We start from the raw sequence: 106,760 nt of genomic DNA, 5'->3' as shown, positions 1-106,760 counted from the left end.
TGTAATAGGGTTACGAGAAGATGGATTTTCTTTCAGCGATATTGCAGAAAGACTTGGCCGGAATATATCCATTGTGAATGATTGTTGGAAGCAGTGGTCAAGGGATGGTACTACTTCAAGAAGACTACTTCAAGGTTCTGAGTGGCCAAGTGGCACTACGGAGAGGAAGACCTCCATTCGGCGTACGACTGTGGCGCATGGCATTTCGTCTGTGGCAGAAGTTTGAGCTGAAGTTGGTACTACAGTGGCACAAAGAACTGTTAGAAATCGGTTACTTCAAGGACAGCTCCGAGCCAGGCGCCCTGTAGCGTGCATTCCACTGATTCCAAGCTATTGCCGTTTGAGTCGCCAGTGGGTCAAGCCAGAGCTCATTGGAGTACGGAGTGGAGATCTGTTGTGTTTTCTGATAAAAGCATGTTCTGCCTTGGCGCCAGTGATGGCCTTATATTGGTCAGGTGGAGGCCAGGGGAACACTGCAATCAAACTGTCTGCAGCGTAGGTAGACTGGACCTACAACTGGAATCATAGTCAGGGGAGCAATTTCCTATGATAGCAGGAGCGTTGCATCCTGCATCCCTCTTTGTTATCCCAAACACACTGACTGCAAATTTGTACGTCAGTCTGGTAATTCAACCTGTTGAACTGCCATTCATGAACAGCATTCAAGGGGGAGCTTTCCAACAGGATAAGGCTGACCCTCATACCGCTATTGTAATGCAACGTGATCTACAGAGTGTCTACATGTTATCTTGGCCTTCAAAATCACCAGATCTGTCTTCAATGGAGAATGTCATTGGACGATAACTCCAGCATCACCCACAGCCAGCATTGACAAAACAGTATTGACACAACAAGTACAACAAGCGTAGAATTCCATACCACAAAGTGACATTCGGCACCTATATGACGCAATGCATGAACTTTTGTAGGCTTCAAAATTCTGGAAGATACACCGGTTATTAATGTAACAACATTTCACATTTGAAATGCATTTTCTTGAGCTTAAATTAACCTGTAATCTTGAAAGTATAATCAATTAAATATGTTAACTAGACAAATACATTGTCCAAATTTTATTACTCTACAAAAAATTTTTCTTGGTGTAGTGATTTTTTTTCATCAATGTATGTAACACAGATGATGATTACGAGATCCTTTTTTGAAGGTTATATACTAGTGTAAGGTTATATAAGTTTATAATGCAATTCTTTCTAAATTTTTATGCTTCTTTCCGTCGATATTGGCAATATAAATTGGGATACGGTTCAATATCACAAGTTTCAGTAGTTCCCGCACATAAAATTCAATCAATAGATCTTTCACTTAGACTTTCAGTAAATGTAGAATAGTTTACATCAAATAAGAAAAAAGATTCTAGTTTCTTGACTCTAATTCCGCTTGATATATTGAATTCAGTAATTCATTCTTTGTTAAATCTGGCTTCTCTCGAATATTCTTGAACTGACTTTAAAAAGTAGACAAATCTCACTCCCATTTAGCGTTCTACTTCGGTGCAAATTTTTGGACAGTTTTTTAATTGAATAAGCTGTCATTAAGTTTTTTCGAATAAATAATTCCGGGATCATTAAGTATTCAATATTAAGTATTAAGTAAGTAAGGTCTATTTGTATCTCCATTGTCTTCCCTTTATAAGTTTCAACGAGAGCGGCATTTTGCTTGTAGATTTTATAATTTATTCAGAAAATCGTTATATGTTTTTCCAAAGTTTCCCCATTTTGTTTAAAGTTGTGAAAGCAAATTATTCTTTCCTTAACATTGTTTCTTTCCTCACTCACCAACAATTCTAATTCTTTTATGTCCTTGTGAAGAACGCATGATGTGCTGTCTCATTAATTTTTATTATTTATATTTCTACAGTCATTCAGAGGAATACACTATTCAGACAGCAAAAATAAATTCAACTGCAAAGTCAAATTTAATGGTTTGGAGATAACATAATCTAACTAATTTCAAAACATGTTTGTGATTTAGATTCTTATGATTTTACATTATTTTATTTTATTTTTTTATTTAATACTGCATTGGAGATTGTCATAGTCAAATACTTCCAACAAAGTGTGCAAAAACTGCGTAGTCGGAAAAAAAGATGAAAGAATTTAGTTACCAATGGTATGAAGAAAGGATGCTAATCACCTCGATGTCAATCTTTACAATAAATGTGTAGATTTCTGACAAATTTTGAGCAAAATAAGTTCAGAAGCCTTTCTGACCGACTGTTCGAATATAAGTTAATATTATTACAAACCAGTAATTTTGCTTCCCAGCTCTATTAGTGTCATCATAAGAAAGGTCGTTTTACAATCATCCGTATTGGATGCTGCCGGATACCGAACCAGTGATCCCGGAGCTTGGCGATAAACTTGGTGACTATTTGGCGACTCTGACTGCAGTTCACAACGACGACTTCCGACAATCTATACAAGGAGCTAGGTGGATTCGGTACATATATTTAACCTCTAAGATGCCTATCAAATTTTGAGCCAAATTCAACAGGGGAAAACGTCTGTCGGTCTGTTCTATCAAAAGCATATAAACGCGATGATTTAAAAACGCAATGATTAAATATATCAAATTTGATTGTGATTTTATGACTACAATTTTAGTTCTATATCAAATTTTGGCGTCAATCAGTTGGGAAAAAAGCGTGTAAAATATAAATTCAATTTTTTGATACTATTAACTTAATATCAGAGATGAATCGCCGAAAAACACGCCAAGGTTAACAGATAGATTAAGTGAAAATGTTAAGTTCGTACCAAAGGTACTGTTGTACGCCAATGCTGTGTAAATCATTCTCTTGGATAAGAATCAATAAGACAATAATCAGTAAGACAACCTATATCATACAATAGGGAAATCCTTAAGCCATTTTCAGATAAATGTCTACTCTCCTGGCAGGTGTTCATTTTGAAAAGAGGAAAATTGTTAAAATTTTACTGAAACTCTGCTACCAAGAACATTAGTAGTTTATTTATCGTGATCTGAAGATAGTCAAATTCTTAATGAGACAACAAAAAGAAAATTAGAAATAAACATATTTCCCTACCTCGTAGGTTAGTAAGGAATGCAGAGACGATTGAGAAAAAATGAAATGGCCTTTAAGAGAAATGCTAAGTGAATGATTATTTTCAAGGATTCATTGTTTGACAGAAATAGGATAATTTTTTCACTGTTTCGTATAAAAATTGGCCTAAAGTAAAAATTCGTTCGTTGGACAGAGCAATAAAACCACTTTTCAAGAACTTTTGATGATACTCAAATTCATAAACATCAAACATCAACCCCATTCGTTAGGACTTCTTTCACCTCCGAACGGGTGTGTAACTTCGACTCTTTTCTAAGTTTCTGATTAGGACGCTTCGGAACATGAGCGAAAAAAATTGGACACTCAAGACGGGAACAGGCGAACGCCGACTGTCCATACAGGCAGGAGCATTTTCACACATTAAGCATAACGCGCATTATATTTCTTGAAAATATACATAATAATTCTTCAAAAGTGTTTTTTGCAGAGAAAGTAAACAACTTTTAAGTGTATGATAATAGATATATTTTCTATAACAATTAAAAAATTAATTAAAAGACTTCATATTTAAAAAAAATATATAGTGCATTTTCTTACGATTGATAGTGTTTAAAATAACACCAAATTATTAATACAAAATACAAAAACAGAAAAAATAAATATTTACATTTAATAGTTTAAAATCCTCATAAAAATTGCAGTCATTGATGCGTCAAAGATGTATGAAAAATCTCAAAACGCAGATCAGTAGAGAGATAGAGATTACACAATTTATATTCATAAGCAATGTCACGCTCTTTTGTTTATCTTGTTTACTACGTACTACAAACTACGTATCTTCTAAGTTTTTAATCATTTATTTTATCATAAATAATTTAATATTTAGTTAGTGTTATCGGAAAAAATCCATAGATAGACAATTCATAAATTTACATACCTCCCCCCCCCGGAAAGGTAAATGGTTTTCTAGCCATGACAGCACAAATGAAACATAGAGGAATAAAATTCTTGCTAGAGTAACATCCTATCTAAAATGACAGTATAAATCATAATATACACTTCAAAATGGGCATGTGTTTCTTTTTATATTAGCAAACGTATGTTTATTTGGGAAAATCTTCACGGACACTTGCCCAATCCCAATTTGACCTGAGAGAGAAATGCCAATGTTGAGATCAATATTTTGATAAAATCATGGATTAGAAATGCCGTCTTAGAGTAATCATTTCGTCTCAAAAAGCCCAACCAAGGATGAGGAGAAACCAGCGAAGACGCACATATGCACCTTTCATCCCGAAGAAGTGAACTCTTTCTAGGGCAGTGGGAAGTATGCTTCCCATAAAATTTATCAATCTACGTATGAATTTATGTAGGTTGGCATAAGTTCTGACAAATTTTTTTAGTAAGTCAGAAACTTAGATTCTTCAGTTCTTTATCTCAGACAAAATGACGTGTCTTGATTTGTTACTTAATTATTAATTAACCAAATAAATTAATGTGGTAAATTAACTTCACGAGAGGGCGCTCTGCGTTCTTCCGGTGATAGCCAGCAGTCGGAGGGCAGAGTTCAGAGTTCACTAGTCGAGGGGAGAGAACGGACGTCCGCCGAGAAGGGTGCGACCGGAAACCGACAAGACGTGATACTCTGAAAAAGGGCCGAAACTGGAATTCTTGCGTTGAAGAATTCCTCTGCAAATGCCAGTGCACCACGCGTAGGTGGGAAAGATCCTTTGAACGACATCAACTGTCCATCTTCATGTAATATAAATTCCTTCTTCATCATTGAATTCCATTTGTAAAAACCATCTGAATCATCATTTGTTAATCAAGAAATAAAAGATTAAGCTAATTCAAGTGGACTGATGCATTAAGACCCATCACGCCCACATTAATTAATAAAATAATTTTTTATCTAATAAGCTAAATGAATCCCTTTTCCCTAATTTCAAGCCTAAAAATATTTTAACATAATATGACTAGAAAAAAATGGCCCTTTAAAGGGTTAAGACACCAGGTTGATCGTAAAAATGTTGTCTCTCTTATTATATTTTCACTCAATAAAAAACAAACGCATTATATGAAATACTTGCTGTTCAAACTTAGTATAATTTGGATTCTCAGAGGACAAACCTCCGCAATTATCTGAGTTGGTGAAGGATCATTTTCAACAATTTTCCAGACTTGCCTGTCCACCCCCTTCCTTTTTTATAAAATTGCTGAATCCGCGTGAAATCTTTTTTGTCTAAACTTTCGACTCTGAAGTAAGATTTGGGAGAACAAGATCAGAGCTGCAAAACACTTCTAAGAAAAATTAAAATATGAGAAGTTACGTTACCTCATAATGAGGGTTGTTTATGAAGAAAACTTTTTATTTTTATTGATAGCAGCAATCGTAAATCTAATTCATTTCTCCGCAAGTTCTTCCGCTTTCTATTTTTTTCTTAGTCAAAAACATCATAACTCGATAATGTTTTATAATTGGTACGTCTCTTTTGTTTTCATCGCCATAAATAAGTGCGGTATCATTTACATATTTTATCGATAATATTTATTGATTATCGAAATGTTTGCAGAGCTTTGTAACGTTTTGTAATTAGAATGACAAAAAAACATATTCTACCCGATATCTGTTTTTTTCAAGTTCAGTATTTGATGAGCAATTTGCATAAGCCATTAAATTGTATGACAAGCGCAGCTGGAGGATATATATCCCAGGCATAAAAAAAGGGGATAAAATATCTAAGTGTAGATCGGCGAAAGGGAAATTTCTGACTCTCTGAGGGCTTGCTAGAGTCAATTGCAGATTGTAAAAGAGAAAGCAAAGTGAGAGAAAAACAGTTAAAATAAAGAATAACGATAGAAGAGCTAAAATTTGAAACCCAAATATGACTTTGCAATCGTCAATCGATGAAACTGAATCAATCCTGAGCAAGTCGAAGAAACACCTGTTCAATGATTATGAGCGAGGTTCAGAAGACGTGTATTTATCAGAGGAGTCTTCAGACGATGAAAACGTGGCTTTAAGTAAGAGAAGCCCTGCAGGTTGGCACGTCGGCCTACAGGTGAGTCAAATAGAGTAATTAATCTGCAAATAAAATAGTTCCATTTTTATGCGCCATGAAAAAATCTCGTTTCAAAAATATTTTTTAATTATTTAAAGAAACAAAGGCTTTAGCCTTTTGTATTGGAAATACAGAATAAAAGATAGCCCATCTCTTAGCTCCAGTTAGTACACAAAATATGGCCAGAAGTGCACAGGAATACTATGGAATATTGCATGTCAACATGCATACAATATTCGGCAAGAATTATAAGGTGCTTTGCAGAGAACATATGAATGGAAAAAGACAAAACGATTGTCATAATAAGGAATTATTTAAAAACTGGCAGATTTTATGACTCTGAAAAAATAATGATGTTTTGAAAATTTAATTTTTTATCGTAAAATCAAATCATTTTACTCGTGGCAATAAAAACTATAGAAGGAAAGGTATAATCATTTAGATGAATAAAATTCAATTTTTGCATGTTTTTCAATAAAATCTACATTATCTCAGGCATGAATGCATCATTCAAATACTCTTGGGCATATTAAAGATATTTTATGATGTTATTGGCCTAACAATAATAGGAATGTGTGGAATGGACACATTTTCTTCATTCGACTTTCCGTTCAGAATTGTTGCCTCAATACTTGCCGCATGTTGATCTTGAGATTCTGAAGCACTTGAATTTACAATTCGTAAACGACCTGCTTCATCGTTCGTTTGTCTTATTCATTTGTTTGAGAAGCTGGAATTTGCTTATTTCTACGTGCTTCGCTGGTAGATCTACTAAGTGACGAACGTTTGGGAGGCATATTTTTTGATGAAGCAATGAACCGATATACTGTTGTATAACCGAAATATAGGTTGTCGATTTACTGAATAAATAGAAAAATGACGGTTTGCTCTGCAAAATTTCCATTATATATAACTTACCTTGATCGGCATCGATAATAATAATTCTATTTTGCACGTGTGAGATAAACGCTGAATAATATGTGCTGTTCGCCGCAGCCAAAATATTTTGCACGCTGAATGACAATATCTTGTGTAGATGACGATTCGTTAATGAAAAGAAGAAAAAAAATGAGCGCTTGCTCTAAATATTTTCCGATTTCCTTTCTCTCACATTGATTGGCATCGATGATAATAACTTGATTTTGCTTGATATAGGTGCGATTGACTCCGAATGACGTGTGCCTTTTGCCGTTTACTGTTTGTTTTTTGTCGATTGTCAATTTTAAAATAATATTAAATAATGGAAGTGTACGAGATGATTTGTTTGTAAATTCTATTGTGTTCAAAATAAATCCTAATAATACTACTGTGCCTATAACCTTCGCGCAAGTGCAAATGAATGATATGGCAGCGCATAAAATACGAACAAACAAAAATTCCTTTTTATATATTAGATTTATGTATTTTATAAATCTAAATTTGGAGTCTCACCAGACAAATTGAGCGTATAAGCTCATCACCATCATTTATAACTTCCAAAGCTTCACTCTTGTTCCACTGAAGGTACAATTATGATTTTTTTTTCTTTTTCCCGATATAATACAACAACCATTTCATTTCTTTTCACCCTATACTGCTGCGCAGTTCATTGCATCCCTGTAATCCTGTTCCCCCCCCCCAATTTGTAGATTTGTTTTTCGAGGAATTTAAACTCTTCAAAAATTACTTCGAGGAATATAAACTTTTCAAAAACTGCTAGTAAATTTTAATGTCATTTTTGACTTCCTTCTCGATAAAATGAGCGGCAAGCCTTCTCTGCTCGGGTTTGCCATGAACAGAATGTGTTAAAGAAATAACACCGATCAATCCTTACTATTGATTTAGTGAGATCATCTTGGATTCAGCAAAATTATCTGCCAACTTTCGTATCAAATGCACTCATTCCACAAAATAATGTGTCATTTTGTTTCGAGTGAGGTGGTTTCAGAGATCTCCCTATTTCTCTGATTGTTCCTAACTGTGAATTTATCGCATTTGTTAAGTTAAAGTTGCATATAGTTATCTGAATGCAGTTGAGCATAGCTGCGAGATTTCTTATTGGTACTCCTTGAATAATTTCCGAGAAAATGAAAAGTTAACAAAATGCCCATTTGGCAAGGGATTATTCGTATAGTGCAATGTAGCTCAATAGTTGCTATGTTGCGCAGAACCCTTTCACATAGAATTCTTTAATTCAGCAGATCGAGGTTCTGTCAAAAAGGACTAAATTGACTCAAAAATAGTTTCTTTTAATAGAAAAAACACCGGCTGACAATATTTTCAGATAATAGCCTCCCTTCCATATCAATATTATAATTCTGAGCAATTATAAGAAATGTTACTAACAATGCATTATCTTTATGATTTCATTATAAAAGTAGGATAGCCTCCTAAACATGAGATTTGAAATTTCAAGGAAAGTGTCTATTTATTTCGGCGCCCGAGATTTCATACATCTCTAATAAAAACGAGATGAGAGGCACACGTCCTCTCCAGGCTGCAGATAAATGATTTACAGATTTATCCTCCACCCCACCCCACCCAGGTTTAAACTACCGAAAAGAGTTAAGAATTCAGAATTCTTCCTTTCATCTCTAAATATGCTAAGAAGTCAAGGGGAACAATTTCCTGTATTCCTGGGCCACAGTGACCTGGTGGTAAAGTCTCGGCTTCATAACCGAAGGGTCTCAGGCTCGTGACCCGATTCCACCGAAGAACCGTCATTCAGGAATTCGAATGACGATAAGAAGTCATTCAGGTATTCATTATGCAGTTCAAGCAATTCTCCATATATGAAAAAAGGTTCCTGCTTGAGATGACGCTTTAGTGCACAAAATACTGACTGTGCTCACATTTTCTCGAAGAAGTGAACAATAAACTGCATTATTTGTCGCATTTCATCTTATCGCTCATTAAATATTATAATTCTTTTTAACACAATTAAACTCATAACAGCCTTAACATTATTGCTATATGCGATGTTCACATTTTTTTGGCTGTAGGTTGCTTTTCACTGGTCGCCAATCATCGGAACATAATATCCTCGATGGGCTCATGCCGATGATGGATATCATCTTAAGTGAGCCCCTTTTTCCACAAAATACGGCCGTCGTGGTTTGGTGGTAAGGTCTTAAATTGTGGCTGGGAGGGTCTCAGGTTCGAGACCCAATTCGGCTGAAGTACCGCCGTGTAAATACGTCGTGGCCAAACATCCTCCTACTTTTATGGTATGGAAGCTTGGAGAGGGTGAGGGGCTAGCTGAAGTGTTGTTCTTATCCTCTGACCAGGGTTCAGAGTTATGAGGTCCGTCCCAAAATAGCCCCGTTGTTTTAAAATTGGACGTTAATATAACTAAGCTAAACTAAAATCCTGTTTTCCTTTATACTTTTATTACGTATTGAAATCTCGCAGAAAGTATTGTAATCGTTTAAAAAATTAAAATCATGTTTTAAACCTCCCTATTTTAAGAAATACATTTTTGGCATTATGTCTGTATGTAACAAAGATAACTCTAAAATGCTTTCAGCTAGAGGATGAAATTTGGCTTACGGTTTTTGCATCAAATTTGTAAATATTCTATTTAATTTTGAGAGGAATTCTTTCAAAAAAAGTCTGTTTATCAGCTATTCGACTATAAAACGATAACTACAAAACAAGGAGAGCTAGATGGATAAAATTCGATTAACATCTGTGGTGTGGACAAGTAGCAAATGTTGTACCAAATCGAATAAGGAATGGGCCGTCTGTCGGTTGGTACTTTCAGAAACGTGTCAACGTAACAATCAAAAATACAATGGCTTAAATCTATCAGATTTTGTAGTTACCTGTGTAGTTCTATGTCAAATGTTTGTTTCAATCGGTTGAGATAAATGCCTCTCTAACGCACATCCGATTTTAGAGTCCTGCTAACCGCATGCCAGGAATGAACAGCCAAGAAACCGCGCAATAGATTCAGTAAAAAGCACTCATTTCACGCCGAAGATTATTATTTCGTAACCATTGCAACGCAAGGAATTCTCTGGTGTGACACATTTATCAGAGAATGTGCGGGTAAATATTGGGAGGCCACTCCAGCTGGTTTTACTTTCACTTCCTCCACAATCAGAAACATAATTGAACCTTCCTAACGATTAAAATAAATTGCATTCATGTTGTGATTAACTTTGTAGAGAATTCTTTACAAGCGTAAAAAATCCACATTTTGACCGATCACTCACTATTTGATAGTTATTTATATGACATTATGGTTTCTTTTCTTTCTTAGCATTTTTTACTAGATGGTTTTTCCTTTATACTTCGTTGCGAATATTTATATGATTTTTTGTCTTCATTCTGTCCTATATTTTATACATTTTTGATACTATACACTTTTATAAGTAGCGATATTCTTCCTTAACATAAGCAGTGTTTACCTGCTCAGATGAGTGATACTTCATAAAAATTCAAAATCTGAAACCGTTCGTTGTTGCATTAGATGCATCAGTTTTAGAAAATCGTTTCTTTTTGTTTTTCTGGTTTATTTTATACGTTATTTTTCCTTATCCTTATCGGATGCTATTTTGTTTGATGATTATGGTGATCATTTCAATGCATTTTCAGTAATTATTTAATTAAATTTGTTTAGTGATTTTAAATATCAATTTATTTGTGTAAAAAACTGTCCACAATTTCGTAATATTAAAAATATTCAATTATAAATGAAAGATTTAAAGGAAGAAAATATTTAAATTAAAGAAGTTACTATTTAACACACTAATAAAAGGATATTTCTATAAAAAGATTTTACTAAATTTTTGATTTTGAAATTATTAATTTTTTGATCATCCTATCACTCATGTCTCTCATTTCTTTTTTAACTAGAAATTTTCCACTGCTCTCTAATGAAAGTTAGAAATTTTATATGCATATTTTTGTTCAGATAAATGCTCATTTTATGTAATGTCGTCAAAATTAAAAATCTCGGTCGATTTAGAAAGTTTTAACATATGAAATTCAAATGAATTTCAAGCTTGTATAATAAGCACCTTATCTCTTTTTGTAGGTAAATCCTTCCGAAAATGACGTCGTATCCTTGAACATTCTCTACGACACACCTTCGGGGACCGTGGAGGGAGGGCTGAGGAAAGAAAGTGAAGACAAATCCGACAAGGACATCGTCCTTACTGATCAGGATCCCTCACCAGACCTAGATCCCTTGAAGGCGAGTTACAAACACACGATACCAAGGACCCAGTGGTACAAAGGGGTCCTCCTCCAAGGGTACATTGTGAATCCAAGCATTTTAATGGGACTGGATGACTTTGAAGTACGTGAGGATGACGTGTTCATCATCACTTACCCAAAATCAGGTAAAATTTAATATTTTCCAGATTTCCGTTGTGTTTGTTTGAAAATGATAGAGGAAGGAAAGAGAAGGCGAATCTAGCAAAGACATTGTCCTTGCTGACCAGGACTCCGCACGAATCTTGGATGTCTTAAGACTGCACTGCATACACTCTATATCCAGGTCAATTGATTAATGAACTACTAAATATATAGACTGTACTATTATTATTATTATAAACTATTTACTTGTGGTTAAAGAAATACAAAAAAAATCGTTTAAAATTATTATCCTGCTTCTAAACAATTAAAATTGTAGGTCAAAAGAACTGTTGGAGGGAAAAAAAACTGAAGACAATACAGGAGGAAATTGTGTTTAATCTGCATATACAATAATTGTTCTGGGCAACTACTTTTAGTCATACGGTAACATCAAAACTTTGGATACTGTTAAATCCGTTCGTAATTATTGATTCTAGTACATCCTCTCTGTGCAATTTCTGTTAATGTTATTTAACAACTTCTGCTAATATTGGCATGCGGAATGCACGCGCAAAATCTAGAAGTAACAGGAAGATTAATTGAAATGTAAAAAAAAAAATCAGATTGTTTAGTTCCATTATAAGCCATTGCTTCGTTTTTCTCCACTTGATGCGAACGTGCCGATAATCTATTTCAGCACCACATTTAACTGTCACTTCGAGCAATTCTGATATACGCAGAGACAGCTTCAAGCGTCCTTCTGTACTGCATTGAGACTTTTGTCCTTGATAATAGAGAAGTTAAAGTTATTTCAATCAGGGCAATTGTTTTCAGTTATGTTGCAATATTGTAACTTGGAGGAACAAAGAGACAAAATGAGTCTAATAAAATGACAGCTGATGTAATGGAATTTCAAATTCATAATCACATAACAAACTTATACAGTGCATGACGCATTGCATTATTTTAATCTATTGCGGTTTATTCTATTTTAATGTTAGCTACAAACAAAGATATCAAAACATATGAAAATGTCATTAGATTAGAAAAAACATTAGATAAATTTAATTTGATTCATTAATTAATTTGGTTAATTAATAATTAAAAAACAAATCAAGACACATCATTTTGTCTGAGATAAAGAACTGAAGCATCTAAGTTTCTGACTTACTAAAAAAATTTGTCATAACTTATGCCAACCTACATAATTCCATACAAAGATTGATACATTTGGTGGAAAGCATACTTCCCACGGTCCTAGAAAGGGTTAAAATACTTTCTCAATACTTTGAATATGAAAAATTAAAAAAAAAAGATAGGAGGAGCAATAATAATTTTTATGTAGACACAATCGCTAAATCTAAAGTATCAGTGAAGCGTTTTATCGATAAGTCATTACTGGGAAAGGATAATAATGCAGCAATCAATAGATTTTTTTCGTATTGCTCAAAACTTTCTTTTACCATAAGTCCAACAAATTTTGCTTTCATCTTTCCTCATAACAGTTTCTAATTATTCCTTAAATATTTAATGATTTTTTGGCTTCATCTTTTAAATATCAGCTGTAAAAATTAGGAAAATGTGTCATTTCTGAATAGTTTCGGGAAAATTATAATTCAAAATCATTTTAATTTTTTTAGGAAGGGTTCTGAACTTTCAGGGATGATCACAGATCCAGAAATTCCAATTGTCTTGTTTCCATAATCGACATTAGAACATGTCTACGAAGGCCATTTTGCATGAATGGAGAAAAAATAATTCAAGAATTTCAATGAGGTCATCTTCTGTTCATGAAGCCACTAAGTGCCAACAAAATATATTAAAACAAAATCCAACCGGAAAAGTACTTGATTATCTAAACTTTGAAAGCAGATGGAAGATTCCGCAACCTAAATCTTATTACATTAAGCTAATATAATCCAATTGTTACTAATGGCGATTTTCATTTAGCGTCAAACTTTTGTCTATCGATTACTTGCCTGAAATATATTTTAAAGCAATTAAAGTCAAATGGTTTTCCAAATCGATTTTTATCAAGCTCGTTATGGAAACGAGAGAGGGAACACTGACGCATTTGGTTCTGTTTCACTGTCATTTATTAAAGAAGTCGAAAAGCATAAAATGACGCATAAACATTTCAAAAACTGATCGAGTGATCAGAAAACTTGTCAAGAGACACGAAAAATGGAGTTTACTCTACAAAATGTGATGGATTTATAATGTTGCTCTTTGCCAAGCTCGTTTCATAAAAAAAAAAAGACTTTGAAATATTGACGGGAAAAAGCGCTTTTTACTTTTTCGTATACGAAATATAGAGAAAATATTGTAATCGTCGAAAAACATGTGATCAAGATTAGACTTCCATGAGTTAGGAAAACACGTTTTTGGCATTATGTCCTCCTGTCTATTTGTGACAAAGATAATTCAAAAACGCTCTGAACAAGGTAGATGAAATTTGGTATACGCTCTTTATACCAAATTTGTAAATTTCTATCAAGCTTTGAACTGAATTCGTTTAGAATAAGTTTGTCTGTCTGGCTTTTCGAATATAAGTTCACACGATAACTACAAGACGAAGGGAGTTAGATGGATACAATTTGGTGCACAGATTTAACATCTATATTGTAGATACCTATCAAACTTTGAGTCAAATTCAACAAGGAGCTGACTGTCTGTCTAGCTGTACTTTCAGAAATATGTAAATATAAGTAAAAAAATACAATTACTTAAACATAACAATTTTAGTGTATTACTTTGTGACTCCAAATGTAGTTCTGTGTCAAATTTTGGATTTAATTGGTTATAAAAAGCGTTTCTTTGCGATTTTCAGATACTATTAACCATATGCCAGAGATTAATCGCCGAAATATTCGCCAAGAATCACATGATAAATCAATGAAAATGCTAAATTCACGCCAAAGGTTAATAATAAGGTTACTTCATAATGGATGTAAACCAATGCCATTAAAAGCCTTCTATGGGATAATCCTTTATTAAAGAATATGCGAGAAAGTTTTAGGAAAATCACTCTAGCGCGTTTTTTTTTTCAAAGGGTAAGCTTTTGAGTCTTCAATAAAATTCGAATTAAAACCTTTGCTCACGTTTGAGAAATATTTGCGTTACGCAGATTACTAGATATGCAGGAGCGGATTTCCAACTGGGCAGAACAAGCGCCTCAAAGGAGGTCATCAAGAAGAACTTTATTTTCCTTATTGCCAAATAGATAAATATGCAAAAAGTATAAATTCAGAGAAAAATAAAATATTGGAATAATATTTATCAAGCGTCATGGGTCAGATTCTTATATGTTATACTATGCTCACACAGACACTAAAATACTTGTAAGTATTGAAAGTAAGTCTGTCTAAATACTCTTGTGTATAAACGTGAATGCGAACAATTTGAAGAGATAAAAGAAAATAAAAATAAATACTTTCTCATACTGTTAACAAATTAAAAAAGATTGGCCAACATTAACATAAAAACGCATTAGAATATAAAGTTAAATAGACCAATTTATTTTTAAAAAAAGAAGAAGCCTCTTACGGTATAATACCTAAGGCCGAAAAAATAATTTCGAAACTATCCATACGCGACAAACTTATTAATTAGATTAGTTTTATTAGCGTTCGAAGTTGAAGCAACCCTTGGGCTATTTGTGGGCTGATCTCGTCCTCTTGACTGATGGCCATCCCACCACCCTCCAATGATTGCAATTTTTTTTTTTTATCATCGATGTCAAATTTAATGCGCGCTTATCAGATCCTCATACCGGCGTATCTTTGGTAGAATCGGGTCCTTCAGGAAGCAAATCTATCATCGCTGACATTGTGCGGCAAACTGACATGTAGCGACTGGATTACCTCAAACATGACGATCTTATAGGTAAAGTAAGAAATAAACGTCTGTTCTAAAATATTCAGAGAAAAGAAAATCACAAGATCTAAATTTAGAGCAATAAATACCATGATATAAAATAGGTTTTAAAACAAGACTAATGTTATAGAAAGCATACCAAAAAAATAATAAATTCTAAGCATCGCGTTATAATATGATTAATCCAATAGCATAGCTTAAAAGTCGATTCGGGATAAAAAAAAAAAAAAAAATTCAACGAAAAGCACTTTAGTAAATGGAATTGAGTCACACAATTTCATAGACTCATTTCAATTTCGTTCAACGTTTCCAATCCGTTATCGGCACACTCTAAACATTTCTATATTTTTTATGCAGTTTATTTTTAAAAAAACTGTTTTTTTATGTATCCCAGCTGACTAACACTGAAAAATGAGTTTCATTTGAAATCTCCTCTAATTTGTATAGTATGATTAGCTTATTAGTTTTCATAATTGATAATGACAAAAAAGTGTTGGTATTTAAAGCAGAGTTAATTGCTTAAATGAGGGTTACTAGCATAAATGACAGTGCTATTTTTTTTTCTTTTAATTTGACGTTTGCTTTATTTTAATACTTCCAACATTTTTCTGAATGATATTGCCGTTACAGTTTCTGAAAAAAAACCCGTATGAGCTCTCATTACGACTTCTGTTTGATATTGGCAATGACACATGTATCCTTATAACACCTAAAGTGCAAGTTTACATTGCGTTTATTGAACGGAGCTTGCGCCAACAAAGGTTGGAGATTTTATTTCGTTTTTGATTCTCTTAAGCAAAAGTTTCAATGTTGAGTTGCTCTATAATTCCTCTGGTGCAGCAACAAAGAATATATTCCAAGATACAATATGTTTCAGTACAATGCGCCTAATCCCGTGAACAACTACATTAAATCGTTCTTGATTGAATTAACTATAAAGAATTTTATTGTGGCATTTGATTGAATTAATTTTAGAGAATTTTTAAGTATAGTCTTGTGTTTTCTTTTAATTATAAACTCCTGTGTGTCTTCTTGTGTTTTCAGGAATGCACATAAAAGAAATTGCTTCTTTTTCTTCGTGTCATCCTATAATCTAATTAAAAACATGCGTTGATGCTTTTGATTTTATTATAAATTTGGGTGCTTGATTTGATTTAATTGTGATCAAAAAAGGAATATCTTTCTTCTTTTTTTTTTTTCTATCATCAATCGGTAATCATCGATGTGTTTAATTTGATTTAAATCTTATCTATTTTATTGGTTTCAAAGGAATCTCTCTCTTCTTTTTTTCATGCAATGGTCTATGAACAGAAACATTAATATTGCTTTATCTGTTGCAAATAAATAAATAAATTTAGAGATCAAACGAAGGTTCATCGAAAGTTTTTCTTTCTTGTAGGAACAACGTGGGTAGAAGAGATGGTTTCCTTGATCTACAACGATGGCAATATTAACAAGGTGAAGAACAAGCTGCTCGGCTGCCGTGTAAAGACTTTGGAGGCTGGCAAACCCATTGGTCATCTGCAACACCTGAGCAAAGTCAAGTCACCTCGTCTCATGGGCACTCACCTCCCTCTAACTGTCATCCCCCAAAGCATACGACAAGGGAAGTGCAAAGTAAGAGTAACAATCAATGGATGAAATCTCTAACACGTCTCAATCTTAAAGATGTTCTCAGAAGCTCACTTTGTTTTTGATCATTTATTATGACTATACATTAAGCAATGGAAATATATGCTTTATTATAAAAATTATAACATTCTTCTACGGCTTTTCACGGAGAAAACTGATGACGGTTGCAAAACTATCATTGTCGCAACGGCTATAGTCAGCATATGCTTTAAGAATTCAAAAATTGTTACTGAACTTGAAGAGAAATAAAAATCTTCGAGAGCCTTCAGAAGAAGTCCAGGAGAATAGAGATGATTCTTCTTGCTCATTCCATGAGATGAGAAAATTTTTATTTCAGATTTCATACACAAACAAGGGAAAATGAAGATCCTAATTTTCCATTCTGAACTTCTTCTGCGACATTAAGAACATTGTGTACTGCGAAGAAATTACTGGTATCAGACAGATAAAATTATGCCTTCAAATGCAACTGTAACTCCAGAGGTGCTTCACAGATAATGGAACAAAACTGAAGTCTTTAGAGCTATTAAAGAGGGCGGGGGGGGCATAATATGGTGATATACACAAACACTAATAAGCTACCCAGTGATTTCTTCTGCGATATTAAGAACATTGTATACTGTTAGGAAATTACTTATATCAGTGAGTTGAAATGTCAAATTATTCCTACAACTGTAACTATAACCATAGCTGTACATGAAAGATCACGGAGGAAATTTGAAATCTTTCGAGCTATTAAAAAGGGACATAATAAGGAAATATAGAGAAACGCTAGAATGAGACTCGAAGTCACAATAGAGGCAAAAAATCATCTCGATGCTAAAATCATTAAATTATTGAGTGAAAGAAAACTCTTTCCAGTGAGGTGCTCTAAATTTGTAATCATGGCATTAATTGGCTTAATGATATTGGTTTGTCTGTCCTATCCAAAGTTTAAAACGCCGAAATAGTCCTTTGATGTCTAACATCTGACTCTTAAGTTCCATATATTTACGTACCCTCAAATTCTAAAAATTGTGTGAAACATGAGTAGGACTTCAAAAAATGTCATTTTTGTGAGATATTTTTTGAGAAATTTTTTTAGAAAATAAAATTTTAAAACAATCAGGCGGTTCATACGCTCTGTATGTTTCATCTTTTCCAAGCAAGACAGGTTATGGTGGATAAGCTCGCAGCTGAATCAGTGCGCATCAAGCATCGTTCCTGGCAACTTTGTGTTCAGTCTCTACTTTATTCTAAAAACTGTTACCATTCTTAGTCATTGTGATCGAATATTGGAATATCTTGGCGATATCTCTATTAGAACTCGAATTTCAATGCTTCTTCTAGAACATTCGATGCTTTGTCATAGAAGCTATAAAAGCGAAAGAGCACGAGAAAGGAAGTAGGGTAGTGGAGAAAGGGAGTAATCGAGTGGATTCTCTTTTAAGAGTCATCGAGTTCTCGCTTAACGCTTTATGCTTTTGTATTTGTTTGATAGCGACTTGCTATTTGTTTGTTGTTTGCTACTGAAAGCGCTGTATACGCTTTTGTTACGTTTTGTTTCTGTGCTTTCGAGGTTTCCTATGAAATAGATCGTCGTCACTCGTTAAATTATTTGTTGGACGTTTCACCCACCGGGCGGATTTTTCCATAATATGCGTTTTATATATAAATATACTAATAATTTTAAGTTCTAAAAATTTTTTTGAAGTAATACCCTAAATTTGTCTTTGGTTTTCGACTATCAGACAGAAATGCATTTATTCATTTTTCTCTTCCAGATCATTTATGTGGTGAGGAATCCGAAAGATAATGCTGTGTCATATTATCATTATCATAAAATTAGCACATTCCTGGGAAACTACAAAGGATCTTGGGATGATTTTCTCTATCTCTTCATGAAAGGATACCGTAAGTGCAGCTGTTTTTATATTTTCATACAACGAATAAAAAATCTTCATTTTAAAATTCAGAATTTGCTTATTGCACAAAGACAGAAGTTTCGCAGAGTTTCCCTAAAACAGCTAAAAAGAGAGAATAAAACGCTTCCAAAGTGCTGTGAATGATAGGTAAATGAACATAATATTGAACTCAAAAACGTTTTTATACAATCACAATTACAGATTTTTTTATTGGAGTTTAAAGATTTCGTTTTAGAGAGCCAAAGTTAATCAATAGTAATATTATTCCTTCTGTGCCACAATAACACTGCACATATCCTTTTCGATTTCTGTAAAAATTGCAATTCCTGTTACTCCACTCTTACTAAGCTCCATATTATCAAATTTTAGTAGTTTATCAAAATTTCGGAAAGGAAGTTAAGAAATTCAGATGGCAGAATTGGACTAAATAATGCAAAATATGACCGTGGACTGGAATATCATAATTTCGTTCCAGAAACCATTATCAGATGAAGAAAATTTTAAACTTTTGAATCCTTCTCTTTACTTTACGAATACAAAAGCTCATATTTCAAACATCTGAATGCCTCCATTCACCAGGTAAGCATTAAGGTTGACATTTTTGATTTCCTTGGTTCATTTAGCGAATATAAGAATTCACATTTTTGCATTTATCAGTTCACTTGATAAGTCCGCTGCTGCTTTTGACGACCATTTGGAATCCTATTTCTGAATGGACATTCATTTTCCTGCAATACTAGCAGAAGAAAATGAGATGCTGTTCTAAAAATCTTGCACAAACTGTCCATTTTTGTGGAGGGATCTAACACATTTTATTTTATCCCAGAATGCTTTCGTTGATCGAACATGAAACATTTTAGCGAAAATATTCCTTATCCAACTTGTTCGGAGTTCTAACATTCTTCAGCATATAAGGGACATTGTATGAAAAACTGCTGAGAAAATATTACTAGAAAGAAATTTCCATTTCAACCAGTAGAAGAATGTGCAGTGGAATATATCGAGATGGTAGAAACGAAAGCAGAATTCGATGCAAGACCAACAGTTCTAAAACAAGCATCCAGTTTACAAATAATATCTAACTGATTATTGTCATAAATATAGAACTAACATTACCTATGCACATCACCAAAAAAAAAAAAAATGGTGAAAAAAATACGCAAGAAATTTTTCTAAGAAAATGTAACTAGTTCATTCTTATAAATATGAAACTTTTCTTTATAAATATGTTATTTTATTATTGTTGTTCTGGTATTAAAAATTTTTGATTTATTTCTACATCTAAAACTCAAAATTTTGAAAGCGTAGTGTTCAGAGGCTTCTTTTATGTGTTTTTCAGTTATCTACGGTTCCTGGTTTGATCACGTGTTGCCATACTGGGAATTTTATCAAGAGCATTCAACACTTTTCATATCATATGAAGAACTTAAATTGGTAACATTTGAAGATTGTTGATTGCTTCTCTCTCTCTCTCTCTCTGTGTGTGTGTATGTGTTCGTGCGTGCGTATTTTATAATATGTCTTATGGACCTATTCATGCAATTGAAAATAAAAAAATAAACCCTCATTAGATAAATTTACATAAGATGAATAATATATCAAACAAACTTAAACCACCTCCATCTCGTATTGCTTATTAGCCGTTGTACCAGCAGCTCCGGCTTTGTTCTATAGCTTCTAAAAAAAGGTGAACCGCATATATTTGTAAGTTTTTTATTCAACTCATAAGAAGTTTTAATCTCAGATCTCATTAATTACTAATCAAAAGGGCCGGGATCACCTGGTCGGTAGGGCAATGGATTCGGATCCCTTAGGCTGTGAGTTCGAACCCCGTTGGCCAAAGACTCTCCGTGTACATGGTGGCTGGTGCACGTATAAATCTGTCACAGCCACAAAGTCGAGACAATATCACTGGGGATACTGGATCAGAGGTGATCGTTCACTGACGCAGGTCTAAATTACGATCTGTGGATGAAATGTATGAATGAAGTTCGCCCTGTGAAAAGGGCTGTGACGCATGAGTAGCTAAGACTCTTGGCCCTTGCTGGCGCTACTGAAACAAGAGACGCTAAAACTCAGCTTAAAATCGCAGACTTCGTCAATGGGCTTGCCTATGACAAGTCCCGTAAGCACCAACAACTAATCTAAAGAATCCGGATAAGATTAGTATTATATATGTAAAAATTTCTTTGGGGCCCTTCCTCCCTCTAGAATCTGGATACATATCATTAGCCACGGGAGAAAACATTTCTTTGTAGTATATTTAAGAGTTTAAATTTTAACCTAAAAGATTAATAATATCAGGAGAAAACAACTCAAAGAGTCTTTAGTTCAGGTAATAATTTCTCTCTCTTTTTTAATCTACTGATTGGAGTTTTACAGAGAGAGAAAAAGGCTATGCTCTAGTACAAATAAATAAAAATTAGTAAGTATTTGCAGATGGCCTTATTAAAAACTATTTTTTGGAGAAAAATTTCAACTTGAGATAATAATTTGTGATTAAGTTTACGCTTGATCCATGAGTTTGTTCTTTGAGTTAATTACTTCAAACGACCTGTTTGAAACAAGAGAATAGAAACGGTTGATAAGGGTTGTCATTTAGTCTTAAATTTATTTTGAAAAGCCGGATTAATAACTATATAGGTTATTATGCTTCTTTTAATGGGTACGAAATAAAATGGAAGGTATATCACGTAGAATTTCATTGTACTTCTAAGTTTGGTACCTGTTTTGAACCTGCTCCGGGAGAACTTGGAGATCAAACCAATGCAATCTTTTGGTTTAGCTTTCCTCTAATTAAGATTTTTAAGCTATTCTATGAATAACCCTCGTTGACATGAAAGATGAGCTTTTCAAAAACTTAAAGAACAGAAACACTGCCTATTAACACCTTTTTTTTATGGAACTGAGAGATCATTAGTGGTTTGACGGATCGTTAGAGATTCTGCAGTAAAAAGGAAATTAATGTTAAGAATTCAATAAGAAAAGGATTGTAACCATAAAATGTGTATTTGTGATGATTAAACGTTTCTATATGAACTGTTGTTAAAACGGCATTCAGTAATAAAATTGAGATAAAACGCAAATAAATCATTTTCACGGGAGTAAGATGTAACGTGAGCACCGAGAATGCCAACACGCATATACATGTATTCATAATATATAGAAACATATATTTTGAAAATGTTTTAATTGTGTTTATTTATTTATTTTTAAATAGAAATCAATTGAATGAACTGAAACTGATTTTTAAATCAGTAATGAAAGTCCTATGATGTGTTAATTGAGTACATTAGTTTTAAAATTATGAAAATATCAGACAAAATTACCTCAAACAATTAAAGAAATCGCAACAACTTAACCAGCGGGGGTGGGCTCTCAAAAACTTTCCAGCATTTCATCCATCTAGATCAAAACGTTTTTCAGTTGTCTTTGTCATAGATAGACCGGCCTTTTCTAAAAATGCGTTTTTCGAACTCTGAAACGTGGAGATTCAACAAAACCTCGAAATCGATTTTTTTTTCTTATGTATCAAAACGTGATCATGATAAACTCAATTCAAACTCAACTTAAAAGACTGTAATAAAAGTAAAAATAAAAATGCTAGAATAAAATAACTTTTCAACACTCGTAAAAATACTTTGGCAATTAATTAAACAGTAAAATAGGTTTAGTATTTATTAAGTCTATGTTTAAAAAAATGTGCTTAAATTATTTTTTTAAAATTATTTAAATTAAAAAAATAGTCATTTAGAAATAAAATATATGTCGTTAAAAAGCTAATTTTCAAAAAAATTAAAATAGTAATTTTTGTTCCTTTAGAAATTATGGCCGAAAAACGTAAAATTTTTCAATTCCCATTTCATTCCTAAAGGGGATGTAGGGAGTGTAGCCATTTTTTAATAGCGCTGTTAATCTTTCTAGGTACTAAGGAACATATGTACTAAATTTCGTTCGAATCCATAACAGGGATGTAGAATTATAGAAGGTTCAAACATATAAAGACAAGGATTTTCTTTTTTATACATATAGATAATACAATAGGAGTACCTCAGTGTTTAAATTTTTACTGTATTGTACTGCGAAAATAGTTGTATCCAAATTTGTGCAATTTAGAATTGGTTTCCACTTAATACCCAATTCGGCTCGTCCAACGAGTACGAACTGAATCATCTCGGCTTTTATAAATCCATTATAGCAAGCAAACCAAAATGAAGACTCTAAAATAGACTGCATCATTGGTTAGTTATAAGATTATGGTCCTACAACAGAACATAATTTTTTTCCAAGTGATAACGTTGAATTCGGCTCTCCATTTAAGTTCTAATGGTTACCGAACTTAGGGACGGATCAGTAGCGGGCAAAGAGGTACAGGAAATTCATATATTTGTGAGGAAATGCCAGAGTAAGGATAAATGGCATTTGTTTTACCAGTTTCTCCCTCATTCATCTAGGTTTGAAAAAAGGAATGCACCACATTTCTTTATGACAATCCGCTTACTCAATCTCTACTACACTTCCCTATTCAATGTCTCATAAACAAATAATTAAACAATTACATCAATGAATGGACCCCATCCGCCGTGTCACTTCAGATATGGAAATGAGAAACTTCTGGAATGGTGATTGGTTCACGCAACCCCGGTACAGGAATGATGTGGGATCAGCTCCCTCCTACGGGAAGGTTGTACCGTGCCGGTGATAACATGGAGGACTCAGCCTTGGTTCTGCCAATGCTGTCGCGGCGCCCGGTTAATCAAATTTGTCTATGTGCCTTCAAGCGGATAGGAGAAGTCTGCTATGATATCAATAAATGGTCCTCAAAGATTTATTCCTATATCAAGCTATATTTTTACTTGTGTATGAAAGTTTGATTCAGAAGCAAAATTCTTCAACAGGATCTTCCGGGTATGGTGTCGAAAATTGCCTCCTTCCTCGACCGGTCTCTTTCCCCCGACGCCATCGAGGCGATCTCCAACCACTGCACCTTCGAGGCAACAGCATGGTGAACAGAGAGGTTCTGCCGTTTGCCGGCCTATTCGATATGACACAGTCCAAGTTCATGAGGAAAGGTGAGTCCTCTTTCTAATTGATAAAGAAGGAAAAATGTTCAAAAATTAAAAATAACGAGGTTTTTTTTCTGGAGAAAAAAGTTGAACCAGCGTTTCATTATTTACCATTAATAAAAACTATTTACTGGAAGAGTCGTAGTCACAGAAAGTCGCACAAAGGGGATGTAGTTACTTAAAATTTGCGTGAAATAAAAATGCGTTTTTTCACTTCATATATTCCAAGTTTATGCATTATTACATCTACCTGCTTGTGAAAATACAGTTCGACAGATGGTCAATTCCTTTATAATGCTTCTTAAACCATTATAGCACCAGTCATTATATTCAGTCGGAATCCAATGAGGAGTGTCTATAATAAAGGTAGAAAAGGCGTCTCTCTCTCTGGCTGGATGAAGAATTGATTTGTTATATTATTTTAATTCACATTCTTGGTAGTTGTAATCAATTTTTTTTAATTTGTCCAGAAATGCCACATCCGGTGCCCCATTACATGACAAGTCACTCCTTCAAGGGTTTCGTTCAAAATTTGATAATTTCATCCATCTAGCTCTGTTCGTTTAGAAATAATCTGTTAATTTATATTGGACTTTCTCTGAATAGTTCTCACATTCAAATAAATCTACAAATGTAGTATGAAGTCCAAACTGAAGTCCGTCTAGCTGAAACTTGCTTGAATTATTTTTCTCACAGACTGGCGGGCAGATTCCAAAAATATGTTTTTTGGACTCAAGGAGACCTGAAACATGGAACTTCGTCAGAATCTCCAATTTGAATTTTTTTGAAGATTAAAATATTTTTAATCATATAAGAGAGTAAAAATGAGAAGCAAAAGCAAATAAATTAGTTTGTTCGATTCCCAAAACTTTTACTTTACATTCATGAACGAATTTTCTCCATCCATGTCCTTATTCCATTCCATTTCTTCTTATTCCATCTGCCCTTGCATTCTTTTTTATGCTATGATGAAATCACCTAGCTTCGTTTTGTTCACCAGTTATGACAAGAGTTTCATAAAAACTCTGTAAATGGCCATGAGATTAATGTGCATGATTATATTATAACGGAAGTCCAAACCCCTGTCCTTCTCCCCTCCATTTCAGGTTCGAGGCCCGATTCCACTGAAGAACAGTCGTGTAAGCATGTCGGGTTTAGCGCACCGCCGCGGCTACACGTTCTCCTACTGTGGTTTTTTTTTTTTTTTTTTTTTTTTTGGAGAGTGGGGTGCCAGCTCAGGTGTCGTCCTCGTCATCTGACTATGGTTTAAAATTATGAGGTCTGTCCCAAAATATTGCTAGTGTTGCTTTAAAACAGGACGTTAAACTAAAAACTCTCCCTTCCATTCCACTGTGTTCTTATCCGCCAAGCAAGAATCCTAGCTTCAGAAATAATTGTTTGAAACTCATACTGCCTGTAAAATGCTAATGAGCTTGTTAATGCTCATAAGCTGTGTATTTCTGTAAATCACGGCATAAATGATTGAAATTTGCTCTCTGGAACAAACCGTAAGATCAAGAGTTGGCACGCAATTACTCTCGGGTAGAAGTTTCTTACTGTAAAAGCAATTTTTTAGATAATTCTTAATTAAATTATATAAAAAAACACTTATATGGACACAAGATCTGACTGAATTTGTTAATCGTCATTAGGCGACGTAAGATAAGCGTTTATTTTAGTTACAAGCGTTACAGTTTATTCGAGCAGTTTTGATAATAGGTCGAAGACGAGAATTTGAGGCAAATGAAAATATTGAAAAATCATTGATAAGAAAATCCAGTCAGAATGAATGAAATAAAAGTGTGCCCATTTTAGAGTGCAGAATAAAGTTTCCGGGCTACAGAGGCATCGCCCATTCATTTGCTACATTGGAGTATATCCAACCGCTCAGAATGCTCGATCTCTATTGCTCAAGTATCATTTAAAATGATGTGATATCTTTTTGTGACAAGATGTATTCATTCAAGTTGATTGACATGACTCAATAAATCTTAATACTCGCCCTCTTCGGCGATATGTCATTGTGAAAAAATCTTAGTTTAGCGTGCCTAAATAAACAATACTGTGAAACAATGGCAGTGACACACCTTTTTTTCCCTCGAAATGATGAGCACGATTGTTTTTATCTCAGTGACTCAATGAAATGTCCAGCGATATAAACATTGGCCCCATATACTCTATTACGTAGACATCGAATTCTCCGATACATTTGTGATCATAATATTTCTCATTATTCCCAATCATTAGGCATAGATTCTTGAACAATCACATCGAATTATCATGGGAAATCCGCGAACAACAAATTGCAAAGAATTCCGGCATGAGGCGAATCGAAAACAACAAAATGCAGGTAGAATGACAAGATATTATTAAAACGACAAATTGTGAAATAAAGACAAACGATTTCAAAATGATCGAGCAGATGTTTCTAATTTTTTTTTATTTTCAGTTCTTACAAATTCATTTAAGATTGTTTTAATTAGAATAAATTAATTTAGTAAGAATTACAAAAAGATAAATATTATTTGTTCATGATTCATTTTTAAAATAATACTAGAATGTTTTATCATCAAAAATAATACTTTCAATTATAATACAAAATGTAATTTAATTAAATTTTATAATGCATGCTTATTTGCCGATTATTTTTAATTTTCATATCTTACAAAATTGTAGTAGATGTACAACTCAATAAATGAAAAAAAAATTACAAACAATTCAACAATAGGGTTACTAGGAGAACTATTAGCTTGCGTTTGGGTGATTTTAACGTGCTTAGAGAGAAACCGTTCCGGCGCCGACAGATATGCTGGCACGAATGAGACAGACGATTATAAATACTTACACTCTTGATCCAGAACCGGTTCCCTGCCAAGACCAACTTTAGAATTTTAGAGCTCCAACAAAATAATCTATTTAGAAACATACGTAAAACGAAATGCCCAACACTAACATGCACTTGACTACCCTCCACTCAAAAAAATTCATTAAAAAACTTGCAGTTAATTTCTTCAAAAAATGGACAATAACAAAAATGATGCAATAATGAAAATACCGAAATACACCCCTAACTCTAAGACCAGAAAACCTAGCAATATCTAACTCTCGCACACTCTTTAACAAATTAAATTAGAGCTCTCATAAATCAATAGTATTTCTTAATTTTGTTTGTTTATAAAAACAGAATTAAACTTAAAAATCTATCACAAAATAATATCACACTTCAAAAAAACTACAAGTCCAAAGGTAGCATACCCCCTCTCCCCACATCGCTAAGCATCCAATCAAAATGAATCCTGACGCTCCCCACCTCAACTCTTATTACTACTACATGGATAATCGTATTTAAGGAGCACCAGGCCTTCAGATCATTTCCATTCGGCAGCATATCCACTCACCCACTCCACCAGTAACAACCAATAGCTTTAAGTCTTTCGACAATCCTCGACCTCTCAGCCAACCACAATCCTAGCTTCACCCAGAACCACAGCTGAGACAATCCACACTTTCCCCCATTACTTTAACTAATTCATGGCAACATAATAAAAGTAAATGCTCTAACAGTCACAATCAATAAGGGGATAGTCCTTCTCCGAGGACGGGAGCCCCGATAAGCCTGCCATCGAAGTCGATCATTTCCAGAGCGCATTGCAGCTGACAACGGCAATAGATTGACTGTTAGGCTCTCTGCAGACTTCCATTACCGGGGATAAGCCCCTGCCGGGGCTAGGCGTCCCGTCAACTCAACCCATATCCAGAACCAGTTCTCCGCTGCATGCCATGTAAGTGAACAAGGATGCTGAGCAGGAAAGATAAAGCTCTGTTGGAAAATCTGTTTTACATAAATCAGCGACTGTTGCGCTGTGTAAGTGCCGCCTTCAAAAAATGTGAAGACTCGAAGAGTTCCTGTAACAGTGGAAGACTTCATAAATATTGTTCAGCAATTTGAGGAAACTGGATCGCTGGAGAATCGGATGACCAAGTCTAAGGCAGACATGTTCGGCAAGTGATGCAGAAGAAATGGAAACATTATAGTTAGAATCCGCAGCAGGGACTAGCAGTGCACGGGAAGCTGGCGGGAACCAAGTTTCCTTGCTCGCCTCCATCTCCAGATCTGACACCAGCAGATTCGTGGTTATAAGGAAAATTAAAATCCCGGGTGTATCGATCCTGTCCATGCAATCTGTCGGAATTTAAAGATGCAATCCGCCGAAAGCTGTCATGCATGCAACCGGACATGCTGCACTATGCCGTTACTGGATTTGTGACACGCCTGCAATGTGTTATCACCTGTGGTGGTGGACTTGTGGAACACATTTTGCTATAATAAATGATTTGATAACATTATTTTTGTTATTTGCGTGTCTTTTCTTTCACTTATTTACGAAACGCCACCTATCAATTTTTTTTTTTTTCCCTTAAAAAATTCCTGTGGCTTATTAATGCTAAACCTGCACAACATTCTTTATTTTACTTAATTTTCCAGGTTTTATAAATTTTTAAAGTTTTTACGGACTTTTTTGCTTACCCTGTGATTGTTGTAAAATTAATGTTAGCAATTCATGCAATTTGAAGTAATTAAAATTTATTTTTAGTAATGAATGAATTTTCATTAATTTGCATAACTTTTGAAACGAGCTGGGATCACATAGTAACCCAAAAGAGTCACAAACTGATTCTTGGGGTTGGTGAGTGCAGTGAGTAAGGAATGTCAACCCCTTGTTATTTTAAGGCTTTTTCTCAATAACTTTGTATCGTATCGTACATAATTGATATAGTATAGTACTAAAAATATTTTTACACCACTTTAAAATTCAAAAAATTTCAAGTAAATACAATTTTCTCTCATTTTAATAAATTTAAGAAATATTTATAAATATCTTTAACGGTATTATTTTTCTTTGTTTTAACTATTGTGTTTATACAAATCGCGTTAGAATGTCATCGTATTAAAAGAACGAATCGCGTTAAAAACGTTATCGTTAACGTTGTTATAATTAAACTTGAAACATATAAAGACTCGCGAATCAAACCTAAAATTAGTATGTTACGATATTTTGGATTGGAAATTTGAATGTTCTTTAAATTTAATCAATGCTTTTTTTCCCCTTTTTTGTTATACTATAGGCATGGTGGGTTTTTTTTTAATGTTTTTTCCCCCTTTTTCTTTATAGGTATAAATTTTTCATGCCCTGCTTCTTCTTTTTAATTTGATTGGAAGATTTTAAAATGACTAATTTCTTTTTTCTCTCTCGTCAGGCATTATTGGAGATTGGAAAAACTACTTCACCGAGGAACAGAACGTCGCTTTCAATAAGTTGTACTACGAAAAAATGCAAGGTAGTGGGTTGGAATTAATTTTTGATCCCGAAGAGATTGGCAACCGGAACAACAACGGAGAGACGGCCACCACCACCAGATTGGACAATGGACCAGTAGAAACATAGCCGAGAGCTGGATTTAGCGTGAAGAATTTCTTTCTAAGTCGAGCAAAATCCTCACTTTTGTGAATTTTCTTAAAATGGACGGAACAAGAATTTTTAAAAAAAAAACATTTCCCATTGGAAAAGCGCAACAGACAGTGTTCCATACACATTTTGTTGGTGGAACAGCAATTAACGTCCATGACAATGTTCCACTTTGCACATAGCAAATATCTGCACATGTTTTGAAATTTAAGCATCTAGAGAGTATACATATCATGGTATTTACAGTTTGGCAGGACGAAAAATGGAAGTTTTGGAAAATAGGATAAATTTTATTTTTAAAGTAGAGTTTGCAGAACTTAATAAAGTCTTTTAAAGCGTATAAAGATTATTAGTCTATTTGGAAATTAAATATGTTACACTTAAAAAAATCATATTTTAATTAAATTTTTATGGTTTAATTAAGAATTAACAATTGAGAAATTTTTCGAATGTATTAAAAAAGCTTCTAAGCATATTAAAGTATCGATATGCACTATTTCTACTTATAAAAAGAAGAATGACTGCGTGTGTTGGTACTCTAGAGGTCAGGCCATTTGAACCCCAGAACTACCAAAGGAGGCACAAATACAATCTTGATTAAAAGAATGAGCACCTAGGAATATTTTTTTTAACTTTAATTAATCCAGAATTAAGCGAGATTGTGACATGTTTCCTTTGTAACTTCCAAAAATATTGTTAAGTGGAAATAAGCATGAAGAAAGCTTATAAATATCTTTCATTTTAGAAAATTAAATTAATTTATTATTAGCACAAGAAAGAAAAAGAACTGGAAAAGAAAGATAAATAAAAACGAACTAATAGAATTGTTAAGAAATGGAGAAATGATAGAAGAATGGTCTGCATCCAATCAGAAATAGAAGGGAATTCTGAGATGTCAGAGGAATCGTCTGTCATCCAATAAGTTTTTTTTTAATTGCTGTTTATGCATATTTTTTCATGCTGGTGATACTACTTCTTCTTATCCTTATGAAATTTCTTCAGTTCCAATAACGAGTTAGGACTACCACCCCGTTATGATTAATTTCGGTTATTTTGAAGCCAGATATAGCCTTTGAAACAAAGTGTAACTTTCAGAAGCTATGCAAAAAACTCCCTTTTACAAACATCTTAAATGAAAATGACTTTTATACACTAATAGAAGAATTCACAAATAGCATTCCAATCGCAATTAAAATAATTCAAGAGAAGGCTGATTCCCAAACTATTTACGTTAATAATTTTAAAGGAATGTTTAAATCCAAAAATAAAACTCCAGAGACCCCAGCCTAAATAGAATTTACAATAAATTAAATCGAAAAGCCGTCGTTCTTAAAAACAAACTCAAATAAATTGAAATTTCATAAAATCTAATAGCTGTGAACCCAAAAGACAACATACTCTGGAATACAACCAAAATAATGAGAAAGAAACACAAAACAAAAAAAATCCGTCCTTAATGGCCCTACTAATATTTCCTACTCTAATACAGACAAAGCACACACACTCCCAAACAGTCTTCAAAAATAATTTACATTTAAATATCTCCACGACAGAAATAATCTGGAGATACAGAAAATCTAGTCTCTTTATAATTCAAGATTTCAATAACATTAGAAACTTCCTTTCGTCCCACACCCTATACTTAGTACACATAAAATTTATTGGAAATCGCAGCCCGTGTGAAACACCACGCTACCATTAACAAAATACTTAAAAACGTTCCATTCCTGGTATTATTAAAATCATCATCCCACTTCTGAAATCAGACAAAGACCTATAGATCTTACAAACTACAGATCAATCTCACTTCTTCCCCTCTCAATAAAATCACAGAACACTTTATTTTAACACAAATAAATGATTATCTGCACAGCTAAAATATCCTATCCAGTATCAGTTCAATTTTAAACGTCCCAGATTATTTCCACCCACCAGTTACAGAAAGTAATCGAACACATCCCGTCTGGTTTCCATTAACAGATGTAGCATTGGAGCTATTTTCTTAATACAGTACACTCCCAAGTATTCGGCCTAGTGTGGCGGAAGACGGGCTGAATAGGTCGGAGTTCTATGAATTCATTTCTTTGCCCACCAACACTAGAAGACAAAGTTTTTATCCAAAATTCACTGTTATAACACGTATTTTCTTACTTCTTATTGAGTATTAAGCTCTCCATTTATCTCAATGTGAACGCAGTTGCGGACAGGTGAATCATACAAGCAGTTGCCGATAACGTGTTGAGTTAAAATAAAAGGCTCTGTACTGGTAGTTTATATATATTTATATACTGTACCGTACATTCCAAGAATTTATTAGAGAAAAAGTAAGTTAAAGGATATAAACTGTTCACATTTTAATATAAATTTTGTAATGTCCAACTAAAATGCAGGAAACAGAAACAAAACATTAATCTAAGTCGAAGGCCTAATTCTTAAGAAAACTGGCTCGAATTAATTTAATTTTTCACTGATAAATTATTACACAAATATGAACAAACAACCCTACGATAAGAGTCAAAACTTAGTTCCCAGGTTTTGAAAAAGCCTTTAATAGACGACTTAATAGATGCCTTGCCTTCCTCATTTAATTACGGTGAAAGAAAACATGGCCGGATAATACTGAAGCCGGATAGTCGCGAACCAGATACTCAGGAGTGTACTGTATTCAAAATGCCTTTGATCGCATTGTATAAATATCATTTACAAATAAATTAAATATCCATAATTAACTGTTTGAACCAACTGAACTTTCTTATGAAATAGGTATTTCGAAGCCATAATCAACACCCCACTCCGCAAACTTCACAACACAGAAGCTGCCGAGCATAGTGCGCCGAATTAAACCCTTGCCTTTATTCAATTTTAATAAAGAGCATCCCACAAACGTGAAATGCAAAACTTTGCATTCATGCAGGCGAAACGACGAAATATTTTGATTTAATTACAAAAGTACTAAACGACCATCTCACATAGAAGGATAATTTTTAAAAATGGAGAATCGCTTTCAATGCAAGCAAGATCGAACTCGTGTTGTTCTCCAAAGGCAGAACACCCCCACAATCTAAAATTTTATTTTAAATTCATTTTGAAATATGACATAAAAAGATCACTTCTTAAAAAAACATCAGTTTTTTTTTTAACCACGTTGTAACTACAGATATTTTATACAGATGAATGCCAACATTACTCAATATTAAAAATACTATACGTGAAACTGTCCTTCTAATTAAAACAAAATACTTAATTATTATAATAATTAGAGAAAATTAAAATGGTAAAAATAAAATCAATATTGGATTCAAATGCCATTTAAAGCTATTAAGTTTATTTTAATTATTATTTGCAATTTTGCATAAAAAAAGAGCCATCAGATTTTATTTTTGTAACTTAGTGATATATGTTCAATCCACAAATAGAACTGAACACTAATGAAAATAAAATAAAAACTCAAAAAAAAAAAGGGAAATGAAATAGAGAATAAATTTATTGACAAAAAATACATACATCAACATCAACAATGGAAATACATTTTGGCACCATTGCAAAAACCTTCCACAGATGCATTTAAAAAATATTAAAAATAATAATTGTACATAATAATTACAAATAGATTCTGACGGTAAAAATCAAAATTTTCAAAAAAAAAAAAAAAAAAAAACCCTATGAAAGCAATTTAAAGAAATAATTTCAAAAAAAAATTATAAAAACTGAAATTTTAAACTAAATTAATTTTTTAATTACTCAAGTAGTATGGAGAAAAAAGAAAAATTACTGAAAATCGATATATTAGATTTTTATTTTATATACAAAGTAACAATGCAATTGATAATGCACAACAAATATTTCACAATACTAGTGTAACTTTAAAACATCTGTCTTTAATATACTTTATAGTAACCAAATATGAATATTTGTAATTTCTTTTTAACCACATTCTTATTTATTTTTAATTAAAACTTGCAGTTCTCTATGAAATTTCAAGTTCACAATGAAAATTTAATATTTCAGTATAGTATAAAAACATCTATACAAATTTAAATAACATAAAAGCAGATCATTATAAAGAACATCTTATCGTTATCTTCTAAATAAATAGCTTGCTAATTATATTAAATGTATAGCAATCAAAATATACATTTTTATCACCCAACTTCTCTGAAGTTTAGAAGAAAGCAGCAATTTTATGCACATTATTTCTCAGTTTTCTGAAATTATAAACAACTTTTACTTCCTTTATAGTTTTATTACTTTTTTTTTAAAGAACAAATTTCAAATTAATACTCTTAGAATGCTTCTGAGAATAAAATGAGCCTACGCAGTTCTTCAACTGAATTAAAATGAAACCAATTTAGAAATACCATTGTCTAAAGCAAGTATCATGGTATTTTCATTAAGTAACAATATTTTAATATAAGTTTTTAGATATATACGATCTACTGAGTTATTATTTTAACCTATCGTTTTAAAAATGATTACAATGATATTTTTGTAACTGAAATATGGCAATCACAGTTCTATTTTTGAATTGTATATAAAAAAATATTTCTGTAAATAAAACTATTCATACATTTTGCAGTTTAAAATATTATGGAGCAATGTGAAAGTTGTTTTATTAACTAATTTTACCATTGGAATGGGAAAATAATTTATAACAATTAATATAAAAGCCATCAAAGATTATAACTCAGCAATTTTAAAATATTCCTAATCACAAAATTCAAACATAATTATTAATTAATGCAAAATTTTTATTTGGAGAATGAAAAATTCAAGAAATTCTTTTTCATAAGTGAATTTTTAAAACTTATCAATACCCATAAATACTGAAAATAAAAGCTTAATTGGATAAAAATTAATTTAGAAACTTTTCCTTTCAGAATAATTAATAATGTTACTCCTGCATAAATAGGTCAACTCTATTTTATTATTTTATTTAAACAAAACGCAGAAAGCAGAATCTACATAAATGATCTAAATGAAGAAAATATTAAAGAATTTCCCTTCAAAATAAAAGAACAAAGAATTTTATGAAACAAAATTTCATATTGCCAACATCAAAAGTTACCAATTAAAAAAAAAATACAGAAAACATTCTTAGAAATTACAGAAAGGCATTAAAATACAGCTTAAAACAGCAATAAGAATGATTCGACAACATTGCAGAATTGCACAATTTTTCAAAATCTTCAGATCAGTTTTAAATAATGGGCAATATTTTGATTACCTATTTCTATTATTATATGATTATCATGCAAGAATTTCAAAAATGTTTCTTACACATTTGATGCAATAAGTGTTTGTTATGTTTAACAGGTTGGTTTGATATTATTCTCAAATATATAGTACAGAAATACACAAGTCATTACAGTAATTAATAAAGAAATTTCTATAATTCACAACATTTTTTTTTTTAATTCTGAGTCAAATTTTCCCAATTGAGCAATGCAATATATGATTCAAAATGATACAAATGATTCTCCTTGCAATACTACAGAAGTTATTTTTTCCATTTATTTTATTACAGTTGAACTAGCATCCCCAAGTACTGTTCATTCTTGTGAAAACTGAACTTATACAACATGGACCCCCCCCCCCCACTTTAATATAAAAATTCAATTTTTTAATTTTTTTTTTTTATCTGCCCAATATAGCTTTCTAAAGGACACTTTTTAAAATAAAATGTTAGGAATTTGCAGTAAAGGAAAAGCTCAAAGAGCTATTTTAATTAGTCAAAAAGTTATTTTAATAATTGAGTAATCATCAGTAATTTAAAGGTAGTATATGCAATTATAATTAAAATAAGTTCACTTTTAAAGTTCATTAACAGCAAAATATGAAATCACTGGAATTACCTAACACAATGATTTGTCAAAGCATTGAAAACTATTTAAATTATTAATTCAATAGTTCTGAAATCCAATATTTGGCAAAAGATGTGTTGTGCCTATAACTGAACTTATTTAATAAGATATACATTTGTAATAATATGATTTTATGTAACATTTTTATACTGAAATTTTGCTCTTTAATTCATTATTTTCAATTTAAAAATACAATTATTTCTCAGCATCAAGTTTGAGGATTATCTTAAAAACACATTTAAAAAAATATTATTTGAACATAAATGCCATTAGTTATAACGTTGTCAAAATTAAGCCTTTTAGAATTTAAACGAATAATTGCTTAATACTTAAATATTTACAAACTATTTATAACATTTTATTTCATTCTCACTTTCACCCAACTTTTTTAATATTATAAAGTATTATAAAACTTATTATCTGTTCTCTGGCTGGAATTCTATAAATAAAAAAATAAAAAAAAAATAAAAAAGCTTCTTGCCATACCCAATAGATTAATTTCAATAAAAACATTTGAATTTAATGCAGAGTATTAATTCTGATATCACATTTTTTTTTTTTTTTTTTTTTTTTTTAAGTATACTACTGAAGTAATTTTACATCAAAATATGACACAAATTTTGAAAAATTGAAGCATGGATTATATATTGTTACAGTTAAGATTCATAAGGTGCATGCACACAAACTGTATATCACAATATAATGTATTCTAACATTTTACACAGCAATGATTAGAATACATTATTTACAATTTACCATGAAACACAATGTTTTATGTAAAATTACAGTTATCAAAGCTCTTTAATGAATTGATACAAGAAAATAAATTACAAAGATGGAGTTTGAAGAACAGTAAAATTATCTTGTATTGTGTGATACATGAAATATGCTCATTATGGTGATAGATGCATTTTCAACAAGCATTAAATATGTGTGTAAAATACCAAAAAAAATTGGTTTACTTACAAACATTATGCTGAAGAAATATGTACATGATGAATGATAAGACTCAGAGAAATGCTATTGCTTTTTAAATCCTTTTAGAATAGGATATATGTTCTCAAATGCTTCATAGATTTCAGATCGAACTTTAGCACCTGAAAAAATTAAAATATATTAAGCATAAAAATTTTACTCTTTACTTTAAATAAGAATTTTTATTAGCCAATGAAAGAAATTAAAATCTAACTGTTTCTCTTACAGATGATACTAAAACTTTTTTTTTAACTTCTGCATGTAAAAATTATGACATCATAATCCTTTATTTGTCAAAGAAATTTTGCATGATACATTTTCCAGTGCTGTCTGATCTTAACCTGTTGAGGACCATGATCACATATATATAATCACACAATTCTCCCTTCATGGCCCACGGTATTGTATATGATACGAGCCTTTCCCACTCCAGGAGCCCATGATCTCGTATATGTGATTTCAATTTGGAACATTTGATTTAAATTTTTAAATGGCACTAGATGATGATTGAAGTCTTATAATTTTGAATAATGCTTCACAGAACATTGATCCTCAATATGATTATTTAGTTCCCGGTTTTTTTTTTTTTTTTAATTTTTTGTTTATTTGATCTGGGTATTTAAACATATAAACAATTACACTTTTTCGGTTCTCTCAAGAGGACTGGGCATTTAACTTACTCATTGGTTGGAAAAAACTTTACTCATTGGTTTATGTGGGTATAGATTTATTGTTCGCATTTGTTGTTTGCTAAATATTTTTTTTTTTTTTTTTTTTTTTTTTTTTTTGTATATTTTGAGTAAGTTTTATTTCAGCCACTGTGGCAAAAAGAGCGAAATATTCAAGTGAGAGTGACATTTCCAAATTGATGAATGGATCAGACAGTGAAACAGAGGGAAGCGATTTTTTGAATATAAGTGGTAGTGAGTCTGATTATTCAGATGACACTGAAATAACTGATTATGGGGATAATAGTGCAGATAATTTAAATACATATGATTCGCTAAAAGACATAAAAAAACTGCCATCTCTGGAGTTTTCTGAAAATAGTGGTATCTACATAAATAGTTGAGAGCCAGTTGAAGAAGAATTAAGATTTTTTAAAATTTATTTTTCATGGATGAAATTATAGAAATTATAGTTGATGAAATAAGTTGGCAATCCTTTACGATTAACTGGACATCCTTTTTTTAAATTATATGTTGATGCAATTGGTAAAAAGTTCTTTAAGCCCTGAATCTGTACCTTATTCATAATGTAAGACTTACTTCCTTTGATAAATAATGTTTTCTTACCATAACAAATTGCATTCAAGGCATTCCGTAATAAAAAAAAGGAAGTATGCATAATGCAACTGAATGCTATGCTAAATGCAACAGAACTGATGGTAAAACCCAAACAGACCCTGCATAGTAGCAAAAATAAAATAAAATAATAATAATAAATAAATAAAATTCAAAGGTAAAATAGAAGTACAAGAACGTTTCTATCATATGGAAACTTAAAGAACCCAGCTCTGTTTATTTACATTACATTTTATATTGCCCTCCCCTCAACAGCTGATGAATAAAATACCAAAGTGTGGCAGAATATGAGCTGACTGAAAGTCAAGATACTAAAACTATTTTCCTTTCAAAAGTAATAGACACAGGAGGCCATCTAGTGGCCTTTAAAAATTGTTCCAGTTTAAAATACACACATGCATCACCCGTCCCTTAAGCTTAACTTCCAGCGGTACACAGGTGGTACGGTCGGCTGTGTGAGACATCCATAGGTGATGCTTATATGACATGCCCATCGTGAAAGGGTTTTAATGACATTAATGCTTTAGATGAATCTAGATGAATAATTTTATGCTTAATAAAATTATTCATCTAGAATTTAAATTCACTCTATGGATACAATCACAAATGTAATAGTAATACTAATTAGAAATTTAGAAGTTATATTAGAGTTGTATGTTTGAATAAAGTTTAAAAAATGCATAGAAATTTACTGATTAAAAATATTCAAACTATTGATAGAAGGGGAAAACATGAAGTGCTTTAATATAAATGGGCATGCTTTCCCTCTTTCTTTTTTTTTTTTTTTTAAGGTTTCATAATTTTATTTAAGATAATATTTTGCTTTGTAAGCAGAAATTGTCTTCCATCTTAAAATAATCATTATGCTTACCAGTAAGGACAACTTTACCAGACACAAAGATGAGCAACACAATTCTAGGCTTCACCATTCGGTAAATAAGACCAGGGAACAGCTCAGGTTCATAACTAAAGTAATAAATTTTAATAAAATGAAACTTAATTTGAACTAAAGCAATACTTCATGAATTTTCATTCACCATTTCTGAGTAAATAAAATATTAGTTTAAATTACATAAAATCAAAATATGGTATATGTTTGGGTTTTTTTCGTTCCCCTTTGGGGATACATTTTAACACTTACCAATAACTCTCTTTAGCTAGACAGAGTTTTTGCTTATTGGAGAACATAGTTAATATGTCTGGTTTTTTTAGAATATAATTTTCAGACACACTTAAGTGCAAAGTTAGTCTTCAGCATATTCTTATCTACTTCAGTTTATAACATCTCAATCAATGAAATTTGAAAAATTTAAGATAACACATTAATGTGAAATAAGGATTGAGATTAAACTTTCTCTTGATTTTTTTTGTGTGCATTTATATTCAACAAATCTAATCACTTTATCAATTGAATCAATTTAATAATTTGTGAATACATGAATTATATAATAAAAAGAACAGCCATGTACTCTATACTTATACTATTCAAGATCACAGACTGTTATGTTTAACATAAAAATTGTTTTACAGAAAGAAAAAAAAATGTACAATACCTGAAAATTCCTTTAATTATTCAATACAGAGTATGTCAAGGAATTGCTCACTTGAAAGGTATTTATTCAGAAATTTAAAAATTCATAAAGGTACTTACATGTTCTTTAAGAATTTTAATAACATCCAAAAGAAAATTTTATCCATATTATCAACCACCAATAGGAGATTATTAATCTATCAATGGTGTAAACTAATCAAAAAAATAAATCCTAGCATGATTATTCCCAAAATAGATCTTTATTGAGAATATGAACTATAAGGGTACAATAATTAATGCAGAATAAACATTTAAAATGCAGATACAATGCATGCATATGTATGATAAATAAGACATGGCTGGAACAAATTAAAATCTTCAATGTTCAATATTTTAATTCTGAGAGAAGATCAGTACAGATCAAGTCAAGAACTATTTCTTTAATTGAGAGACATCATCTGTGAATGGATTGTTGACAGTAAAACTAAGTACTTGGATGCTTGTAAGATTAAAATTCAACCACTAGCTGATGTTCCCTCAAGACAAGCTATTAATCCTGTTAACAATATCTCAGATATGATAGATTAATGAAAGTTGAAAGTTGCAGTAGAAAATCCCATAAATATTGGGAGAGTGCTTAAAAAAAATTTTTTTTTCTATATTTGTAGTACATTTAAGATTATTATTTGTAGAACACTTTTATTATCTTCAATGTAATCTTTTTTTTTTTTCATCAATAATGTTCATGAACACTCATAATAAAACTAATCATTAAAACAAATAGTGATTTACTAACAGAAAAAAAAACAATGCAAAATAAAAATTATGTGGGAAGAATATATATAAAATATGAAGCAGAAGATCTCAGTTTTTTATACCTTTGCTACAATCTAACAAAAAAAAAAAAAAAAAAGCTATAAAATATGAAACTAGCAATCTCATAATTAGTTTTCTATTCCCTTGGTTTTGTCCCACCCTACAGCATGTAATTCTCTCTTATGAATCTTCATTTTCTTGTAGTGGTATATTTTCTATACATAATGTCCATGAATACTCAAATTAAAACTAATAATTAAAATTGAATTGAAACAAATATAGATCGATTAACAGAAAAAAAAGGAGTATCAAATACAAAAAGAGCTGAAAGAAAATAATAAAAATAACTTCCAACTGCCCATGAAGTGAGAATAATACTGAACTTCTTGAATTGTGACACGGAACTGCAATATAATAACTTCTCACCAATTGAAAATTCCTTTATCTATCTTTTTCACAAAAGACTGATCACCTTTATCAAAAAGATACTACTGTACCTAATAGAACTTTATAACATTTTACTGTACTTTATAGAACTGGTTTATTTTTTCTGATTCATGTTGTTATCAATTTCTCCATCCTATACATATGTATGTTCTTAAAAATTTATGGATTCTGTTCAGGAAAAGATACAAGATTGCATAATAAAAATTAAAGACCTCAGCTTGATTATTTTTGTTACAATCTAGCATTAGAAAAAAAATGTAAATAAAATTTGAAGTTCATGACCTCACAATAAATTATTATTTATACTTATATTTGTAAACTTAAAAAATTGTCTGAGCCGCAGAGATCTCAAAGCAGAAGTTAGAAGCCAAAATAGAGTCAGATTTCAGTAGATAATCCTTAATATTGATTTAACCTTGCAGTGGGATCACACATATACATATCGTCAGAAAAAAAGTTCAATGCATCATATTTGTGAATAGAACAACAATAACCTTTAAAAATATGAATGGCAATTCTTTCATACGAAAATATGCAAGTTGAATGTAAAAAGTAAGATATATGCAAAAAAAAAAAAAAAAAAAAAAAAAAAAAAAAAAAAAAAAAAACACCCTAAAATGCCTTTTAATGTAAAAATTAGCACATCAGATTTTATTTGTGAAGAAACATGATCGTAGAGAAAAAAGTTCAATATTTTTTCCTTTTTTTTAATGAAGCAATATATTTTAAATTTAAACAACACTAAAATTTTGATATTTTAAAATCCATAAAGTACACTTAATTTTTAATACTGCATTTTTGACAAAGTAAATCAAGTATCTGAATGAAAAAGAATTCACAATATGTATGTATTCAATTACATATCCATATGAACTTTTCAGAACAGACTATAATTAACATCATTTTTAAAAAAATGGCTAAATAGCACGTAAAATAATCTTTATTATCCTATAAATAATATACAAATAATAAACAAAAAAATGTCAGAAAAGGATCTTAAAAGATAGATAAAATTTAAAATTCAAAACATTATCCTCTAAATCCTATATTATGAAATTAAATCATGCAACTTTTACATTGACCTCTAAAAAATTAATTTTTTTTTAGATCATAATTGATGGTTTTACAGAAAACATAGCAAGCTGCTAAAATATAATTGTGGAAGTTAAACAATTGCAGATATAAAAAATAATTTTCCTCACATGCAAAGATGATCAATCCACCATTGGTAGTAAAAAAAAATTAAGACTCATTTCATTTTTCTCATTTGATTGTTACTGCAGATGAGAAAAATCATTTTAACCGAATAATTAGAACTTGAAGAGATAAAAGATTGAGCATTAAAGTAAGAAACATACCTTGAAAACTGACTGTGAGTTAAAACTAAGCCTTCCAGTCTTATAGGAAATTTAACATCACAACTACCAACCATGTTTTGGATTTTAAAATCCAAAAACTTTGCCTGAAAATAATATTTTTAAAATCAGAAATAAAAATTTATGAATAAAATTTTCAATTATTAAAGTAAATTGTTTTACAATAAATATTAATTTTAAGAGATATATTCTGTTAAATCTAAAAATAATCTAGTCTTCTATTTTCTAAATATGCATTTTTTTTATTACTTCTAAAGAGAACATTCCAAGTGCATTCAAAACTATTCCTGCCATAAGTATAACTGATCCCAAAATTTGTATGTTACTTACATTTATTTATCTATACTTATAATCAAGCTGAATATGTGTGTGCATGTGTGTTAGTGCTCTACAGGCCAGACTGTTTGACCTACAGCTACCAAATTTGGCACATGGATACCTTGGAAGTCGGGAATGTGCACCTCAAAGCTATTTTTTTTTCAAATTTTTAATTAGAATCTTAATTAAAAATTAAACAAAATTTCTGCACTTTATCACTATAACTTTCAAAAATATTATCGCACAAAAATAATTTTTACATTAAGTTAAATTTCAAAAAATTATCTTATTTAATGATACCAATGTTTTAACTTATAAATTAAGTTTCCAATGTTAACGAATTTTTAAATAATATTTTAATAATATTTTTCAACAATCTAGTTTGCAGAAAATATAAATAAAATTTAATCTGCAACTTCCCCCAACTGAAGTGTAATGTGCAAGAGCACAATACGCTTTAGTCAGGGAAAAATTAGCATTCATCAATCTGTTGCCATCACATTAACAAAAGCTCAAACTTAAAAATAAGAACTATTATTGCAAATTAAACATATAAAAGTATAATTTTTAGCACATGTCTGTATGAAATGAAATAAATTTGATAGATAATATTTTCTATAAAGTAAATGCAAGGAAATTTTCTGTGTTCTTTTACAAAATCTATATTACTAATTCAATAAAATAGTTTTATTTAAGGTAAACATGGTTTAATATATACAGGATATCCACTCTAATCAAAGCCCAATAGCTAATTTATAAACATTTAGCTTAGACATATATTTGCTAACAAAATGGTCTAAATGAAATGAATAATTATATTTTATTTCACTTTAATCACTAAATGCTCTGATGAATTATAAATTTTTACATAGATCCTCTGCCTAGTAAATCATATTTAACAAAAGATTCTTGAGATGCTAATATTTTAAATAAAAAAAGAATTTCACTCTAATCCACTAAATGAATCCCTAAAACTGACTGATATATGAAAATTTGAATTTCACTATGCTATAAAAACAGGCTATTTGAGAGTATTTCATTGACCATCGCAAAGAAGATATGCCAAAATTTCTCAGGAGTGATTGGCTTATGAAAATGTTAATTATTCTAAAATTGTAATATTCAAACCTCATAAATCGGTTAGATTTGATTGCAGAAGATAGAAATGTTTATTTATTCATTTAAAAGTTAATGTGTCAAGAATATTTCACAGAATGATTCCTTAAGGCCAAAGAACTGTCTAAAATTTAAACTTCTTAATTTTTTAAAGTGCATTTACAGACCCAAACAAATTTAAATATTATTGACATCATTTAAATCCTTTTGAAAGTAAAACTAAAAAACTGAATTTTACAATGAACCAAAGAAATGTTTGATGAATACTACTTTGAGATATTATATAAAAATCTCAAATTACTTATGCTTTCAATTCTCATATTAAAAAAAAAAAAAAAAAAAAAAAAAGACAAGCTTGGTTTCAGTAAAAATGTTTTTATATTAATTGCAATTTAATTATTTTTACTTTAATTCAAAGTTGAAATTTTACAGGTGCTGACAAAAAATTAGAGACAGATACATAATACAATGAACAAAATGGCTAAGGCCTATGTAATAATATGAATGAATTACTTAACAATCAAAATTTGAAGTTTAAAAATATTTTACTGAAAATGCTATTAAGAGAATAAGTTATATAAAATATTTAATTGAAAATTTTAGCAAACATTAATTCTGACAAATTTGCAGGGGGCCGAAAGCAACTAGTTTCCAATAATGACAAGAAAAATCAACTTAGCTGTAAACATTAGCTAAAAAAATGGATACAAATCTGTTAAAAAATTATTAATATTATTGGTAAGCCCAGTTGTGAATTTGAAATCATGAGAAATACAGTTGCAAAAAAGAGGGTGCATTTATGTTCCCTTAACTAACTTTTGTTTTAAAAAAATTTGCTGCTATTTTTATATAAGTTTAAACTAACATGGAAGAATTCACAGACAAGTTAAAAAGAGAAAAGAAATCAAGATATCTTATTATTGTGTCAAGAACTATCACCACTTTTCCCCCTTCACAAATGACCCCCCCCCCCAAAAAATACTTTAGCTGCAATTGATCTTTTTTATCACTTGACAAATTAAAATATTTCGAAACAAGCTTGGAAAGGACAATTAAAAAAACTTTTTTCATACGGCCAAATAGCATAAAAGATTAAATCAACCAAAAAGAAAAGCATATTTGTAAAAAATGAGAGGTAATAACCAAGTTTAGAACTACACTACACAATTATCAACTTTTTCAAAATAATTTAATAGGAATTTATACATTATAATATATAATATACACTTTATGTTTCTTTTTTTTTCCTTGCAAAAAATTTACTTATAATGAATATTTTCTAATTATAAATTGAGTCAAACATATTGTAAACACAGTTAAAGTATTTTAGCACTTTTTTTATAGTCTTAAAAAATAAATATTACAGAAGCTATCTATAAATACTGCAAACTATTACCTAATGAATGATTTTGATAAGAATATTTTCTTATAAAGGGTTGGATGTAGACAGATGTGTAAAGGTATTTTATACTTTAGTGAAATATGAAAATTATTTATGCTTTAATAATAAATTATAATACTTAATTACCTTATTTGCTTTAAAAATGTTTTTGAAATTTTATAAATGACAAATAGTTTTTTTAAACAAAGTTTTATATTTCTAAAACAATTTATCTTCTGGCAGTTTAACAAATAACTATTTATCAAATTGAAAATAAATTTTCCTTTCAAATGCAAATTCTACGTACTCTGTACATTACAACTTTTATTTATCATTACATGACCTTCATTTTAAATTAAATACATTCTTAAAATTACAAAGCACAAAAAGGATAAATAAAAGATATAGACAAAGTAATGAACTACAATTTTGTGGATTTTGGAATTATTAACATGTAAAGTTTAAACCAAATAAACTTATTTAACAAATTCAAATAAACTTTTTATTACTATTTGTAACATATTCTAGACAAACTCATAATAACAACTACAATTCATTACACAACATATACCTTATAATGCAGTAAACAATTTAAAATATATATTAGAATTTTTTTTCTTTAATATTTTTGGAAAATAGACATATCTCAAGAATGATTATAAGCCGTGGGATCCTAATTGCATCATTATATTCATTGATAATGCTCAGTAAAAGATAAAACTAAGTACATAATTATTAAAATATAATTATCACTCCAAATTAAAATCACATAAAAAATTATTTAGAATGGTCAGTTTCATTTCTTGACTCAACATACAAGGAAAGATAATAGGTTTAGATTCATCAAAACATTTTATATTTTCTATTTGACTCAGAGACAAATATTTTATACAGATTTAGTTAGCAATAACAAGCCAAGTTAGAAAGGCTTATTATATGTCTAACAAAATAAAAGCATTTAATTGATGACATAGAATACATTACCTCAAAACCTAACTTCTGTACAATTCTAGCATATTTTCGTGCAGCCAACCTTGATTGCTCTTCACTAATGGAAAATGAAAAACATTTTTAAAAAATTACAAAAAAATATAACAAAACTATAAAACAACTGACATTCAGAGAATAAATTCGATGATCAAATTAAGAAAACCTAGATAAAGAAACAGAACTATTTCCATGGAATTTGAAATGGTAACATTTATATATTATTGTTGCACAACAGACACTGCTAAATTTTAATTTAATCTGGCTCTCATTAGTTGGTAGGTGTGACTTCAGAATGCATAATATCAGATGAATCTAGTCTGATTAAATAAGGCTACATTTAATTTCTTCATAACATGTACTTGACAATATATCAAAAATGAAAAGTTTTTAAAAAAACGTGGAGAACTCAACAAAATCATATAACTTGCTCTCCACTGCATGCTTTTCATTCTCTCAGCAAATACTGCCCGAGATCAAAAGTCAACCATCAATATGTCAGAATTAATTTTTAAGATCTGTTTCAATTCAATGTCACAAGCATATTTATTTCATTTTAATCACAAACAATTATAAACAAATTATTGTTCCAATGGATTTTTATAGATTGATTTTTAAAGTATTTTTTTACTATTCTCATAATTTTTACACAAAATGCACTCTCAATCGAAACACTTTAAGATGGGCAGTTTATCTTTCCAACAAAATAAACGTTGGCAGTACCTACTGATATTAACAAGGAGAGGGCATAGGTTGGAAAATTGAGTCTGGGATGAGATTTAGTATAATGGTATTAATAGTATGCCTTTAGCAGGTTCATTCACTGAAATATTAAAATACAATAGCAAGCCAACTTGGGGAAAATGGCCCTCCCATTTTCAATATAGATGATATATTAATAATGTTTCTCCACTGCTGAGTGACAAGTATGGTGCTGAGATAGCTTTCATGAGACCCAAATTCAGTCTTAGTTTGTATTCATTTTTCTTTTTATATAATTTCAAAATAATTTAACAACTTACACACAGTTTTAATTAATATGTTTTTCATTTTTTATGTAAAAATAAATATTTATTCTCCTAATTCTTGGATTAAAATTTAATTTTGTGAATAAAAATAATTAAAAATAATTTAGAAGAAATTATGAATGCATTTTTTTAAATATTCAAAATTACTTAAATTATCTATTTAAAAAATGGTTTCAATTAATAAGATACTAATTTTTGTACAGAAAAATTAATGTATTTCCTCTTAATACCTTAATTATAATTTAATATTTTAATTAATTTTTTATAAATGTGTTTTTTTATAAATTATCTAAACAAAATTACAGACAGTGTTAATAAATATGCAACTCTTTTACTAATCAAAAGTAAATGTTCACTCACCTAAAATTTGAAACAATCTTATTTTAATAAATAATTACTACTAAAAATAATTACTATCATATTATTGGAGATAAATTTTAATTATAATTATTGATATCACAAAAATATTTCATTAATTTTATATAGCATATAAGAACTACAGTAGAAATTATCTTAAAAACAAGATAGATACATTTTGATATCCTGCAAAACCAATAAATTATGCTTATTCACAAAAGAAGCCTTAAAGGAATTAATTGAAAAACAAATTTCATTTTCATCATCAAATTTCATATTTATCTTCCTAGAGAAAACCTGGCATATTGTATACCATTCCATGTTATTAAATTTTTGAGCCATTTGTTTAGGCATTTCATAACTTAACACCTGCTTTCAACTTTTTCTTTTGAATTATTGAGAATATTTGCTGATATACTTTTATTAATTCCAGCAGCTCTCGTTGAATTACATTATTAAAATCCAAAAATGTTTAATTTTTAATGATTTTAAGATGAAAATAGTTATTTAAATTATTTATTGTCATTATTATTATTAGTTTAACCTTTAAAAATTAAATTGTAATTATAATTCAAGAACTGTATGAGTGAACATAATTATTGTATGAGTGAATATAATTATTTTCTTTAAAAAAATAAGTCATAACTTATGTATTAAGGGAAAATGCATTTATTTTCCCATACAAAAATAAATATCATATTAATTGAAACTATTTTTAAACTGTTGATTTAAGTAATTTTGAATATTAAAAAAAAACATTCATATTTTTAATTATTTTTCTTTTAAAAATTAAATTATAATACAAAAATTAAGATCTTAAATATATTTTTGCATAAAAAAATACAAAACATTACCTAAAACTGTCTGTAAATTCTTAAATTAATTTGAAACAATTTAGAAAGAAGGCAAATAAGTAAAAAACACTAGTCCAAAACCGAACTCAGGTCTCCTGAAATGCTATAATAGCCCTTACTACTATACTGATCAATCACTAGGCAACAGACACATTATTAGTATATAAAATATGCTGAAACTCTGAGGGTCATTTTCTTGAAATTCACTGGCTATTGCACTTTAATATTTTTATAAATGAACATCCTAAAGGCATACTATTATTTTACTAATTCTCATATCGAACTCAATTTTCTAGTCAGTGCTCTCCCCTTACAAGACTGATATTCAGATTCTAAAAATGTAATTTTGGCTACAGGATATATCCTGATTTATTGCAATTTTGCTGCCATTTTTAATAGATGTAACTGTAGGATAATAGAATATCCTACATGAATGACATGATAATTTTGATTGCATCAAAGTAAAATCAAGTCTTAAATATTAAAAGTTTTGATATCTTTGTATTTTGCATAAAATGTATTAGAATTACAAGTTTTAATTTAGAGAACTAGTTCATTCATCTTCGCAAGCAAATTTTTATTGAATTCACACAAGAATGTATGATATTAAAAGCTGGTAATTTTATTAATGTTAATAATCAAATAATTGGCAACACTTTTTTTTTTTTTTGTAGTTTAATTGTGATGTCTCAGAAGAGATAACCTTTAGTTAACTACACTGATAAATAAATACATTACAATATACTAAATTTTTATCTACAACATCATACAAATTTATTAAATGTCAAGAAGAAATAGCATAATGATTACTGCTGACTAGCAAAGAAAAAGGATGAAAGGAAAACATTAATATCTCTCAACAAGCTGCCAAAATCTTAATCTTTTTTCACCAAAAATAATGACATGATAAAAATCAACACACATGTACAGATATAGTCTTTCCATTACATACTTTAAAAAATATCTATCAATGCTAGCATAGCAAATGTTTCTGAATACTTAACCATTTCAAAAGTTCAACTTGAGTGTCAGCAATTTTTAAAATACTATAAAAAGGCAGAGGGAAAATTTAAAACCTATGCCAAGAGTTAATTTCATATCCTTTTAAAATTACTAATGTATTGATCAGTAAAAAATAACATAATTACCTTTTTGCACCAGTACACACCATTTTACCAGAGCTAAATATTAAAGCAGTTGTTCGAGGTTCTCTTATACGCATGATGACAGCAGCAAAACGTTTTGGATTGTATTCTGCATTTCTTGCATGAAGTGCAATTTTTTTCAAATCTAACTTGCAACCTAAATTCACAGTGGAAACAATATTTCTGAAAGAAAAGGCATTCTTGAGTGTATAAAATAAATTTAATATACTAAGCAACCAAAAAATAATTTTCAATTCATTCATTTTTAATATAACAATTTGAATTGAAGGTTTGAAATTTTTCAGGCTAAAAAGGAATTGGAAACTATCATAACACATTTATGTAAAACAAATTACCATGCATACTGAATACATTTGCATGGTACTTTATACATATACTAAGACCCATGTGAAACTAAAGAGGAAAAAATGAAAATACAGATTAAATGAAAATGCATTTTGCTAAATAACTTATTAAGGAAGTTAAAATATATTACATTGAATCTTGTCTTATAACAAAGATGAATGTGTGTATGTCTGCATGTGTTGATACTCTATAGGCTAGATCATTTAACCTAGAGTTTTTGAATTTGACCCAGATAAAATTTTCAAAATGTATACCTTGGAGAAATTTTTATTAGAATTTTATTTAATTAAAAAAAACCAGTTGCTTATGAGAGGGTTGCAATATTGCAGATTTCCTGCAAATATATATATATATAACACCATTTTAAAATTCAGAAAATAAATGATAAAATTCAGAAGAAGAAAAAATTAATGTGGCTGACCAAAATTTAAATAATAATAATTATAAAAAGAAGGAAAAGAGGAAATCCAAAATAAAACTGTAGCTCACATGCAAATAGTACAATTAATTAGTGTACAGAAGAAAAAAAAATTTAAACTGCAATCAAATTGTCTTTCGTATTCATTTTAAAATATTTATAAAAGTAAGAAATTAATAGTATATGATTTTATCAAAGATACTTTCAGAAGTATATTGTCCAGGAAAAATTTAAATGTATATAGGACAAAAAATATAATGGGGAAAACAGTACTTTATTAAAAATATATGTTACTAGCATATTTTAGTAAACATGTCTTTAATGCTCAATGGACCTTTGTAGTACAATAAGCAAAAAAAGTATAAAGATAACATTAAATTGAATGAAAATATACTTTATCTTCCTTTCATCTAAATGAATTTTTTTTTATCTGTTTGATTTCAGTTATATAATTTTATAATACCACTTGCAGCACATAAAAAAAGAATATCAGCTGAATGAAGAATTTGATTAAGAGCTGGCAATCGCACAAAATCTTCAAATTTTTTGTATTTTAATGTACAAGTCATTTTTCTCCCCTTCTAATAAATCTTGTGCTTTATCTGTCATCTTAGTATTATAGAAAATATAATATTCTACAAGACCAATACAATATAAATTAATCATAATTTCATCATACATGAACAAATAACGTAACTAAATTCCAACTTACTGTAACTGTGGAACAATGCCAGGATCAGCAGAAGAAGGGGTGATAGGTGTCATAGGGGTCATGGGATTTCCAGGAGTACTAGGAAATATTGACCCAGAACCACCCGGAGTAAGAGCAAGATTAGCATTGCTTACACTAGGAATGAGTGATGGTACAATTGGCTAATTTTAAAAAGTAAAATATTCCAATAAATAAATAAGCTAAGCCTTAACTTTACATTATATTATCAAAAAGCCACTTTTACTCAGAACAAGCAGTCACAATAAACACCAATCATAATCACAAATATACAGGAAAAGTTGTAATGATAATGTTAAATGATTGCAGTTCCAAAATATCTAACTGGAGAACTGAAACTTGAATATTTTATTCAGTTTCTTGGGATGTTTGATAAAATATAACAAAGCTATTTTTAATTCACTCAGATTTTTAAATTTAAAAAATAAATAAAAATTTTATTTTGGATTCAAAAATTTATATTAAAAAAATACTTTTTAAGCAATTTGGTCACATTATATATTTCAAAAATTTTCATAAAGAATGAACAAATTTCCGCACTTTTGACAAAATAATTATCAAGTTCCAATCATCTAAAAATTATGAAAATCTCTTAAATTAAAAATGGATAGTAGAAAAAAAATTGATGCTTCACTGTTTACATATAGACAAATAAAAGAAAAAAAACTTTCTGCTAAAAATATTCACATTAAAAAAATTATTTTACGCAGAACTCTCCTCCAAAATAATTTCAAAATTAAAATGACAATTGCTTCACAATTCTAATAAACTTCATGAGTACCTAACCTAAACCTAAGATTTAAATTAAATGATATCTACAAATGAAAAACCAGTTATAATTTAATTATTTGTTATTCTAGGATTTCTTAAATTGAGAATTCCTATTAGTTATAATGATAAATGCTGATGTTGCAAAATGCTGTTCACATGCTTTTTAAATTTCAATTGCATAAACAAAAAAATAATTTGAAACATTTTTTTTAATTTAAAAGATTTCAACAAAATTTTCTTGAAAATTATAAAAAGATAAATTAATAATATTTATTTATTTAAGCTATATTTTCACATGAATTTAGTAGGAGTCTGGAGTATAGCAGAATTTTTTTTAAACAAATGAAGCCTAACTTCTTTTTAAAAAAAATTAAATTAAGAAATAACAAAACTTAAATCCTGCTTTATTCTATCTTTTCTGAAAACTTCACTACAAAATATTTATATAATATTTAACCAACTTATCAGACAATATTATTGTTGTTAAACTACTTTAAGGCCATAATGAACAGATTTTATAAATTTAAACTATAACCAGATGGAGGGAACGTTGTTAATGGACAAATTTAAAATTAGAAAGCTAATTATTTTACTCTCCAATATTAATAAGGAAAAATACCAAACTTTTAATAAAATAAAGAAAAATCACTCAGTTAAAATGAGAATTATTACAACAATTTAATCTGCTGTAATAAAAAGCAAGAAAACTAGGAAGGTATTTATTAGAAGACTTTTCTCTGAATTCAGAGGGAAAAAAAACATTTTTAAATTTTTAAAGAGCAGTAAAATTTTTTAAAGCACAATCTTCATAAGTTTTCATTTAACTTTTATTATAAAAAGATTAATATTTAGAAAGTTAACATAATTATAGCTTATATTAAAATATATTTTTTTAAAATAAGTTTTAAGTTTGATGGCATTTGAGTATTGCATAAATCAAATCAGATAATCCTAGTAAGTTAACAAGCACAAAGAGAGATGGGGAAGGGTGCCATTTCCAATATTAAATTTCTACATTTCAATAAAAATTCTACAGGATTGTATATTAAATTACATAATGCTAAAAAAAATAATTTATAAATTTTAAGGCATTTAATTTGATGTATTATCTCTTACTCTAGCATAATAGGAATTATAAAAATCATTCAACAAGCATTTCAAAATGTTTAGTTTTCAAAACAGATTTTTTTTTTTTTTCTGTATTTCCTAACAGGCTATATGAATGGAAATTTGAAGAAAACAAGTAAAGTTACATTGTAGTTCAGAGAAAAAAAATGCTGAAATTACTCATTTAATTGAGTTATTTTATACAAAAATGATTTTGCACGATTTTAAACGCATCGATAAAGAAGCATTTATCTTACGGATGCAGTTGGTTGCAAAAGATTCTGAGGTGTCAGTCCAGTACCAGCCGAGTACGGCTGTATAACACTAACTCCAGTTCTTTGTTGTTGAATATGCTGTGGACTCTGGAGTAAATTATCATGTTGTTGTGGTTGTAGGGGCGAATTTCCTAACTGTCTTTGAAGTTCTTGAATATGTTGTTCTTCCACAGGATCCGGCTGAGATGGAACCGACAGTGGAGTACCCAAGTTTATAAATGGGCTATTCATGTTTGTATTGATAAAATCACAGAAAATTAAAATCGATCAAAGGAAATTCAACTAATTCAATCTAACGATTTGAAGAATCTTGTAATCTATATCTTTCTCATCTTTAATAACTCAAGAAATGAATTCTAACTCAACAACAACAACAACCACTAACTATTTAGCATACATTTCGATGCTCTGCAAATGGACGTCACAGTTACAGGGTCCTTACACTTCATTGCTTTTTTTTTTCCGATTTTACAATTTAAATTCCCTATTTATTCATTTATTTGTAAAAAGCAGTAAGCAGTTCTTATTTTAATTCATATTGTATGATTTACCATTTAATAACGTTCAATTTATAGATTTACTTAAAATTAAAAGACATATTAAATAAATATACGTTTATGACGTCATTACAGAGTAATGCATTCAAGTTTCCTGCTTTCGTTTTTACCTCCTGTTAAATCTTTTCCACCGAAGAGGGATTTTCGTTTTCACCACAGAGACCAAATATCAAAAAAGAAATCTGCTTTGTTTCTCTTTCAAGCTGTAGTTTAAACAATTTTATGGCAGTATGATTGTGAGAATAATTTCTTTATTCATACCTTTAATATCATTATAATTGCATCTAATATTTTTTGGTTGAAATTTTTCTATATTCCTTACGATAAAATCGGTTGCATTTTTGAACTGATAAAACTTCCTGACACTAACTAAAGGCGATTTAATGTTCTAGAATTTCCTCACTATATTTCAAGTTTAATCAGAGCTGGGTTTGTTTGTTTTTTCTATCCTTGACGGGGAAGAAAAATATATTGATTCTATTTACCACCTGTTGCAGTTTCTTTTTTTTTTTTTTTTCTTTTTTTTTTTTTTTTTTTTTTGTATGCTACTTAATGCTAAAGAAGTACTGTGGTTTTCAGCATCAAAGAAATCATTTGTGAGAAATTTAGATTAAAATTTGCTCATTTTTAAAGTATTTTAATTATTATAATAATCCCAAATCTGCAAACTGATAAACCTGAATGCATAAAATAGGAATGTTTTGATTTAGAATTCAATCTAAATTCTTTGCGAAATATGCATGTAGAAGTACTTTGAGTTTTGAATTTCTTTATAGTGCTGATTATTTTTATAAAAATAAAACTTTATTAACATGTTTTTTTCTCCTATTTGATGATGTTTTGCTATTGTGAATTTTCAATTATATTAATTCTGATAAATTAGGTTCTCATGAAGATGAGGAAAATATTGCCATATAAATTCCTTATTCCGGATTTTCAGTATACATATTCGATTTTACTACAAAAAAGGCCCTTTTCATTGTCTCATGTTATCCATAAAGACAGTTGTAAAATTCTAATTGCTGGTGGTGGAACTGGAGGTATTACAATGGCAGCAAAATTGTTGAATCTGGGAGAAAAAGATATTACAGTCATAGAACCATCAGAGGTATCATATTTTTTTTTATCACTATGCTTTTAATAAAGTACACTGTCTGCACTTGTTTTGTAAAACCATAAGTGATATTAGTGATTTCCTTTTATTTATTTGTTGAGTGTCCAATAATTTGTTTGTTTCTCTAAATTTGTTTTTATTTTAATAAAAAAAAAATGACTTATTGATGAAAATTTATATATATATATATATAATAAATTTTCTGATATTTGAACTAATTTCATAATATTTTTTTACAATTTTTAAAAATTTAAGAGACGAGTTCTGATATCCATTCTAAATCAACCCTCAAAATGTTCTTTTACTTTTTTTCTTCCTTTTGCAACAAAAAGTGTTGCAAAAAATAGAAAATTTTTAAATATGTAAATAAGATTGCATATACTTAATATAATGTTGCATATTCCTTTTGCTTTAACAAGTTTCTTTAATTCTTCAAAATACCATATTCTTTCTAGTTATGCTTGCTGGGCATCTTTATAGTTGCAATTTTTCTTAAAATGATAAAAGTTTCTCTATGTTTATCTTGTAGATACATTATTATCAACCATTATGGACTCTTGTTGGTGGAAGGAAAAAAAGTCTCCAAAGATCATGCCTTCCTACTAGCAATGTCATGCCTAAAGGAGTTGATTGGATAAAAGATAAAGTTATGGCTTTTGATCCATCATCAAATGCTGTTCACACAGAGAAAAATGGAAAAGTAGGTATTATAAATTTGTCAAAATAGTATAATGTATTAATTTCAGTGATTTTTTGAAAATTTTAAATATACCATGTCTTAATGTTTTTCTTATGAGGTATACAAATATTGTAACAGCGAATTTTTACCATTGTTTAGGCCAATACAAATACTGTACTAACAATTTTCATCAGTAAATGATTTGGATTTCACACTGCCTATTAAACTAATTTGCCTTTCCTCTTACTATCTGATAGATAATTTTACTCTCCACTCTTATTCAATAGTTCTTTGTATGTCCAATTGAATAATGGAAATAAAGATTGTAGAAAAGAGATGTGTAAAAATGTTCTGTCTTATTCAGTTGTCTCATGTATGAGAGAGAGATTGAAAACAAGAATGGTAATTCCATAAGAGATATGGGGAGTCTACAAATCTAATCCTCTGTTTTCTAGGCAGTAGTTCTCTACATTTTATATATATATATAAAGGTTATTTTGGCATTTCTTCTCTAAAAGTTAACCCTTTAAGGCACTCTATATTAAAAATATCTCTAAAAAATATTCAGTAAAAATCTATCCCTGACAATAAAATATTTTACATCTGATTGTAATAGAAAAATTATCCTACCATCAGCACTCTTAATTGACACTCTCTTATAGTATTTTGATGGATACCATCCTTTCAGAAAGCTAGTAAAAGTGGATACACTGGTTGGAATTTGTTATCGGTAATTTTTTTCCGCCCTTGTATTGTTTAGAAAAGTAGAAACGGAAATTCCTTTTCAGTACATGTCTTTCCAGCTATCTCGTCCCACAAAGGAAATTAGATACAAAATCTGCTAGTAAACATTAGTTTACCAAAAGGTGTCACTGAAATTAATGACTCGGGCTGAATTGTGAAACATCCTACAAAAAAAAATTAAGGAGATTTTATTTTGAATATATTCAGTAATTCAGTTATAGCATATAAATTGAAATATGTTTTGAGAAATACTAATTAAGTTTTTAAAAACAGAAGGAAACAATAAATTGAATGAGACATTTAGCCATACATTGAAACTGAAATAAATTTTCTTGAAAAAGAGGAAGATGAAAACTAATAATTTGGTTTTGCGTAAACTGTGAGATAGGAGAAAAAAATGGCATTTCCTTATTTCTTTTGTAATATTCAAAATAAATTCAGATACACCATTTTTTTAAATGCATCTATATTTGTATAGAATTATTTGTTTCTTGTAAAATATTTTTATTTATTGTATTCTGTAATATATATATTATTTTTATCATATGAACATTCATTTTTAAATACATTAGCAGCATTTTATATGAAATAGGAATGAGGTTTGTTTTCCGGCGTATGCTCCTGAACGGATTCTTAGCTTGTGCCGGGTTCACAAAAATCAAAACTCGAATATCACAAAAATTTATATGAAATCTTTACATATATAAATGAACTGTTGTTTATATAATTAATCATAATATTCAGTCAAAACTAAAAGCAAATAAGCAAAGGTATGCAAACTAATCTTGGATAGTATGGCATTTTTATCTCGCCTATTGTGATTTCAATATTTGATTTAAAAAAAACAACAGCAGTTTTGATGTCTGAATTTACTTTGAATATATTCTCTGAATCTGAAGATTTCTTTTGTGCATACATTTATACAGAAAATTATTTTCTTGTATCACAAAAGAAAAAAGAATTTCATTATTAGAAAAGACATAAACTTAAATTATTTTTAAGAAATTGTAATTAATTTGTTTTAATTGAATTATAATTTTTTTTAATCTAAGAAAATTCAAATATCCTTTAAATTAATTCTATAATAACTTACTGGAACAAACTCTTATATGTGTATTTAAAAAGGGTAGATGCTGTTCCAATGCCTTTCACTTGCAATAATCAATATATTATAAGCATAAGTTGAATGTTCTGTTGTTTGGATATTTCATGGGGAGGAGATATATGTCTTTAATTTTCTTTAAAGGTATTGAATATGCATTAATTTTTTATTTTTTTTTGAACTTATCCATTCCAAAAAGTCAAGTTTTAACATTGATTTTGGAAAAATTATTTTTGCACACCATTTAATGTGTGATAATTATTAATATGCATCAATTAATGAATATTTGAAAAGTGATGTTGAATTCTATAAATTATATTTATATTATGTATTTTTAGTATCCAATATGTTTTTGGAATAAACATTTATTACAGTGTAAAAATATATTATGCTATATAAAGATCATCCATATCAGCATAGTCATGGTCATCAAAAATACCTGAAAACTGCTTGAAATTTGTCTTTATGTACTCGGGACCCTTGGAAAATACTTGATTTTCTGTTGTTAAAACAGATTAATTGTTGATCAATTATTTTTGGGGTGGAAAGAGAAAGCCAGATTATGACTTTTTTTCTCTTGAAAACTTCATCGTTGGGGATATTAGAGGTAAATAGGATTACCACTACAAAACTGACAGTGCATCTAGTTGCTAGAAATAATATTTTACCATTCATTGTGTCTTTGCAATACTTAAATTTAGAATTAAAATGATCTTTCAATTGTATAGGATTGTTGTTCATACAACTCATGCAAAATTTCAAATTTGTTCTAAGAAATGTTTCCAGACAGCAGGATTGCCCAAAAATTCTTGTAATGAATAACAAAATGCTCTTATTAATTTCATTTAGCATTACTCTTTACATTAATATTGTTATGTTCATTTAAAAGTCTACCTGATCTTAATATGTGCAATCTAATATATGGCAAAGCATTTAACAAATCTTTGTAAATGAAACAAATGTATTTCCACATTCATTTTTGGAATAAAAAGAACAAGGAAGTTGAATCTGGCTTCAACTTTTGTGGGCATATCACTGCTAATAATATTTTGTGAAATATTTCTTATTCTACAGAAAATTATATTTGAATAACATAATGTCATAATTTGAATGCAAATTCAAATTATTTTAATGGCATATTGTTTCCTGTTAATAATTTTTTTTCTTTGTGCAAATAAAGTTTTGTTGACTTGTGTCTGTCTCTTACATTCATATTCCTTGTCATTCTGTCTTGCATTAATCAAAATTAAGGATTCTTATGGTATTTTTTAATGATTTAGTTTCAGCTAAAGTGGAAATGTGTTTGTGATGTAAATAATCAGTAACAATTTGTATGAAATTAGCATATGGTAACAGCCATCTAATGATGGTATGCAGTAGTTAATGATAACAATACTTGATCTCCAAATCCACTTTGGAGTACAAGTTTTGGCTTATTAAATGCAGGTTGAGCACAATGGATATCATTATTGTTGCTCATTTAAAAATTTAGAGGCAATATGCAAGAAAGAAATAATTCATTTAATCCTTAATAGTGAAAATTTTGAATTTATTGTCTACATTATTATTTAATAGCTCTTGACCCCCCCCCCCTTCAGTAAGTAAAAGGTGGGATCCCTGCATATACATTTGTTCTTATTAACCGATAGATTCTGATCATTCAATTTTAAATATATTATTGTATGACTTTTGGATCTTTTATTTGTTTATAGGATCTTTAAACATTGTTGGTTTGTTTTATGTCTTTGATATCAATCATTATAAGTTTATCATCAATAATCCATATTTGAAATTAATTTATAAATTATATCATTTTAAACTTTCTGAATAATCAGAGCATAAGAATTTTATCTATATGAAAAATTTAGCACATATATGATTTAAATTTAATATAGAGTGATAAATAGAACTAAAGAATAATAACTGGAAACAAATTGAAATAAAATAAAAACTTTTCTCAAAGAATAACCTTTTGAATTTAAAAAAAAAATTCCAATATCGTTTACAAATATTTATTTTTCCAGAAACAATGTATAATGAAAGAATAGGCATAAGAACAGTGGGACATCTAAAATTTCTAAAAATTGGAAGCATTATCCTTAGAAAATTCATTCCACCTCCCATGTTATCCAATAACTCTTCTTTCTGATTTGTTAACCAATTACTGAGTAATACTTTAAAGTATTATAAAAATAGCATCACAAGAAAAAGAGGAAATATTTGAAGGTCTTGGGTCCATATAAATAGTCCTTGAAATTAAAACTTTTATCATTTAGTTATTACTTATGTTTTCTTTTGCAATATGTTCATAATTATGCACAATTTATTTATTTGAGATACATTTTATTTTAATCATTCATAACATTCATTTATAAAATATTTAGATAGTGCGTTATTTTTTCTTTTTAAAAATTTTTATTTAATTTTTTGAATTTTAATTTAACAACTTTTTATTACTTTGAATTTTGTTTCAGATTCAGTATGATTTTTTAGTCGTAGCTTTAGGAATAAAACTTGCCTATGAAAAGGTATGCATTATTTCAATTTAACACAAAAAAATTACAATTTTATTATTATAAAATAAAAATTATTTGGCTGCATTAAAATTTTATTAAATTAAATTATAAAATTTTGACCTGCATGTATTTTAATTTTTTTTAACTTAGTTGCATGGTGTTATTGCATATTCATAACAATTTTATAAAGTATTTTATAGTATTTGAAAGTGAGTGTATATATGTGTTTTTGTAATTTGTGGAATATAATGTGTCTTTCTGTATAAAATTATTTTACCAATCATAGCTCCTCTATTTGTTTGAAGTGTAGGTAAAGGGTTTGCCCGAAGCATTTGATTCTAAAGGAGTTTGCTCAATCTATAGTTCACTGTATGTTGAGAAAACAGCTAAAGCAATGGAAGATTTTCAAGAAGGAAATGCCATTTTTACACAACCTTTAAATCCAATCAAATGTGCTGGTGCCCCTCAAAAGATAATGTATCTGGCAGAAGAGTATTTTACAAAGGTGAACAAAGTCATATTTTATCTGACTGTATTTAATAAAGTATGGGTATCTTTACATTAACTGGAAAATGGCTGTTGTCAATCTTAAATATTGATATAATTTTCATAATTATGACAACTGTTAAAAAAAAAGGGGGCATTCAGAATAATTTTTTTTTACCTGGTTGGGAAAGGAAGTTAATTTTTATAGCATACTGATAATAATTGCAAAGGACTTTTGTTGTTGGATAAGTTTTTGAATTACATGCACATTACATTTGAACAAAATCCAAATCTTTTATTATTTTTGGAAGCAACTATTTTCCATTTACCAATCAAAAGATAATAATCCTGTCTCATTTTCTTAGTGCTACGGTTTGATTGGTCTCAAATATCATTCACTATTCCCAGAATTTTAATTATTTTCGTACCATTTTAATGTTTTGAATGTACCTTTTGCTAATAATAAATTATATTTTAATAAAGAATATTACTTAAATTAATTTATTTTGTTTTAGTGTTGTGCATGTATAAGCACATTGTATTACTTGTTTGAATTGAAAAATAACAGAATTTGGATACAAAGTTTGCAGAATTTTCTACAAGGAATTCCCTTCGTATTACCATTATATATATATTTAAAAAATGGAAAATGTTTAGTTATAAAGGAAATACGTGAGAATCTTTTTACAAATATCTTGTATAAAGGATTTTTGTTCATTTATGAGTTTTTATTCTTTATTTTTTGCTTGTCTTTAAAAATCAAAATCTTTTGGCATGCTAATATAGAGTTTCTTTAATAATATAGTTTTTTTTTTTTTTTTTACTATTTGTAATTAATAGCATTGCTCTTATTTCTTTTAGACAGGAAAGAGAAACAAAGCAAACTTAATATTCAATACTGCTTTGCCCGTCATTTTTTCCTGTAAAAAATATGCTAAAACTTTAGAACAAGTTGCAAAGCAAAAAAATATAAATATCAACTATCAGTACAATCTTGTGGAAGTCAAACCAGAGTCTAAAGAAGCTGTATTTGAAAAACTTGGTAAAGAAGAATCATCTGGAACTGAAATATTTAAGGTTTTGTTCATATTATATTTATTTATTTATTGCATTAATTTATAAAATAATAAGCTTCACATTTATTTGATATATTTTGGATGCATTTTCCTGAAGTTTATTATTTACAATTTCTATCAATAATTTTATCTTATGTGTAAAGATAATAATTTGACCTAAATGTTTTCTTAGTTTCAATGAATCAAATTCAAGTGTCATGAACATTTTATCATATTGTTGATTATTGTTATTATTATTCTTTCTAAGACAATATTGAAATAGATAGATCTAGTGCGCGTATTTGTGATTTTGATTTGAATCTAAAAGGATTTCTTTGATTAGTATAATTATTTATCAGAAACCTGTTTATTAATTGTTTTTTAACTGAATTATAAAAATATAATAGCATTCTCATAATGTTTTGAAATTAGAATTTATCCATTGTAAAATTTTTTAAAAAAAATCTTATGAAGTTTAATATTTTGAACATTTGCATATAGGAAGAAAAAAAAAAAATCCCCAAAGAAAAGATTGTTTTAAACCTAAATGATTTTCTTATGCAATTTTTCTCTTGATATCTCTTCTTTCTGATATCATTTGGTTTTAAATTAAATTTAGACACATGCCTGTATTAAAACATCCACAACAGAAGCCTTATAATATCAATGTCAGAAATGGAAGCATTGTTAAAAGTACTTTTTCAAATGAATTTAAAAAAAAAAAAATCTGTTTTAAACAGTTACACAGCATGTTTTTATTGTAGAAGCAATATAATGCTTATGTTGTGTGCTTGACTCTCTGGAAATGATTGTTTAAGCAATTAGTTGGCATTTTAATTGTTTTCCCTCCTCTTAGAAAATATACTTTTACATGAGTTTGGAACTCCAAATTCAATATTTTTTCTTCAAGTAACTGGTGATAGTTATTTATTAGCAAAATCTGATAGGATTAACTGCGAACATAGTTTATTTAAATATTGTTAAATCATTTACTGCCAAGAGAAGATGCTGTGGATTTATAGTATCTTATAAATATGAAATTATTTTATGATGTTGTGAACTACTATTATGTCTATTGTTTTACATGCAATATTAGTATTTAAGGTATTATTTATGCACAGTTCTGTTTTTTCTCACAGTATGAAATGCTACACATTACTCCTCCTATGGTTCCACCTCCTTCCATAAGAGAAAGCTCTCTTTCAGATGCCTCAGGTTTTATGGGCGTAAACAAGAATACTCTTCAGTCAACAAAGTTTGAAAATGTTTTTGGCTTGGGAGATTGTGTAAATGTACCAACATCTAAAACAATGGCTGCTGTAGGTATGTAATTGTTTTATTACTCCAAGTATAATAGAGGTTATTTGAATCATCAGAGTTATTAAAGTTTTTATTTATTTTTTGTCATATTGCTAAAAAACCTATAAAATTTCTCATACCTGGTGAATGAAAGGTGAAATATAATTCAAACTTATTTTTATATTAATAAACATAAGCATTAAAAAGAAGTTAGTAAGTGTTCTTTATATAAGTATGCTTTTAATAAAGTAACTGGATATTCTTTATGAACAAAATGTTAAAAATACTTTTTTTTTTACCAGAAAAATTGAAAAAACTGTTAAAAAATTTTAAACATGAATGCTCAAAACTTTTTATGTAGGGTAATTTGTAAAGTTTTTGATAAGTGTTTAAGTACAAGAAGATTCTCCAGGCGAAGTCATTTTTGCTAGCAATGAAAGTCATTTTTTTTTTCTATTCTTGTGAATAAAAAAATGCTTTAAGAAAAAAATTCTGATTCTATTTTAATAGAATTTATCATCTTTTTGAGTGCAATAGAATTTGAGAAATTTGAATTGATAAACTTTTAATCAAAATATTTAAACGATCAAAAGTCTTTATCAGATATTGTGGAAATTTCAGTTTTATAGTATAAATTTCTGATACTATTCCATGGTCAAACATACTTCAAAATGGATTTACATTAATAAAATGTTGCAAAATGTGTTGTTTTTTAGATGATTGGATACACGCGGCTGTTAAATAAAATATTGAATGTACCGATTCCACCAATTTTTATTTTGTATGAAAGACCATGACTCCTTGATATAAAGATCATTTGCTCCTGCTATCACCATTTTTGAGAGATATTGCAATGTAAAGCTGCTAGCACACTGGAGAAATTACCATGAACAGTCTCAAGCAGGCTTTAGTTTTGTCCCTTGAAACAGATTTTTGACTATTAAAGTGGGTGAAGGCTATTTTCATGCAAATCAGAAGATGAGAGCCAAAGTATTTGCTACTCAAGAATGAAACAATCATTTTCAATGTAGTCAATGTTTATGCTGCCATAAAAAAATTAGAAATTGCCCTGCTTTTTAATTTAGATCTACAGTGGTTATCAAATGCTATATGTGACTAATCAGAGAAAGAGTCAAAAATCCATTGAGTCTTAATGATACTGAATAGAAATTACTTAAATTTCATTTGAAATGTGTTTTTAAGCGACAAAGTCTGTTGTGTTCATTTGTGTTAATTTATAACAGTTATTAAATTACTAAATTTCAATAATTTTTTTTTTTAAGTTTAAGATTTGAAAGAAAAAAAAATCAACTTAAATCTACAAAACATAGTAGTTTATTTCCAGAATCTTTTATAGTTAAAAAAATATTTATTGCATAACTCTATTTTCAACACTTTCAATGCTACCTACGAGATATCAATTTAAATATCAACTCTTGCGGCTATTGACATTTTTTATACAAAAAGTAAATGAAAAAATTAAAGGTATTGACAAAGTTCAACCTATCTAAACTACATAAGAGACAAATTTTAGCCCACAGAAACCTGTAATTGGAAGTATCTGGAAGACGAGATATCTCGTCAGTTGCATTGAAAGTATTAAGCCAGTTAATGAAGAAATATTTTTTGCATAATGGTTTATACTGTGATTCATATTATAAAAACATTTTGTATACTTTTGATAATTATCCGAAGAACCATTTATGTACATTAATTTAAAAGATCCATTTAAAAAATGTGTTAATTGAAGCAAAAAAATTAAAATATACTGAGTGGATTTCTTTATTTTGCCAAGTATCTTTATATTTTGTGCAAAATAAAATGTTTTGAAATATTCCATACTAAAGAATAATTAAAAATAATACTATGATACATATGTAAAATAGTATTTAATTTTATTTATAGTTAAAATGTCTTATTCTAATTTTTGTTTGCTATTTATTTAAATCCCAATTGTTAAATTTTCTGAAAATGTTAAAAAATTTGATATTAAAGACTGAAATTTTGATTTATCTGATATGATTAAAAATATTTCATATAATTTTTGTTCTCTCTCTCTCCTCTTTTTTTTTTTTTTTTTTTTTTTTTTTTTTTTATCATGGTCATGTGGTGTTAGTCTTGAATCCTGTCATAAAATTTAAAGATGAAATCTAAGTCAATCCAATGATGTACATTTTTAAAAAATGAAATACTTTCCGAAATATCTTCACCTGCAATATTATAGATATAAAATAATAAAAATAAAATCCTGGGAATTAAATGAATTAGTATATTTTTAGATGTAATTTTTAGGAATTAAAATCATAGATGTATATTTTTACTGCTCATTTTCACATAGTTTATGTAAAGGAAACAAAAATTCTTTACAAACAAGGGATATTAGACACTTCAAATTGTGCATATAAATTTTACCAATAGCTATATGAAAGGGAAAAAAACATGTTATTAACACTTAATTGAAATATGACATTTACTTTTAGCTGGTCAGAGTGGTGTTGTGGCCCAGAATCTCGAATTGGCAATAAAAGGAAAGTTTCTAACTCATGGGGTAGGCTTATTTTTAAAACTATATGTAAATTAATTAATTTTACTAGAAGTTTAATATTGATGTGCTTAATTTTTATATTAAATATATGTGTAGGTTATAGACAATACAATTAATCAGTTTTTATTGGTAATTATTATAATTAGTAATTATTATATGTATTATTTATTAGTAATTATTAATAATTACACTAAATATAAATAACTACCAATTATTATTTATATTAAAATTTGATTTAAATATATATCAGATTCTATCCAATATAATTTCAGTTTTGAAAACAGCATATGTTATTATTCTTCATTTAAAAATTAAATTTTTATATGTGTAATGTATTTCTGTTTATTTCAGTATTATGGGTATACTTCTTGCCCTCTTGTTACTGGCTATAACAAAGGAATTTTAGCAGAATTCAATTATGAAATGCTTCCTGAAGAAACTCTGCCAATTGATCAAAGTAGAGAACGTGCTTTGTTTTACTATATAAAAAAAGATTTATTGCCTTTTCTGTATTGGAACTTTATGCTGAAGTAAGTACTGCTTTCATTAAAAATTTAAATGAATAAAAAGTTTTCAACACCATCTTAATGTTTAAAACTGTTGACACTATATTTTATAATTCTATAAATGTATTTTTAGTGGGTTAAATGGAAGTGAAATTAAAATAGTTTTATCTAAATGTCTCCTCACTAACTAGGAGGTGATAGTGGGATTTTCTAGATTTTTAACTTTTAGACTTACTATGTTAACCTAAACTTGCATGTTAAACATTTACTGCATGTTGTCACTTTTCAACTTTATTTATTAATAAATACAAAAGTATTTTTGATCATATTCTGATATTTATCCAATATGCATTTATGGAAGGAAGAAAAAATATGTTATTGATCAAATTTTCAAAAAAAATATTTATAATACTTTTTATGTGAATTATTAATTGGAAACACAATGCTTAAAATCAATAAATACTTAAAATATAAAATTTATGAAATTTAAAAATAGGGAAAAAAAATTTCCCATCAATATTGAATTAATTAATTTGAAGAGAGTCTGTTTAATTGTAGTGTTTAAATATCTCCCCTGATCTTACCATCCTTCATTGAAATTTCCTTCTTCTCTTAGATGCTTTTTACTGGTAACATTAATGTTTCTGGTCCTCAATATCCAAAAATAATTTAAATCGGTTATTATTCTTCTGATAAGTTAATATACACAGTCTGTTTGGAGATGAGCAACTTTAAAAAATATACATGATACTTTAATGTTGCTTTGTGAATCATATTTACTATTGTATGTATATTATAAAGAGAATTCAGGAGATATATACTATTATTTCATAAGCTATGAATCATTAATTACTGTTTTAAAAAACCACACATGGATTTAGATAGCATCATTGTTCTGTAACATTTGTTTCACCGATCATAAAGTTTTTTGGTATTGTTGGATCATTGAGATTTATTATAAAGGTAATTATGGGAAGACTGCTAAGTCACCATAAAAATTTAAAATTTTTGTTGCAGTTAGTCTGTGAATGTAATGCATTGACTAACTGCAAATAATTTTAATAATTTCTTAATTATTATCCTTGGAATAATTTTGTATTAAATCTCTATATCTTATATTAAACATTGTAAAGTGTCTTTGCAATTTTAATTGCTTTGCTTTTTTAATTTAATAATATTTATTATGTTTTCACAATTCATAAATTTTCTTATTTATTTAATTTAAATTGCCTTTTTGCTGTAACTAGCTAGTCTATCCAACTTTTAATTATTATACATTAGTTATAATGATTCGGTTATGTCAATAAAAATTTCTAATAACTTAAATTTATTTGCATTTTAAATTAATAATTTGAAATTGGAGTTATCTAAACTGAAAAATAATAAACTGTTAGTTTTGAAAAATTATAAATTAAAACTGTTGATTCCAAAAAGCGATTATTTAAATTGAATAAAATATTTTAAATTATTAATTTTTAAATAGAGAAATTTGATCCAAAATTAAATTCAAATGCACTTAAAATCAATCATAAAGATAAATTGTCTTTACTTACATATTTCAAACTTCAGAGTTTGCCAGAAGGTAATTTTAATGTTGAGAAATTGTAAACAAATACAATTATTGCCATTTCTCAAATATAGAGGTGTAATTGTCACATTCATGAAACAATTTAATATTATTTTAATTGCAAGTAAATAGGACATATAAGTGATGCAATAATCTCCTTAAATTGAGTCAGTATTAGAGAATATTTAAGATGTAATTATGCACAATCAGAAAACATTTATCTGAACATAAAATGATAATAAATTATGCTTCTCTCGTTTTTTGTTCAGTCATCTATTCCATGCTACTTGTGATAATCTAAATGAATTTGTTTAAAGATTGATTTGATATGTATTTTGAATCAAAATGGAAAATATGATAAAATCTCACAAAAGGCTGTAGGGAATCATATTTCATAGAAAGATTATATTCTACATTTTAAAAATGTAAAAAGTTTTATGCACAATTATGGTTAAAATGCTTGTAAATATTTCACAATAATTTTTAAAAGTCAACTTTTTATAGCATAATATTTTTATTTTTAACTTCCATGAAAAAACTTCAACAGAATGTCTGATTTTGTTTTCATTCTCAGCAATTCCATGATATTTACTTATGCATTGATTATGAGATTGAGAGATATAAATTTATTCTTTTCAAATGAGATTTAAAGAGACTGCAAATTTAAAAATTAATTGTAAAAAATTTCTTCCCTAAAGGATTGGAATGGAAGAAAGAATTTTAGCATTAATAAAAAAAACATTAAAAAAAATCATTAAAAATATTTTAGTTGAAAAACTACTTAGTATTACTCAGATGTATGAAATTTTTTTTCCATAATAAATTAATTGGTTACAAAACTAGAATAAATTGCATGGGTATCTAAATATAATAAACAGTTTTGTTACAAAATTCTTACTGTTTTTTTTATGTTTGGACTGTCAATATAAGTTTACTCTATTACTATATATAATTAGTGTAATATTTTATCTTAATGATTTAACTTCAATTAAATAAAAAACATTGTAGGAAAATTTCAAATATCTTAAAACTTCTATTCACTAATTAAAATATAATTTATGAAGAAATTTATTGAATATTTCTTATAAGGCTTTTGAAAAAAAAAAAAAAAAAAAAAAAAACATTTGTAGCAAAGGAGACTAATACTTTTTATGAATTTTATTACTGCAGTGTTTGAAAATAAAAACAATATTTTTGTTGTATTGTTAATTAAAGGAAGCTTCATATATCATATAAATCGCCTATATATTTATTATAAATTGCTTTTCTCCTACTTTAATTTCAGAGGAAACTGGTCAGGTCCAAAATTTGTAAGAAAAGTGCTCCACCTTGGACTTGCGAAATAGATTTCACTGTACTATATTATTTCTTTTAGTTGCATCAAAGTATGTTTCAAATAATGCTAAATATTTGTAAAACCAAATTAATTATTTAATTCTCAGATTCAAATTTTTTAACTATTTAGCATGTGTGAATAAATAAGAAACACCATAGTCTAATTTCATTCTTAAATACTTATTATTGTTATAAAATAATTTGCTTAAATATTCAAAACACTTTTATATTGCATATTTTTATATGAATTTTTTTGTATAAGAATATTAAATATCTATACTTTCAAATCTACATCAAATCAAATTTTTGAACATATTTTATTGGAACAAATATTTCTTTACTCAGGTTTTGCTATGTGGGGATGTGTTTCAAATTATTTATATATTTATACTATAAGTGCCATCTATTTAATTCATATTTCCATAAAACTACTTTTATTACATGCTGTAATACAGTATAAATAATGCTTAATTATAAACTTTCTGCTGAAATGGATGAATATCATATACTTAAAACATGTAGTCTTTATAAGACAAATTTTATTTTTCAGTCTTACTTAAATATATAAAATTGTTATATTTTGAAGAGTGCTTTATTCTTGATTCTATGTTGCTTATCATATTTAGTATGAGCATTTTTTTTATATTTTATTTTGCAGTCTGTCTTAAATATGTAAAATTGTTATATTTTGAAGAGTGCTTTATTCTTGACTATGTTGTTTATCATGTTTAGTATGGGCATTTTTTAAAAATATTTAATGATATAGTCTACTTAGTTGCCAATATGAAATATTTTTTATTATTTCTGTTTTTGCATATTTATATACATGTGTATTGATTGACAGTCCTATCATCAATTCCAAACTAAAGTTTATTTACAAACTGGATCTTAAATTTATCATTTTGAGTGTAAAGTTTTATGTATTGTTTCTGATGAAAATAAATATTAAATTTTTGTTGTTGTTGTTGTTTTCCATCAAGTACAATTACAATCAAAATTTATATTTTAAATTCTCCAAATAATCTTTATTATATAATATTAAGTATGATGCTAAATATTCTTTACCTATTTTATTTTGTATGTTTAGGCTAATTCTTTTACTGACCGTTTTTAAGATCCATTAAATTTGTTTTGTGGAGATAAATCTGACAAAGAGAATTAAGTTCACAATCTCAATAAAAAATTAGTTTAAAAAGTGAAGTTGATAAATAAAACCATCTGCATATTAAATAGGAATAACATATAGATGTGTTTTTTTAAGCAAAAATTTTGCCATGTGTAAAGTCAGTTTCTGTCTCACATTGTCGAATGTTATTCCTATAAAGTGTCATGAAAGCCAAATAATTTAAATTGAACCTTTTGTGTTGAGTAACAATTTTTCTGTTTTTTTAGATAAATATTAAAATACAAAAATAATAGTTTTTTCATGCTTTTATTAAAGAGGGTTATTAAAAATAGAATACATGTTTCATATGTGTTTGACTTAAGGGAAATTATTTTAATAAATTAAAATAAATATAAATAATTAAACATTGTGGGCTAAAGTGAATTCATAGTAAGGTCTTTACTTCAGGATTATTGATTCTAGATTTCATTTCATCAAAGGTCAGCCAGGTAGATAAGACTTTTACATTAAATTAATTGTTATATATCAGATATTGTTACATTAATAAGGATGGAAGTTTGGAAAATGGGAATATTCATTATCATTACTATGATTCAAAATTCTCTAAGATTCCTCATATCAGTAAACTTTATGTAACATCAAAATAGTAGATTAATCTAATTAAATTAAGGTACTATATCATCCTTGTATACCTCCCCACCCCTTTCTATCAAATTCATTTGCATGTGCATCTAATTTCAGAAAAGTTTGATAAAATCAAAGTTCTTGTGTTAAGAGTATATGTTAAATCTTTAACATAATCTTAAAAAAAATCTAGTAGCATTACTCCTTTTTATAAGTGTTTACATAAATAATTTTTCTGGATGAATATTTAACAGTAAATAATCATTTGCTGTTAAATATTCATTCTGTACTTAGTTTGAAAGTTAAATGCATGTCTTTGTTGTTTTAATTTTTTGTTGCTAACTTATTAGAATTTTTTTAAAAATTAAATGCATTCATCATGTTTTTAGTAGAAAATATGAATTTTGTAGAAAAATTATATATTTCTTACTATTTTTAAAAATTAAGCTTCTATTAAAAAGACTATATTTTAAACAGTTTAATTTTTATTTGATGAAAATTATAGCTTGTCTGTAATTGGTTTAATTGGCAAAAATTAACAAATTTACACGTTTTATATATAATGCCTTAAATTGTGTGTCTGAGTTAATTTTATTTCTTTATTTAATATGTTTATTATATAACAACCTAATACAAATAAATTGATATCAGTTTATTGATGAGTTAAACTTTAGTTATAAGATGTCTCTATTATATTTATGAAAAAAAATTGATTCCAAATAATGGTAGCAGATAAAGTAATTATTCAAATTTAAATATCACTTGGTAACATTCTTCTTTTGCTTGGATTCTGAAAAATAAAATTAATTGCTGTACACATTACAAATTATATTGATCTTATAACTTCATTATGTCAAATTATGTAGATTTTGCTATTTTTTATAAATATCTAATAAAAGGAATTTAAATAATTTATTTGATATTTTTATAAAATATCACTGAATTTTGCTGTCAAAATAGGTTTTGCTATATTTTTTTTTTTTATCAATGCACACCTTGAATATTTTCAACTGTATTAACCATGAGTTTTGAATTTTTTTTCTAATTTTTATTAAAAAAATATATAAATACTGAACATATGAATGTAAAAATAGGATAGTTAGATGAAAAGCACATGATGTCAATTATGAATACTCTGAATGGTTGGTTCAAGTTTCAACATGCAAGTGATTTAGTATTAAATTATAAAATAAATTTTTTAGAAAAAAAAAATGCTCTGCATCTGTCAGAGAGAGTCAGGTCATCTGTATTTCTAAATTAAATGCCTCCAATTTTTATAGGAGATATTTCATTCCCATCTCTGCCCTGTCTTACCATTTGCTTGGTGCAGCATGGCCAAATATGGCTTTTGCACCAAAAAAATCAACCAACCTTCATTCCCATCTGAATGAATAATACATATGAATGTCTATCAAATCCTTCATGACAAATGTTTATCATTGTAGATCACAATTATTTTAAAATTTTGAATTAGAAATAAAGGTGGCATTAAAGTTAATCTCTAATCTTTGAAATTATGTCTGTCTGTTTTGAGGCAAGAAAAGTATGATGTAACTGTAAATATGATAAACAGGAAATGTATCAAAAATAAAACAATTTAAATAAATGACATTTGGAGTGATCTAATTATTAAAATTGTAGTTGTTTATCAAATTTTGGTTTATTGTGGTTAAAAAAAAGTTTATTTTTTTCCCATTAGTATTCTATGAAGGAATTAAACATGTATCAGTGGGATTCTGAAAACAAAAATCTGAATACTCATTATGTTTATGCTTTTGCCCAAGGTCCTATATTTTGTGCATTAATTTGGGCATTAATACATAAAGAAGACTACATCTTTATTAGGGAGTAAGTGAAAAAATTTCAGAAGCAATCAATTCCATTTTTCTTTCTTTTTTTCTTTTTTTTTTAAGGATGCAAATTTTATAATTACTACATATATTCAAAGATAATATTCAGGAAGTCAGGTCCTGCCATTTTTTTCCTCTATTGTAATTTATTATATTGAATTATTTTAATATCATTTATAATGCAACAAAGTTACCATAATTGGAAATCACTTTTTATTTACCTTTAGATATTGTGAATAGGGTCATTTCTTGCAGCATTTTTATCATTTCAGGTGCATTTTTTGTAAAAGAAGCTTGTTGTTCCTTTGACAGTAAACAATTTCTTATTTGATGCATTTTATTTTCATTATATTTTTCCTGTAATAAGAAACATTTTGGTTTCTAAACACATATTTTGAACAAAATCACAAAATAGAGATTATTTTCCACGTATTTTCAAAACAGATTTCTGTAACGATGAAGGATACATTGATTCTAAATATTCAAATTACTAAAAACAACTTTTGGGAACATGAATGCAGCCTTATAGTATATTTCTACTTGTTGTCTGAAAAAATATGTCTATTTTAGAATAGAAGGTAGCAAATTGTCACTTAATAAATTCCTCGTTTTCGTTTACGTAGTACATCTATATTTTTACGTTCCCCTTTATATATTGTCAAAAAAATGCAAATTTTCTCCTATCATTTTGACATCTTATGTGTAATGGAGTTTGGCATTATCTGAAAATAGACATGAAGGCTATAAAAATAAATGTGTGCTGTTTATTTTAATAATCCATCTTTTCTCTAGTTGTCATCTTTATGGTTTTAATTTGGTAAAAGTTTACAATTGGGTGCCCCTTGATTTTTTTGGGACTTTTTTGACGGCAAGATCGGCACCAAGGGTAAAAATTTTTGGTAATAACCCAACAATAAAGTCAATGAAAACAAAATGTTATGAAAACCTGAAGTAATGCTTCATCGCTGAAATTTCTCGCTAATCGAAGGGGAACCCAAATCTACAATAGACCCTTTAATTTAATACATTTTTTCATTTATTTTCACAAGATTTCCTCGGAGATAAATATTTCTTTTTTGAAAAAGCAGCTATAATTATCTGTTCAAGTTGAAATGACTGTAAAGAGTCAACTATTCAAGGTGAAATTATTGAACTTTATGATAAAGCAAGTGATTTATCATAAAATTGAAATTTATTATAGTATGTTACTGATTTTATTTCCTGTAGAAAAAAAAAAATTCAAAATAGCATATCATTTCTATCTGCGGTGGAAAATAAACATAAATATTACGTATAAAAACCTCGCCGGTTAGATAGAATTCAGGAATATGATATTACAGTTTTTGAAAATATTGCTTCGAAAAATTATCCATCCCGATTTTTACTATGTATAAAGAAAATGTCAAAATTATTCTCCTTAAGCTACTATCGAAAGCTATGATGAGTAACCGGCTTTTTTTTTTAATAGAGAAAAGCTTATTATAAACTCAATCAAAAACTGTAAATGATTTCTGAAAAATAACGTTCTGATATATCATAATCTTAAAAGCAATTCAATTTGAATTGATATTCTAATAATCAGAAGTTCCCAAACTATTAAAAATTACGACCCATTTTTTGAAAACTGAATTCTGTAGCAATCCATTTCATTCTCAGGTCATTGAGTTTTTTTTAAGGAACGTTTTTCCGAAAGTGATTTTATGGATCAAAAAAAAATGTTTGTGAAAAAAAAAACATTTACCTATCTCTACTAATGATAAAGTTGAAAGTATGCATGTCTATGTTGATGCTACAGACTAAACCGTTTGATTTGATCTGATAATGTTATAGGGCCAAATCACGTATTTATTTTGGAAAGTGGGAATGTGCATTTAGGAATTAATAACAAATTAAACGAATTTTTGAAGCATTTCCACCGTACGTCGTCTTAAAATTTAAAAAATCATATTTTCAGTGATACTATTTTAATATTCGTGCAATTTTTTCCCCCGATTTCTAACTATAGATTACATTGTTGACCTGCAAATCGTTTTCATTATTTCAGCAAATGTTTTATTCACGAGATTTTCTTCTATGGTTTAAGGTTAAGAAAAATGATTCCACTTAATATTTGCGTTGTTACGAGACGAATAAAAAAAAGTGGAGTTACAATACTGCGAAGTTTAGAAGACATACTAACGGAATATTTACAATTTTTATTGCACTATGATATCGTAGGATCTGTTTCCATCAGATAGGTCCATGTACACAATGAACAGAACATACGTAAGACGATTAAAATAACACAGCTTTATTGTCTGACATTTCGACGAACATGGAATTGAAATTATTTCCAAATGAAAATTACCAATATCCTAGTCATACCAACTGGCCACCAAAGACGACTAGTTATTAAATATAGTTTTAATCTCACATCGCATTTTTGCATTGTGGGAAGATGTAAAATCTTATCTTGACTGACAATTTCCGAACCTCTGTTGTAATTTATTTAAATAATAATGTGTTTATTTAAATAACTCAAGTACGAGGGAAAATTGCTTTCTTTTGTTACTTCAAATGACATTCTTATTTCAAGTAGGTAGAATACCACTACTGCATAAGTTACTAACGACTGATATTCTGTTTATTTATTTATTTCCGCACACGTTATCTGCTAATTTTTTTCAAAATTCTTACTTTCACTGTTTTAGCGAAGCAGCAAGCAAAGTTAGCAGCTAAAAAAAGACCGTAAGATTTCTTAAAATTAAAAATTTTAAGAAAATTTAATCCAAATTCATCACATTGAGAATTGAGTTGGAACCACGAAAAAGAGCAATATAACCGAGTCGTTGAAGGAAGTATTATATTTCAATGGAGCCAGAGCAGTTGCTGCCCATAAAATGCAACGTGCAAGTAAATATATATTTTAATTTCCTAATAAAATGGGTTTATCTTTAATTGTGACTGTTCTATTGCTTTGTTTATCTTAACAATCATCTAGTTTTGTTTTTTTGGAGGGGGGGTCTTAATTTTTATTTATTTATTCCCCATATAAATGAAAACTAAACTAACTTCAGCCTTTATTCGAATACAAAATATTGTTCATAAATATTGGCAAATGCATATAAATAACAAAAATGTCTATTGTATCCTTCTAAATATGCATGGTGATAAAAATGCAAGTATGTGAAAGGATATTATGTATTGTAATAGATTGATAGTTTGAAATGTGATAAAAATGTATATATGGCATCATATGATATTTCAAAATTCATTAGAAAGGGAAATGTTAATAAGTTGACTTCTTTGAATTAAGCGAAACTAAAGAATGCGGTGCAAAATTTTCGCTATCTGCTAAATCATAAAAAACAATATAAAATATAAATATCAACTAAAGAATATAGTGTAGGCATAGGTTTAAAACATTCGACAATGTATTGCCTTTAAAAGCTTAAAGTTTGGATATTATACCATATTCTTTAGTTTAGTTTTGGATTATATACATTATTAAAAAAAAAGCTTGAATTAACAAGCGTACCTTTTGCTTTGTCGTCCAAGTTAAATTAGTATCAAATTCAGTTGATTCGTTCCATCTCGCCAACTCTTCTTCCGTTTCTTCTGGTATTGGAGAAAGCTTGTGATGCCTAATATTTTTCAAATTTCCTGTCTGATAACAATCTATTACTGAAAACTCTTTCATGGGTCTCGGTATCTCTGCATCCAAACCAAAATCTTCGTTAAATTTCCTTCGCACAGATGGATGATATTGCTGAATCACTTGTATTGCATCATTAGTTTGAGATTTATTAAGAAAAGTGGATTTATTATCTGCATCCTTTTCACTTTCCGCTCCAGAGATAAAGTGAAGCTTTGGTATAGAAGGAAGAGTGAAAATGGAACGAAATAGCTTTTTCATCTTACCAGGAAGAGATATTTATTTTTAAAAAATCGTCATGCGGAACGAGCCAATTGCGTTTACATATATCGCATAGCATGAGTTCATTATCATTCGCAAAATCGTTTTTAATTTGATTTTTTCATCAATGGCGAAAAATACTCTATCAGATTATCTACCTGTTACAAATAACTTGAATTATTTATCGGCACTTGTGTGCCTTCCATCTGGCACTCATTAGTTATATCAATGAAAACCGGCTCTACATCTAATTGATTGATAACATTTCAGCATCACAACAAATATATAGCAAAATACTGTTACGGATTCCACTACTGAGCCCGTAAATTCACCGGGTTCGATTGCAGTCGGTGTATAGTGCAAAAACAATCAGCAGGCCTCAGTAGAAAACAACAACGACCTTTATTAAACACAAAGACACAGACGACGGATACAAAGACGGCAACTATATAAACAGACAGTAGCCCACAAGTAATAATACAAAGCGGCCAGACAGAATTCAGTAGGAGAGGGAATCTTCGAAGCCTCGCTCTACGGTCTCTCAAAACGGCTGAAATTCTCCACTATCTCCTCGCTTTAGCTGTATCCAACTGCCGACTCCCTACCATACAACTGGCTATTCCACATACAACTTGATGCTGCTTCCATAATAGACAACAGGACTCGGCACTTAGCAGTTCAGCACTCGCTTTAGCTCCACACAACGCTGGACTATTCCGCTGTTACTTCGTTATCCTCTCGACACTCGTCACTTGTCTACGACTCCGACTACGATTACTTGAGACTGCCGGCCTTTTATAGTCCCCAGGAAGCGGGCCGAGAAGGTCCGGGACCAATCAGGCGTATCTTCGTTCCTCTTGGATGGATCGCTAAAATTCTAGAAGTTTCCAGTAATATCTATTTTGTCACCAAATTATCGTCAAGCTCTGAGATCACTGACGCTGCACTCAATCAGCAGCCATAGGGCTGATCGTAAAACGGTCTTTCCAATGATTCAACTAACCGTGCTGGGAAGCAACTTTACAGGCTTGTAACAATATATAAACGAAATATGACATAAATTAAGGGGAAAGAATGTTTAAAATTATGCATAGCTTCAAATCCATCAAATTTGTCTGCTCGAATACGATTAATCGAATACAAATTTGTCGATTCTTGAATCTGAAATTCGTTACTTTCTATAGAGGGTGTCTACATATTTTTTGAACGATTGCAGGACCCTTTAATTAATTTTTAAAGTAAAAAGACTATTTTCAAATGTTTTAACTGATAGCTTTTTTTTTCTTCACTACAAATCTGAATCGTGATTTCATTATAGGAAGGCTTTTCGTAAAATGTTCTATGGGTATGGATTTCCATTATTCTTCTATTACTTTCATCAGTCATGGTGGGTTTAAGCTTGGAAAGAGCTCTTTTCAAGTAAATAGAGGCACAATAATCCATAATTAAGATGTCAAGGAACTTCGTAGAAATGTGTTAGAAAGATATACAATACTTATATCAATATTATAATCAATTTATATCAATTTTATCAATTGTATTGATAAAATTATGTTTGTAAATTTTTTCTTTTCATTTTTGATAGTAAATAGACCTATACTTATTGCAGTTATTAAAGCAAATCGAGGTTTATAATATATTTCTATTTATCTCTAGTTAAATATTTTTTAATACAGGATTCTATAAACTGTTCTGCGTTGAACCACATATCTCGATAAAAGTGAACATTATAAACATGGTAAACATTACTTTTTAAGCGAACATGGAAAACATTAGATTTTTTAAGTTGTAAAACTTAGTTTGTTATTTTATTTATTGTTGCTATAAATATATTTTCTAACTTCGCAATTGATTTCTGAGTCAGTGGATTTTTTCTTGTTGCAACCAATAATCGAAATACTTTAGAAATAGTTGCAATAGTTGATACATTTTTCGAGTATTTGTTTGAAGTCCTCTTTCCCTGTAGAAGTTATGACTGACAGTTTTTCCTCTTCTGATCAATAAAGTTACTTGTTTTGCACTTAGAAATTTCAATATCATGCATTTCACAACGTTTTTGGATAATGGAATAGAAATATTTGTCTTCGGAAAATGCAATAACGTATTCTTCAATCCACAGCTTATTTAGATACGACATTTTGAAAGAAGGATAAATTTAAAGATTTCAAACTGGCCGCCACTGGCGACCAGCTGGTGCGCTAGAAATGTATTGAACTTTATTTAAATCATTTAAATCTGAACTAAAGACTTTCAACTCAATTAAATTGGTACTTTTAAAAAGTTAATTTCTTTAACACATAATGCCATTTTCATTTCCATTTCTCGTTCAACAGTAGTTGCATTCTCCAGATACTTAGGTCCACAAAACTAGTTAGGAAGTTCCCATTTCTCAAAAAATTTGAAACATAATCTTTTCTTCTCTTTGGCGAATTTTTGAATAATTAATGCTCATTAAATAAAAAGAGGTTCAAAATTCTGTACAATATACAACTACCCACATTTATTGGTAAAGCAGGAAATTATTTTTGTATTTCATCACTCAATAAGTCAAACACTTCTCATTTATAAATTAATTAGTCATCGAGATACATAAAATCCTTCTCAAATCAAATTTCTCTGTAGAAAACGAAACTCTCGTAAAATATCCTTGGCTGTGGAATGGCCCATTAAAGCTGAAGCCACATATCTAGTTTCAACTTCCTTTTTTTATTATTATTATTCCAAAACAGAAAACGTAAATTCATTTGTCTTGTATCAAGAATTGGTTGAATGTTCATCAATCATTAGACTATATGCATTAAAATCAGCCACACATTGAATGTATCGTACAGTGGGAAATATAAATCCGAGTGTAAGAGCTATAAGAATAATGAGTCTTCCCACATTTCACAAACTATTTATCTCCAGTAACTAATATTATCTCCAGTTACTTGGCCTGATGAAATTTCTTTCTTTGGGTGATAATCGTGCTTGTTATATTCCTTCCACTTCAAACTACACAAAGAAAAAAGATTGGATATTGATAACTCTTCCATATCAGTATCCCTTTTCTGTTTGTAGAATTCTCAAGCCAAGCCTATAATTTAGTAGAATTGTTATAAAAAGTATCAAAATGTATAAAAAAATGCACACGTTGTTTTATTAGTTTAAATTGTTGAATTGGCTCTTGAAAATAGGTCTTTAAGCTTGTACCTGCATACGTTATAACATTAGAGTTGGAAAGAAAGAAAAGAGAAAGTCTAAAAAAGCGTTTTTTTTTTTTTTTTTTTTTTTTGCTTTTGAATAAAAGAAAATTTTTTAATTTGAAAAGCTGAAAGGCCTACAAATTGAAAAGTTGAATATTAAAATAACTTAATTATATCAGGGGTAAACTTAAATAGAATTCAAATTTGAAAAAAAAAAAAAAAAATCAATTTGAGTGGTATTATATATTTGCTTTATAATTTCTAATTTAGCTTGGTTTTATGTCTAAAGAAATGCTAGGTCTAAACATTTTAGATTTATATCTGCATTACTTTTCGAAAAATGTCTACAAATACACTTTTATCTGTCCGGAGAGAGGGAAAAAAAAAAAAACATTTTAAACATATTGTTCTACAATTGCAGATGGTATAATAATTGTCAGAAAACAGAGGTGGAAATAAAATTTAAAAAAGAAAAATCTTAGTTAGTGACGATTGGTTTTCAAAAAAATGTTAAATACATTTTGTAGAGAATGGCTTGCTATATGGCGACAGATCACACTCTTCCAAAATCTGGCAACACCGGTTTCGTTTCAGCGCGTCTCTTTGCTTCCTAGTTTTGATTTCCATTCCCATTTTATCATCGCAAATATTGTTAAGCGTTTACTATAGCAAATTGCTATTCAAAGTAAGTTCTTGCTGTTATGTAATAACAACAAAAATTTCAATTGCTGAAATGAAAACTAAATTGATGATAAATTAAAGGGCAGGAAAAATAGAGGAGGACAGATAAATTTTTCGATTTCTTTTTTATCTAAAATTTGGTTTCAATAGAATATAACATAACATATTTAATTATTGTTAACATTTAATATATTTAAAAAGGGAAATAGTATTTATTAAAACTTATTATTAAAAATTCATATTTTAATATAATTAATACAACTTGATCAATAATATAACTATCACACAATGTACTTTGTTCCATTTTTCCCCCCATAATCAATGTGAATAGCAAACACAGAAAAACCAGCCATTGGCATCATGTTTAAAAGATTTATAAGAATTCTTTAAATGTAACAAGGAAGAAAATAAAAGGTAATATCATTATCCCATACTTCATCTTTATCTCATTAATTTTAGGTTATGAAGTAAAAAGTCTTCATATTTAAAAGTACAGTCAGTCTTTTTTTCTTTCTTTTCCTCCTTAATTTGATATCTGCTTTTAAATTCTATCCCTCTTTTCAGAAAGAAAACAGAATTTTCATCTAAAGGAAATGTTAATTCAATTTGACATCCAAACTTAGATTAGAAATTGTTAAATCTTTATTTCTATAAAACTTGTAGTATTTTATTTTGATTATCATAAAACATACTACAAGCAAATTAAATATAACTGTACAAAATAAATGATACCAAGAATAAATTTTATACAATCTGATAATTTTTATTTAAAAATTCATTCATCATTTTCATAAATTAAAAAAACTTTAGACTTTCATTTCTATTATTTGATTCATTTCCTGTATTTTTGGAAGATTAATGTATCTTCATTGATGATTTTAAATAAGAATTATTTACTTATTACATTGTACTGATTATAAATCACTAAAGATTTACATTTTATGAATTTTAATGCCTTTAGGAAAAAACAGATTATAGAGATGAATGAAAAAGAGCGAAAAGGTCTTGCAGAGCTGCTGAGAGAGATGAGTGTCCAGGATCTCATAGAAATAGCAAATTTAACAACCAATCACTTGGCAAAATATGATCGTGATGTAAATCCAAATGTTGTGATTAATGATATCATCAACAATGCAAGCACTAGTTCTGAAATTCTGCACCGTCAAAAAGTCTTAAAGGATGTTCTTTATAAGTATCTAAAAAAGAATGGTGTACCAGTAAAAGCTAAGGGCAAAAGGCAAGAATACATACGCAGCTGCTTGGCATTGTGGGGAAGTTCTGATCATTTAAGAGTGTATAATGATGAGAACACACGACAAACAAGAAGCTTCTCTGGAAGAGGAAATTACTAATTTGACAGTGAAAAATGACATTTTACCTGACATTATATTGAATGTGTTATAATTTCATTTTTCATCAATGAAATTACATTAGCAATTTCCTATATTATATTGTGTAATTTATAATCAATGGTTATTTTATTTTTTGATTCACATATTTTATAACTTTTATTTCTTAGTTGAATTATAAATGTTGTTTCAATTATTACATTATATTTATTATTAGAGTACAAATCTGTAAGTGCCAAAACAAGAAAACATCTGTGGAAATAATACAAAATAAAGAAAAAAAGTGCTTTCAGTTATATATTCATTTTCAACAATTTTTACATTACATAAATGAGTCTTAAAAGTAGAGAAGATTTTTAATTAAAAACTATCCAATGGATGGTTGATTAATAGAACTAAATCATAATTGCTTTATTTGATAAAATAAATACATAAAAAATGGTTATCTGAAAAATATCTGGAATAAGTTTATGAAGAACAGTGATATTTTAGTTGTTCCTTTGTAATACTTCCTTACCTGCCATTGCTTTTTTCCCCCTTGCTGTATCAATCACACAATACAAAAAAAAAAAAAAAAAACTTAAAATCATACAACATTTTCTAATGTGTTTTGCTGATAATTTATTTTTAAATTAAAAGAAATTGATACCATTATATTAATTCAACTGTAATAGCACAACTAAAATTAATTAATATTTTTAAAGAAAAATAAGAAAATAAATAGCTGATATGATTAGCAAAACTTGATTGATTAGAAAATTTTAATATCACTAGATTTCTCATTTGCCTAACAACACTATTTGTAATTTCATATGGTTATTAAAAAAAGAAATGCAGAATGATCTGGTAGATAAAATATTGTTACAAATGAATATTCTTCAGATTTTTCCAAAATAACTTAGAGGAAAGAAAGAAGCTTTGCAGTAATAATGCCAATATATTTTAAATAAAACTACCAATATTTGTATACGGCAAAGCCATAACAATTTCTATTGATACTTCAGATTGTTTCAAAAGTTGAATTTTAATACTGATATGATATGGGTACTTGAATAGCAAATTTTTTTTATCCTTTTTACAATTTAAACAATGTGAACATTTTAAATTGTATATTTTATCAAACATTATAATTGTAATATGCACATCTGATTTGGAAAGATATATAAAATTGTCTTGATACACATACAAAAATGATTATTTTGAAATCTCCTATTTCTGAAATAATTTTTATAAATATATAAAATTCATTTTAACATTCAGTATAAATATTACATTCATATAGTTAATTTAAGAGTTATCTTCATATTTTATCCAATATGTAACCACAAATAAATCCACCTTAAGTTATTTGGAGGATAAACCTGAATAACAGAATTAATGGAAACTATGACTGAATACTAAGGGCCATTACCAGCCTCAGTACAACCCCTCTCACAGAAGACATTTCATGTCATCATTAGACAACCTCAAATCTTTTCTGTAATCACTAATGTAGTGAGAATCAATTTTAACACCAAAGTATCTAATTCCCATGGAGGGACAAGGTCTATTCAATATGAAAATCAAATTTTATGGAAACTTGCTTAAAAGCCATATTAAAATAAAACAAACTTCATAAAATCTGACTTCTTATAGGTTTTCTATATCAATATATTGTTAAAAGGGCAATAAACTATTTTTTCCATTTATTATCTTTGAAAAAAATGTGATTAATTTTTAAAATTATTTTGAAAGTTTGAAAAATGTCAAATCCTGAAAAGAAAAACAACAATATTTCAATCATTTAAAAGTGTTTCAATTAAATTTAAATGGAAAATTCTCAATATAGGAACACTTCTAAATTTTTTTTTAAAAAACATATCATGATTCATTTAAAAACAGAAATGCAAGCAAGGATAAAAAAAAAAGTTCAAAATACTTGATACTTCTTACTGTCAAAATAATTTCAATACAAATTAAGATGATTCATAATATCAAAGAGCTTTTATGTCAGAGATTTCAGATAAAAGCTATATTTTTTAATCATTCCTACAATATATTTTTTTTAATGTTGATATTTAGTTATTGAATCTGTTTATGTTATACATAAAATGATGTATCATTAAAAAATTAGCAAAGAGTTTGTGCGAGTTTTATTTATAAAGGTATAGATCCTTTATAAATAACCAATATATTATGCATTAGTTCAAATTTATAACAACACTAAATAGAAACTGCATAATGAAATCAATTATAATATTAAATATATGAAGTGGAAATTGCAGTAATTTTGATACATTTCTTTCTTCAACTATACCTCATATTTTGAAAAAAAAAAAAAAAAAAAATCTTAGAAAATATTTAATAAGTTAAAGACACAGGTCATTATATATGTATATTCTTATTTACTTACAGCATAAATTGTTACAGAAAATTCAGAACTTAAAAAAATATTAAGAGTAATTATTTTAAAATAGATATGATAATTATAAAACAATGTTGCTATTATTTTAACACATTTTATTAATATTTGTATTATTACTTAATTTTTTTTATGAATTTACTCAGTAATATTTATTTTAAATTTAAAAATTAGTTCAAAAGAAAATTTAAAGTAATCAGATGTTAGGAAAAGAGCATCCATCTTTTTACCACTGATTGTATAATTAAACATACATTCATAAAAATAAGATATGAACCAATTTTATACAAAATTTATTTTTTTAAATATCAGGTGACTTATTTTAATTGAAAATAAAAACATAGTAAAAAATAGTATATAATATTAATACAAAATATAAAATTTCATCATGTCTTATAGACGTGGTAATATTTCTAATACTTTTGCTGGTGGAAGTTTCATTATACAACACAAATATTTAACAAGATATATTTTGTCTTGAATAGATTTAGGAGAAGGTTTCTTTAGAATATTTTCCACTCCAGTCTCAAGTTCTTTGATGAAAGCTTGGTGTTCTTTCACTAGCTCTAAAATAAATAAATAAATATCAGAAATAGAGACTATACAAAGATCTCCAGAAAATTAAAATGCTATATATACTATACTGTGAATGTATTGTGTATGTCATTAAAAAATTAACAAGAAGTTTGTGTAATTTTTATTGAAAAAGTTATGTGTTGTAGTTATTTATCTTGATTCTATTTATATTATTACAGATTATTTATAGTTACTCATTAATACCAGAATTTACCCTTTAAGAAATTTCATATGTTCTTTGTCTTTTTCTAACAATTACTATCTTTATTAATAACAGCAAGTTTTGAGGGTAAAAAATTCCAATGATTATCATTGCTTTTAATAATTATATTTCAAAAAAAAAAAAAAATTATATTTTATTTTCTGATACATCAAAATCTTTTCACTTTACTTTCAAATTATTAATTATGTTGAATATATATTTTTCATGTATATGCAAATATATCAACAACATATATATTAAAGATAAGAAAATTGAATTAATGAAATAATCCCGATTTTATAATACTTATTATACAGCAATATATACAAATTCGTGAAAAGAAATTATAATAATTCTGGTAAACAAAAAAATGATTCTTACTCATATTAAACACAGAAATTCACACTTTCTATACAAAAAATGAATATTTATTTGTATACAAATAAAAAGCAGTTTATGCTACTTTAACTAAAATATTTAACTTAATTTCCAGTAGAAAATTCCAGTTACATATTTTCCTCCATAATAAATATATTATTAAGTACCTTAAGGGAGTACATAAAATAAAATAAAAAATATTCGTATAATATACTCACAAAATATTTTATTTTAGCACATTTTCATTGGTGCATTTTTAAATTTTTGCTCAAGAAAAAAATTACAAATTTCCATCAAATACACAAAACAAAATTTTTGAAATGGAAAGAAAATATACTGTAGGCTTCATAAAGGTTAATGAAACATGCATATATTTACATGATATTTTAGGCAATAATTCTCAATTTGGCTTTAATCTGTTTTTAAATTATTGAAAGTTCAATGATCAATTTTTCTAAAATCATCAATGCAATTATCAAATTTGACAAAAATGTAATAAATACATGATTAATTATAATATTTATATGAAGTCTTAGTATTATAATACACGATAACTTTAGGTGAAAATTAAAATTTACCATATTCTTAAAAAAAAAAAATACTCAATTAGCTTTCTTCAAAGATATTTAAATTTCCACTTCCTAAGACTACACATATCTCAAGATATCTCTATCAAAATTTCATAGTAAAATCACTGAGGGGAAAATTTTTTATCTCTTCTGTTCTTGTGTTGTGATGTAGGTGCATTACTACATCTAGACAGATCTCGGCAAAATCAGATCTCGTTTGTTAATCATCACTTGGCAACTGCTCGCACATTCAGGTTGTTTACATACTTGCTTGGTGGAAAATCTGAGGTGGGGTTAACAGCTTTCATCAGTATACCCCACTCTGTTTATATTCAAGATTTTCAAATCTGAAGGAAATCTGTTTTTATGGAGTTGGATGATACATATCTAGTCGGAATGAATGAAATCTAACCTCTTTGAAGTATAACTAACTATTCAAAATTATTATCATTACTGCTCATAACTTAAAATAGCAGAATAAAAATAACTTTTTTTTGTGACAAGATGTAGTTTATCAAAGCTGCTTGAAATGACTAAATTAATACTGTTTAAAGTTGCCATCTTCAGTAATTATTTCAATGCTATTATGCCTTTCAATTTTGATGAAATATAGCTTATCAAAACAGGGAAAAAGAAGTAATTTCAATACTAATTTTTAAACATCTCAGAATTATACATATTTTTATATTTTATATTATAGTATATTTTTGCTTTCTAACATTTACATCTCTCTGCTACAAGAAAATTTTAATTTCAGAGATTGATGATGTAGTTTTTAATGATTAATTTCCTTTGCAACTGTACATTTAATTTTTTATTATTATTAATATTCAGTTCTGTTTTGTACTGTGAAAAATATTTAATTCTTTTTGTTGTTTAAGCAAATGATTTTTTACATCTAAATTCAAATAAAAAAGAAAACATTCCCTCCATCAAAATACAGAGGATTTTTTTTTTTTTTTAAAGTGCAAAAGTATTTTGGTATACAATTGTGATCCAGTTAAGAATTCATTTTGTAAAAGTAAATTTGTTTTCAATTGTAAAACCTGCGTTTATGCATTAATGAAAATATATTTTTTAAAACTTTTTTTCCCCTCATTTCATCTGGATTTTTTTTTAATCATTAGGAGGATTTTCAGTTTTTAAAGACATTTGTGAATTTGTCCATTGCTGCTTTCATGCACAATATTGTTGCATCATTAAATATTTTACTTAGTACTGAGCAATCTAAATATAAATATATACACACAAAAGTTACAATAAATTACTTATGTAAAAATTAAACTTACTAATAAATAAGAAGGGGAAAAAAATGTTCAATAGGAAGGATAGATCCATTTTCTAAATAATATATTAAAAGCGAAGATATAAATAATAAAAAAAAATGTGCTTGCTAATTAAAAATTTAATATGAATATGTTTGGAATCAACAGAAATGAATAATTACAAAGATATAACAAGGGTAGAATGATATGGATGCAATCAAAATATTCATATTTTTTTATATTTGAATATTAAATTAGAAAAAATTATTCAAAAAATATCTTGCCATCTATTGTAGAGTTTATCATCAGTTAACATGACAAGAAGAACCTTTTATGAACTATGAAAATTTTTTGACAAGAATTTACTCACTTTCTCTGCAAAACAGCTTTTCTTTTGATTTTTAAAATTAAAGTTTCATTGGAAAAAAGAAATGAAACATACTTACTTTCATTCTGCATGGGAGAATCTGGAACTGCAGATGACCCTTCAGCAAAAATTTCCTCAGAATTAGGTTTTGAGCCTACTTGAGCATCAGCAGAACTACTAACTGTGTAACTCTGTGATAAGCATTCTTCTTCCTATTATATATCAATACTATTAATTCAGACAAATGCATGTAATATATATATGTGTGTGTGCGTTACAACTTTTTTTTTTTTTTACATACATAGTTTTTCTAAATATCTAAGTAAAAAAGAATCACTAATGATTTTATATTTTATAATATGAAGCTAATCAGGCAAAATAATAGAATGCAATTAAATCATAACAGAGATTATTTCCTTAAATATATAATTTTTAAGCTTCAGCAAACATCAAACTGAATTTTAAAGCATCAAATATAGCTTGACAACCAGATTAATTCATGTGACATAGTCATATAGGGAACAATCAAGCAAGTTACATTTTTTTCTTTCTGTATAATTCATAATGACATTACTAATTTGTCTTTAATTTACATAAATATCAATTTAATTCATTTCTGCAAATATTATGCAGTTAATTAATTTCTACCTCTTAGTTTTTAATTCTTTGACAAGTCAATTAAAGCTTAATTTCTTATAGTTCTTTTATGTATTAATAATACAGTCCTCTTGATGGATTATTTTTAAAATTTTAATTCATCTGCAAGTGAAGCTAAACTTCATCCAAAAATGATTAAGCAAGAGTTTATTTCTAATTTTTAAAAGATTATAATAAATAATACATAGTTAAAAAGTAATAAGTAATTTTCACTAACAGAACAAAAACAAAAAAAAAAAAAAAAATTTAAATTTAGTAGTACTTTTAATAAAGTGTAGTAACAATAGGTTTAGTATTTAACAAAGTACTTTCAGTAAACAAACAATATATAATACTTTCATAATTATTGTTACTATAATTGCAATTACTGCAATAAACTTTCAAAATAAGCAGTATAATTTTATATTTACTGGATTCAAAGTAAATAGATAATATATATATTTTTTTAACTGCACATATCATACAGCAATAAAATTTTAAAGATAATTAAGAATCCTAAAATATTAGTAGCTTAAAATTTCTACGAATACATGTTAGGCTAATGACAAAATAGTAATAAAAAAAAAAAAAAGGTCCGAAATAGAAATAATTAAAATAAATTTGAACTAACCGTGAATATAAATTAAAAATATTTGCATCAGATTTCAAATTAAAACATAACAAGTTTGTTGCCATTAATTTGCTCATAATTTTTAAGTGCATAATAGAGCAACAAACAACTTGTTCAAGTAGTGAGCATGGTAATACATGTTTTTCAGTTATATAGCACAACTGACTCATACACTTTTAATGAATATTAAAAGTGTACGAGTTCAATGTTAAACTGAATAATTTAAGTAAATATATTAAATATAAATGATCAAATACACATACATCTGATTGATGCTTCTGCTGAGCTTTACTTAACAACAAATTGTCAAATTCATCAAATTCTGCAGTTGGCTGAGAACTGGAGACAATGGTATGTACAGATGAAGGGTTTTCTGGACTTGCAACAAAATTTTTCTTCTGTGATTGTACAATATATTTTAAATCATCATTTGAAAATATATCATTCATTTTTAAATGGCTTACAAGAGACTGTGAACCCTCAATTGGGCTTAACCTATCAGAAATGTCTGCAAAATTATTCTGAGCATTCTCCGAGAAGGCATCCTTAGCAGTAGATGTCAATGGTTTATATTCTGGTGAAAGAGTACTTTTAGTTGGAATAGAGGAAATTTTAAAATTAGAATCCATCCCAACACTTCCTTCAACAAAACTTTCCGATGTATTTGATGATGTTAAATTTTGCTGCATTTCATTTTGTTTCAATTCAGGAGGAACAATACTAATATTGTTTTTGCCTTTCATATGCAAACTTGAAGGTAATGTTTCATTCATGCTGATTACTTCTAAATAATCACTTACATTTACATCTGGTACTCCTGCTTGTATATCATTGTTTAAGTTTTCACTTTCTTCATCACTAATATCACTTGTTCTGGCTTCTGAAATAGTGAACACATAATCATTTACATCCAGCAAATAGTTTTGTTTCACACAGTCAAAGATGTATTGGGTAGATACAAGTTTTTTCCCCAAATCAGCATTAAGAACCTTCGTTCCAGAACTGATTAAATGAATAGCACCATCGCTTTGAGAACACAAACCACCTCCATGTTCAATCAATGCTTTCAAAAGTGTCTTTTCATTTGTATTTCGAACATTAAATTCTAAAGGTAAACCATCTTCACCAGAAAATAAAACAATACTATGTTGAAAATCAGTCATATTCCTTTAGATATGGCATATCCTTTAACATTTTAATAAAAAAATATCTTCGAATAGAAGCTAAACACGTTTGATTTTCATCAATTGCTCTTCATATAATAAAATTGCAAAAATTAATAATTATTAAATTTAACTTTACTGCTTTCCAAGCTTTTTTTTTTTTTTATCTCATAGGATTAGTAATATTTTAAAATATTTCCCAACACAAGAATACCCACAGTACAAGAATTCTAATTTTTGTTTATTTATATACAGCAATCTAGTGACGGTTACAGTTAGGAGCTTAAGGGGGGGATTAATTGAATAATTAAAATTAACTATTATTATCAAACGAATAAAAAAATATTTTTTCATTTAGCAACATCAATAATTTTTTAAAATGTCTGATATTATCAATAACTTATTTTTTAACCCGTATCTAACTAAAACGAATCCACTTCATTTCAGAGAGAGAAAGATTTCCCGCGCGGAAGTCTGAATTTTTTTTTCGTTTCGGTATCGTTTTTTCTTTCAAACTTGCTAGAAAAAAGTTTGTTTTTATGTTTACATCTGGGACTTTTTCAATATCTGTTTTAAAGTGTTAAAATTTTTATATTTGTTGTTGTACTGAAATTTAAAAACACGCTTTTCGAAACGTTCTTTTTTTTTTTCGGATATTGCTGTCAAAGTTATTTCTTATTTAACAAAGCTACCAAAAACCAGTTACGATTTGAGATAGAACATTAAGGTATGTTAACTTACAATCAGTAGATTAAAAATAATACTGATATTTTTGATTAGCATTTGAAATTATTTTCATGCTATAAAATTTCCTTACAAGGCAAAAATCACCCTTTCTTTTTTCCTTTCATTTGGTACAAGATCCGAATGTATTTTATGAACACAAGGGTCTAAATGGCTACTTATTGAGAAGAAAAAAATTACATTTGATATTGTGATTGACATATATGTATTATTTATAACAAGTAATGTTATTTGTATTTTTTAGAAATTAGTTATGAAGTTTTTATTTCATATATATAAATATAAAACAGTAATTATTGATTTATTCTACGTTATTGTGTTTCTTTTCCGATTCTTAATTTGTGAGCATAGTTATTCGTAATTAATAAAAATTTCATTTACTCTTCTTTATTTTAACTAATACTGACAAAATATGCTCTTCTTTGTAATATTTATTCTGTTATCTTCTCTAAATGGTTTAAAGTAAGTTTCCAGAAAAATACCTTGAGAATATGATAAGTACAAAATCCCTTGGATTGAACTATTGAATTTTACAGTTTAGTTTCTCATCGAATACATGTTTTTATTTGTTTATTTAACTAATTATTCTACTGTTATTACTAAATTATATGTAGGTAATGAATAGCTGTGCTTTTTTCAAGATTGCTTTCTGAATTTTTTGAAATTTTTTTTTTATTATACATTATTTTGCTAATAAAGTTACATCTAATCTACCTTTCAATTAAAAATATTCATAATGTAAATTTTTTTTTCTTTTTCTTTACCAGAAATATGATGAATTTTCAAATGATTTTTATTTTATACTTTTTGCCTTGAACAATTTTTCCAACTTCTACAAAGTAACTCATATACTTATCTAAAATTATGCATGCATATTGTAAAGATACTAAGGAATCAATGGCCTTAGTTAAAATATTTGGCACTTGTATATTAATCACATGTCAGCAATTAGTTGCCAAAGATGTCATGTTAGTCTGTTGATAATGTTCACTAATGATGTACAAGTAAGCCTTAAATTCGTCAACAGCATGCAGTTAAATCAAAAGTTCACCATTGGTATGTGGTTAATGCATAAGTTCCAAATACTTAATTATGGTGTTTAAACTTGCTTTATGAGATATTATCTTATATATATTCTAAATCTAATTACAATAAAATGCTATTTATCGTTATGAGTTGTTTTATTACAAGCCTAATTTATTTGTAACTGTTTTAATAATGAAATATTTCACTTATACAATCCAGTTAGCAAATCTTTGCTTATACATCACTTTAAGGGATGTTCAAATCTCATGGGAGCAGAGATCACTTTCAAGACGCAAATGAGCTATGGGAATAATATGACTATAATTTTTCTCTGTTGATAAGTGAATATAAGACAAATTAGTTGGTGAAAATTTTAGATGATGATAAAAAATGTAAAGTTCACAATTTTTTAACTCTGTTGAGAAACTTTGCATATAATTTACTTGTCAAAATACTGGTGAAAAAAAGTTTATTCATAAGGCTGTATTTAAGACTCACAAATATTAGCACCCAAGCAAATCTTATATATCTATGTATATATGTATATAAATTCAGTACTTTGCACTTAAATCTTATTATATTAAAAATGTATAATTTATTTTTAAGATATACAGAAAAGATGCAATTAGTGAAAATCTGCACTGATTTTTAAAATCAAGCTTATATATAGGCTTATAAAATCAAATTATTTTGAATCAGGCTTTTTTAAAATATTTATCAAATATTTAAGAATCAAGCATAAAAACAAGCTTTTAAAAATATTTTAAAAACAAGTAAGCTTGTATCAAGTTTGATTAAATGAACTTAATCCCAATTATTGAATAAACTTGCTTAGCTAATTAACTGAAAGATTTAAACTCTTCAAAAATAATTTTCTCTGGTAATGTTCTACTGGAAATTAGCCAATATGAGACTTTTTAATTTTGTTTTTAAAAAAATGCCTTGATTCTTACTGTTTTTCTCTTCAAAAGAATAAATTGAGAATTATATTTGTTAATATAATCTCATGTTTTAAATTTTACTAAAAATATCATTTTTTACTGAAATTTTGATTGGCTTGTTAATTTAAAAGGTATAGTAATAATCTAAATATTTCTATGATAAGAATGTTGAAAGACCAACCATATATTATAGATACATATACCAGCTTCAAATAGGATGAGTATATTTGTATTGTATATTTAAAATACTTTTTGTGCATTTTTATTATGTAATCACTAATATGGCTGTTACTTTTTTTCCCTCTTTTAAACTCACTAGAATTTCAAGTACATATCTTCAATAAAATGATAAATTTAAAAGTAATTGAAATTTTATAAATATTTTGAACTTTTATGAATATTTTTTTTCTGAGGTTTTAGATGAAGACTTTGAAATTAAGATCTTAGATTACAATGGAAGTAATAAACTGATTGCTTTTTATTTTTTTTGGGTTTAAGATTTTTTTTTATTATTATTAAATTGCTGAAAAATAGTTCTAACATCCATTAATTCACTTTTATGAAGGCTTGTGTGAATAACTTTCCAAATCTTTATAATAATTCTTAATGTTTTATGCAGCTAAATCATTTATGCAAAGATTAATTTTTATTTGATAAGATTTATATATTGTGCTACAACTAAACATACTATATTTTAATTTCTTTTAGAATTATTTTTGTGAAAATTATATTAATGTTCCAGTATTTGTATATTAATTTGTATATTGCATGTAATTGGTAAACTATAAGCTTAATCACATGTCATGATCGAACATAATCAATAGACTAACATAATTTTTTTTGACAATCTGTTTTGTGCTTAATCACTGGCTGTAATAAACATGACATCTTTAACAATTTTCATTTGACGATAAATGGCTAGCATACTGTTAGTACACTAGTACCTACTTTCGTTATTATTGTTGCATTTAAAATATTTAATATTAGTAAAATTAATTTTTTAGGTTTAAGATAAACCTGTTCCTTTTCCCATTAACGAGTCAACCATGAATCCGCGGGAAATGGAAGGTCTGCATGAAATTCTCAGCTGTTTGAGTCTTGATCACCTAAAAGAAATTGCCATGATTACCACCAGTCATATGATGGATGATCATTTCACTGGAGTCATGGCTCCTGATTTAGTGAATGAAATCATTAAAAGTGCTTCTAATGCCTCTGAGGTCCTCCACCGACAGAAAGTATCAAAGGAACTTTTGCTCAAGTATTTGCGAAGGAAAGGGTTTGATCCAGACCCAAAAGCCAAAAAAATTGTATACATTAAAACTTGCTTATCTCTTTGGAATAATTGTGGTGATTTAAAATCTCCAGTATACTGAATGTATGTTTTTATTTTTGTTTTGTTCAGTATTGTATTTTTTTTATAAATCTGTTAGTGTATAACAGGTGCCACAACAGGTTTTCATTTTATTATCTCAAAAATTAAAGTAATCTTTCAGTAAGGAAATTATTTAAATGCTGTACTATTAAAAAATTTAAATGATTGTTTATAAGATATAACCTTGTATTATATGAAAAGATAATTTTGGAGCAGCTATCAAAGATATTATTTGCTCTTCTAGTTATTATTATTATTTTTTTATGAATGCAGGTGCACTAACTGTTATGGATTATTTGCTTCTTTATCAGTTTCATCATAATAAATTAAATTTAAAGGACAAACTGAATTACAGTAAATGATTATAATTTATATTTGCTCAAGGAAACATTTTTCTGTTTTATTTTTTTCTGTCATAATATATTCCTTGATAATAAATATATTATGACCTAATTAATTTTAGAAATCTGAAGAAATTGTTATTTTGGATTAAAATTTTACATAGCTAAATATCTCGGCTTTCTTTTTAGCATAAGTGTAATATATAGATCTATATTAAACTTTAACAGATGTTTGAACAGGAAAAAAAAAAAAAAAAAAACCCACCAAAAAGCTTATTTAAATTTTAGCTTAACAGCTACAAGCTTAACAAATTATTCATTAATTCTGAGAAATTAAACAAAACTTTAATAACATTATTTTTCAGTATAGCTAGATGTGTCTGTTACATGCAATTTCCTTACTGATTCATTATTGAATTTTATATTTTGAGAATAGAAAAAATCTAATTATGTTTTAGATTTAGTTTTGGTAATTTTAATTAAATATATTTACATGTAGTCTGTGTGTATTACTGTTTGGTCTGTTGTAATGTATGCTTATAAAAAAGCAAAAATATTATTCTTAATTTTTTTATTCTCATTACAGAACGTGAATGTCAAAAGCGCATAATAAACTACCTCATGAATGTGTTTTATCTTACAAAGTATTTTTGTGTAGTGTTGTCATATGGTGATTTTTTTTACAAAATCACTGCAAATTATTCCTGTTGTTATTTTTTTTTAACGTCCTTTAAGTTTTGATATATGTAGCATTTTTTTAAACATATTTTTTCCTTTTTTAAAAAAAATCTTATATTTAAAGATTTGTTTCTCTTCAATTTATTAAGAATTATACTTTAATAATTGAATATCACTTATTTTTATGGTAATTTATCATTTACTAGTTATCGAGCATAATTTCTTTTCATGTACATTATCTATTTATACTTTTGTGTGCTGTATTACAATCACATTTTTACATATGTAGATTTTTGTGCAGTTATCTGAAGAATCAGTTTTTCCACAACTTGACATTTTGAAATTGTTACAAATTAGTAATTATCTTTTTTGGAAAAGATTTTGAAATTTGTAACACAGCTATGCGTTGTTTCAAGTTGAGGCACATTGAATAATTTGATTTTATTTCAGTATGGCACATTGTGTTTTAAAATTTAAAAAATATCTAATCATGGTTGCAGATTTTCAAGCTTTTAAGGACATAATAAGACATTTTCTTACATTTATTTTAACAAAACAGTGTTTTGCATTAATATTTAAAGTCTTATATATATATATATTATAAGTTTTCTTGCTTTTAGGAATACAAAGTTATAAAATTTTTTCTTCTTTTAAATTCTGTATTTTATTTGGAATACTAATTTTGTAGTATTAACTATAAGATAAGAAAGTTGTGTCATATTTTACAATTGGAATAAAGAGATACATAATATAATTTCTGTTAGTTTTCCTTCAATTTAAACAAGGTACAAGAAGAAACAAAACATTGGTCTTAGGTGCTTATTAACCCTCTTGCTGCGTAATTCTTTTATCAAAATAGGTTCAAAAATTGTAAGACGTTTCCTGCCAGACATCTTTGAGCTTTGAAAGGAGCCTGCAAAATGCTGCAAAACATGTATATTTTGCAGAACCATGAACAATTTACGCTATCTGTCAACCCAGATCTGAATGAAACCATGAACGGGAAAAGAGTGGGTTGCATAGCTAAATAAGACGGCAAAAGGCATCCCGCAGAAATTGCGGGTTGCACAAATTTTGCTACTTCTACATTGCTCGTTAAAATCGCGTAATATGCAGCGAGAGGATTAAGCTAGTTTTTATCTATAGTGTTGTACTTTCTTCAGTGAATACTTCATATTTATTCTTAATTAGCCATGAAGAAAAAATATTTAACTTTGCTCCAGAACTAACCATGATTTATTACAATCTAATTAGCAAGCATTGATGTATCATAACCAGAAAAAAAAATGAAACCATTCATCATTCTATCTCTTATGTGATTTGTAATTAAAAGAATACAGTTGAAACTTAAATTCCCTATTATTTACTGAAAAATGCCAAGAATTATTTATAGTAAATTACTTCAAAGCTATATTATTAAATAGGTTTCGAGTTGTGTACTCAATGGAATTATGTTTCTACTACTTCCATTTATATTAATTTCTTTTAATTTTGGACTTTTTTTTTTTCCTGAATGCTTTTTTTTTAAAAATTAGTATATGCACTCAAGTTTTAAATTTTTTAATAAAATATCAGTAGAAAGGAAATGGCTTTGTATTTGAATGTGCTGGACTCTTGCCTTGTTCTTCCTTTATTTTTTTTAAATTTTTTTTTAACGTCATTTGAATACTTTAATTTTGCAAAATAGTCTCCTTCAAATTTATTATTTTTGTACTTTATAAATGCATTTATTTAACACTATTCATAATCATAATAATATATTAAGCAAAATCAACTTAATATCTGTTCAAATACAAATATGATTTCTGAAGGAAATGATACTAATTAAATTATATTGGAATTACTTTATTTTTTTCAATAAAAAAAATCAATCTGTTTTAATTAACATTTATTTAAGATTAAGAAGGAGAATATGTTATTTTTAAATTATGTTTTGTAGCTCAAAACATGCCATTTTATTATTTTCTTATCATTATATATATATATGTATTTAACTTTTAATTTGCAGTTGTATATGTCATTTTATATGACATGAATCTTTTTTTTCTTGTTACTTTTTTTTTATATAACACGGGTAGCCAATATTGAACTCAAGGAAATTCATACATTGAGCTTTATAAATGACTTTTTCTGACCAAAAATTGTTGTCCTTCTGTTTGAAATACTTGATTCTTTCATGAATTTGAATATCATCACTATATATATATGTATTGAAAGAAAAGTTCAAGTGATAATATTTTTTAAATGAGATTATTTAATATATTTATTGTTAATTATAGTCATTTTTCTGTTAATATTGTTAATTAAATTATCTAATTGTTTGTGATCCTGTCATGGAATCATACATGTGAAATATTTATGCTGATTACATTTTTATTTACTCTAAAAGTGGCTCATTTTGAAAATTTTTATAACTTTTTCTTATATTTAGTCAGAATTTCTGACCATTTATATTAAGCCTGTCATTTATAACAGGCTTCAGAGGGAAAAGGAATTTCCTCTTTAAAAACTGAATGTACGTGTAATCTGTCCTACCTCTAAGTACCAAAGTGTAATGCGAGTAATAAATGCTTGCTTTTATTTCTTGTAAATGTGCCGTCAGCAATTAAATTGCATATATGTTAGCATGATCTTTTACTATGGTATAATATTTGTTAGTTGTGTGATTGTGAAAGTAGTACACTTTTTGTGATGTATACTTTCTTGTAGAATAAATTTTACCTTTAAATAAAGATTGATTTATTAGTGAGCATTTCTTTTTCAATTGAATGCATGTTTTGTCATTCTTGAAAATTTTACGTGGATTTAAAATTATAAAACATGAGTATACAAATATTCTTAAATATATTGATATAAATACTTCTTTCAAAAATAAATTAGAGAAAAAATTCACTTTATATCAAATAAATAAAAATCATTTATATGGGGTAAAATATTAAAGTGTGTTATTTTATTTTAATTAACACATAATGGGTGCAGATAAGATTATTTTTGAGTTCGTAAAGAATGAATTAAAAGAAAAACATATATTTCCCCAAATCTTATGCATAAGCTTGAAATTAGAGTATTATATCCATTTTCAAGGTCTTTTATAGAGCTGAAAAATGCAAATAGAATTATTTCCTTCAAGCAAGGAAAGTATTACAAATTAGTTTTCCATTATAAAGAAAGAATAAAGACTATTTTTAAGCTTTTTACATGCAATTGGAAATATAAAGAAATGTATATTGAAATTAGCACGATGTGGCAATTATGAAGTGAGCAATTAAAAAGAATCTAGAATAAAAGAATTCATCTGATTGTGTTTGTAAAAAAGCAGTGGAGACATTTCCCCTGAATCTTTTAAACTGAGAGTAAAAAAAAAAAAAAAGATAATATTTATTTAGTCATAATTATTATCATTTAGATTTTGTTTTAAATCTTCATTACCAATTTATCAATAAAATTGAAAAATTAAAATGGTTAAAAAAAAAAAAAAAAAAAAGGAGGGGTCGGAGACATCTTAGTAATTTTATCCATTATTGCATCTTCACAAAATTAGTTTCGATGGTAATGATTTTCAAAATATTTCCAGAACAAAACCCGAAATTTTTCAATAATTCGATACAGCAGGTTGTAAGTGTATCAAATTTCGTACAGAAATTCGCAGTGATTCTTGAGATGATTTTGTTTGCTGAAAACTCCACCCAAGAATCGCCAACCCTCAGATGGCCGTATAGTAAGCTTGTTAACAGGTAAATAAGGTTTTCATTCACTAAAAGTTCGAAAAAATAATCCAGCATAATTCAGATTTATCCTTAATAGCAGCATGATTTTTCAAATTATAAATATATTTTTATTTTAATGATGAGGTATTTCCATTACTTTTCAAATCATTTCAATTCATCATTCAGCTTTTTTAATAAATCCCGGCCTGAGAGATTAACAGCCATCCATTTTTAGGGTGAATATAATATATTATTTAACACATTATAAAAAAATGATTGATAAAGGTGTGAATACTATAAATATATTTTAAGCCAATTAAATTATAAGTTTATTAAAAGTTAAATGATCGGTGTTTATTTTTATTTTCAAGCAAACACAATTATTGATATGATAGGAGATTTGTTACTTTTCAAAAGGTTATTTTACTATAAAGAAATATTAACTGATTTTTTTTCATAAATATTACACTGATTTCAACAGAGTTTTAATTATTTCACTGCTCTAAGAAAATGCTAAATATTTAATGATTTTTCTATTAACACCATAAAAGTAAAAAATTTATATAGTAAAAATATTACGGACGTGAAAGTTAATTAGAGATATAAATTTATTTGGTTAAATATCTCTTAGAGAGAAATATTTGTGACGATGAAGCAATATATGGAATAAATGTTTATTTTAGACCAGTCTGATGCCGAAAAAAGAAATATGTTTGAAACTACATCATACTGTCTGCCAGCTAACTCAAAAATGGAAGGGCTTAGAAAAATGAAATTTATTGTGTGATCTTTACATCAAAATCATTCATTTGAATCAAATTTTAAAAGAAATGTATCGAAAAGTGCATCTATCCATTATAAATCCATGCAAAAATGATAAAAAAAAAGATGAAATTTTATACAGCTTAATCATCGACTTATATATATTTGTCAAATTTTGGAAATTCAGTTTTATCAGAAGATAGTGCTTCTCGATGTCTACTCCTCGGTATTCAAACGCGAGTATTCACAAACGCAATGACGCTAGAAACGCTGTTCGATTTGTCGTTTTGATACTGAAACAATTCTTCAAAATCGAATTTTGGATTCGATCCGTTGATGCTTAAAAGATCTATCGGATTGTCTTTTCAGAACTTAAGCAGAAATCTTTTTTGGCAGTAAACAGAAATATTCTAGAATTTAGAATCGTGTGCTAAAAATTTTTGATCGACTATCGATACTTTCTCCCCCTCATATTAATGTTTATATACTAGCGTGCTGTTTCTAAAATATGTAGGCCGCGGTGGCCTGGTGGGAAGGTCTCGGCTTCGGAACCGGGGGGGTTTCAGGTTCGTGTCCTGATTCCACCGAAGAACCGTCGTGTAAGGGGGTCTGTTGCACGTTAAATTCGTTATGACTAAACGTCCTCTCGCTGGTGTGGAGAGGGGGGTGCCAGCGCAGGCGTCGTCCTCGTCATCTGACCGACGTTTAAAATGACGAGGTTCGTCCCAAAATAGGCATAGTGTTGCTTTCAAACGGGACGTTAATATAACTAAACTAAAATATGTAATGAGCCTTTCACAACCATTACTTGAAATAAAAGATAAAAAATAATACTGCAAAGTGTTGCTGTAAGAATAACAAGGATATTCTTTCTGAAATGCACCTTGATGCAATCAAGAACGGATAAATACAAATGAATCGAGGCTAGCACATCCTATCGTGCCATCAGACTGTCATGCTACGCTTTTAACTCTCTCATGGACGAAGTGTGAGAAAGTATCGTAATCGTCATACAATTCGATTTTGACGAATATCCACGTTTGAGAAAAAGAATTCAAAAACGCTTTCGACTGGACTGATGAAATCAGGTATATGGTCTTTCAATCAAATTTTAAACGAAATTCTTTCAGAGGAAGTCTGTCTGTCCGGTTGTTCTAGTATAACTATAAAACGAAGAGAAAAACTAAACGAATACCATTCGGTATACAGATTTAACATCTGTATTGTAGGCAAATATCAAATTTTGAGCTAAATGCAACAAGGGATTAACATCTGTATGTCTGTAACTTCAGAAGTACGTAAACGCGATAGTTCAAAAGCGTAATATGATTTTGCGATTACAGTTATAGTTTTGTATCAAACTTTGGTTTCAGTCGGTTTGAAGAAATACATCTAAAGCACACATTTGATTTTTAGATACGATTAGCCACATGCCAGGGATTATCGCCAAAAAAACTCGCCAAGGATATATACGATATATTCAATTAAAATGGCAAGTTCCTGCCAATGGTTAATATTTCGTAACTACTGTACACCAATGCCATACAAGACGTTCTCTGGGATAACACCTTTATTAGCGAGTATGCGAGAAAATTTGGGGAAAACCACTTCCACTGGTTCTTTCTTACATTAGTCGGTTTTTTTTTTTTTTTTTTTCGATTTTTGGCGTCTAGACAGAAATATATTTGGCCTATTGGATATTCATTTTCTTTTTCTAAAAGTCACTCTTCGCAAAAAAAAAAAAAAAAAAAAAAGTACTTGGACAATTTTCTAAAATATTATTCAGACGAATAATGTTATATGTTGGTCATTATATGTAAAAAAATGATGAGCATATAACATTATTCATTGACATCTTATTTGATATTAATATTTGGACGAAAATGATGGAGTTGACAGGGCGAAAATAGATGCGTGTTCGTGGAATGAGGAAGGTAGCAGAGTTTCTGGTACTTTAATCAGCTGAATCATCACTTCACCATTCATATAATTTTCTACTGACGAAACAAAAAGAAATTTATACCATATTCTGATTATAATATTTTCATAACGTGTCATCTTGCTTCGCATTTCTTGTTCTTTTAATTAAAAAGTCCATGCTGAAAAAAAAAAAAATTCGAAATTAGTTCTAAAAAATTCTTTTTTTTTTTTTTTTTTTTTTTTTTTTTTTTTACCCTATCTTATATACTTGGTGATGCAGCCTCCATTTCGGTTTCGAAGAGTCGCAGGTTGGGGATTCGATTTCAAGAAAGATCTAATGTATTTTTGTAGATATATGAATTACTTCATAGATATCAAATGTTTTCCTTCTGATGTCGCATGGAAATTTGGAGAGGTTTGATGAATCAGATGTCCCGTGATTAAAGTTCGAAATGAAAGGCATGTCTCAAAATAATTCTTATGCAAACTTTAAAATGGGATGATGATGCAGTTAAATGACTAGATTAACAAATTTCAAACTCCAGAAGAGCTAATTTTTATATAAGTTGTTGACTAAATAGAAAAGAGCAATCGTTGTCATTTTTTTTTTTTTTTCAATTACTGAAAAGTTAGCTTTTAATATTTCAATAAGAAGTCACCAGTAAAAATGAAAAAAAAAAATGAAGTTTTATTTCTCCAAACGTTATATGCCTATTTCCAGAGTAAAGAAGACACAAAGCTTTTTTTAAAAAAAGGACTGCATTTTCATTTCCAAGTTTTTGGAATGGAGACAACATCTAAAATTTTATCCTTAGAAGCGATTTTTTTTCTACATGGTTTAAGAAGACCGTTTTTGGGCGTAACCGACTAAAAGTTTCTTATGCAAAGGTAGAGGCGTAGTTGAGAAAGAAAGAGCGATGCTGCCAATCCCACTGAAAAGAGCATTTTATGAGAAAAGTAGGAGACGATTTTAAATATTCTGAAATACTTTTAGAAATTGTTCGTCTTTTCTTAATAATTTATGTAGGGATTATAATTACTTGTTATGTCCTAATTATTACTTGCTTATCATAGTTAGAAATATATTAAGGAAAATTAATTTCGAAATATATAATTACACTTTAGTTTAAATATTAAATTGATAGATAGAGCTGTCATTCGAATACTTTACGTTAAAACTTTTATACATTGCACTTAGTGCATGGAGCTATAATAAGAATAGTTTATATTAAATGTTGTATGCATTAAACCTGATACTTAAAGTTCGAATATTTTGTTCTCTAAATTTGGTGTTTTACATTTAGTACATGGAAAAAAAGAAGTCGAAAATCGCTCATCTTTTATGAAGGGTTTTCTAAAATGTATTTGAAAAACTTCTTTGACTTCTTCTGACGCACAATTTTAAAAAAATAATTTACACAAGTATTTCACAAGATCCTTAATTATAACAGATAATCACATGAATATGGTAAAAACATTTTACTAAAAAATTGCAACGGAAAATGAAGTTATAGATGTGAAAATGATAGTAAATTTCAAAGTAACAAATGCAAATGATAGTTTGAGAGTAATTCATTAAATATCTCTAGTTTTGTCCTAATAGTGTATAGATTGACTGCAATGCCAACTGCTGCATGGTACCGTTCTTGCCTTCACTTATGCCAGGTATTTCAGTTTGCTTTCTTCCGCTGGTGTGGTACGGAAGTTTAGAGAGGGAGCTGTCAGTTCAGGTGTCGTCCTCGTCATCTGCCCATGGTTCAAAATTACGAGGTCCGTCCCAAAATAGCTCTAGTGTTGCTTTAAAACGGGACGTTAATATAACTAAACTAAACTAAAATTAAATTCAGTTTGTTCTGTGCAGTTACGAAGTCTAAACAACTACGTCACTCTCCTGCGCCTTAACTTTTTTCAGAGACCAGTATCTGATATCAACAGAAGACCTTCAGCCACAAACAGGGACAATATTTAGTCTCGAAAAATTGTTTGCCAATGAAATGAAAGAATTTTCAGTAGTCTAACGAGATGAAAGAGAAATAAAAAAAAATGAGAAAGAAGTCTAAACACATCCTATATGGTTCAGAATCTGCATTTCGATGCGTTGGAGCAACCAACATGCAGTCGAGATCTCGGCCCATTGGATTACTATCTCTTTGGTCCAGTTAAGCATGCTTTAAGATGCCGCAGTTTCACTTCTAATCGAGATATGAAGGGAAAATGAAAACTTGCTGCTTAGCTAAAAACTTCTTTTCTGAGAATATCGGAAAATTTATGTATCGATGGACCAAGTGTTCTGAAATGCAGAGTGAAACAATGATATCATTTTAAATTTTTATCGTTACTCTGAAAAATTATAAAAAGTGAGTGCAGATATTTATTAATTTACCATTGTATTTTTTCTTCTCTGTACCATTTTTATTCAAAGTTAAAATAATTTTTCGTCTTGAAATAATTTAATTATAATGGAGTGATATGCTTGTCCAGGTTTGTTATTTAATTAAATGAATGAATAACAAATAATCAAATACTGAACATATTAAAATAGTCTTAAATCATCGAATACAAGTGTACGAAACTTTAAAACCATAATACATGATGAAATTGAACGAAAAACTGATTCTAAAATTCCATTCTTTTAAATAAGAAGTGAGCAATATAAAAGTGCACAAAAAATGGTTTGATGACTGGTTTTGTAATGTAAACAATTATATCAAAGATGTACCCTAAAATATAATATTTATTATTGAAATTACATGATAAATGAAAGACCCATTTTCAGCTATTTAAGTACAAAATTCAAAATTCTAGTTTCTTATGAATATATGTTAACAACTACCTTCAAAATAGCCCCACTTTGTCATTTGCGCCAAGTTCATACAAAATGCATGATTCACATCATCTGCGCATTTCTCTGCGTTGATCCTAATGGAAGAAATTTATGCTTATTCATACATATATTCATGAGTGTATAAAATATGAAAGGCTTTGGGTGCATTACGATTCTTTTACGACTACGAGTGGTCAAAACATATAGGGAGATTTCTGCTTTCATTTGGTCATAGAATTGCTTCTAAAGTCAGCCGTTGATGAAGAGGATTTACCTTAATGCTCTTATTACTTATTTGCAAACAATCTGTGACTCTGGGCAGATAAAAACGGCAGCTTATCCGCTCCCAAACTTCCAAGTTACACTAACGAGAGAATGTTTGACATTCAGTTTGAGATTTAATTTCGTTCACCTACATAAGGAATGAAACTAAATTCCAAATTCGGCATCCTCGGCTCCATTGCCAGTACTTTATTATTAAGATATTTCGACTTCAGTCATGTTTGGAAGTACACGGTACTAAAGATTGCAAATTATAAACTGCAGTTCTGTGTATAAAAAATGTGTTATTTTTAATGAAATCTTCTTAAATAAAGGCCTCCATACACTTCCCAAAACTTCTTAAGTTCATTTAGACACTTTAGAATAAAAATATTACACCATGATAAGATAATTGATTTCTTTTGTATCATCATAAGATCATGTAAACCAAGAATTACCAAATTCTAAATTTGATTAAAAATATGTCTTTATTAAAGCACTAGCGATATTTTTTCTCATTTTCAGTATTTTCAATTTTTTTTTATTTATCAGATTTATTTTTTAAAACAAACTAACTACCAGATGGCATCACTAGTACGAAATTAAAATTTCATCCCATTAACGAATAAGTTCTGAAAATATTAAAACGGTGCTGAATGCAGAATTATGCAGAACATAAAAATTCTAGCCTATAAGCAAGTAATTGTAAAACCGATTGCAGGCAACAATGAATAAATGTATAGTTAAATAAAAATATTTAAACATAATTTGTAAAGATTGCATATTCATTTGAACAGAAGTTTTTGCACTGTAAGAAATTTTTAAAAAATGCCGTTTTTTAAAACTCATTAATGAAATCGATTCACATAGTCATAAATTCACAAGACAAAATCTAAGTTCTAAAGTTAGATGGCCATGGGCATTTCATGGCCGAACCCGCTGATCACATTGTATTTCTAGGAAGCATATGAAGCTATTATTCAAAATGAATGATTGGCAGGTTCTATTTAATAAATCTGCGTATAAATTTTAAACAGTTCCAACTAATTCTCTGATTTCATGAATTTTTTGAGATATATTAATATTACAAACTTACAAAGTTACAATAAAGATGTAAAAAGGAATAAGAAGATATAGTAACTAATTTACAAAGCCGATTGCAGAAAAGCATTACGCACTTTAGATTTAATGTGACTTTTGTTTTCTAAGTCATAAAAATGTTTTTCTCCTCGAAAATTCCATATTTGATTTTTATTTGTACGAATCAAAAGCGTACAAGTTATGTGCTGACTGATAATCTGATATTTCTGCGAAATGAAAGTATGTCTGATATGCAGAAAAACACCGATGCATTTATTTATTTCTCTTTAAAAAAGAGTTCAAAGAAACACTAAAATGTCTCAATAAATTTCACAGAGATTGTTCCACAACATTGATCTGTTCGTTTAGTCACGCGAATATCGAAAAGGGAAAGAAAAAAAAACACATTAATATTTTTCTTAGTGACAGTTGTATTATTCCCTATATACATTTTAACTTTGTCATGCCGTTTGGAACCATCGGAGTAATGTGTTTTTAAGAATCGGCGAATATCTTCACTTAAACCTACAGATATTTAGACGGCAGAATGATGCAATATGCAAAGGAATATTGCACAAACTATTTAAATATGTGTATTTAATAATAAATTATTTTTAATTTTAAATAATAAATTAACTTTTATTAATGGCAAGCTGATAAACCCGGTGTAGCTGGTTGTGTGTATTTAAGCCAAGGAAAGATGCCTTCTTGTCACTTTTCTTATTTATTTTGCACACACACACACATATAACAACACATGGACGATGACTTCACATATATAAGGTAACACATAATACTATATACAATTAAAGTAGAAATTGCCGCTAACAAAGAGCGAACGAATACTTCTTTTTGCCGCTAACAAAAGAGCGAGCGGTGCCTACTTGCACCAGTTTCACACCAACTCTCAGGGAGAAGTGTTTACAAAAAAAACTTAAGTGCGCCTCCCTTACATTCCAAACATACATATGGGTTAGCGCATACTGCGCCATCTATGTTCAGTATTAATCTTTACTGTATGAATAAATATACAAAGAATAAAAAATACAAATAAAGTAATTAAATAAAAACAAAATATTATAAATAATAAAATCACATAAACACCCGGCATTGCCCGGAATACATTTTCGTCTAATATTTTTAATATTAAATTCCTTTTTTACAAATTAATATAATACCCATACTTCTTTTATTACATTACACCACTTGATTGACGGCCCTTGGGAATTGGTCACTTGTAATTGCTTGACGATGAAGGGTGCACCAGTCCTTCCTTCTTTTCTTTCTTTTCGTTCAAGTTTTTAAGCATAGTTAAATGATTACATGAAACCAATAAAAAAGTTTCCAAAAGATATAAAACAGGAATTTCAAAAAAGTGATAGAATAATTAATTAGAGTTTTACAGCTACCTGTTTTCAAAATTATTTTCGCTAAATTTGATTAATAACTATTGAAGGGAAAGAAGGTACATAAAATAATTTAGTATCATCAAAAAGATAAAATTTTGAATTTTAAGATAGTATGAAAATATTTCTTGAAGGGTAATTTCCACAGAAATTATCGTAACAAAATGGCAACATTTCGGTTCATTTCTAATTAATTGCTTATTTTACTAACTTTTGCATTTTGAAAAAAATGACCGCATGCTTTCTCTTGTACTAAAATTAATTGTATAAATTTTGGTTGAAACCAATAACTAAACTATTAGATCGAAAAAAATCGTGTTTTCCGTGTTTAAATAAAATTCTGTTAATAAGAAAGGAAAATTTTTATATGGAAAAATTATAGATATAAAACACCTATAAAATGAACTGTTGAAATTCAAGATAAATTAACTATTTCAGGAATAATGAGAAAAAAAACACACATCAATTTGGAAAATATTTTGATTTTTTAAAATTTTAGTGACAATTTTTAAATTTCAATTAAAGCCATGTTGCGGGGAAAAAAATAAAGAATTCAAGAGTAAATATACGATTATTTATCTCCTTTTTTTCTTTCAAGCAGACCTTACGCAACGATCTTAATGTCTCTCATTTTGTATCGTAATAAAAAAGAGTCGTGATCAAAGGCGGCTCTAATCATTTGATAGCCGAATCTCCTTCTGAAACTTACGTAATACCCCGAAGAACTTTAAACGATGCTCTCTTACTCTTAGCGATGCCTCTTTTCTTCCGCAGACTGTCAGCTTATATTTT

General features: G+C 28.4%; 4 protein-coding genes, 2 long non-coding RNA genes and 1 pseudogene across 7 annotated transcripts; 4 read left to right on the top strand and 3 right to left on the bottom strand.

Annotated features, from left to right (window-relative positions):
- Positions 1 to 5,838: 5,838 nt before the first annotated feature.
- LOC129962842 (sulfotransferase 1B1-like) lies at positions 5,839 to 24,056 on the top strand (annotated as a pseudogene).
- On the bottom strand, positions 24,056 to 52,898 carry LOC129962850 (uncharacterized). 2 transcript variants are annotated; one of them, XR_008783943.1, is made up of 8 exons: positions 52,483 to 52,898; positions 50,330 to 50,490; positions 48,837 to 49,016; positions 45,447 to 45,510; positions 41,630 to 41,733; positions 38,349 to 38,443; positions 36,165 to 36,295; positions 24,056 to 24,611 (listed from the first exon to the last, which is right to left on the bottom strand). XR_008783943.1 is itself a non-coding variant. In XM_056076849.1 (7 exons), exons 1-7 carry the CDS (start codon positions 52,729 to 52,731, stop codon positions 36,219 to 36,221), a joined length of 930 nt encoding a protein of 309 aa, XP_055932824.1. In that variant the 5' UTR covers positions 52,732 to 52,898; the 3' UTR covers positions 32,971 to 36,218. The 2 variants fall into 2 exon arrangements, 1 of the variants encoding a protein (XP_055932824.1); XM_056076849.1 differs by lacking the exon at positions 24,056 to 24,611 and having other exon boundaries at positions 32,971 to 36,295.
- Positions 52,899 to 53,167: 269 nt separating this feature from the next.
- Positions 53,168 to 68,855, top strand: LOC129965841 (sulfide:quinone oxidoreductase, mitochondrial-like). Its single transcript, XM_056080064.1, has 10 exons — positions 53,168 to 53,293; positions 53,941 to 54,165; positions 54,701 to 54,871; positions 59,171 to 59,224; positions 59,523 to 59,717; positions 60,560 to 60,775; positions 61,893 to 62,076; positions 64,533 to 64,600; positions 64,949 to 65,127; positions 67,956 to 68,855. Exons 1-10 carry the CDS (start codon positions 53,288 to 53,290, stop codon positions 68,014 to 68,016), a joined length of 1,359 nt encoding a protein of 452 aa, XP_055936039.1. The 5' UTR covers positions 53,168 to 53,287; the 3' UTR covers positions 68,017 to 68,855.
- A 1,585-nt stretch (positions 68,856 to 70,440) lies between these two features.
- Positions 70,441 to 75,500, bottom strand: LOC129962306 (uncharacterized). The gene is made up of 3 exons (XM_056076056.1): positions 75,123 to 75,500; positions 71,827 to 71,962; positions 70,441 to 70,545 (listed from the first exon to the last, which is right to left on the bottom strand). The coding sequence occupies exons 1-3, from the start codon at positions 75,498 to 75,500 to the stop codon at positions 70,514 to 70,516; spliced, it is 546 nt and encodes a 181-aa protein (XP_055932031.1). The 3' UTR covers positions 70,441 to 70,513.
- A 3,768-nt stretch (positions 75,501 to 79,268) lies between these two features.
- On the top strand, positions 79,269 to 80,339 carry LOC129978872 (uncharacterized). The gene is made up of 3 exons (XR_008785226.1): positions 79,269 to 79,370; positions 79,698 to 79,780; positions 80,328 to 80,339. It is a non-coding gene; the product is annotated as an uncharacterized LOC129978872 (long non-coding RNA).
- Positions 80,340 to 83,406: 3,067 nt separating this feature from the next.
- On the bottom strand, positions 83,407 to 89,144 carry LOC129967479 (uncharacterized). Its single transcript, XM_056081888.1, has 3 exons — positions 88,004 to 89,144; positions 86,553 to 86,685; positions 83,407 to 83,682 (listed from the first exon to the last, which is right to left on the bottom strand). The coding sequence occupies exons 1-3, from the start codon at positions 88,901 to 88,903 to the stop codon at positions 83,510 to 83,512; spliced, it is 1,206 nt and encodes a 401-aa protein (XP_055937863.1). The 5' UTR covers positions 88,904 to 89,144; the 3' UTR covers positions 83,407 to 83,509.
- Positions 89,145 to 89,432: 288 nt separating this feature from the next.
- Positions 89,433 to 96,757, top strand: LOC129966582 (uncharacterized). Its single transcript, XR_008784275.1, has 2 exons — positions 89,433 to 89,630; positions 92,619 to 96,757. It is a non-coding gene; the product is annotated as an uncharacterized LOC129966582 (long non-coding RNA).
- Positions 96,758 to 106,760: the final 10,003 nt, after the last annotated feature.

The sequence above is a fragment of the Argiope bruennichi genome, chromosome 1 (genome assembly GCF_947563725.1).
Source record: "Argiope bruennichi chromosome 1, qqArgBrue1.1, whole genome shotgun sequence".
NCBI classification, from domain to species: Eukaryota; Metazoa; Arthropoda; class Arachnida; order Araneae; family Araneidae; genus Argiope; species Argiope bruennichi.
The sequence above is the reverse complement of the archived record's forward strand: the minus strand, read 5'-3'. Positions and strand labels throughout refer to the sequence as shown.

Excerpts from the sequence above, each read along its gene's own strand:
- LOC129965841 (XM_056080064.1), top strand. Across the intron at positions 64,601-64,948 it reads GAAAGTTTCTAACTCATGGG|TATTATGGGTATACTTCTTG; the intron begins GTAGGCTTATTT and ends TGTTTATTTCAG. Across the intron at positions 65,128-67,955 it reads TATTGGAACTTTATGCTGAA|AGGAAACTGGTCAGGTCCAA; the intron begins GTAAGTACTGCT and ends CTTTAATTTCAG.
- LOC129967479 (XM_056081888.1), bottom strand. The coding sequence starts at position 88,903 with ATGACTGATTTTCAACATAGTATTGTTTTATTTTCTGGTGAAGATGGT. Across the intron at positions 86,686-88,003 it reads AGCAGAAGCATCAATCAGAT|GAAGAAGAATGCTTATCACA; the intron begins GTATGTGTATTT and ends GATATATAATAG. Across the intron at positions 83,683-86,552 it reads TTCTCCCATGCAGAATGAAA|AGCTAGTGAAAGAACACCAA; the intron begins GTAAGTATGTTT and ends TATTTATTTTAG.
- LOC129962850 (XM_056076849.1), bottom strand. The coding sequence starts at position 52,731 with ATGAATAGCCCATTTATAAACTTGGGTACTCCACTGTCGGTTCCATCT. Across the intron at positions 41,734-45,446 it reads TACAGAAGTTAGGTTTTGAG|GCAAAGTTTTTGGATTTTAA; the intron begins GTAATGTATTCT and ends TATTATTTTCAG. Across the intron at positions 38,444-41,629 it reads ACTCACAGTCAGTTTTCAAG|TTATGAACCTGAGCTGTTCC; the intron begins GTATGTTTCTTA and ends TTATTACTTTAG.
- LOC129962306 (XM_056076056.1), bottom strand. The coding sequence starts at position 75,500 with ATGAAAAAGCTATTTCGTTCCATTTTCACTCTTCCTTCTATACCAAAG. Across the intron at positions 71,963-75,122 it reads CTTGGACGACAAAGCAAAAG|GAAAAATATAATGAAAATAA; the intron begins GTACGCTTGTTA and ends TTCTTATTACAG. Across the intron at positions 70,546-71,826 it reads CCTATTCACAATATCTAAAG|AATCCAAGCAAAAGAAGAAT; the intron begins GTAAATAAAAAG and ends TTTATTTTTCAG.